Source organism: Tasmannia lanceolata, unplaced genomic scaffold (assembly GCF_043159265.1).
Source record: "Tasmannia lanceolata isolate RefF3 unplaced genomic scaffold, GAP_Taslan_0.1 ptg000003l, whole genome shotgun sequence".
NCBI lineage: Eukaryota > Viridiplantae > Streptophyta > Magnoliopsida > Canellales > Winteraceae > Tasmannia > Tasmannia lanceolata.
In genome coordinates this window covers 48789416-48933594 of record NW_027518680.1, presented here as the reverse complement: position 1 = coordinate 48933594, position 144179 = coordinate 48789416, and the positions used below count along the sequence as shown (strand labels likewise).

The 144179-nt window shown below is 38.6% G+C and overlaps 4 protein-coding genes and 1 long non-coding RNA gene across 5 annotated transcripts; 2 read left to right on the top strand and 3 right to left on the bottom strand.

Moving 5' to 3' along the window:
• Nucleotides 1-49414: 49414 nt before the first annotated feature.
• LOC143862724 (uncharacterized) lies at nucleotides 49415-50076 on the top strand. Its single transcript, XR_013240451.1, has 2 exons — nucleotides 49415-49658; nucleotides 49785-50076. It is a non-coding gene; the product is annotated as an uncharacterized LOC143862724 (long non-coding RNA).
• Nucleotides 50077-65960: 15884 nt separating this feature from the next.
• LOC143869852 (zinc finger BED domain-containing protein RICESLEEPER 2-like) lies at nucleotides 65961-66791 on the bottom strand. The gene is made up of 2 exons (XM_077376413.1): nucleotides 66110-66791; nucleotides 65961-66001 (listed from the first exon to the last, which is right to left on the bottom strand). The coding sequence occupies exons 1-2, from the start codon at nucleotides 66789-66791 to the stop codon at nucleotides 65961-65963; spliced, it is 723 nt and encodes a 240-aa protein (XP_077232528.1).
• Nucleotides 66792-66923: 132 nt separating this feature from the next.
• On the bottom strand, nucleotides 66924-68171 carry LOC143869851 (zinc finger BED domain-containing protein RICESLEEPER 2-like). The gene has a single exon (XM_077376412.1). It carries the CDS (start codon nucleotides 68169-68171, stop codon nucleotides 66924-66926), a length of 1248 nt encoding a protein of 415 aa, XP_077232527.1.
• Nucleotides 68172-77432: 9261 nt separating this feature from the next.
• On the bottom strand, nucleotides 77433-78002 carry LOC143869850 (uncharacterized). The gene has a single exon (XM_077376410.1). It carries the CDS (start codon nucleotides 78000-78002, stop codon nucleotides 77433-77435), a length of 570 nt encoding a protein of 189 aa, XP_077232525.1.
• Nucleotides 78003-80190: 2188 nt separating this feature from the next.
• Nucleotides 80191-130381, top strand: LOC143855477 (protein ENHANCED DOWNY MILDEW 2-like). Its single transcript, XM_077365593.1, has 20 exons — nucleotides 80191-80303; nucleotides 80907-80949; nucleotides 84872-85335; nucleotides 85523-85619; nucleotides 100171-100224; nucleotides 100358-100521; nucleotides 103632-103728; nucleotides 103843-103941; nucleotides 107751-107998; nucleotides 108101-108193; nucleotides 108288-108788; nucleotides 110589-110730; nucleotides 111263-111364; nucleotides 114915-115007; nucleotides 123357-123398; nucleotides 125833-125943; nucleotides 127998-128069; nucleotides 128150-128268; nucleotides 128359-128422; nucleotides 128557-130381. The coding sequence occupies exons 3-20, from the start codon at nucleotides 84929-84931 to the stop codon at nucleotides 130255-130257; spliced, it is 4206 nt and encodes a 1401-aa protein (XP_077221708.1). The 5' UTR covers nucleotides 80191-80303; nucleotides 80907-80949; nucleotides 84872-84928; the 3' UTR covers nucleotides 130258-130381.
• Nucleotides 130382-144179: the final 13798 nt, after the last annotated feature.

Below are 144179 nucleotides of genomic sequence, written 5' to 3'. Positions count from 1 at the left end.
CAATACAAATCAGGACAGCCTCCTAACTCTAAAACACCTTAAACAGCTAGGACAAACTCCTAACTCTAGAGGAAGATCTTTTTGAAAAAAGGTTTTGAATAAATTTTGTATTTTTTGAGAGTTTGAAATGTTTATTTTTAAAAGTTTGGCTGGACTTGGGATGTGGATCCCAAGCTGCACTACGTACCCTATAGAAAGAGATCAAGCCAACGTAGTTCGGAAACAGACTTTCCTAACTACTCCTAATGACTTAAGACTTTTTGAGATGATTTGAAGATGTTTTTGAGTTTTTAATGTTTTCAAATATTTTTGACTCAAGTGGACAAAATCCTATCATCATAAGGGCAGGACTAACTCCTGAATATCCCGCAAAGGTTGGACAGCATCCTATGCTTTGCAGGGGAAACGAACAGAATCACAGCTCTGCAAGGGTTGGACAGCATCCTATACCTTGTAAGGAACTGGATAAAATTATATGACTTGACGAGAGGTTGGACAGAACCCTAACCCCTATGATGATAGGACAGACTCCTGAAAGATTGACTTTCTAACTAAAGACAGACTCTCTAGCTAGAGACTGACTCATATACGAAATGACCGACTCCTAGTGCACAATTCTAAGAAGGGAGTGCTACTGAGACTAGGTTAGTCTCCTAAAAGAAATGGAGATAAAGAATGTGGCTAGTGAGACTGGAAAAGTCTCCTAGAAGAGAGAACACTATGACCAAAGAGACAAAGCCTGTCTCCAGAAGATTTGACCACTCTGCTGAGACATAGCTTGTCTCCCTAAAGATATGACTTTCTACGAGACAAAGCATGTCTCTCTAAAGGGTGTGACATTTTTACATAAGACATAGCTTGTCTCCTAAAAAGGTTTGATTTTTCTGTTGAGACACAGCTTGTCTCTCTAAAAGGTTGGCTCCAACTAGCGCCATCATTGCCTTTGCAATGACGGAAGGGATCTAATATCCAGGAGACACACATCTAAAAGACTAGGCAAATCTTTTGAATAAAAAGAAAGAAGTACTACTTGGACAGAGCAAGTCCCTTAAGAATGGGCTTGAGCTAACGCTTTCATCGCCCTTAATCCAACGAAAGATTTCCGAAAACTAAAGACGATGCCAAATGCTAGTGACCACCTTAAATTCTAATGAGGGCCCTGACAACAAGATGAGGTATCATCAACAATGTCATCATAACACAAAATATGCTTAAAATGGGTCTGCTAATCTCTTACAGACATTTCATCATACACAGCAAATATAATTTTAAAATTTAAACTGTAATGTTCCAATGACCTTAAGATTCACAACATGAGCAACCATTTAACAATCAACATGTTGACAATCGTATGTAGATTCCAACAGCAAATATTATTCTAAGAAATCAATCCGGCATAGGATGGTCTCCAAACTTTAGCACGAAATTAATATCAGAATTAAGCTACCAAATGTGATCATAAATTCTTTTCTAAACTTATCTTAGACACAATTTGAACTAACTTTCTCATATCAGAACAAGTAAACCAATTACTTGTGTGAGAGAAGGACAATAAAACATAAAGATAATATGGTTATACTCCCCACCCTGCACCATTCAAAGATACAAATTTAGGTGAAAATCTGTGTATTTAGAACAAAAAATAAGTTCTTATGACTTGATAAGCATATCAAGACAAGCATCATTTTACTTTAACAACTTAGACAATATCATAATTCAGCCATCACGTCAGAAAATATCATTAGAACTCATTTTTCTAACTAAAGAAAATAAGCTAAACATGTGCCCATTAAATCAACAGAACTAACTTACATAATATATAAGACATGACTGCTGTTTTAGATCACAAACTAAAAACATAGGAACTTAAAAGATCAAGCATGCAATAGATTTTAAGTGCAAATGATAACCCAAGCTTATAGCAGATATCCTAACTCTCAAGTAAACCCATCCACTAATTCGACTGAAGCAGAGAAGATCATTGTACTAACAAAAGGAACTTCAAATGCAGGAACATGTACTCTGCATGTCATCACAATAGCATTATTTTATAGTCTTAAATCCCGAAAGACATTGCATTTGCTAAAATATCCATATTCTCAGTAATTGATGTATATATATAGGTGGAACTTTATGCAAGATAGATGATTTAAAACATATAAACCCGAGAAAATGAGACTAAACTCCAAACCAGCCCACATGGAAAAATGGAACCCAAAGGTTTTGACATTATAGGATGTAGCTTTGAGTAAAACCGAAATTAAAAGCCATAGACAAAATGTTCTTATAACGATCATAAGAACTTCTATGGCCCAAGTGAGGGGATCAATCTAAAATGACACAAATTGACAACACATAGATGCGTCTCATCTTATTGCAATTAGGTGAAACAATGGTGCAAAAATAAAATGCTAACAAGAAATGAAACTCTGCTTACTTTTTCCATATTATAAGATATTTATATCAGTTGTTGAGTGTTTGGCCCAAAACTGATCCAATTTGGGTAAGGGTTATGAGCATTCAAACAAATGGTTTGATTCACAAGATGAATATAAGGTTTGGGGTAAACAGCAAGTTCAACATATCCCCTATTCTAAGCGACGAATCTAAATCAGGAGGTCTAAAGCCAAAGGAGCATGAGAATTTATGTTATAACAGATCAAACTAAACAAGAGTTGAAAACGAGGGCTTATGTTTCAAACAAATTAATTGAATAACAATTTGAACATAAAAATTTATATTATGAACAAATCAATCAAATTTCAAGCATTAAATCATTAAATAACCTTGCATCAATGAAATTATTAGTATCAAATGACAAAATAACCACTAAATTATCAACAAAATAAATCAGTGAAATCATTGCTATATATAAAAAAAAAAATCATACAAATCTCTGTTTTAAGCAAGATACCAAGCTGATATTCCATTTGAAATGACATGATCTGTTAAATTCTTAAAAGTTGATGTACAGAATATATATGAAAATCTTCATACCTTTTCTGAACTATGAACCTCCTTTCTTTTTCTTTTATCTTCTTGTCTGCTTGATCCCTGAAGAAAGATTGCTGAAAATCTTCTTCCTCTTCTACTCAGATTAGAAGAATCGATCGGAGCATGATCGTAGAAGAATAGTAAATGAAATAGAGATTGAAGAAAATGGATCTACAACTTAGAGTTGATGATTTAAGGTTTTCTACAAGTAGATGAGGGATCAGGTAAAAAAATGGTAGAGATTAGGGTTTAGATTTAAGAAAATGACAATAGAGCTTAGCAAGAAAAGAAACAACTGCTAATAGCTTTGAAAAGGAAACTCCGGCAAGGATTTCAGCAAGGATTCCGACAATTTTCACCGGAGAAGACGATCGGAGTTAGGGTTTGGATCGGAAATTTGGAGAGAAACTCTCTCTCTCTCTCTCTCTTGCTCTCAGTAAAAAGGGGAAAAGGAAAGGATTAACCGGTTGGAGCTTGGTTGGAGTCCGACCGCTGATCGACCGGAGAAGACGAGATAGGCTAAGAAAAGGAGGGTTTGGATTTTGAGAAGAGGTTTTCTCTCTCTCCTCTAATTTTTCTCAGATCTGGAAATCAGCTCCTCTCTCTATTGCAACTCATGAAACCCGGATCTTCAACAGAAATGATCGAAGAAAATGATCGGAACACGGCCGGAGCTTGGCCGGAGGTCAGCCGGAGAAGGAAAGGTACGGTTAGGGTTTGAGGTGGTAGATCTAGAGTTTAGGGCAGAACTAGCACAAAAAGGATGAAGAAACAAGATGAATATACTAAGAATAAGCACAAACGAGAATAGAGAGTGCCGGACGGAGCTCCGATGAGCTCACCGGAGAGGACGACCGGAGCTTTCTCTCTCTCTCTCTCTCTCTCTTCTCACGGATTTTTTCCCTTTTCTTTTTTTTCGAAAAAAAGACTTAAACTGGTATTTATAGGATATTTTAAGAATTGATATTAGCACCCTGATTGATAAGGCGCGCCCGTAACTTTTGTCCTATTCGGTCCGGGTTCGGCTCCATCCAGGATAATCCACCCCACTTTTCTGGTTTACACTACGGACAATATCTTGGCTCATTTGCTAGGCAAACGCACTCCGATTTCAACAAAATTTTGCGGGTAGCTAGATGGGACCCTAACCTAGCTTAGGGTGAAGTTTGAGACCCTAAGTGATTAATTTGGTTGGGTTTTTGCTCAAACACGGGAGGCTCAAGGTACGGTCAAAATGGGGTGTCTACAATCCCCTTCAGAGTCAATTCTCCAATTCGTTGATAAAATCTCGTCTTTCTCTCTCGGAAATATTTGAATCCCCAAAGAGTTGTGCATTTCATATTCATAGAGAATTATGTACCTCTTGTCCCCAAAGAATCTTTCGTACCCGGCCCTCAAGAGAGGACGCACGATCTCAGAATTTCAAACACAAAAAATCCTCAAAAGGGTCTATGCCCAAGTCCCCATCGGAGTCTAAACCCAAATTCCCAGCAGAATTTGTATCCCAAATCCCCACCGGAATTTATACCCACATCCACAACAGAGTTTGTGACCGAATCAGGCATGCAAAACAAGTATAAATCCCCTGAGGTATCATCCCTAAAAACACCTCCAAAACCAGAATAAACCTGTTTGAACACGGTATCTAATCTGAGCGAACCCGTTACGATGCTTTAGCTCTCCAGGGTAAACCCGCCTGAACACGGTAGCCCTTTCTTCCAGAACAAATCCGTCTGAACAAGGTATCTAATATGAGCGAACCCGTTACGACGTGTTAGCTCTCTATGGTAAACCTGTCTGAACATGATAGGCCTTCTAGAATAAACTCGTCTGAACACGATATCTAATCTGAGCGAATCCGTTACGACGTGTTAGCTCTCCAGGGTAAACCCGTCTAAACACGGTAGCCCTTCCAGAATAAACCCGTCTGAACACGGTATCTAATCTGAGCGAACTCATTACGACGTGTTAGCTCTCCAAGGTAAATCCGTCTGAACAGGGTAGCCCTTTCTTCTAGAATAAACTCGTCTGAACACGGTATCTAATCTAAGCGAACCCATTATGACGCGTTAGCTCTTCAGGGTAAATCCGTCTGAACACGGTAGCCCTTCCATAAAAACCCGTCTGAATACGGTATCTAATTTGAGCGAACCCGTTACGACGCATTAGCTGTCCAGGGCAAACCTGTCTGAACACGGTTGCCCTTTCTTCCATAATAAACTCGTCTGAACATGGTATCTAATCTGAGCGAACCTGTTACAACGCGTTAGCTCTCCAGGGTAAACCCGTCTGAACACGGTAGCCCTTCCAGAATAAACCTATCTGAACACGGTATCTAATCTGAGAGAACCTGTTACGGCACATTAGCTCTCCACAGTAAACCCTTCTGAATACGATAGCCCTTCCAGAATAAACCCGTCTGAACACGGTATCAAATCTGAACGAACCCGTTATGATGCGTTAGCTCTCTAGGGTAAACCCGTCTGAACACGGTAGCCCTTCCAGAATAAACCCTTCTGAACACAGCATCTAATCTGAGCGAACCCGTTACGACGTGTTAGCTCTCTATGGTAAACCTGTATGAACACGATAGGCCTTCTAGAATAAACTCGTCTGAACACGGTATCTAATCTGAGCGAACCCGTTACGACGCGTTAGCTCTCTAAAGTAAACCCGTCTGAATACGGTAGCCTTTTCTTTTAGAATAAACCCGTCTGAATAAGGTATCTAATCTGAGCGAACCTATTATGACGAGTTAGCTCTCCAGGGTAAACCCATCTGAATACGGTAGCCCTTTCTTCCAGAATAAACCCATCTGAACACGGTATCTAATCTGAGCGAACCCGTTACGATGCGTTAGCTCTCCAGGGTAAACTCGTCTAAACACGGTAGCCCTTCCAGAATGAACCCGTCTAAACACGGTATCTAATATGAGAGAACCTGTTACAACGAGTTAGCTCTCCAGGGTAAACCCGTCTGACCACGGTAGCCCTTTCAAACCAAAGTAAACCCGTCTGAACACGGTATCTAATCCGAGCGAACTCGTTATTACACGGTAGCTCTCCAGGGTAAGTTTGTCTCTACACAGTAGCCCCCCAAACAGGTATAAACCCATTCTAACACGGTATCCAATCTGAGCAAACCCGTTATCACACGGTAGCTCTTCAGGGAAAGTCTGTTTCTATGCGGTAACCCTCCAAATCAGAATTAGTCCATTCTCTTGCAGTGATCCTGCAAATCAATTCAAAGCCCGAGTAAGTCCGTTTGTACACGATAAGCTCGTTAAAAAACCATATACTGTTAAAACACAGTATCATATAAAAAATCATGCATACAATCCGTCGTATCAATCAACCAGGTACAAATTTGGCATTTCTGTTATCAGAGTTCGCAGTGGGTGTCAAAATGACATCCCCCGAGGTCCCTCCCCAAATCAGGTGTCCTTAACCTGACCCAGAGGTCCCTCCCTGAGTCAAGGGTCCTAAACCTGACTTCCGACGACCCTCCCAGCCGTTAGTAACAACATCCATCCCAGGGTTTGTTCTAATGGTCGCATTTTCAAAACCTCAAACCGTCGGCGAGAGGTTTCCACTCAATGACCTGACAACAAGATTCCTTGGTGAGGGTTGCACGCCTTAGGATCCGATGTGAGTTTTGCAAGCTTATCATTAATCTCCAGTGATAAAATTTTGCTGTCTCCTTACTTTGGCATTCAGGTACCTCTTGCACCCTCTACCAAAGAGGGGCATCTGTAGACACCCAATTTTGTCAAGGTAGTACTAATGATAGGTGTCGCGAGGAAGAACGTTATGACAAGTTCCAGAGCACCAGTAGTGTTTCTCTCAATCCCTCTTTAGGGTAACAAACGATTTTCGAAAGCCATTTTAACAACCGAAAAGCTTGTTTTAACACAGCACTCACCTTTTTTGGCAAACCAAAAGCCTGTTTTATACAGCACCCATCTTTTACGGCATAAACCGGTAAGCCCGTTTCCACACGGCATTTCAATCGGTAAGTTAACTTTGGGTCAGAAACTTCTGTTTGCACCCAAAGGACACTTTGTTTCCTGAAAGCACACAATATTATATTCACTGGAAAGCTCCTGGAACAAGGAATCCAACGAATCTGACCGCGTACGAATCGGAGTTCGATCGGAAGAGAAACACGGCCCCAAAACCCTATAGAAATTCAGAAAAACCCTAGTTAACTTCCTTTTAGAAGAGAGAAAGTATAGAAACACTAGGTAGCTCCAACCGGCGTCAGTATTCCATTGAAATTTTGAAGGTTCGGAGCATTTTTTCTGTTTTACGCTGTTGTTCTGCCAAATTTCGCAGAACTACGAGCTGCTTTTCAATAGCAGCGCTGTTGTTCTGCCGAAATCTCGACAAACTTGGAGGCTATTTCGACTATATAGCGCCGTTACACCGCCGATTTCTCCACAACTTCAGAGACTCCATAACACAGCGCCGTTGAGCTACCGAATTTCGGAGAACCCAAGGCCCTATTACAAAATAGTGCCATTGTTCTGCCGAAATCTCGGCAAACTCGAATTCTCCTCCCCAAAATACAGCACGGTTACGCCGCCCAATTCTCCAATGGTAAAATTACATTCTATACAAGCTTAATGTAATTTCATTTACAAGCAAGCTATGAGGTGGTGACGTCATAAAATCTTGGTCGCACGGTTGAGGAAATTATGATATAAACCCCTCTGCCTTTCTTTTATTTTCTCCAATTTACAGCTTTCTGTAATTTTCTTTACAAGTAAAGTACGAGGTGGTGACGTCATAAAATCTTGGTTGCACGGCTGAGCAAATTATGATATAAATCCCTTTGCTTCATGTTTACTTTCCGCACTGTCTTTTTCCGTTAGATTTGGTGACTCAATTGGGATCAGTTGCAATTCCCTCCTTGGGTTTGTGACATCTAGTCTCAAGTAGGACTAAGCCACAACTGCTTATTTTTTATTTTTCTTGTAAATTCATCTTTATTTACATTCTGAAACTAAGCATAACCTAAATAAAGGTTAAAAAGATAAATTATCCTGGTTCAAATCCTTCGAAAAATGACAATCCAAGTTAAAAAACCGGATTAATCCTGGCAAGAGGGGTGCCTAACACCTTCCCCGATTGTCACCATAACCCTTACCCAGATATCTGTAAGGACCAGGCCTTAAGCAAACAGAGCAAAAAATAAGGTTCAAAAGCCCAGAGCAAAAGAACCCATTTGGTTACTGTTCTCCCAATGGAATTTGAGTTCCATTACTCATTTCATTGGAAGAACAGGCACGGGTCCTAGCCCCTAACCTAGGTGGCGACTCTGAATTCTCTTTCTTGTGAAGTTAGGACCACGGTCCCTAGTCCGCAAGAGCGTAGATCAAATAACACTCCCATAAAAACCCGATGTAGTGATTGTGGACCCCGATCCTGAGGTAGGCGGTGAGAGAACTGGTCCCCACACCATCCTCTGGATCATCCACGTGAATGGAGAGCTCTGCCAAGGAACTCTCGAAACGGATGCCACCCTCATAGCATAGCACGAGTGGCGATATAAAAAGAAAGAGATATGTCTTGATCCGGAGCCAAGGCTCAAAATCGAGACATACCTAAAATAAACTCAGAGTCGCCATCCATGGATATGCCATGGAACCCTAAAATCAAATCCTCTGTGCAATGGATAACCAGAAATATATATGGGTTCGTGTCTGGTTACGAATGGAGAAGGTCTGAGAGCACCTCCAATTCGTCCGAGTGCAAGCACTTGGTCTCTTATGCCATTTTCATTAACTCCAAAGAAGCTTGGGTAAAAAAATCATGTGAAATGGGAACAATCCTCAGGAGTCGTCTACCTAAGCATGCATTTCCTGAGAATACAAATAATAAACACACATAAAATAAAATGAAAGATGTGTCACCTAAGCATAGCTAGGTTATGAGTGACATGCCTAATGGGTGTCTAAGTTCTGATGTGCAAACACATGCAAGCTATAGCTAAAGGTATAGGATCAGTATAAGAAAGTAAGAAAACACATCAAAACATACGATGACTACACAACAAATCCTAAGACTCTAAATGATTAGCCCGAGTCCTCGGATGGTCTGGTATTCATCCAAAGAAGCCTACGTATCCCCGCCTCCACGAGAATCAAGGCAACATAGTTCTTCGCGCCTATTCTAAGCTAGGATGCCTAAGACACCTAGCCCTCTATCCTAGACTCGATCTAAAAGACCAGACCAATTATTAAAGTTTATTGTACGATTATTTAAATTCCAGTGAATTGTGGATTTTAGGACACCCTATATGCCCTAACTAAATGCAAGTTAGCCCTAAGCTAATGCAGGTGGTTCCTACAACCTATGTGTAACTAGGCTGCATTTTCTAAGGAAAACCAAGGGTAGACTAGCGTATCCTACTCTAATCATCACTCGGCGATGTGGATCGCCCTACTGACCGGACGGAGGCGCTCCTATAACTCTAGGACAGACCCCTAACTCTAAAACAAGCACACAACAAGCAAGCAAACAAACAAACAACCTATCAAAAGACACAACCTAACTTTAAAACTCTCTATCTAGGAGAAACTCCTAACTCTAGAGGAAGATCTTTTGAAAATGAAGGTTTTAAAGGTTGCTTATTCGAAAAGATTTAAAATGCTATCTACAAAAGTTTGGCTGGACTTGGGATATAAATCCCAAGCTGCACTACGTACCTCGCAAGAGGATCAAGCCAACGTAGTTCGAATCGAACTCTCCTAACTAAAACCTAACACTTCAAATGATTTAACGGTTTTAATGTTTTTCAAAATATTTTTGAATTTTAAGATATTTCAATATTTTTGGGATTTTAAAATATTCCAATGCTTTTGGATTCTTAAATGTTTTCATCCTTCAAGGGAACACGCAAGCATAACCACAAACTAGGGCAAAGCCCTAAATCAAAAGGAGAAACCCTGAACAAACAACAAGCGTCTCAAAGAGACGAACCACAATACGTAAAGAAGCGTCCCAAGAACAAAGAAAACAAATCTAAGACTCAAACAAGCAAAGCTCTAATAAGACTGAGTTAGTCTCTAATCAAAGTAGAATAATGACAACTCTAAAGGATAAACTCCTAACTAAAAACACTAAAGAGGGGTGCAAATGAGTCAGGGACTCTTTAATAACACCACGAAAAGAAGGTAAATAAGCCAAAGACTCGCTATTAATTCTACCAAAAGATGAATGAGTCAAAGACTCTCTAATAAAACCTAAAGACAACTGAGTCAAAGACTCTCTAATAACACTACCTGAAGGACGAGCGAATCAACGACTCTCTAACAATGCCATCCAACGGACGAGTGAGTCAATGACTCTCTAATAAAAACTAGTAACGAAGACAAATGAGCCAAAGGCTCTCTAATACTACAACTTAAAGGAGAAATGAGTCCATGACTCTCTAAAAGGAGCTGCTCTAATATAAGGCTAGGTAAGCCTTCTAAAAATGGAAACCCTCTAAATGAGACAAGGCTTATCTCCAAATAGGGGATCCATAAATGAGGCAAGGCATGCCTCCTAAGGGTACACTATCTGTCAAAATCAAGACAACCTCCCTAAGGGTAGGCTCTAAATGAGGCTCGTCTCCAAGGGAGCATGGCCTAATGAGAAATAGCATGTCTCCTAGCAGTCTAATTTCTATCGGTGTCTAAAAGACTATTAAAGTCTACTATAGAAAAAGGGGGGGGAGCCCTATTTGGACTGAGCAAGTCCCTAGGGATGGGCTTGGGCTAGCGCCTTCATCGCCCTTGCCATAATAGGGAAACACATTCAACGACCAAGAAAAGTATCCCATAGACTTGGCAAGTCTCTAAAAATTCGAATGCAGAACCCGCATTCCTAACTTTTAGAATGCAAAAGGTGATCAACACTAGCTTCACGTGCTCTGCAACAGGGATGAGGCTAGACATTTAAAATATTTGATAAAAAAGATCACAAGTTGAGCAAAACAAAATGATGTTTTCGTATAGGATTCAAAATTTAAAGGACAACCGTCTATTCTGCCCCTATGTTAAATAATCAGAAATTACAACCTTAATCTCTCAGATCAAGACATCATGAAGTGATCCAAAATTAACTAACTCATATGGAAGGAAGCCAAATACCAGGGTGATGAATTAGGGTACTCCAAACCACTCATTTGCTGGCTATACAATGACACAAGCTAAAAAAAAAAAAATTCTTATAAGATGATCCCAATTATTCGACCTGCTGATTATTTCAATATGATCATGACCATGGAATTTGCAAATAACCAAAATGGGATCAGATATATGGTTGAAAATATATGTATAGAGATTAACACAAAACAAAATAGGGACTAGCATATAAAAAAACAGAGTGAGAAGCAATGCTACAACCTTATCCTACTTTTACAAGCAGCCCCCATATATGATAGTCAACACATACATGCACACATAGAGACACACACATGCGCCCACATTCCAGTGGGAAAGATTAGACAATAAAGTCAAAAATCTTGCACATACCCTGATTTAAATCATTGAATCTGTAAATCATATCGAGCAGGATATTTATCCATAAATATAAGAAATCTCTCATGTAAACAATGTGCTGAAACTATCATACAAGGCTCTGCTGTCTTAAAAGAAAAAACACTAGGAAGCTATATATATCATGCGATTATCTAAATGGTATTTAAGCTACTACAATCAAGTTGTCGAATATCCCAAGTTGTCGAATATCCAGGAAACTATAAACTCAGCTCTACTAAAAAGATAATCTCTAACCCCAAAACATTCCAAATTCCAAGGTATAAGCAGATTTAGCATTTGATCATATACCAAGATCTTGCTTAAAAACAAATGCTGCACTAGCAAATGTTGGTATCCATGAAACATAAATCAGTAAAACAGGGGATCAATTCATTGGATGAGAAATTCATAACCAAACAAGACAACTATCAATCACAGAGAAAGAATAGGAGTGAGATCTGCTACCTGTATTAAATGAGAGTAATTGTATCCACTGAGTATCTTCTGCGGCTTTGGGTATTGGCGTCACTTTCCGATGAAACGCCGCTGATGATGACCGAGATACAAGAATGCCGGACACCGATTATTGAAGGAATCGTTATCTAAGAATGGATAGAATGGGGGATGGGTTAAGCAATGGTGGCTGACAAAGTAGGGTTTGAATGGGGAAATGAAAGGGGTTTTGGGGGCTTTTGAGGAGTGGAAGTGAAAAGTGGCTGAGATGGGGGGAAATAATGGAGGAGGTGTTGGAATTGATGGCAAAGAGGAGAGGCGATGATCAACGAGATGCCCGGATTGTGTAGATGTGGCCCGGAAAGACAGAGATGGTGATCGGATGCAAGGGCAAACCTTTCTCTTCTATGAATCCTTTGCAGTGAGAGGTGGTGGGAGCTATGAAAGAAGTGGTAGGGATAATGGCTGATGGGGGTTTTAGGGTAATGGGAATATGGTTTGGAAGTAGAGGGTGATGAAATGGGTTTCAACAGGGGTGGAGATGGGTTTGGGGATTTGGAGAAGACGATAGTGGTGGGGGTGGAAATCGGGGTTGGAACCGATTGGAGGTGGAGGAGATGAAGGTTGGGTGGAGAAATAGAAGCAGAAAATGGGCGGAGGAAAAGGGGATTGGCCGGTGAGTGGAGCTCAAGCTCCCTCTGCAATTTCTCCTCTCTTTCCGTTTTTTTCATCTAGGGTTTTTCTCTCTGCAGATATGAGGGTTAGAACTTGTAGAGGTTGAAGATGGAAGTGGTGGTGGTGAATGGCGGTTCAAGGTGCGGCCGGGTTTAATGAAGGTTGGCCGGCCGGAGTTGATGCCGGAGAAGAACGGCCAAAATCCCTCCCTTTCTCTCTCTGCTTTCTCAGCTTTCTCCCCTTTTTTTTCCTCTCCCCCCTCCTCGAAAAATTAAGAACAACCCTCTTTTATTTCTAAAAATCTCAGATCCAGATTTGAGATTTTCTCTCAAAATCTCAGATCTAGATCTGTGATCCTCTTCTCCGTTTTTTCTCTTCTCCCTCTCCGAATTTCAACGAAAATCAACGAAAACGAATTCTCACCCTTTTTACAAAAATTGATATTTTTGCCTTCCCTTTTTCCGTGGACAACCCCGACTTGACTAATCCATCCCCCTTCCGGATTCGCATCACACTCATTGCTTCGGTTTGCTGGCTAAGTTAATGAGCTCGGATCTCGACGAAATTTTGTGAGGATCTGGACGGGACCATAATCTATGCTGGGGTTAAATTTGGGGCACCCATTCACTCTTTGGACAGGGTTTTGCACAATCAACACGAACTTGGGTCCGGTCAAAATGGGGTGTCTACAGATGCCCCTCTTTGGCAGAGCATGCTTGTCACGCGAATGACAAAGCTGAACAGACGACACATTTTGATTGACCCGAAAACAAAACAAAGCAAATTTTTGGTTTTTTTTTTTTTTTTGGTTCTAAGAACAGTATTCACAAAGATAAGATTCTACCAATAATAGGGAGATAGCCTCTCACCGACTCTTAACTCGGCAACTAAGATATCTCAAAGAGATAGCCTCTCTCTAACGCTCACGACACAACTATTTAAACTAGCTATCAAAGATGAACGAATAGATTATAAAACACAAACACACCTTCTTCTTTTTTTATCAGGCTAAGCCAAAGTAAACATAACAATTGCTCAAAGAGCACCAACCAAACAAACAAACAAATCATTTCAATCACTCAAAGAGTTTCATTTTTTAATTTTTTAGAAACCACGATGCAACTTGTCTAAGACAAGCATAAATCCAAACACTCAAAGAGTTTTTCCTTTTTAGAAACCTGCAAAATAATAGGCCAAATACCACTGTATTGAGACTCGTCCAAGACAAGTACAAAACCAAACACTCAAAGAGTTTTTTTTTTTTTTATATGAAACTATCAAATAGGCCAAAGACCACTGCATTCAAAATTATCCAAAATGAGTTCAAAACCAAACACTTATAGAGTTTTTTTATTTTTTATAACACATCGATCAGTCTAAAACTTACTCGACCAATTATTAAGGTACTCGAATATTTGAGCTAAACTCAAACTTCTAATACCCGAGGCGAAACTAAGTCTCAAGCCCGACGATAGATATACAGATCATTGCTGAAAATAAATCTGTTTAACTATCCGAGTAACTCTGACTCCTCTCTTTCAAGGTAGCGAATCACTCCGGGTCACGCGGTTCTGTTAAACAGTTCCACATAAACCCATATTCGTATGTCCTGCTAAACAGTCCCATACAAACCTCTTCGCAGATACGCATGACTCCTAACCCGTTAGGAAGCTGCACATTGCGGAACGATGATTAGGTAAGTCACTACTTGACATTACACTACTAATCATCGGGGTACTCGAATATTTAAGCTAAACTCAAACTTCTAATACCGAGGCGAGACTAAGTCTCAAGCCAGGCGATAGATATACAGATCATTGCCGAAAATGAATCTGTTTAACTATCAGAGTAATTCTGACTCCTCTCTTTCAAGGTAGCGAATCACTCCGGATCACGCGGTTCTGCTAAACAGTTTCACGTAAATCCAAATTCGTATGTCCTGCTAAATAGTCCCATACAAACCTCTTCGCAAATACGCATGACTCCTAACTTGTTAGGAAGCTGCACATTGCAGAACGATGATTAGGTAAGTCACTACTTGACATTACACTACTAATCATTGGGGTACTCGAATATTTGAGCTAAACTCAAACTTCTAATACTGTGGACCCCGATCCGAGATAGAGGCGAGGGAACGGGTCCCCCACACCCTCTGGATCATCCACGTGTGAAGGAGAGCTCTGCCAAGGAACTCTCGAAACGAATGCCACCCTCATAGCATAGCACGAGTGGCGATGTAAAAAGGAAGAGATATGTCTTGATCCGGAGCCAGGGCTCGAAACCGAGACATACCTAAAATAAACTCAGAGTTGCCATCCATGGATATGCCATGGAACCCTAAAATCAAATCCTCTGTGCAATGGATAACCAGAAATATATATGGGTTCGTGCCTGGTTACGAATGGAGAAGGTCTGAGAGCACCTCCAATTCGTCCGAGTGCAAGCACTTGGTCTCTTATGCCATTTATTATTAACTTCAAAGAAGTTTGGGTAAAAATCATGTGAAATGGGAACAATCCTCAGGAGTCGTCTACTTAAGCATGCATTTCCTGAGGATAAAGATAATAAGCACACATAAAATAAAATGAAAGATGTGTCACCTAAGCATAGCTAGGTTATGAGTGACATGCCTAATGGGTATCTAAGTTCTGATGTGCAAACACATGCAAGCTATAGCTAAAAGTATAGGATCAGTACAAGAAAGTAAGAAAACACATCAAAACATGTAATAACAACACAATAAATCCTAAGACTCTAAAACATTAGCCCGAGTTCTCGGATGGTCTGGTATTCATCCAAAGAAGCCTACGTATCCCCGCCTCCACGAGAATCAAGGCAACGTAGTTCTTCGCGCCTATTCTAAGCTATGATGCCTAAGACACCTAGCCCTCTATCCTAGACTCGATCTAAAAGACCGGACTAGTTATTAAAGTTTCTTATACGATTATTTAAATTCCAGTGAATTTTGGATTTTAGGACACCCTATATGCCCTAACTAAATGCAGATTAGCCCTAAGCTAATGCAGGTGGTTCCTATAACTTGTGTGTAACTAGGCTGTATTTCCTAAGGAAAACGAAAGGTGGACTAGCGCATCCTAGACCTAGTCATCAGTCGGCGATGTGGATCGCCGACTGACCGGACGGAGACGCTCCTATAACTCTAGGACAGACTCCTAACTCTAAAACAAGCACACAACAAACAATCAATCAAACAACCTATCAAAAGGAAAAAACCTAACTCTAAAACTCTCTATCTAGGAGAAACTCCTAACTCTAGAGGAAGATCTTTTGAAAACAAGATTTTAAAAGTTTTTGAAGAAGGTTTAAAACATTATTTACAAAAAATTTGGCTGGACTTAGGATATGAATCCCAAGCTGCACTATGTACCTCGTGTGAGATGATCAAGCCAACGTAGTTCGAAACGAACTCTCCTAATTGAAACCTAACAATCCAAAAGATTTAAGGGTTTTAATATTTTTCAAATGTTTTTGATATTTTTAAAGTTTTTCAAATGTTTTTGACATTTTTAAAGTTTTCAAATGTTTTTGAGTTTCGAATTTCTGATGTTTTTTGGGATTTTTAAAATATTCCAATGCTTTTGGATTCTTAAATGTTTTCACCCTTCAAGGGGACACGCAAGCATAACCACAAACTAGGGCAAAGCCCTAAATCAAAAGGGGAAACCCCGAACAAACAACAAGCGTCTCAAAGAGACGAACCACAACACATAAAGAAGTGTCCCAAGAACAGAGGAAAAAGAATCTAAGATCTCAAACAAGCAAAGCTCTAATAAGACTGAGTTAGTCTCTAATCAAAGTATTCAATGACAACTCTAAAGGAGAAACTCCTAACTAATAACACTAAAGAGGGAATACAACTGAGACAGAGGCTCTCGAATAATACCAAGAAAAGATGAAAGAGTCGAAGACTCTCCGATAATATCGCTAAAGAGACGAAAGCGTCAAAGACGAATGAGTCAAAGACTCTCTAATAATACCAACTAAGAGACGAAAGCGTCAAAGACGAATGAGTCAAAGACTCTCTAATAACACTATCTAAAGGATGAGTGAGTCAACGACTCTCTAACAAAAAATCACTAAAGAAGACCAATGAGCCAAAGGCTCTCTAATACTACAACTTAAAGGAGGAATGAGTCAAAGACTCTCTAAAAAGGAGCTGCTCTAATATAAGGCTAGGCAAGCCTTCTAAAAATGGAAACCCTCAAATGAGACAAGGCTTGTCTCCAAATAAGGGTTCCACAAATGAGGCAAGGCATGCCTCCTAGGGGTACACTATTTGTCAAAATCAAGGCAACCTCCCTGAGGGTAGGCTCCAAATGAGGCTTGACTCCAAAGGAGCATGGCCTAATGAGACATAGCATGTCTCCTAGTAGGGGTCTAATTTCTATCGGTGTCTAAGAGACTAGTAAAGTCTACTATACAAAGGAGGGGAGCTCTACTTGGACTGAGCAAGTCCCTTAAGGATGAGCTTGGGCTAACGCCTTCATCGCCCTTGACAGGTCTCCAGATTTTACACAAATTTCAATTCTATTCAATAAGATCTCACAACAAAATGGAGCACAATTCAAAATCTACCTTTGAAAATTATTTTATTTTCAAAATTCAGCTGACTTAACGATCCTTAAGCTCATGGTACAAAAAGTATATCACCATTAAAACATTAGCTAATCCCAAAATCACTTTCATGTTATCACACTCATTAATAATAACCAAATACAGGCCTTGCTCATGAAAATATTACTACAAGCTCGATACTACAGATAACATTAAGTGGGAAAAGAAAGACTAATCTACACTTACTCTTCCAATGAATCAAGGTGTTAAACATTGCCTTTTTTTTAAAAAAAAAATCTACTTCATATTACTGCCAAATCTACACTATTTATTGCTACTATCAACTTCATATTGAGCAATTAACAACTAATAAGCATTATACTATGAATTAAAACCAAACAGCATAAACCCCAATAGTACAAAATATATAAGTTTTAAGCTTTTAAGCAAACAACCACTCTTGGTATCAGACACTGTCATATGAAACAAATATTATACGCATGAATCCAAACAGCACAAATCTCAATCAAACATGATTTGCAGACTATACTCCCTCGCCCAAATTAAGGAGTGCAATAAATATCTATACAATTAGATTTCACTATTCACCAAAATAAAGCTCAAAATCATGATTCAAAATGTAAATCTTTAATTCCTAAATTATCTTATCCAACAAGACATCATCAATGTATCACACAATAATGTGCACCTGTCATATGTATACAAACAAGAACTAACAGAAAACCAACATTTCAACTTAGTTTTTGTAACCAATGAGCAATTGGGAGGAGAACTCAACGAAATATAATCTATAATTAAACAAAGGGGTATTTCAACAATGATATTACAATAAGTGCTACCCCTCAAGAACAGTTTGGTCACAATACCCTTTCAATTATGAGAAAGAAATTCTCACATCCGTCATTGCTTTTAAATGACTGTCCAAAAACAGCAACATAAATGCCGACCTTCTCAAGAGAGTAAGAATATCATGGAACAGGGAATAATATTCCAGGAAACTCGATCACGACCATAAAGAATAAAATTGCTTATGCATGTCCATTATGATTTAAAGAAAATCCATCTTACAGACAGAAACTGAAGATGAGGTAATTTACACCATTTTCACTTTCACCACAAAATAAATGGAAAGGTAAGCCTGAGACCGACAATTCTTCCATAGATCTTCACTTAAGACAATGAGATAAAAAAAAATTCTACATTTGACTGGTAAGGACGATAGTATGGATTCAAAATCTGGAATCTTATCACTTTTAGAACCTTATAAAAATTGATTTTTCTTTTGAATTCTTACATTCTAACTGCCAGTTAACCTTATTCAACCACTTGAAATTTGATTCAGCCCATAGGACTATTTAACACATGTCAATTCCAATACTGAAGAAGGTTATACCTACTAGTTTCAGTTTTTTTTTTAAATAGCTGATTTCCAACTACACAAATTGGTTTCAAATTGTTCCATTAGCAACAATTTTTATTTTATTTTTACAAAATCTGTGCAGCAGTCAAACGTGGTGGGGCTGAATTATGGATTAAAATATCCAGATAAATTTATCATTCCAAAAATGAGCTACAAATCTGCCCTCCGCAATTATTTATCAAGGCTATGAAATATGGGGTCCAAAGCTAGAGCAGGTGCTCTCATGATCACGATAATGAAAGATAAAAAACCTTAAATCTATCTTTCTCACCATAACTAACTTCCTATGAACAACAAAGAAATAGTTATTGTCACAAACATGCAAACCCAAGAACAATTAAATGAGTATAATTAGCATGACAATACCCACGTCAGTAGCATGTACGGCCCTTTTAACAAATACAACTGAGCATGCTTTAAATTTTTATAGGCAAATATAGCTGGACATGCTCTAGATCCCATGAACAAATACAACAGAACATTTTTTTTTATTTTTATGCTCACACATGCATTGTACCTTTTGCATGACCATGTAAAAAGATATCTAAGCAGCATTCTTATAGACATTATATAAAAAATAAAAAATAAAAAATAAAAAAATAAAAAAATAAGATGACTAAACTCTTGAACCATCCAATGAAGCGTACCTAAACTACAAGTGATCAAATAAGTGCTTTAACCAACTCTCTTGCAAATTTTATCATAAGCAATCATCATATTAATTTCAATCTATCTCTTCAAACTACTAACACATGATTTTAGCAAATGTATAACCAATATGAACAGAAATATATATATATATATATATATATATATATATATATATATATATATATATATATATATATATTCCCTTTTTTTCTTTTTCGTTTTTTCTCTCTTTTTTTTTAGAATTTTTGGAACCTCACCTTGAAACACAGAATTAACACAACCTCAAAATCTCAGATCTAGATCTGAGATCCTCTTCTCCGTTTTTTCTCTTCTCCCTCTCCGAATTTCAACGAAAATCAACGAAAACGAATTCTCACCCTTTTTACAAAAATTGATATATTTGCCTTCCCTTTTTCCGTGGACAACCCTGACTTGACTAATCCATCCCCCTTCTGGATTCGCATCACACTCATTGCTTCGGTTTGCTGGCTAAGTTAATGAGCTCGGATCTCGACGAAATTTTGTGAGGATCTGGACGGGACCATAATCTATGCTAAGGTTAAATTTGGGGCACCCATTCACTCTTTGGACAGGGTTTTGCACAATCAACACGAACTTGGGTCCGATCAAAATGGGGTGTCTACAGTGATCCCCTATCGTCCTGCGCAGAACAGGAAAAAACCGGATACCACAGGTTCATTTATTTATTTTCTTTATTTGAAATTCTCATGATTGACCATACAATTATTGTGGGAGAGTTATATGGGGAATGTGGACTCTAATTTAGATTTTTTCCAATGACTTTCAGGAACATTAATCATGACTCACGAGAAGAAGAGGGCTGTCTGGGCAATATATAGTATGTTCTATTCATTTGAAGCCCAAATTATTTTGTAAATTTTGCTATGAAATCTGCCTGTACTAAGTCCTGGAGCTACTTATTGTGGAGACTACTGAAGCTATTTTTTACTCTTTCTAAGAATTGCCATGTTTTTATTGGAAGTGACATTCTCATTTACATATTGTTCTGATTTTATATGGTGTATAGTCCATTATTTTTCCAAAATCACTGTCGAGGTCACACCGTAGGGTGATCCAAACCGTTCATTTGTTGGACCAGAACTTAAAAAGGTTGGGGCCTCTAAATCATTTTTTAGGATAATTTTACCAAAAAAGTATTGTCCAGGCCACACTACATGATCCAAATTGCCCATTTGGTGGGCCACAACGTAAATAGGTTGTAGCCTCAAAATCATTTCCATGGACCCCTTTATAGATCGGAGGGTTGGGATCATCCTATGGAAATTATTTATGTTGTGGCCCATCAAATGGACGGTTTGGATCGTCCTACGATGGCCCAGACAGTACTTTTTTGAAAAATGAAGAGATTTGAACGATTTAATGTTGCAAATACTTTTACAAGGGTTTAATGGATGATAAAACCATGCGTGCAAATATGTGTGTTCTAATTACCTGTTCCTTTTTTACCTTTGTTTTTTTCCCTATGTTTGTGTTTATTCTACTATTTGTTGATGAAATAAAGGGCATTCCTTGTCTTTTATTGGGAATATGTTAGCTTCTCTTTATATGCTTTTAATTGTTCATGACTTCCTTTGACAGATATTTCCGGAACAAAGAGGATGTTGACAAGTCAAGGTTGTTTTCAATGCATGGCCTGAATTTGTTTCGACATAATGCTTTAGCATGCACTACTGTATTGTGCATTACTCAATGAATTTTTCAATTAGCTTCATCTTAGAAATTGTAATGACAAAAAATTATTGTTGATGCAAGAATTCCACTGCAATTCCACTTAGCAACCCAAGAGGAGGATGAATTGGGTGTCTTTTGAAATTTTAAAGATTTTGAAAGGTTTTCTTCCACTAGTTTTAGATTGATTGAAAGTTAAGAATAAGATTCAAAGACAAGAGTTCAACCACTTACCACAAGAGAGGAAGAGAAGAGGCAAGAAGCTTGACACAAGATTTTTATAGTGGTTCGGTCTTAAAGCTAAGCCTACTCCACTCTTCTCAAGTTGATCTCTTGAAGATTCCACTAGAATCTTCTTCCAAAGAACTTAAATACGGCGTTCCTTTTACCAAGTACAATCCGAGCTTCAAAGCTCCAAGGGTCTTAACGATGGCGCCCTTTGTTGTCAAATACAATGAGAAGATGAAGGATGTAGCTCACTTGCCTCTTAGTAGGCTGATTACATGTAGAGAACACTCACTCTCACTCAAGAAAAAGATAAACAAGTAAAATCCTAAGGTCTCTCAAGAATGAACTAAAGTCAAAGGCACAAGAGAGAAAGGGAGAGTGATTTTCTTGTTAGAATGGAGTAAAAACCCTTATCAATGCTCAAGGAATGTTTGGTAAGTCATTAAGGGTATTCATTAAGGCCCAAGTCAAGTATATATATATATATATATATATATATATATATAGGGGAGTATGAAATATAGCCTTTTAGACTCCCCAACGGTCATTACGGACTGTTGCACTTTTTTATTTTGCAACAGAACTTAATTCGGAGTACCGAGAAAATTCTCGGAATTCCGAGTAAGGCAATTTCAACAGATTTCCATTTTGAGTTGCTAATTGTTTTGGGCCTTCGGAATTCACTTCTATCTTGTTGAATAGAATGTCATATGGGTCCAAATATGTGAGGACACCACCATGATCATTCACTTGTCCAATTAGATTCAACTGTCGGTGTTCGAAATTCTTTTGTGGCCGAAATTTAGTGATTAAGTTGGTTGTATTTAAAATCCCTTTGCGGCAGACACTTTGAAGATTGGATTTCTGGTGCTAAAAAAAAAAATCCTTTGTGGCCGGAATTTGGATGATTGGATTGTCTTCATAAAGGTATGCTATTTACTTTTATCTCTTTTATTCTAGGTTGCATATTCTAGGATTTTATGTCTTTTGGTTTTAATCATTGCATGATTTCCGTATTCTAGTTTTAATTTGTAGTTTAGTTTCTTATTTTTATTGCATGATTAAAGTTTCTTTTTCATGTCTTCATCCATGATTAAATTAAAGATTAGTAATTAGGATACCTTAATTAGGTGAGGGATCTTGAATCTCTAAGCTCTAGGAATTTTGGGATTCTTTTTGGGCAAAACCATGAAATCCACGTTGAAATTAATCTTCAAAAACAAAAAAATATGTACGACTCACTTGATTCACAATCCAACATAACAGCCCATCTCTTCAATTTGATAACCACATCCCTTTTCAATTTGGTGTTCACAGCCCATCTCTTCAATTTGATAATCACAGCCCCTTTCAATTTGGTGTTGACAGCCCGCCTTTTCAATTTGATAACCACAACCCGCTTCAATTTGAAACCCACAGCCCACTTTTTTTTTTCTTTTTTTCTCTCAACATGATAACAGTCCCCACTTCCGATATCCCCACTTCCAATTGATATCGGCAGTCCACTCCCAATTAATTAACAGATTCACCCTTTTTCTTCCTTGGGACGCCCCCTTTTAGCATATTTATGGCTATTCTATTGCACTACATGGGGGTGGCGTGGGCAAAAAAAAAGGGGGGGAGCTAGATATATCATAAAAAGGGTATTGATTTCGCACTCCTCAGTTTTCATAGGTGCACTAACTCCGGTTGTCTTTTTCAAAGCAACGCAAGCTAGTATTTATTAACTTTACCATGTTGGCACAAAATCAATTTGTCTTTTCATCCATGGAATTAATTTGAGAGCTTTTGATAGGTGTAATATCCTTCTAACAACCCATTAATGACTAAAATAGAAGATGAGTTAGTGTAATTATAAAAAATGTGGTACTGCCAATATCATTCCCGCCATAGTGCTGGTTGCCCGTCTTGTGACCAGATTTTAAACCTTTGAACTATAAATTCATAGAAAATGGTAAACTACAAAGTTGTAGCCCTTTGAGTGATCTTTCCAACGCATATTCGTATGTTAAATTTGGCAAAGCGGTTAAAGAGTTATGACAGTTTTAATGGGCTACGTTCGTTAGATCTTTAAACGGTCAAGGTTATATCGAATTTGTGCAATTGTCAAAACACGGTTGTGTTAATGTCATTCTCCAAACCAAAACCGAAAGATACCAATCTAAAATACACCCAACCTAAAAGTTGTAAATCCAAAATTCACCTATCTAAAAAAAAAACACTGATTTAAATCCATTAAAAGCCATTGACCAAAAGACCACTAAGAGTCACAAGTGAAACTAAAAACTTCTAATCAAACAACTTAAAGAACACCACACACACTAAAGGTCTCAAGATAACTAAAAGCTTTAAGAAAACTCTAAAAGACTCAACAAACCAAAAAAGAACTCAAAATTTCTAAGAGATTTTGGATTCAAAATTCCTTTAGGAACTTTTAGAGCCCCCTTTAGGAACACTTAGGTCATGTCGAGTTTTAGATCTTAAGGTGTCATAGAGTTAGGAGTCCAGCCTCATCACGGCCGTTTGCTATGGATAGCAACCGTACCATAGATCTAGTTACACTAGTTAACATCTCTATGTAGGACAAGCCTAGTTAACCTAGGATGTAGGTTCACCTGCATTAGTTTAGGGAACGTTTTGCACTAAGATAGGACCATATAGCATCTTAGATGAAGTCCTAGAATAATAAAATATATTCAACATGAACTAAATAATCTCTCTTAAATTGTTGAAAGAGTCAATTCAGTCTAGATCGGTGTCCTAGATGTCTTAGGCATGTAGCTTAGTTTAGGTCACCTAACTACGATCGACTCTGATTCCAGTGAGGCTTGGATACGTAGGCAGCTTTAGATGCTTTGAATGGCATACCGAGCATGAGTCGGCCCACCACAAATGGTGGGGTTTTGTATGTTAGTTTTTTTAATTGAATTAATTAAAATATATAGGATTTTTCATAAATTAGAATTTTAGGAGAACATTCACTTAGATTGAATCAAACAAATTAAGAAAATCAAAATACACATTAGGAATTACATTGAAATTAGATTTTAGGATGCATGTCACATAGTTCGCACATTAATATAGAGTTAAATGAGCCATTTAAAAGATATTCAAGAGAGTTAACTTTTGAAATTGAAGACCGGATGATCGGGCAAGAATGGTGCATGTGGTGGTAACTCCTCATACCTTCCATTCTCGTAATCAGGTAAGGAATCTAGATTTCTGGTCACTTATGGGTCCTAGATCTCTCATCCAGGTGGCGACTCTGTCATTCTCTTTTGTGTGAAATTCAGATTGCTTTAGTGATCTCTAGTTCACAGAAAAGATGATTAAATCAATAATAAACGGCACACACTAACCGCGTGGGTATGAGAGACTAAGAGAGAGGGATGCGGTTCGCGTCCCTCTCGCGGGATCGGGCCCCATAGAGGTGCTTGGCCATACACACTCATATCAAAATAGTGATATCCAAGTACTAAGAGAGAAACAGACATCCATATTGATCCATCAACACATATCCTAATCCAAATCTAACATATATCCTAGAACAAAATAAGTAGATAGCCTAATCAACTACAGAAATGCCCAAGATGATCAAAGAACAGGATCTAGATACTGCTCTGGAGGAGGTGGAGGATAAGAAGAACTGTCATGATACTGGCTCCACTGCCCGCCCTAGAGATACTGTCGGAAAGGCAGTGAACTGATCATCAACATAAGTGGTGAATGTTTGGAACCGAGCTGTAAGTTCATCATCAACATGAGTAGTAATCTTCTCAAATTGAGAAGTAATAGATCACTCAAGTGACTCCTGCATGGCCTAAATGTCCTGACGAGTGCATGCATGAGACATATCCTGAGATGTCTGAGTGGCCTCTGGGGCCTGAGCATCCTGATCTTCTGCTTCCTCATCATCAGAGTCTTCTTCATTAGATTGCACTTCAACAGCTGCTTTATCTAGTTTCATACGCCGGAAGGTGCGATCATCGAATGGAGCGGTGGGAATGACCACGCCTCACCATCTAGAGAGATACCGAAGTGGCGGAAGATGCGGGTAAGGAGCATGCCATATGGCATAGAAGATCGGTACTTGCGAGGAGCCTGAAACATGTAACGAAAAATGATGTACGGGAGGCCGATCTGGTGGCCCTGAAGAATACAATAGATGATATAGGCCTCCAAGGGCCTTAGGGCATTGAACATCCCACCTCGAGGGGTGAAGTTGCTAAACATAATGTGTTGGAGTATTTTAGCAATGGGAATGAGGTTGGAAGCTTCAACGAACATCCCAGGTGCATAACCTCTAGTAATAGTGTCATACACCTTGTCACGATCAAGATTCTCAATGGAATCCATCCCATCCTCAGGCCAAAAAATAGTTCTCATCTCCAACGGAATTGATGCCAAGGATCTCTCCAAGTTGATGGTAATTGAGCTTGATTTGAGTTTACTTAACACGAGATTCAATCATGAAGTAGGAAGGTGTGATAGTGGGATTGGCATAGAAGAGTCTCACCAGCCGAGGGTAGACGAGCTCGTTGATATGAAGAATTTGTGTCCACCCGAGGGCATCGAGCTTGAAGATCAAAGTGTTCAAGTACTTCGGGTTCGACGTATCAACCGGTGAGAACGCCACGGTTTTCAATCTCCGTCCAAGTTTTTTGCTTGTTTGCTAACGAAGTAGGAGGAAGGGAGAACTTTTGGTTCAGAAGCCGGTGCCTTGGCCTTGGCCTTTTTGCGGGATGGCCCTTCATCTTCTTGCCCATGGGAGGAACCTCCAAGGTTTAGATTCTTGGTTCTAAGCATGGTTGTGAAGCTAGGGTTTTGAAGAGAAATGGAAAAGCTAAGGATTTGAGATGGAAAAGGGAAGAAAATGGAAGGAGTGAAGATGGAGATGATAGATCGGTGGAGAAAAGGAAGAATCAACACAAAAAGAAGGAAAAATTGTGAGAAAAGAGAGGGGTTGTGACGGAATAGAAGATTTTGCAGGTTTTGGATGAAAAACCTAGGGTTTTAAGGAAGATGATGATGAATTAGGGTAGGATTTGGGTGGATTTGGAAAGGAAAAAGCTGGATGGAGATAGGGTTTTTAAAGGGATGAGAGAAGGGAAGAAAATGAAGAGAGAAATGGGGTATTTTTAGGCGTCAACGTTTTATATCCCATAAAGTCCTCATCTCAATCGGCATCGACGTCTAATATTCCCATCTAATCTATCTAAATTTCCAATATTGCCGTAAGATTTCGTACCCACCTCGCATACTTTCAATTTTCTTTTTATAGCCATTACTTATCTCCTCTTCATAAACGATCCGTATTCCTCTTCACCAAACTGCCGTTAAATTTTAGGGTTTTGCATCTTTGGTGAGAGTAGCAGCCATGGTGGCTGTCAAGAAGACCGTAAGTTTTCTCCTTCCAATCTCGAATCGATCTTCTTCCTCTTAATCGTCTCTTTAATTTCATTGATTTCTTGTTGGGAATGATATAATGAGCTCCAAATGAGATTTGAATGTCCGTGCATTTGTTTTCTCTTTTAGTTTCTTCTCACTCCTTGCAAATCGAATGATTTGTTTTGCTATAGAATGCTTTCAGATCTCTTGGGCCGTTTGTAACACGACTTTTGTAATCCATGATAGTAAAATCCCGGATTTTCAAGCTAAAACCTGGATTTTACATGCTAAAACCTGGATTTTAAAATTCAAGATTATGAATTACGTCTCTGTCCGATGTTCCTACAGAGATTTCTCTATTGGTTCTTAGTGGGTTCTTTAAGAAATATGTATCTATTCCTTTCTTTCAATTTTCGGTATTCTTTACTCAATTTATGTTTTGATATTTCTTTTTTTCGTTATTTTTTTACTGTTGGGTATTCTTATTTTATATTTTGTTCTTTCCTGCGGAGATTTCTCTATTGGTTCTTGGTGGGTTTTTGAAGAGGTATTTATCCATTCCTTTCTTTCAATTTTCAGTATTTTTAACTTATATTATGTTTTGATATTTGTTTTTTTCGTATCTTTTTTACTGTTGCGTTTTCTGTAATAGTTTGATATTTGTTTTTACTTCTCTTTTACTGTTGGGTTTTCGTATCTATTAGCATATTGATATTTGTTTTTTTCGGTAATAGTTTTCTGTTGTTTGGGTTTTCATTGGCATGGGTATTTGAGGATTTGCTACCCTTTTATTTTCTCAAAAAAAATGGGGGTTATCTTCAGGTTTATGATATTTCATTTCAAGAGTGAATGTAATATGTATTGCTCTGATTGCATGGGGAATTACCTCTGTTCTTATTGGTTGAATCATCACTATGCAAATCCTTTATCTATAAAATTATTTATGCTTTCTTATCCTCTGTTCATTAACGACTCTGTTTTCTTTTCTTTTCTTTTTTTGTGAAATCTTTGTTATGTGATTGCAGATAAGAAGATCTTCATATAATTATGTTATAAGGGTTTCTAAAGTTCAGAAATTCCTTGATATCTTTGGCGTCCAAACATACATTATCAATAACAAGATTGTCTTCCTAAATGAAAGGGTGTACAAGCTATACACCATATCATTTTCCCATATTGTAGAAAAAAGAAAAGAAGGCTAAAAAGTTTATCCTGGCATTGCTGATTTGTCCTTGGCTCAACGTCCTAGGCTCTATTTCAATATAGCAACAACTGCTCTCCATATCAAAAAATTCTAGAAAAAAGTTATTTTCAGAGATCTTTATATAGTTGTGAGGATCGGTAGTGATCTCATTCTAATTCTGATTCTAATTTACATGTCTTTTTTCTTTCTCTAACTGATCATTAATGGCGATGAAGAAAAGAGTTGGATATCTGAAGGAGATAGATTTGAAGGGCAAAAATTTATTTGTTAGAGTAGATTTGAAAATACCTGTGGAAGAGAATATGAAGATTACAGATAATACTAAGGTTAGAGCGTCCTTAATCAAATATCTGGTCGGATATGGATCAAAAGCAATCCTTTATAGCTATCTGGTGAGAAGACCTAGATCTCTTTCCTTTTATTATTATTATCTTCACAAAGTTATTGTTTTTGTTGCATTTTGATTTTGTCTAATTAGGTTTTTTCCTTCAGCATTGTATTTTGATCTTTTTATATTTATTGTTGATGCTTTGTGTTGGATTTTGCTTTAAGAATGGTGGAAAGTGTGCGTAATATTTTTTTAGCAATAGGAAGGATATTGCCATTGGTTATCTGATTGCGTTTTGGTTCTTTTATTCCTTACTAGGATATCTAGTATGTTTCATAATGATAATGATAATGATGATGCTCTTCTCTTTGGACTCGCAATTTTTTACTAATTTTGTCTTTTTATGGGAATATGGTGTTTTCATGAGTTGGATTTTCAGTCACACACATAGCATGATCGGCATTTTTTTTGCATTTATTTAAAAAAAATATTAGGGATTTTCCAGTTTGTGATTATAGTTGCATGTAGATCAGATTGTTTTGTATATTTTTACAGGCTCTACAATATTTGGCTTGGATTTTATTTATTTCTACATTGGTGATTACATTATTGTATTATGTTTACATCTTTCTATGAACATTTGATGTCATTAATTTGTTAACAAATGTTTTGCTTATGAAAAATCTGTTGCTTTCTGTTGTAATTGTAAGTTCATAAATAAATCTACTATGGAAAAGATAAGAATACCGCATTTCATTAATGAAGTCGTCTCAGTAGTAACACAACAATCTCTCCAAGTATCAACCTAAAATTAACTATTTTCCTCTCTTTAAGTTACGGTATTTCATTTAGTTCTTTATTCCTATTTGTTTATCGTCCCCGTGCGCACGGGTCTGCAACTAGTATATATACTATATATATATAAGGGAATGTTGCACACCGTGGTGCTGCCATGTGGCACCCTTCTATACCCCGTTCTTCTATACCCAATCAATTCTGGCCTATTCGTTATGATTTCCATTTATTTCAATAATTACTCAAAACGTCATAACGTTTCTTTCCAAATAAGTGCCCATTAGTATAATATAAAATGGTACCTAATAACCGTGTCTTCCAATATGGTTTCGTATATTGGTTTCACCATATGATTAGTATATTGTATTCGAAAAATGTGCAATGCTTCTCATTCTCGCCTATTAATCAGGTGAGAAACGGATTGATGAGAAAAAACAAAAAAACAAAACGGAAAATCTCCACCATATCCCACCTTTTTGCACTCTTTGTAGAAAAAATCTACTATCACAATTCTTAGCAAAATTGTTTCTATCCCACCTTTTTAGCAAAATTGTTTCTTTCTCTCTCTCTCAATATCCCACGTATATTAGCAAAATTGTTTCGATTTTTTTGGAGAAAAAATCTCCACTATATCCCACTTTTTTAGCACAATTGTTTTTTTCTCTCACAATATTCCTTTAAAAGAGGCATATTTCTCATTCCCTCCCCTCAATATATAGCTAAGTAATCTCACAAAATCGATTGGGCAGTGATATATTCAACCAACAATCGTTACAGTATTCACCCCATTAACGAAAAGTTTACATTTTTTAAAACCTATGTTACCCGCTGAGTAAGCAACCAATAATTATTAAATTTCATCATATAAATTTCTTTTCTTAAATTACTAAACCGATGACTGTTAAATTTCAACCCAAAAAATTCACCCAATCATCTCTTTCTCATCCCATAAATTTCCTCTCTTAAATTTCACTCAATCCTCTCTCTGAAATAACGTTATTTCTTCTTTTTTATGAAATAAAAAAAGGAAGTTTCACCTCCTCTCTCTCTCTCTCTCTCTCTCTCTCTCTCTCTCTCTCTCTCTCCAAAATTGATGATATCATTCACTTTCCAAATAAACGTTAAATACAGCCTTCTTTATATTAAATGAATTTCAGTTTCGATATTAAGAAATCGAAACCTTACGTTTTGTATTCCAACGATTTCATCTCTCCATTATTTACATGCATTACAAATATACCTAAAAGGGGGAAACTCAAAAGCTTTACATGCCTTAAAGAACGTCAATAAAGAAAGGCTAGAAAGGCTTCCATTATGTCGTTTCTCTTCTTCCATTTATAGGAATGATAGCCATTCTCTACGACTCCTCCATGTGGTGACTTATCTCATTTTCGTTGATTTTCTTTTCTTTTCATTTTTCATTTTATGGTTTCTCTATTGTTGTCTTCGAAGTAGCATATGAAACATACATTTCATAGATTAGTAATTTATCAAAAATCCTGGCATTTGTATGATCTGTAAAATCAGTGATCCAACGAGGAAAGCCAATTTATCATACGGTTAGGATTATTCGCTCAACCACTCCTTTTAGTCTTTTTAGTGCATTTTCTATTGTTGTATCTTAAGATATGTTTTCTATGAGATGCAGAACCGGGAAGAAAAGGGGGAATTTCAGGTTCTTTGAGAGCCTTTGAAAACGAGAATAAATTGCAAAGATGTTAGTGGAAGGAGTTGCAAAAATGTGAGATTGGCAAGATCAGGTTGCTTTCAGGGCTTCAACTCATTTAATAAATGCAAAAAAAAAATACAACCTCGGGTTTCTTAGCTTTCACAGATTCCCATTGATTATTTTTCTCTTCTAATATACTTTTTTATGGGTAAGCTGGGGTTTAGCGGCGACCCAGCTTACCCCTCTTCTAATATACTTATTTTCTCTTTGCATACAAAAATAGATGTTTATATTCACGTGAACATGACATTTTTGGAAGAAGAACATTCATTAACCAGATGATAGCTTTAGTTTCAGTTTAGCTTATAGACCTAATAGCTTGTCGTATTTATGTGTGTGCAAGGAACACGAAAGGGCATGGCTCCAGTGATTTTTTTCTCTTGAATCGAATAAATTCTCATTCACTGCACCATTGTGGCGGGCTTGCATGAAACCAATCTAATTTATTAGACGCCTCGTGCATCGCACGGGTTTGCAACTAGCTTCATTAATATTCAGATAGCAATCGGGACCAGAAGTCCTAGCCTGCAATACGAAATATTAAAATGAATTGGGACAGGCATACCTGAGACCAATTCAAAGGTAACCAAAAACCAACATTTACAGTAAAGTGTAAGTATTCATATTCTCTAATTTGTAGATTGCATTCTTTACATCATTTCTAGCAAGCCAGCTATCACATGTACCTGTTAAGACTACAACTAACTCCTAACCAACAACCTGGGAACTCCTAACCAACACCCTCTTGGACTTTCAAGCTGATTGAAGCATCCGAAACTACCAAAATCTACCTCCTAAAACTCCAACACTCAAGAACTAAAAAACCCCCAGAAGGAATAACAAAGCTAAAATATCCAGACAAGAGACCTAAGCGAAAGAACGAATCTCTCTAGCTAAGGCTATGAAAAAGTAATTTCTGGATAACAACAAGTCATTCACAATGCTATTTTGACGATAGATTACTGGGGTAATGCAAAAGGGATTCATCCTTCAAAGACCTATAATCCCTAATTCTGAAGCTTCAATAAAACCATCAAGTTATAAGCAAAACGAACTACCACCAACAGTCACAATCCAGCCTTAAGTTTTCTTAATGACTTCTTTTTCCTTTCTTCCTCATTTCTATATCTAATCTTTTTCTGTTCCTCCTCTATATTTATATTTTTCCTTTCTCTTTTTCCTCCTAGTTCTTTTCCTACGTCTTTTTCTGTCTCATTCTTCTCTTTTTTCTTTTTTTCCTGTTTTTTTCTTTTTTTTCCCCGAGGCCGGAAGGCCTTTCTTTTTTTTTCTTTTTCCCTTGATCGTCATCATCCTTTCCAACTTCTCTTCGCTCCTTCAGGTCCATAATAGCCATAGAACGAAACAAATTTTTAGTGGCTTCCAGATTATCATCAAAACCTATTCCGAAAACATCCCCTTTTGCCAGCAGCTCATCCATTTCCTCAGAATGAATGACTTTATCTTCTTTTGATTCCAGAAAGTCCACCAACCGTGAATCTGATTCTTGTCTATCCTCAACCACACCCATCCGATTTCGAACCTCCATACTCACTTCCCGGTCTAGGGAATCAAGTTGACTCCTGAGAAACACCTTTTGAGAAACCCATCAGTTTCTCCAAACGCTGAATCTCTACTGCCTTAACCTCCTCCCAATGCTGGCGACAAGCTCTACGCTCCTATTTCAGAGCTTCCTTGAAGAAATCCAGCTTGTAAATTCTTACAAAGGCCTCCTTCAAATCAAACTTGCCCGAGACCTTTAGAAAGCAATCCTTGTTGGCCAGGGCATCCCATTTAAACTGTTTCCATTGTCTCTTCCAAATACTCATGGTAATTTCCTTGGGCGTAGGGCATTCTTCGGCCACTATTGTTTCGTCATATTCCAAATTCTGAAGGGACTGTAAGTCATTCACCTCGAACGAGACTGCCTTCCTCTTCCTGAATGAAGAAGCAGAGTCAGAAGACATGGTAGATGAGAAGGATTTGAAGGGTTTATCAAAATCTTTAAGAAGAAGGCTAAACTTAGAAGCTAAGTTAGGTTTCTTTGATTCCTCTTTTCTTCGAAAACCCAAAAAGTTTCTTTTAAATAGAGAGAGACATCCTTTTGTAGCTAATAAGTAATTTTTTTCGAGACTCATTCCCCGCCCCTTCTGACCGGCTTTTTCTTCCTGGGGCCAAGAGTCTTTATTGGATGAGTTAACACGAAACCTTTTGATGTGACTATTGATATCATTCAGGGTTTTTGAGACTCCTTTATTCTTATTGCTTCTAAAAAAGCGGTTTTTGATCTTTACCGCCTTTTCAACTAATAAAGATTGTAAATTGCGACAGTCTGAAATATCTCTCCTAGAGGCTTTTCCAATAGAAATACTAGATTTAGTTTTTAAAGACTTCTGACAAGGTGTTTTACCAAGACTGACCACTTTCCCTTTCAATGATGGGGCTAAACATTTAAGTGTATCTGCCTGATTTACCATTCCCGAAGTGGAAGATAATTCAAAATCCGGGACTTCCCATGAAAAAAAAATCCCTACATCTAAAGTACACCCCACTAGGTCGTTTGGTTGACATTGAAAGAGTAGTTTCTTGTGAAAGAAAACTAAAATGATGCCATGTTTTCTTCCAAGAAACATTTGATTGCCATACATTGTTCATTCTCCTCTCCTTGTATCTATGATATTTTCAAGATGGAAAAATAGGATTTGTATTCCAACTTTGTTTTACTCTGAAACTGACGGGGAACATGGAAATCACTCTTCTATTTTTCAGAACAAAAAAATTAAACCAATAAATTCAAAATAAAAATTCAATGAGCAAGAATGTCTGGCTAACTCAGGAATCGAATCGAATTCTCATACTGCTCGATAGAAATCTGGTTCACCCTGCACCTCATGAACATATCCCAACGACTGTGGTCGCACCTTGAACACCTTCAGAAGCTGCATGACTGTCAGATTCAACAATGTAGTGGGACCAATAACCATCAAAAGTGTGCTTGAACAGATCGTGCTGCTCTCTAGCTTGCGGCATCAAAGTGTCCAAGAAGGCATGCGTAGTACAGCACGGTTAAATCCCACTTGTTGTAAGAGTTTCCGTTCACATCCGACTCGATCATGTACTAGAGTCTGTCGAGTTTCTAACCCTTATGCCTCAAATATTTAGTTAGAGGGGACTTTCTTAAGAGAGATTGGTAGCTTGATTTTGACCAGGTCGAAATCTAGGCTGTCCAAGTCCGAATCGTTCATACGTGACCATTGATTTGACATTCATCATGGTTTTGTCATTTCAATTCTAGAATTAGGGTTTCTCTAATTTTCTAGGCATGAACTTTCGGAGCCTGTCGGGAGGTTATTCTTTCGTACCTAGGAGTGGTGTGTCGGTGTTTGCTCTTTTCTGATGTGTTTGATGACGGTGTTTGATTTTCCTCCCTCTTTTCGTGAATTTGAGGTTAGAAACCCGAACTTCATGAAAAAGGGAATGACCAAAGTCGCCACCGAGGTTAGGGCCTAGGACCCATAAATGACTCTGCAAGACTAAGTCTGCGATCCCATGATGGGGTATGTTGGTTCATTACGAGAACGGAAGGTGTTAGGCACCGGTCTCTCCCAGTAAATATTGGTCTTTACTTTTTGAGGGCTTTCTGTAGTTAAATTTGAACAAAAGGATTTAATGAGACATGCAAAGAGATTAATTATGCGAACTACTAGAGAATTTATCAAGGATGAAGACTAGTCTTAATATGCTTTGATGAACTGGTATGGATCTACGGGACTTAAGATGAACCTAAATGCATATATTCTAAATGGATGTGACATAATGTTAATCACGAAGAAGCCATTGATTGGCCCGCCTTATGTTTTCTTATGGAGTTCATGTACGCCGTTGATTTAATCAAAGATAGAACATAGAAGAGTCCACCCTTGATTTAATCATGAATGGCCTTTTAGCAGTGTCCTACTAAGGTCCTACATGCCTACATGACTCTACATGCCTAACATGGGACTTAAATGCTTAGTGTGAGCCTTAATTGCCTAATGTGAGCCTTGAATGCCTAATGTGAACCCTAAGTGCCTAGCAGGAGCCATGAATGTTCAGTGCGGGTTTTGAATGCCCGTGTGGGTTTGAATGCCTATGTTGGCTCGAATGCTTATTTGGGTTCCAACTTGGACCTTTCTTATGTGACCAACATGGTTTGTTCTACATGAGCATAGAACTAATGCAAAGATGATGGAAATTAACTTATGCTTTGACATAGATTTAGCATGATCATAACATGGGTTCTAAGATGGTAATTAACATGAGAACATGGAAATTGACATAAGAATAGAAACTATCATGAGAATATAAACTAACATTAAATTGGAACCAACACGCAATATGGAAACTAACATGAAAGTAGAAACTTTCTAAAAATAGAAACTAATATGAGATATCGAAACTAGCATGAGCATAATAACTATCATGAAATTAGAAAATAACCTAAAAAATAGAAACTAACCTGAGAATGGAAACTTTATAAAAATAGAAACCAAATGTTAGAAAGGTTGAAAAACCTCGAGCAAAATTGCTACACGTAGCGGAAGAATAAACCCTGTATAACAAAACTTTTGCTCTAACCCAGGATTCCTAAGGACTAATTGATTTTATTGTGATTTAATAAACACAAATATAAATAGCTTTAGTTGCTGTAGAAAAGAACACGTCCGCTTAATCTACTCCTCGAAAATCCGCTGGCGATCAATCTAATCGACGCGAAACTGCAAGTTGAATCGATGGATTCCTTTCAAAGGATCTTGTGTACAACTCTTTGTTCACTTAATAATCTGATCTAAATCAGATTATAATATGAGAATATATGTTTAGATCAATTGAGCTTAGTTGGATGATTGTCATTGACCTTCAAAAGATAAAACTAGTTGATGATGGAATTGAAGGAGAAGAAGAAGAGAAAGACTTTGGGGTGTCTCAACAAATTTTCAACACATGGAATTATTAAAGAGCTGTAGAAAACTCCAGCAATATGTCTTGTATTTATAGAGTTTTCGATTTCCATATGCACAATCCAAAGTTTCTAGAGAAATCTCAAAAAACTAAGGAAACTAGCCACAATTGGAAGCACCAATTAGGGAAGCAAGCTATCCCACAATTGGAAACCCATATGGGACGTCCAAGGGGGGAATGCTTGCTACCCAAGCAACCCTTGGTTTCCCCATGTGGTTCCCAAGTTTCCAATTTTTTTATTCCATCTTTCTTTCTCTCTCTCTCTCCTTCCAATTTCATCACATTTTTTGCTTTAATTTGTAAAAACAAATCTAGCAATAATATTTGAAATATTGTTTGAATTCTAAATTGATAATGGCACAGCACATGGGGTGTGTGGGCATGGGTCCCACCCAAATTCGTCCCATGTGGGTGCACTTATCCAATTCAAATTCCCATTGCATTTCATAGTTAATTCCCAATTAAATTAATGCAATCCAATCCTATCCAAAAAGAATAAAGCTCCAATATATTTTATGATATTCCCAAAATACCCTTCTGGTTAGTACTTAACCATTTTGATATTCCCAATGTATCCCACAGTGCATATATATTACATACATTGTGTATATCATTTCAATGCATCCATGCCACCAAATGGGTTCGTGTAAGCAACCAAATAAATGTGGGATCTCTATCCAATAGATTATAATAGGTCAATCGATTAGTGAGTGGGATCGTATCAGGGATTTAACGGTAGATCCTCCAAAACGCACAAATGGACCTCACTGAGATTATTGCTCCATAGCTAATGCTACAATCGCATTGAGTCAGTGGCCTCCATCGAGATGTAACCCTGAAGATAATCGTCAAATCATCATACCCCTAGTCACATCAAATGTGCAAGTCCTTTCTCTAAGTCCACATCTACCGAGTTGAGTCCTACGGGGGGTGGACATCAACTACGCTCTGGGCTCACTCATGTATACCTTTCAGTCAAGCAGTGTCGGCCCGCAAATAAATTTGCTAAAACCATTTCAAAACTTATTTTGTGAAATCCTTTTGACAAACACTTTATCAAATCTACCTGGCCATGTATTTTTCTAAGCCTTCTGCTAGATGATATTCTATAAAATAGGTGGAGAATTTCATGTCGGGTATCACTATTGACCTCGAAGGTTTCTCCAACACTTCAGTACTACCCTCTGGTGACTCCAAGAGAATCACAATTAGATAGACCAAAAATGACAGACTCGCCAATAAACCAATATGACGTCAAAGGACATGTAAAGGGTCCTGTCTGGTAGTATAGCTTAACGTTCTCCTGTCCACAATCTATTCTAATGTGATCATGTTCAGTATGCAATCTCATTGTCGTACCCATTCTATCTCGCTTAGGGTCCACTACCCAAGTGATTGAGATAAGTTACTCCACATCTTGTGCATGTAGGCAAGATAAATGCTAGTTATGTACAGGAGGAGGTGTTCGACCTCAACCCCAACTATGAACTACTAAGGTCTGCAAATAACCGGAACCCATATCTACTTGCTTCCTAGGAACAGTGAATCCATGATCATGGGTTTCCTACTTTGCTACCTAATGACAAATACGTGTTAATAACAAGTAACATATCACACATATTTAACTCAGAGTACCCATTAATTGTCATGAAAATAAACTTTTATTGATTAACATACGGAATATACTGGGTTTTAGGGCATCAACTCTAACACTAACATGATAATAGAAATTATCATAAAATTGGTAACTAAATTGAAGTATAGAAACTTTTTAAAAATAGAAACTTTCTAAAAATTGGATCCAAGATGAGAATAGAAACTACGTTTTGCTAGGGTTCATCGCAAAAGGCATTCCGCGGCTAGTCTGTCGCATGTCAGACAGCCACCTTGTGAATGGAGACAAAAGCTTTTGTCTCCAGTCACGAGGTGGCTGGTCTGACGTGTGACAGACCAGCTGAAAAATACCTTTGGCAATAGACGATAGCAATTCCCTAGAAACTATCATGAAATTTTTTGAAATTATGCAAAATAGAAAGTACATGCAAAATATAAACTAGATGCCAAATTTAGAAATGCTTTCTTCGAACACAAGTTTGATAAAGAATTGACTGAAATGGTTGATGGGGCCGAATTGAATCAAAAGAGGAAGGGGAGTTGGTGGGGCTAAGAGGGGTTTGAGTTTTGGATTGGGTTCGGCCAAGGGATAGAGGATGATGGGTTTGGTTATAGCTGAATATGGCTAGATGAGTTGGGTTTTGTACAAGGTTCAGCCCAGAGAGGAGATTAGGTTTGGTTGAAATTCGGTCAAGGTGGGAATTGGGTTTGGGTTAGACTAATATGGCTAGATGGGAGATTGGGTTGGGTTAGGTTGGTTTCGGCCAATATGGTTAGATATGGGAGGGGTAGTGGGATTTAGGCTATGAGATATGGAGCGAGTGTAGTTGATTAAAACATGGTGGGTATCGAGTGGGTGGCCAATTGAGGCTATGGGAGATGGAATGTGTGTTGTTGGATTAAAACATGGTGGGTAGCCAAATGGCTATGGTGTACAGATGTGGGACCTCATCCGGGAGGCTATCCCTTTCGCACCCATGAGAGTAGTGTTGTTTTGCTTCTCTTTTTCTTGTTTAATGATTTTTCTGTGTATTTCCTTCTTTTTCATGAATCTGGAACTAGGAAAAATCCTAACTTCACGCAAAAGAATGATGGCCAGAGTCACCACTGAGGTTTGTGACCTAAGACCTATAGATGACACTGGAAACTAGTATGTGATCGCATATGTTCTAGGACTGTTACATGGTTACGAGAATGGAAGGTGTTAGGCACCATTTTCGCCCGGTAAACCGGTCTTTAATTATGAGAATTAATTTACTTAAACTCAATTGAAAAGCTATTAAATCCTATGTATTAATGAGAGCTAAAATATGTGATCTACGTGACATTTAACCTAAAGGAATCTACTTTGATATGGACCCTAAGTTATGTTAGTTTTCTTTTCTGACTTAATGATTGATTTGAGTTATTTTTGCCATGTAGAGAGAAATAAATTGAATGATAAAGACGATGGAGGAGGTTGGTGAAGGAAGGTTATCCCCTTCCGGCAAGATTGCTATGCGCAGCGGAAAGAAAAACGCATAGAACTTTAATTTTTTATTTTCGATCTTGCTTTTGCCCAAGATTCTAGAGTCTGGATTAGTTATTAGTGTTACTTAAACATAAGTAAATATCTCTTTGAAGAAGAAATCAAGAAATCACACTGTTTCATCTACTCCTCGAACGGTTGTGTAGACACCCCATTTTTTACCGAACCCTAAACCAACATAAAATTGAATAAAATCCTCAAATTAGAAAATTAGTGTCCCATATCTTACTCTAGTTTAGTTTAAAATCCCAAGAAGGTCCCGGTAAAATTTCAAGAAAATCCGATAAAAATGGCAAATAAGACGAGTCAAGTTTGTATAAGTATCAAAATGAGGCTTTGTCATGTTATCCGCAAAAGGGGAGGGAATTATTTGAGAAAAGTGGTCCAGAGACGAAGGGGTGAAAATATAATACTCTTTTATAAGGCAAATGAAGACTGGATTATCCATATAGGGTTGTCCAAAGAGGAAAAGATAAAAATGTGTTGTTCATATTCATTAAAGTTCAAAGGGGGGTGAAATCATCGAAATAAGGATGTGCCAATATCAATTACCATGTGCAAAGAAAATCAGAGAGTTTATTCCCCTCTACGTACGAAGACTACCCCCTTGTGAAGTGTAAAGAGTAGTCAAAGTACGCAAGTTGGGGCTGTCCAAGTAAGAAGAAGGGGTGGAAGAATATTTCACTGCCCTTTAAAAGGGGATTGAATTAGGGCTTCAAACAGGGCTCTCATTTTTCCGATCAGAGAAAGAGAGTCGAGAGAAAAAGTTAGGGTTTGAAGCTTTTCTCATCTTCTCCGACTTGTCCGGCGAGCTTGCCGGAGCTCCGGCAATCATCTTCAAACTTTTGATCTTCCATTTTTCTTTTACCTACTAAGTATTCATTACACTTTATCTCTTTCTCCTTTGTTTTCTCCTTTTAAACCCCTTTTTACCATCCTTGCCTATACGAACCCTAGATTAGCCTTCCTCTCCAGCAAAACCTCAAAGATCTGGCCAGCTTTTGCTTAGATCCAACTTTATAAAGCTCAGATCCGAATGTTTGAAGCATAAGTCCAGATTTTGGTTGTTCAGATCTTATTGATTTTGAAGTTTAGTAAAATTCTATGTTATTTTGTTTTAATTACTGTATGAATCGAGCATTCCTCTGCAATCATGGCCATCGATTGAAATTTGGGAGTAAAAGGAGAGAAATTAAATCAGGTGATTGTTGAAAAGAAGGACAAAGAGGAGAGTCGATTCTCATCAACATTATCTTTTTCTCTACAAATTTTGTCAAGGTCATTACCTTCTGCAACTCTGTTGGATTAATTCGAAAGTACAGCCATCCGGAGAAGGTAATCCTTATTTTTTTCAATGTCTGACCTTATTCTTTGTTACATTGTGTTGATTTCATATTGCTAGAATTAGTTTAAAAATTAATTTCTTTTAGAAAGATAGGTATTGTGCTTTTAAAGTAGAATTTTACTATTCAAGTTATAATATGTGTTGAATAGAGTCTTGATTTTATTTATACTATTGAAGATTTACAAATTAGCTTGTAAAGCATCTGCAAAATCTTTCATTTTTAGATCAAATCAGAAAACGTACTCTGTAGATTGAACCTGTGATATCTTATTAGATTTATTTCTACAAGTAATGCAGAATGCTCAAATTGTAGGTATTTTTCAATTGTACAAATCTCTTTTTGTTCTTTTATAACAGATAAAAATAGATGAATTTTCTATTTATATCACATTATGCTATCATTCAGTTGTTTGTAAATACATTTTGCCGAAAGTCCTTCTCTGGAATATGATAATATGATTGGAATTAAGTTTTTCCTCTTAAACTCGTTTTAATTAGAGAAGTTCTGATCATTTTCACTTCTTTAAAAATCATCAGGGAATAGCATTAAGCTAAAATTATTTATCTGATTTGTTAAAGTTAAGGTAGACGTGAGTATAAAGGAGGTGGAAAATAACAGTTTTGATTGTTATGGTTGTTGTTATGGGGCTATCCAAATAGTTGTGGTGATCTATAATGAATAGATTTTATTGTTGCTATGAAGCTTGTTTATTTTTGAAAATTAATTTTCTTTGTAGAAAATTTGATGAAACGGTACTTCCTATAGATGTTGATTTATAATTAAAAGAAAAAAATTATTTTAGTTGTTTTAACTATTGTTTTTGGTAATGTTAACTCCTAGATGTTTATTTTACTCAGTCCAAATGTATGGTTCTTGTTAATGAGATTATTAGATTCCAGGGGGGCAGTATAATTTATACTTGTTCCTTGATTCATAAACTAAACATTTTTTTTTAAAAAGTAGTCAGGTCTTCCTATTTGTGTTAATTGTGTCTAGAGGAAAGCCTTTGAAATGATTTTGATTATTCAAGCTTACATAATAACATTTTTATTCAGTTATATGTTGAATTCTGTAGGTGAAAATAACATTTTGTTTTCTGCAATTATGTTCTCTCTGAACTATTTCAATTGTATAGGCTCGTTTTGATTACTTCGTTATTGCTGGGAGTAATAATATTCTTCATTCTTTATTGAAACAATTAAAGGTAAAGTGATTGAATGAGTTGTGTAGATTTTGTGGTGATGATATCATTTTTTTATCTAACAGATTAGTTGTATAAGGAATAAGCCTCTTTTAACCTATACATGAATAAAGATTTGCTCAACTCATGCATATCCTACAATGTGCATAGATTAGATTCCCTTGTTTATTGTACCCCATTTATCATTTGAGAATTCTAGGTCAACTTGTTATAAGGTCTGCGCATTTTATAATCCTAGTAGAATTTCTTCTTTCAGAATTTTAGTATGACATAGAGGGCATACCTGAAAACTTGTAGTCTGGATTATTTTGCATGTAAAATTATATTAACTCAATTAGGATCGACTAGCTTACTTTTTAGGCATATTTCTACCTTTTTTTTAGTTCAAGTTTTTCTGTGTTAGTATGTTTTCCTTTGTTTAAATTATGTAACAGATTCTTTGCCTTTTCGCAAGAATATATAGATAATGTGTGTAGTAGGTTGTACATCTGTAATTTCTTTCTTATTGTAATCTTCTTCTTTTTTGCGTAAAGATTCAAAATAAGATAAAAAGAGATTTTAGAATTTTCAATTGTGTCTTTAATGGATTTGTTCTTAGTAGGGATTGAAACAGGAAAGGTTAGACTTATCTTTGTTAATTTCACCATGCTTTAGTAATTGTTATCCCCTTTTAATGCTCGCCTGTGAGTAAAATAATAGAAAAGTAGTGGATCTCTTTGTAGGATCATAGCCTGAGTGTGAAGATGAATATGGTAGGCTCAACTTTTGTTGTAATTTCATACCATGGTTGTAGGTTCTATTTAACTCATTTAACTGACTTCAGTTTAATATCAGGCACATATATTTTTAGGCAATTGCTCAAATTTAGGGAAGAACTCATGTTTATATTAAATTAACTCTCTTACTACATGCAGGGAATTTGTTGTTTTTTATTATGCATGATTCTGCAATTGGTGTTGTGGTTAATCTCATGACAGTTTTTATGATTGTAGTGATCATTTAGAGATGAAAGGAATGAACTTTGCCAATGAGACTTAAGAACCTTTTCTTATAGACATATATAGGCCATTTGCTTGCATAGTATTTAGTTACATACATCATCTATGGAAAATAGTATATGAGCCTTAAATTACTTTTTCATGAGTTCTGGATTGTGATTTTTCTCTTTGCGTAAGAACCTTACATTTCCTTTGTTCTAGTTCAAAACTTAAGAGGTTAGGATGTTGCATACATATATAATTTGTATTCTTATCAAAGTTTATTTAGAGATCTAGGAAATAGCAAGGGCAATCAGAGAGCTATCTAGAGCCCCCCTTTAGGAGACAGACCAATAGGAGACTACCATAGTCTCATTAGAAAAGTCACCCCTAGGGGACGTGATTAGTCCCATTATTAGAACTCCCCTCATTAGTTAAAGACTAACCTAGTCTGTTAGATATCCCATCCTATTTATCATTGCAAGGGCAATGATAAGGTTACTTGGAGACCATCTCTTTGTCTAGGAGACTTGTTCAGTCTCACTAGCACCTTGGTTCTCCCCTTCCCTGGGAGACATGCTTTGTTAAATTAGCACTCCCCTTTCAGAGTCATTAGTTTAGGAATCTGTCCTTTAGTTTAGGAATTCGTCCTTTAGTTTACGAGTCTGTCCTCAAGTTAGGAGCCTGTCCTCTAGCATAGAGTTCTGTCCTTTAGCGTAGTTATCTCTTTTCCTTTAGAGACTATCTCAGTCTTGTTAGAGCTTTTCCTTCTTGGGATCACATCTTTTTTACCTGGAACAGTAGTTCACTTCTTTAGGGATTACCCTTAAGTTTCAGGGATTCTGTCCTTTAGTGTTGAAACTCCGCCAGGCTGTGGATCACGAAGTGTGGTCATATAGGTTCCCTTTAGCCAAAATGGTGAAAATATCTTCAAAATACAAAAACAACGGAAAAGATAAAATACAAAAACAACATAAATGTGAAACAACAAAAAACATTGGAAAACTTAAAGAACAAAAACATCAAAAAATTCTAGAAAAGACAAAATTAACTTAAAACACCAGAAAAGTTAAAAGACACTAGGAGAGTATTTTGGAAAAGCTGTTTCGAACTACGTCGGCTTGATCCTCTTCTACGGGGTATGTAGGCAGCTTGGGACCGTCATCCCAAGTCCAGTCAAACCTCTTAGGAAAATCTTTTCAAAAATCTTCTTTGTTTAGACTAGGAGTATGTCCTAGGTGTATAGGAGTCTATCTTAGATATATAGGAGAGTGACTCTATGTAGTCAGTTGTACATATCGTCAATTGATGGCTAGAATAGGATTCACTTAGATAGCCCATCTCTTTCGTTAGGATAAAGCCTAGTCACACATAGGATGTAGGGCCCACCTACATTAGTCTGGGGTTAAACTTGTATTTAGTTTAGGAGCATATAGGGTGTCCTAAAATCCATAATCAACTTCAACTTAATCTAATCATCTTCAATAAGCTTTAATCATCAGTCCAGTGTAGTTGATCAAGTCTAGTTTAGTGGTTCTAGGCACAATAGGCATTGTAGCTTAGAATAGCGCCATCGAACTACGTTGATCTTGATTCCAAAAGAGGCTTGGATACGTAGGCAGCTTGGACGGCCATCCAGGTCCGATCACCTGTGGCACATTTTTTTTAAGCTTTTAGGGTTTTAGGGCTTATGGTCTGTTGCTTATCATGATTCCTTGTATAGGTACATGATAGTGTGTTTATTTCTTACATGCTTATTCACATGCTTAGTTGTAGCTCTTTATTGCTTACCTACTTATTGTCTCCTGTTTATTTACTTTGCTATAGTCATTTACTACTTATTCGCATGCTTAGCTGTAGCATTTACTTATTCATCATCTTTTAATTATTTGCTTAGCTGTAGATCTTTATTACTTACTTCCTTGTTATCTCTTGATTATCTGCTTATCTGTAGTTCTTTATTGTTATCTGCTTATCTTATCTCATTATATCTGTCATTATCTGTTTAGCTGTAGTATGCATGTGGTTGTTTACTGCGTTACTAGATGTGATGAGTTAGGATTAGCGGAGACAGGTATCAGGGTTATTTGATATTAGATTGGCTCTAGTCTTCTCTGCCTCCCTGAGGATTTGAGAAGGGAGACGGCGAATTCTAGTATTTTTTCCAATGTCAGGTGACATTGATATCAACTCTCTGTAAGACATGAATGTTTTCACTTTCTTTGCCCATCCCCGGGTCATGCATGTTTAGATAGGTCGTCTTCTTCTCGGGATGATTGTTCCCATCACATGACTTTTGCCAAAAATTCTTCAAAAATAATAAAAAATGGCATAAGAGACCGAGTTCGCTCAGGCGAGTGGAGTGCCTAACACCTTCTCCACTCGTAACTAGGCACGGACCTTTTCTTCTCTTGTTATCCATTGCACTAAGTATTTTATGGGTTCCACGTCCTTAACCCTAGATGGCGACTCTTCTTTATATTTTGGTACGTCTGGGTTCCGAGTTCTTACTCCGAATCAAGAGGTATCATACATGCCATGACTCATGCTGTGAGGGCATTATATTTTGAGAGAGCCGCAGCGGAGCTCTCCAACTCATATGGAGATCGAGAGGCCCTCGGGTGCCTCGAAATCGGGGTGCACCTGTTGCGATCGTTCTGAACGCCGCGAACCCCGCAAGTTGAACCGATGGATTCTTTTCTTTGCACGATTAATTGTGGATGTGAATAACTCTTATTCACTTCAACAAGGTCTGAGCTAGTCAGTACCTTTGTTGTAGAGATCAAAGAATTTGATTGGAAGCCTTCCTCTTTTTAACTTTTGCAATTGGAAGTGAGATAGAGAGAGATGAGTGAAAACAACTTTCCAAAGGGGGGAAGAAAGGGGGGACGAATTTCGAAGTTGAATAGCTTGGGAAAACATCCAGCCCTTTTCCCTATATATTTACAACGAGTTTGGTTTGATAAGTCCTTGTATTTCTCTTCCAATTCCGATCCAATTAAGAAGACTAGTTGCATTGAGACTCCTCGAAGCATTGGGACTCTTCGCAAACATCCAAGGCTGAGTGGGGTGCCCCTCACTGATAGGGAGAGTGTATTTTGAATCATTCTCCAGCCCTCTGTGACTTTATCCAATAAGTGTTCGAGTTAGAAACAAATTGCTCAATGTCTAGAAGCTTCATATGTGCAATTCCTATCCAAAGAGGAGTTGTAGTGCAACTTGAACTCCTGGAGAAATTGGGAAACATTTTTTCCCAGCCCCTCCATCTGATATGGGCGTGTGGTGGGCCCCACCAACCTTATCCAAAATGCCGGACAATTCCAATTCCCTATTCCGTTCCAATTTCGCACCTCTTGCAAAATCGATTTCGAAATAACTATCCTCATTTGGATTTCAAATTATTATACTTATTATTAATCACATTAATAATACATAGTAATGTATAATTAATTAATAATTAATTGTTCACTTAATTAATTAATAACTCGCATCCAATGAGAGTTATACGGCTCCAATTTTACTCTCGAAAAATTCTCTCACAGTCTCCTGTTACTTACCTAACAAAGACATGTATATATATATATATCCACATTAATCTAACGGATCGTATCCATCCGTGCAATTACATAAAATGAGGAACCCTGGTCCGTTTGGATGTTATTGGGTCATTCGAATTATGAGTGAGATCATCGCATGGATCCGATGGTCAATCCTGCATAACCCATTGGTGGGTGCCACTGCGATCTCGCTCTGTAGTTAAACTACACTCGCATTAGGTCAGTGGCCTCCATCGAGACGTAACCTTGAAGATGACCGTCAGATCATCTTACTCCTAATCACATCTTGTATGTGCAAGTCATTTCTTCTTGGCTACATCTATTGAGTTGAGTCATACGGGGGGTGGACACTTCTTACCCCGTTGGCCCCCTCTTGGTATACCATTTTGGTCAAGTGGTGTTCGGCCTCCAAATGCATTTGTAAAATCCTTTGAAAATATTTCAATATTTCATAAAGCATTCTGATAAACCTTTTATCAAGTCCGCTTGGCCAGGCTATTTAATAGGCTTACCACTCTGACAAAATTGTAGATGTCGATCCCTAAATTTGAGGACGAAGAATCCCATGTTGAGTATCACTATTGTGTTAGAGTATATGCCCTAAAAAGCCAGTAGAATGACATTCATTGATCATTAAAGATTGATTTCATGACATAAATGGGTAATTATATTATTGAATGTGTGTGATGTGCTCATTTTATGACACATGTTCGTCCTTATGTAGGGTAGTAGAAATGACATGCTCAAAGGATTCACAGATCTAAGGGAGCAAGGAGATATGGCATCTCGGTTCTATGCAAACCTTAATAGTTCCTAGTTGGGAAAGAGACTGGACATCTCTTTCTTTATAGAACTAGCACCAGTCTTGCCTACATGCGCGTGTCATGAGGTGACTTATCTCGGTCATCTGGGAAGTGGACCCTAAGCAAGAAGAGTGGGTGTGACGATTGGATCGTGCAACCGAACCGGATCAAACAAAAAATAATTTCGAGAAACGTACTCACAATATTATTGGGTGCTATTTTTTATAAGGTTCTGCTTGTTCACACAATATTTTAGGTTTTGCAGGGGTTTTATATAGTTTTTGGTTGTCATGCTGACAAAATCTATTCTCCTTCTTGTCTCCTCCCTGTTTGGTGACATGGCATTGTTAAAGGTAGTACCCTAAAAACCAGTGTATTTTGCTTATTAATCAATAAACGTTTCATTTCATGACATTCTTTGGTGTTATTTAAATAAATATGTGAGATGTGCTTATTTGTTTAAAACATATATGTCCTTAGGGACCAAAGTAGGAATACGATGCTCAAGGATTTACAGACCTTAGGGAGCAAAAAGACAAGAAATTTTGGATCTTTGCAGACCTTAAAGGTTTCTAGTTAGGATTGAGATTGGACATCTCCTCCTATACACAACCAGCACCAGTCTTGCCTACATGCATGTGTTGTGGAGTGACTTATCTTATTCACTTGGGTAGTGGACCCTAAGCAAGAAGAGTGGGTGTGGCAATGAGATTACGCATTGAACAAGATCACATTAGAATAGCCTAACTATCTCCTATCCACAAGGCTATTCTACCAGACATGACCCTTTACATGTCCTTTGACCTGAGGGGGCTCATGTTTCACTCTAGGTCTATCTAACAGTGGTTCGTGTTTGGATCACCTGAGGGTAGTACTGGAATGTTAGCCAAACCTACGAGGCTGGTAGGGATACCTGATACGGAATTCTTAGCCCAATTATTGGTGCAACATCTACAGTTTTGGTTAGAGCAGTAGGCATACAGAATTACCTGGATATGTGGATTTAATAAAAGTTTTATCAAATATTTTCTAAAATATATTTTGAAATGAATTTTATAAAATGTATTTGTGGGTCCAAACTGCTTGATTGAAAGGTATACCATGACTTCTTACACTTACAAAGTCTTCTTTTTGAAGATCCAAGAAATTCCAAGACTGAGGTAAGATTCTCTAATGTTTTTTGCCGAGGAGGTACTTTAAGTCCACCCTCCGTAGGACCTAACTCGGTAGATGTGGAATTGAAGAAGGGACTTGCACATATTAAATGTGATTAGGGGTATCATGATTTGACGATTATCTTCTGGATTACGTCTCGATGTAGGCCATTGATCTAATGCGATTATAGTCTTGGCTACGGAGCAAGAATCACAATGGGCCCATTTTTGGGTTTTGCAAGATCAACTGTTGAATCCCTGCAACTATCACACTCACAACTCGAATGACCCATTTATATCCTTTGAATGGGGTCCCGCGTTTATTGGATTCAACGGACGAATTAGTTCCATCGCATTTGATGCAAAGGGAAAGGTCTAATTGTGTATGTGAACTATGGGACAAAATGGAATACCAAATTGGTTAAATGTTAACTAAGGGGTATTTAAGGAATTATGTGAATATTGGATGGAGCTTTAATCCTATTGGATAGGAGGAATTTTAATTATTTAATTGGAGAATTAAAATGCTAGTTTCTTTTAATTGGAAATCTGAAGTGGAAAACCACTAAGGACAAAAATTGAGTGGGCCCATGCAAAAATTGTAAGATTTGATGGCCTTACATGCTCTTATTAATAAAATAATATTATGAAAATTCAATTTTTGTGAAATTTAAAGAACAAGTTCTAACCAACCATTAAAATGCTTGATGGCAATAAAGCCGTTGGTAGCAAAGGTACTTGCTATTTATCCTTGGATCACCTACCACACTGGAATAGAGATCCTAGGGCAAAGTGTGGATACACTAGGTATAGTCCTAAATGAGCTCAGGCCTATGGGGAGTGATAGGGTGAATTCCCGCAGTGGCTAGTGACAGGTCAATGCAGGCCATGTGTGAATCGGGATGCCGCCATGCTTCTGATGCACCCTTGTGCAAGTTATGAGCAAGACTTATTGAATAACTTTGGGATATGACTTGACAAGCTTGAGAAGTCCCGGGACCATAGTTATTAAAGCCATGTTTTCGTAAAAATATTTATTTTATCCTAATTTACCCTCATATAAAAGATTTAATTTAAATATATATTAAGTATATATGATTAGAACTATAGTGTATGTTTAATTTAATATTTTTAATGTCAAACAAGTTAAAGTTAATGAAGAGGGAAAACTTGGGAATTGGAATCAAGAGAAGGGGCATAAACGACAAAATTCAAGGGCGAAAAGTAATTGGTTAATGATATTTATTCTGAGAGCATTGTGCACATGTGAACCCCGTATTATATTTCATGTTCAATGTATGCACTTATTGCATACATGCACATGTAAGCCACGTGTTGCAAATTTGGTTCAACATATGCTCTTATTGCATACATGCACATGTGCATGATTCATTTTCTCATTAATAAAGCTACCAGTAACCCCATGTGAAACTAACTCACCCTTAACTTATAGAATTTATAGTTTCTTGAGTCAAGAGACACTTTGGAACTCTATAAATAGCACACCCCAATTCTCATTTGTAACAAGTTTCATGAGCTCTCTCGGGTAATCTCTCTTTAGGTGTTCTTAAGTGATTCCAACTTTTAAAAAGAGTTTCTTTTTAGCTTTCTCAAGCAAGTTAAGTCCCTTGTTCTTTAGAGCTTCATATGCAGACTTGGTCTCCAAAGCTTTGGAGAGACACCCAAGTGCTGTGAAGTGGAGGATTGCAGAAGACTTTTGATCCTCTCCTGTGTGTCTCACCGGCGATGCCTACACAAGCTCTTCCAAAATCAGCTGAGCAGGTGAATCGCTTGTGGATGATTCGTAGAGGGTGCTTTCATGCATCTTTGGTTTGGTAAACGACTTTATTTGATTCAAGGCATTCTCATGCTATTAGTACTTAATCTTTCTTTATTATTTTGTTTCAGTTTATTACATATATACTTGTACTAATGGATCCCTCTAGAGATCCCATCTCTTCCTCTATATCCCTTGGCAATGAACAGTTTCCTGGTCGTCAAAATCGTGGAGCCGAAGTGACGCAAGGGAGCATTGAAGGTATTTGAAGAACAAGAGGAGATGTTTACAAGTTGATGTATTATTATTATTATTTTTATTTGATTCATTTAGATATGAGCTAGAATTGGGAAAGGGAAAAAAGAGATGAGAGAAAAATGTAATCATGTAATCATGACATAATGCAAATGTGTCTTTTCTTGATTTTCATTAAAAATTAATAAAATATAGCAACGAATTTCTCCAGAGTATGGATTGTTTCCAACAAAAACACCTAGGGGAGAATTCCAAATCTGATTTGGTATTCTTTAATTGAAATAAAACTTAGTTTCCGTTTCTTTTGGAGAGTAAATAGGAAAGAAACATTAAATTGAGGAAGAGGGAACGGATGAGATTTTGCAGGAGAAGTTTTAGAAAACATCAAAAGTTTCTCTCTCTCTCTCTCTCTCTCTCTCTCTCTCTCTCTCTCTCTTCTAGTTCTTAAATTCCTACTTCTAGTTTTGAGTAAACTATCAAAGCTCCATAACCAAAGTTGATTTTCCAACTTAATAATCTGATATAGATCAAATTACAAAAGTTGTTCTCTATCCCTCTGTGCAACACAAAGGATAGGGATGTGCAACATAAAGGAATCCATCGGTTTGTTTTGCGGTGCCACAACGATTATATCATTCGTGGCCGTTCGAGGAGTAAACCACGCAAATGTTCTTTTTAGCTACAACCACCAAGGTAAATTACATATTCTATGTTTTATTTTGGTCACCATCAGATCATTCAGACCCTAGAATTCCTGAGCATAAGGGCAAAATTGAAGAAAAAATTTCATTCTATATGATTTCTAGTCCTGCTACGCGTAGCGATTTTGCCCGGGGGTTACAACCCTTCTAATAGGCATACCAACAAACTACTAGCAAAATATTAGAATAAACAACTAAATCCAAGCAAAAGGTGATTTTTTGCTAGTAGAATCTTGGGATCGATGCTTTTCTCCTTTTCTCTTTCTTCTCTCTCTCTCTCTCTCTCTCTCTCTCTCAATTTGCAACGACACCCCTACCACTACTCTGTAATGTTCACATCCAAATGCTACTTCCCACTACTCTACAGGGTAACTACAAGGAGACTACTTGACTTGTCTCCCCTCTGTTGACTACTCAAGTTTTAATTCACCAGTACTCGTTTTAATGGTCAACTAGATCTCACATGGGGCATGAGTAAAAACCATGACAATTTAGCTAGCCATCACATCACAAGCCACACGTTTTGTTCTCATTCTAAACACCCATCCCATCCATGGTTTAAAATTCAGCCGAAATCCAAAATTTCGGGTTTAACCAAATTTCGGCGGAAATTTTGTGAAATTGTTTTTTTTTTTTAATATAGAAATTTTCCTAAATTTTTGCCAAAATTTCAGAAATTTTAGCCGAATTTTGGTAAAGAATTAAACAATATTTTTTTTATTACCAGATTTCGGCCGAACCAAAATTTATTTTGAAACCGAAATTTAAAACCATAATCCCATCTATAAACTAAGTCCTATGAAAATCAATGCTTTATTTTCTACTAGTAGAATCCTAAACAAGGCTGATAGAAATGTCATGGACTTCTGTTCTCAAACGGGATCAACGGACCAGATCACATCCATATGGAATGTACGGGGCCAAAAAGTGATTGTTAGGAAATAACCCTAAAAATGATCAGCTATACATGTTTCTTTTGACACTATTTTTTCTGTTTTTGAGTCCAAAACGAATTATTAGAACCAAAATCGACCTGGCCCTGTTTGTTTTGGATTTGTAATCAAAATTACTTTAATTTTGAGTCTAGTGATCAGTTTTGGACTCACAATCCGATCTCAAAATCCAAAACAAACCGAACCTTCCAAATTTGGGTCTAAGCTCACAATCTCGTTCTCAAAATCCAAAACTAATTGGGCCTTCGGGGAATCTATGAGCATGCAAAAATATAGTGGGTCCCACCAAATTCGATGCTACATACCACTCATCTACTAAGAATCCATCTTGGATGAGACAAAATGGAAAAAATGTCCCCACTTTGGCTTGCATGGATGATCAAACTTGTGGGCCCTGATGTTGCCGAAATCCGCTCTATACGATCCAGTAGTGATAGAGTTATTCCTGTAAGCAACTTGTACTCACAAAAAGATGTTAGTAGTACCGTAATTATGATACTTCAATATTTAAGCTAGAAATCGGAATCACAGGTGAATTGAAGGGAAGGAGATAGGACTCAGAAGCATTACTAATGAAAAAGAGGTGGGAGATGATTTGACTGAACCTGGTCTTCCCAAGCTGCCTAGGTACTCCTTTATTGAGGATTAAGTCTAACGTAGTTCCATTATGAAGTATGGGTCCCTTTTTATAGAGAAAGGAGTCCTCAATGATTAGAATGTTTCTGTTTTAGGAGTCTTTCCTAATTGGTTGACTTCCCTAGGAGATAAGTTTATATCTATTTTTAATAGATATCCTAGTTTGCTTAACGAGCAAGTTACTATTCAATGAACTTCCTATAGGTAGAAAGTCACCGCCTTAGAGTACATTGCCTCTTTGAAGGGCGGTTTCCCAACTATGAACGTTGATGTTTATAAGGAAAGGATAAGATTTTATCATCTTTCCCGTAGGTCGGTTTCTTTTTACTCGGAGGTCCACGTGTCGTTCATCAACGGCTAGTGTCGATTTTATGCCCAACATATTGCCCCCCACTTCCTTGAGCCATTTTTGGGTTGAGGAAGTAGCTCGAGGATTCCTTTATTCTGTGGGAAGTTTTATTGGTACCGATGGTGTTATGAACGCACCTTTGCAGGGATCCATCCGATCTTCAATGTTTGGCTGGTTGAAGTGAAAACCAAGTCTCGCAAATGCAATCATTTTTAACTTTCTCATTCCTTGTGGTCCATTACAGGGAATCGTCAAATCACTCTTGATATTCGAAATAACGGTGTCTATCATAATGACGTGATGAGAAAGGGTCTCTTCATAATGGACGCCGTTTCTTGGGGCAAATAGTATTGTGCCACGTGGCAAGGAGGCGGAAAAGACCCAAAGGACACTTAGTGGTACTTAGTTTTCTTTTCTCTCTCCTTTCCACTTCTATTTATAGGGAGTTCCCTTAGATCTTTACACTAAATCTTTTCGACAAAGACATCCTTCCCTTTTCTTCCCTTTTTCCAAAAACTCCATGACTGAAAGCCAAGATTTGGACCTTTCCACCTCTGGGCTCTTCGAGGCCCACATCGTTGATGTGGATGCCGTACCCGAAGCAGAGGTTGTGATGACGCCCCCGCCAGAGCCACCAGTGGAGCCAGTTGCAAAGAGAACCAGGAGGGGCTCCGCCGGAAAAGAGATGGTAAAGCAAGAAGAGACGAAAGAAGAGACCACTGCGCCTCCTGCTCCCCCACCGCCGACGGCCAGAAAGAGGCCGGAAAAAGTTGTACCTCCCTCTCCAGCCCAGTCGGATGCTCAGTGCGAGATGTTCGATTTAAAGGGAATGTTGTTGTTTGCTCGCAACTATCGACGTTCAGCAAGGCGGGCTAAGGACCGGAGCATAGCATTCGCCGGCCGGTTTGTGGAATTGGCGCCTGAGATGTGCGACTTGGAGATGAAGGCGGCTCTGTTGGAGGAGGAGAATGTGGCTCTTCATGCCCGGCTCGCAAATCTGACCGGAGAAGTAGGTCCTTCGGAAGTTTCTTCTGAGGCTGACCTATTGAGTAAAATTACTTGGTACCCCGGATTCTGAGAAGGTCAGAATAGTGTTCTTTGCGTTTCCCCATCTCTTCATTGGGGAGGGGAGAACATTGTTCTTTGGACTTCTCTTCAAATCTGGGGGAGGCTCCTTTTTGTTGGTCGATATGAAGGGTCTCTGGCGATCTCCACCATCTTGTGGGAATTTGCTGATTTTCTTTTGTTTTTAGTATTTTGCTTCTCACAGTTTCTGCCACGAAGCCTCTCATATGTAAGCATTTAAACAGATCGATGAAACAGTCATCTTTTGCTGCTTATAATATTTCTATTTTATTTATGTAACTCAACCATTTTGGTTCATGATGCATGCTTGCCGAGTCATAGGTCTTCTTGCAATGTAACATTTTAACTTTATTATTCGCATGCTAATCAACTGTGGAGTATGTGAGTCGATTCTTATTATGATGTAGTTCGCTACCGAGGTTCAATGTTCGCCCATAAGTTACTGTTTATGGAGACTCGGCTGTGGTAATGGCAGGTTGGTATCGAGTTATGGGATTACCTCCCTTAGAATTTTGGCGGTTATTGCATTGGGAACTGGTGCCTTTTACTCATAAAGGTAACCGCCATTTTTTTCGGCGCAATGATGGGAGACGTGAGGCATCACTGCCTAGGGGCGTGACACGTATTTCCTTTTAGAATGGTAACCCTAGTTTTTTGAGCCCAAGGATTTTACCCCATTTATAAGGCTTTTTTATCCTTTCATTTTTCACCAAAAGTTTTTTTTTACCTGTCAATTTCGCTTCAAGGGTGGTGGCAAAGAATAACGGAACTTTTCTTGCCTCGGAAGGTTCATCTGGTACATTCATTCCTACAAAAATCCGTAAGTTTTTCTTCTCTTTTCTCTTGTGTTTCTGCCCTTAAACATGTCTGATGCTTCAGACTCGCAAAACCCTTCTGGGAGCGTAGGGCATATGGAGAACTCAGAGTCTCCTCATAAAGTAGATTCAGATGGGAACCTTATGGATGAGGCCAGTGCTAGTGAGCCACCAGCTCTGACGTAGTCTTATAAGAAGAGAAAACCCACTAGGAAGGAGAGGGCCCCGAAATTGTCTAAGAGGGTCAAAACTGATTCGGGGGCCGCCAGTGATGTTTACAAACCTGATGACATTCCTTTGGGTTTAATAATGAAAACACCGTTAGGGGAACAACACATTTCCCTAGTTAATGAGTCGCCCGATTTCTTTGAGGCTATGGGGGATATTGGGGAACCCTCTAGACCGGAGGTAGTCGCAACTCGGGTTTGCACCTTGATAGGGAGGAACGTAGATGATATCCGTAGAGAGTATCTCATTCCAGGTGATTATTTTATTCGGATACCCAACTCTACCGAACGAGCCTGTGAAAGTTCGGTCGCGGGTGAAACGGCCTTTTATCTAGAGGCCTTTTGTGGGGGATCTACGATTCCCCATAGCGGAGGTAATTCCTCAAATCTTCAAGTTTTATGGGATAGCTCCCTCTCAAGTCTTTCCGAACAGTTGGAGAAATTTATTGGCTTACTCGGCCAAAAGCAAACTCTTGAATGTCGATGTATCAGTTGATATCTTCAGTCGGTGTTTTAAACTCGTGGATGATGGGTGATTGAGAAATTTTAAATAACCGCAAATGCACGGATCGCGTGTAGTCACGGGTCGGACTCAGGGAAGAGAAATCTTGTTTGTGAATCCCATTCTTGTATCACTTAGAATATAAACTATGATATATGTTGCCTGGCATTTATTCAGGATTTCCGTGGACATACCTCGGAGTCAACAATATCTATAAATTTTTATTCTAAACAATCTAAGAATCGAATTTAACTAAGATCTTTTTTATTTAAAATCCTAATTTAGGCAATGTGTACCAAATTTTAATGATCTCTATTAACTACTTATCTAATTTAATTAGAAAACTAAATTCTAAAGGCTTAAGTAAATTGGAAAATTGCAAAAGTAATTTGGAATAGTGTAAAAACCTTAATTCAATATAAAAGATTACTTAGGGTTAGAATCCACCATGGGTTTGGATTAAATTGATTAATTAAAACAACTCTTGAATTGGGTTGAAAATTCGATTAACTAGTCAATAAGGAATACGATCAAAGGGATGTCATTCCTTATAAGTAATTAATCAAATCCCCTCTCCAATTTAATATAATTATATAGGACTTTATATTTGTTAATCAACAATCATTCACCGAAAGGGGAAAGCCAATGGCATGAATGATTGGGATTTTTCAAAACACAAAATCCTACACAATTTTTTAATTAAGTAGATTGATTTAATTATAAATATTTCTCTTTCCCCATGGCTTCAACTAAATCCTAAGTAAATATGATTTAGTTATTCATGAAGAAAGGAAGAAAAACAAAAATAAAAGAGATAGATGGGAGAAAGAGTGCCATATATAATTACTTGAAAAGAAAATTAAAAGAAAAATAAACTCTCCACTAATTTGAATTGAAACAAAAGTACATCAACTTGAACTTGAAAACAAATAATAAAAATAAAAAGAACTTATTCTTTTTCTCCTCCAATCTTGAGTTTGAATGGTGGATGATGATGCCTTGGATTAAGAGTTGAAAAGAACTTGAAAATAAGCAAGAGAGAACAAGAAAACCTAAAAGAAAGAGCTTGAGAGTGGTAGAGAGAAAAGAGAGAATAAGTAAATGGATAGAGAGAGAGCAAGAGTGTAGAGAGTTGTAGAGTGGAAAAAAATAATGTCTTCTTCTTCTCCAATATGTAGCTTCTTTTTTTTTGAAACAAGGCAAAATAGCTTGCATATATGGACAAAAGAGAAGGGAAAGTGCAAGTGGGTCCCACATATGCATGTATAGCAATTAGGAAATTGCTATTTCTTTCAAAAGGAAAGGTGGGCAACTATAGATAGAGAGGCGTGAACTGCTGTTTTTGAAACAATCTTAGCATCTTCTATTCCAAGTGGGTCCCACATGCCATGCTTCCTTGAAATGTTGCACGTCCCCTCTTTCTCTCTTCAAAAATATATTAACATCCTTTTTGTATCATGGCAGCAACATGGTAAGTTGTCTTCATTCCCACGTTCTCATAAAATTAAATGGCAAGTTGCTATTAGTAATATAGAAATCAGCCACAACTTTGCTATTTCAGTGTCATCCCCTATTAATAACGACACCCATCTGTGGGACCCGATCCCGCGAGAGGGGTGGGGCGCGAGCCGCCACGCTCCCTCTCTTGGTCTCTCGTACCCACGCGATTGGCGTGTGCATTTTAATATTGATTTTAATTTGTCTTTTATGTGAACTTGGGATCAGTAAGGTAATCCGAATTCCACACAAAAGAGACTGACAGAGTCACCACCTAGATGTGGGATCTAGGACCCATGATTAACCAGAAATCTAGACTCGCTACCTGGTTACAAGAATGGAAGGTATGGGGAGTTATCCACCACATGCACCATTCCTGCCCGATAATCGGTCTTCAATTCCAAAAGTTAACTCTTTTAAATTCATTTTAAATGGCTCATTCAATTCTTTATTAATGTGCTAGCTATGTGACATGCATCATATGATCTAATTTCAATGTGAATCCTAAATGTGTATCTTGATTTCTTAATTTGTCTGGATTCAATCTAAGTGAAAGTTCTCCTAAAATTCTAATTTCATGAAAAATCCCAAATAATTTAATTAAGCATGTATAAGCAAATTAATATACAAAAACCCCACAATTTGTTGTGGAGCCGACTCGCGGTTGGTATGCCATCAGACATCCAAGCTGCCTACGTACCCAAGCCTCACTGGGATTAGAGTCGAGTTAGTTCGGTGCACTTAAGCTAAGCTACTTATGCCTAACTCGACTAAGACACCGACCTAGACGGGATTGACTGTTTCAACAGTTTTAGGAGAAGTTATTTAATTCAAGTTGAGGATTTTATTATCCTAGGATTTCATCTAAGATGCTATATGATTCTTATCTAAATGCAAGTTATTCCTTAGACTAATGCAGGTTAGCCTACATCCGTTTACTAGGCTTGTCCTAGGGAAAGATTGGACGACTAGTGTAACTAGACCTATGGTACGGTTGCTATCCATAGCAAGCGTCCGTGATGAGGCTGGACTCCTAACTCTAGGACTCCCTAAAACCTAAGACTCCCTAAAACTAGGACACGACATGACACCAGTGTTCCTAAATTGGGCTCTAATGGTTCTTATATCGGAAACCATAATCCAATGGTTCCGAAAGACTCGAGACAAATCGATTCAAGTTCTTGAAGTTAATGAATTTCAGATTTCAAGGATTTTCAGTTTCTGGACATTTAAGGATTACCAATGGCTCTAGGGTTCACCAATTTCGGCCTAGAATAACATCCAAGGAAGGGAATCGTGCGCTCTTTCCTTGTGCAATTTAATACTTAAGTTATAGCATCTTATTGCCTGGCATATCTCAGGATTTCCGTGGACAGTAACCTCGGAGCCAACAACATGCTATAGCTTAAATGTTCAAATTGTCAAAGATCGAGTGCAATAGGGATACGATTATGGATACACTGACCATTTTTCCAGGGAACTCTAAAGATCCTAAAATTTCTATTTCAATGGATTTATGAATTAATATGTGACAAAAATTCAAGGTTCTTTAGAAACTTTATGATGATTTTTAATTAATTTCGAATTTTCAATGGATTTTATCAATTTTAAACCATATGAGTGATTTTACAAGTGAAATTATTGCAAATGAATTCGAAATGAATTGAAACTTCTACAGCAGCAAGACATGATGAGATGTAGCCTACTGGAAGATTTGTGCAGATTTTTACATTCAGCTCATATTTAATTTTGATTTAACAATAACGAGACCAGATTGCAAAAATAAGACAGAAACTACTAGAAATAGAAATCTAAATTAATTGAAATTTCTACAGTAGTAGGATATAAGTAAAAATAGCATGCTGTAAGATTTTCATGAATATTAGAAACTATTTACTATCAATTTCGGATTTTTCAATTTTTAGACCAGATTATGAATTAACACTACATCCCATAGGAACCAAGATCCAAATAAATTGAAAATTTTACAGCAGCAAGAAATATGAAATATAAGACTACTCTAAAAATTATGTCAATTTTAATAGTGATCTGATGTCAGTTAAAATTCTCACAAAAGCTGATAATTTTCAAAGAAAGCATTAAATAATATATCAAACAGAATCCAAAAAACTTCTTAAAAAATCATGGTAGAATGTATCAGTACCATATTAGTTCCTACGAAATTTCATTAATTTTGGAATCCATTTAGTATATATTTTATTTTTCTTCGTCGAAAAGATATTTTTGAAGAGTTTTCCATTTTTAAAACACGATTTCCGAGGAAATTACGACTCCGGAAAATGTCCTTTAATCTTGTTCTGATATGATGAACACAAGAAAAATTTTAAATTCGAAAAAATAGATCATCCTGAGATGGCTATTTTTTCGAATTTTGTAATTTCTCAGCCATTATTTTAAATAAAATTCCACTCATCACTCAAATTTTCGAAATCCTTTGATTCAATGTCCGACCCAATCCGATGGTTATTTTAGTCTATTTAAATAGATCAGTGTATTAAATTTCGGGACGAATCGGAATTGAAACACTCATGTAGATCGTGATTTTGAGCACACACATATAATATTGAATTAAATTCAATTAAATGCTAAAAATCGTGCAAAAATACATAAAAAAATATCAAATAATCCTGGAAAAATCTGAGAATAGTGCACCTACCTGTGATGGAGATTTTGGGTATCCTTTGAATAGGACAAGATTTAAAGGCGGGGGGGATATGGAGGATTTCTCTAGTAGTTTTCTTTGAGTCTTCTTCCTCTTTTTTTCTCCTCCTTTTGAAAGAAGAGAGCATGAATATTTATAGGTGAGGGATGAGCCAGGTTGTCATCTTTAGGGCCTAGAGGTGTAGGGTGGAGATTGAGTGATGGAAAAAGGAAGGGGAAAGAATGGCCAAGATCGGATTTTTCTACAATATTCTCCCTCTTCTTTGGCATCTTCCATTTAAGCCATGGCTATGTTAAAAATGGCAGACACTTATGCGGCCAGGATCAAGTACTAAAGATTTAGGAACAATTCAAGGTCCAAGATGATGCCATTTGTCCTTGGAATCTTTGTATATTTTGGAAGCAAATTTCAAGGTAAGGGAAATGTCCAATTTGGTTGCCTTTGTAGAGAATGGCAACGATTTGGATGGTTGCGATTAACTGCAATCTCCATGTGATCGAAAGAACGGGCGAGATCGGGTCTCCAAATATCCTGAAATCTTTACAATGATATGGAATAAGATTGGGTGGTTGAGATCAATTTCGATCGAAAGAATAGACGAGATGATGCCTCCAAATCTCCTAGAATCTTGTAAAAGATTTTTCAAATATTTTAAATGTAAAAATCGAAAAACGCGATTTTCAGGAGATTTTGAAGTCTGATTTCGATAATTCTTTCGCCATTAAAATCGTTGATTTTTCCTCTTTCATTTAAGCCCAATGTTGCCATAGAAATATTATTTTCAGAATTTTTGACCAATGCGAGCCGTCGGTTTTTAACAGCGAATCGTTTTTCCAACCGTTGATCAAATTGACGATTCGATTGATCCAACCAACTCAATCAATTTTTGATGAATGATCCTAACCTTTGAAATATGAATTTTGACAACAATTAAAGTACTGAAAGCACTGTTGTTGATAATTTGGTTAAATTATTTCGACGGCTCTCGTTCACCCACATTGATCCGTGATTTTTCAGTGGGTTTTTGCTCAATTAAGTGACACAATGTTTAATCTGAATTTGAGATTAACCTTGATCGATCCTATTTTGACTAAATGATCACAAATTCTTAATAAGGAAAGACACCCAGGTTAAGATCTGCCCTTGATCTAACGATTTACGGAAATCGGGTCTCGGAATGGAATCAGGTCCCGGGCTGTGAAGTGACCCTAGCTTATTTTGTCCCGATTGATGATCTGTAAAGTCAGATCGAGATATTAATGACCTAAAACATATAAATCCATGATAGAGGGGCTCTCACATGGATTTAACACACTAAATTCACCAATCAGGGTATTTTCAATTTTTCGGATCTAATCATCTCACCAGGTACATCTCTTTATCATTTCGGTTTTCAGAAAATTTGAGGATGCATACTTTACCAATGAAATTCCACGGATCAATATATTAGGTTATTGTTGGTTAAAGTGTAGCAAAATGAGGGTGTCTACACCATCCAGCTCACTCACTTTAGTAACGTTGCTGCTGTTTATAGAAGTTATGACTTGGTAATGAGGAGAAGGAGTTACTATGAAGATAGCATGTGCTATACCAAATTTAGAAATATAAAACCTTCTACCAAAAAAAATATATGCCGAGTGATTCTTTCTATAGATATTTCCAAAAAAAAAAACGCCAACTCCTTTTTGATAAAATTAGAATAGCAGGTTGGCATTTCTTCACCCTTGAGCTATCCCACGTGTGTGATTCCACATGTATGGTCTTCACATGTTAATCCCAACAAAAGCCGAACCACCTTTTTGGATTAAATTTCAAGCCCAATTCACACAAAATTGACAAAACAGCCCATCCCTATTGATATTTACAGCCCACTCTTTCATTTCACCCTCAAATCATCTAAGGGATGATCTCAAACATCCAAATTTGTGGGCTGCATTTTAATTGACCAAAATTCTTACTGAAATATCAAATGGATGGTTCGGATCATCCCTTTGGTATAGTCGTTACAATCTTATGCAAATGTGCGCCCACTTTATTGGGTTGATCAAAACCGTTCATTTCATAGATACGTTGTGCCTAGAAAATCAATTCTATGGACGATCTAAACCATCAAATTAATGGCATGCAACCTAAATGGGCCTTAACTCCTAAAAATCACTTTCGTGGGCTGATCTAGACCGTTCACTTTATTGGGCCACAATATAAATATTGATTGCACTCCTTAAACTAATTGCAATAAGATAATCCGAACTGTTAAATTCACCCCAACTAAAGCATCTTGAACCTGGCCACCAAAGTATCTTGAAATTTTGGATTTTCTTGGAAATTTGTTGTTTTCCTTTGATTTTTATCTCTTCAGCTTATTTTCCTCAGAATTCCCGCAAAAGCCTGAAACACCAAAAACAAATTAAAATACCTTAGTAGTACCGCCTTAAATGAGAAAAATATGTGCTTTTAACTCCTACCATTCACACATAAATGTGCTCATCAATGTGGAATGGTTGACCATCACACATCGCCGAAACATAATGATTGGGGCCAAAACCCCTTCTTCAATCAAAGGGTGGAAGAATGAGTTTCTTTTCGTTCGGCCTTCAATGGGCGCTGGATGGGATTTTCCTTTTGATTGGAGAAAACCCTCAGCCGACAGATTAAGTGTTTTACCGAAGCTAGGAGATATGGGAAATAAGATTTTCAGGTCCATCTCGTCGGGCTTTAAGATTGACACCCGAGAGTTCAAAGACCAAGAAAAGCTGGTAGAATATGGTTTTAGATGTTGTTCGTCCCTAGAGTTTCCATCAAGGGGGTCGGATCCTCCAAGAGCAGTAATTCTCGTTTCTGTGTCTTATTCATTCGGTTATGCCCCCGTTGAAGAATCTAATAATTATATTTCTTTGTACAGGAATGTCTTCTCAACAAACGGGTGTTCCCGAGAGGAAAGAAGTCCTTGAAAAAATTCAAGTTCTTGAAAAGAGCAGAGAGTCTGAGAAGGATAAAGCTCCTGAGAAATGTGGAGCCCCCTTGAGACCCACGCCGACGATATCGGTGGCGGCTCTAGAGAGGGCTCGAAAAGCCAAATATGGTGGGGGGGCACCAACCTGGTGCCGCCCCTCCTTTGACGACTCTTTTTGGAAAGTCGAAAGAACCGTCTGGAGGAGAGAGGCCTGACTCAGGAAAGAGATTAAAGGAGGGCACTTCCGAGGCACTGACTGACGGAGGTCCTAGCAATCTTCCCCCTCCTTTACTGTTGACAAGAGTAGGCGAATACAGCTTCTCTTTCACCTGGTCGAGATGACAGAAGAGGAGGCCAAAGTACAGGGTGTGCCCTTTGTCCCTTCTTGGAAGGTCGGAGACAAAGATTCTGCCATTCATAACCAACGGGTTGGGGTGGAAATGTGTTTGAGCAGCGTGCTTCCGAGTGATAAGGAAGAGTTACGAAAACTGAGTGTCGGGGCTTTAAGCCACTCCTTCCTTCATTAACAGAAGATAGTAAGTATTATTGAGCTTTCCTCTTTCCTTTTTCTCTTTAACCCGCTCGGACTTATTCCTCACGATCCTTTGTTAGATGAACGACCTCAGTGCCATGGCTTCCAACCGTATTATGGGCACTTTAGCGGACAATCTAAAGCTTCAGGATGTGGTTAGCGGCCTAGAGGGAAAGAATGGTTCTTTACAAGATAGAGTTGCAGAACTGGGGAAAAAGGAGAAAACCGATGAAGAGGTCATTGTCGCGCACAGGAAGGACTTAGAGGGCACGCAGAAGAAACTTAAAGGGTCAGAAGAGGCCCTTAGCGATCTAGTTCGAGATCGTTCGGTAGTTGAGGTGGAGGCAATCTCCAAATTCAAGGAGAGTGAGGATTTTAGTTTCAAAGTAGTGTTCCATGCTCTCGACTTTGAGGTGGGGGGGTTTGAAGAATGCAAGAGGCAAGTCCTGCAAATTATGCCTGATTTTCTGATGGAACGCATTACCACCCCTAAGACCGATACCGTGGCCACTGACTCTCCGGTCATTGCCGAGTTGAACCCTCCTTCTACTAATGTTTATAGTTCTTGTTTTATTTTTTTGGATGTGCTTGAAGCACCAAATCTTATTTTATTGGTTTGTAATATTTGCTTCATGGTGGGGCGTAAACTTTGTGGTGATGTGCTTTTGTTAGCACTTCTTGGATCGGTACTTACAAGTACCGATTCTTTATTTATACGACACACGAATTCTATTCCTTACCTTTGTGAGGGAATAAGACTTGTAATTTTGATTTTATCAACCTCCTACCTTTCCTCTGTGAGGGGCGGGGTTTTCTTTTATTACTCTAGTTTTTTCCTCTCATTCTTATAAAAAATAAAAAAGGGGAATCCAGGTAAAGAAGTGGCCGACATTTGGTCCGTGCTTTTCTTACGAGAAGTGGGCCAGACCTTCGGTACTATTCCCATGTTATTTAGGGATGCGCTCTATTGTTCCTTTATAAAGGTAACAATTTTCAGGTATTCCCTTTGTGCTTTGCACGTCGGTCGTCTTTCTTCGATTAATCAATTCGAAGTCGACTGACCCGCCCTCCTTTATGAGGAGGGAACTCATATCCTGTGATATTTTTAGTGGTATCCAGGATGATCAACCTCAGTCGCACTTTACATATCATCTAGTTGATCTAAAGATCTGGGCATCGGGTCCTCTTGTCTAATGGGTCAGACGAGTGCCTCACCCTACTCGACCGGTTTAAATACTCGGTCGGTGGGCATTAACCTTAAGAGGTTAATTGATGTAATGACATCGAGTCCTCCTGTCTAATGGGTCAGACAAGTGCCTTACCCTACTCGATCGGCTTATTTGCTCGGTCCGTGGGCATTAACCTTAAGAGGTTAATTGATGTAATTTATATTTTTGAAACATAGGTAGGGGTGCTTATTCGGTTTAAACCGAACCGAAAAAACCGAATTGGTTGAACCGAAATTATTTCGATTCCTAAAAATTACAACCGAAACCGAAACCGAATAGGTGAAAACCGAAATTTACCGAAACCGAACTTTAATTTCGGTTATTCGGTTTTTTCGGTTTAAACCGAATACTGATAACCCTGCTCATATGCATATCCGGTTTCGGTTCGGTTGTAATTTTTGAGATTGATTTTGAGTCCAAAACTGATAATTGGACTCAAATCTGCTCCTAATTTTGAGGCCAATGATCAATTTTAGACTTGAGCATTTCTCAAATTGTAAGATGAACAGGGCCTAAGTTTTAAGGACAAAGAGCATTTCTCAATTGGGAGTTGATAGTTCTTTGTGGAGAAAGGAACTCACGGATTCTCAACCACTCCCGGAATAGACTTATGTCCTAATGCCACATTTAACATTCAAACAACACAGAGACTTCTTATATGGTATTGGACTATTGGGGATTTGGGGGGGGGGGGGGGGGTAGATTGTTTCACCGATGTAAAACCAGATTACATACACACCACCATTCAACATTCAAACAACAAAGAAACTTCTTGACAGGGGAAAACTATTCCACTCGGCACTCACCACTCAAACAACAAAGAAACTTGATAATAGGAGAAAATTCTCTCTCACATGGTGGAGATGAATAGGGAAAAAAATTCTCCTAGAATAATTGGCATCCATTTTTTAATGTGCAAATTGGGTATTCCTACTACTTTTCTGTGAAAAAACTTCTCAGAACATGTTCAGGATTTATCATCAAAATGGGGACAAATGAAATCAGCCTGAACATTCATTCACCAGAGACAAAAACTACTAATTGAACTGAAATAAGAAATAACCAGTGGTTGTTCTTGGTCTCTTCGAGTATAATTTTTTACAGAATCTAAAAAGTAGAAGACAGTCATTACAGAAAGAAAAGAACCCAATAAAAAACCAAATTAAATGGCAGCATCTTGGAGAAAAAACCTAAGCACGTTCTCAATTGGCTTTACCTATAAAAACGACACTGGAAAACAGTCAAACACAAGAAGAAAAAATAGAGGCGAAGTGCTTGTATGATGATCCAAACCATTCAATTGCTGGGCCCCACTATGGATGCATCATAAATCTCGACCATCAAACAATGGCTCTCTAATTTATTCATCAGGAAAACTCTCCACAAATCAGTATATAGATAATCTAGATATGTCATATGTGCAAAAATCAGAAGCTTTAGATAATCTAGATATGTGCAAAAATTAGCGGCCACAGCGATCAGTGGTACCAATGCCCACACCCACATGCCATTGGTTTATATAAAAAAAAGGGCTGCCCATAGTAAAACAGGGGCTACCGATATCAGCTCTCATTTGGTTAATCAAATTTCTCGTGGACTTTAGTGCTCTATCATAAAAGAGTAAAAGACTAACAAAACTACAAAAGTAGATGCATCATGCATGTAATTCACTAATTTGTAAATTCTAGTAAGAGCAAGTAGACCCTGCAAGCAATCATAAGAGCAACTGAGCATGTAGAACCTGCAAGGCTGCAACTACAAGCAAACATAAGATCAAGTAGACCGTGCTATCATAAGTCATACATAACAAATTTGCTCCCCTTCAAGTAATCCTTCAAACGGATCCATATGTAGTTAAGAGTTCAGACCTAAGAGGCTAAGTCAAAAGCTCAACCCAAAGTTGAGGAATCATCCCCAACATTAGAAAAACCTGAAAATAGGAATACAAATAGTTAAATATAACAAACATCAAGTTTCAAGACAAAAGCAATATATAAACACAATAAAAAAATAAAAAATAAAATAAATGCAAATTTACCATTTTCAAAATTTTCAAGATCCTCTAATGCTTCTTCGACATTAATCGGCATTGACGGTGATCGAAGCCAATCTTGACCACATATAAGAGCTTCTACTATCTTAGGAGTCAAAGAACTCCTAAATGCATCAAGAACACGCCCCCCGGTGCTAACTGTGGACTCCGAAGCAACAGTGGATATGGGAACCGCTAACACATTCCGAGCCATTTCTGACAAGATAGGAAATCGGCAACTGTTAACTTTCCACCACCCTAAAATATCAAATTCGTTGGGACCTTCTTCAATCTCTTCACTTAAATATCTTTCCAACTCTGATTTGTTATCACCACCTCCGGATTCAATCTTATGCTTCTTAAACTTTTCCTTAACCATCATCCTCACATGTTCTCTCGGTTCTTGAGAATGCTCTCTTGAAGTTGATTGGCCCAAGTTTACTTGATTTTCTTGATATGTGTTGACTGTGTTCTTATTGTTCCACTCGTTAAACAATTCAATTGTGGCATGGAACACTTTTTCCCTCAACTCGTTGCCTTTTCCCTCTCCATACATACCAATGAGAGCAAACTTAACAAATTCCATTTTGTGTTCAGGGTCAAGAACAACAGCGATATAAATTAGTTTATTCATCTTCTCAATGTCACCCCAATACTTGTTAAACTTATCTTTCATTCTCCTCGCCATCATTACCAAGTTAAAGTCTTCACTTTGAAGCCACTCTTGCAAAATGTATTCAACCTCAACAATTTCAGGAAAGAGAGTGTTGGATGTAACATACAATGATCCTGAAACACGTATGGTGAGCTCATAGAAGTTTTAAAGCAAGGTAGCCATCTTTCTAACTTTTTCCCAATCTTCATGATCTGGCTTCCTAATCCCATCCACATCACCGGAATCAAGTTCACCACTGAAAAAAGGATCTTCAACATCAAACCTATAAAATGCTTTTTCAAATTTTTCTACTGACTTTAACATCAAGTATGTTGAGTTCCATCTTGTGGATACATCTAGGCACAACAAACTCTTGCTCTTGATCCTTTCGTTCTCAACACACTTTTTGAAGAGCTTCAACCTAGCTGGTGAACTCCTCACATATTTGACCGCAGCCTGAAAACGATCAATAGCAATTTCCACTTCTTTTAGTCCATCACACACAACAAGATTAATTATGTGTGCTACACATCTCACATGTAGGAATTTTCCTTGTAAAATGCTAGACCCCCAGTTGATAAGTCTTCTCCTTAAGTAACCAACCGCGACATCATTTGAACTAGCATTGTCCACAGTAACTATGAACACTCTATCAATCCCCCAATCCAAAAGACACTTCTCATTGGCCTTACCAAGAGCCTCACCTTTATGACTAGAAATTGGACAAAAGTTTAGTATCTTTTTGTGCAATTTCCAATCACTGTCTATATAATGAGCCGTGAGACACATGTAGTTAATTTTTTGCAGAGAAGACCATGTGTCTGTAGTGAGAGAAATCCTTTGACATGAGTGTCTAAAAAACTTTTTCAACTTTGACCTCTTTTCCAAGAAGAATTGATAGCAATCCCTCGCAACCGTCGAACGTGACGGGATATGAAACCGAGGGCATGCAACTGACATCAAATGTCTAAACCCTTCTTTCTCCACAGACTTAAATGGAAGCTCATCAATAATGATCATACGGGCTAAGGCATTCCTAATGGCCTCTTGGTCAAACTTCCAAATAGAAATGGTGCCACTACCATCCCCCTCTTGACCCTTGATCGGTTGGTAATTCAACTGTGTTTGTGTTGTGTTCATATTGCCAGGGAACTTTTTGCATAAGGTGATGTGATTCCTAAGTGAGGTAGTTCCATTTTTCTTCGGATCACAACAAAACTCCCTCTCACAATACTTACAACTAGCCTTAGGTTCACCCACCTCATCAGCAGATTTTGTAAAATGGTCCCACACATCTGACCTAGGCTTCATCCCCTTTCTCTTTCGTGCGGTTCTAACCGTTTGGTTTGAGTCTGTGGGGTTTGAAGATTGCTCGCTAGAAATAAGATTAGGAGCTTCTCCTTCTTGCGACATCTACAAGATGATAGAAACAAGACACTAAGACACCCATTACCCAACACCAAATAAGCTACCCAATAGAAAACAAGATAGACAACAAATGAGAATGACATGAGTCATAAGTGATTAAGTGTTACCTTCGAAGTTCGTACCCAATAGCAACGAGCCAAAGAAGATAGAATGATGCTAACACTAATAGCCCCTTGAGTGGTGGCTCAAATCCAACTATCTAAGAACAGCAAACCTATATTGAAAGTTACAAACCAAGAACAACAAATCCAACTATTTGTCAGCATACAAAAAAAGCAATCCAACTATCCAAGAACAACTAATCATAAGTTAACATACAATTATACAAAGTGTCAAAGTTACAAACCTCAATTCTAACAAAGAAACTCTTATCAATCTATTTCTTGAATGTAGTATATCAACACCTACATGAAGGAAAAAGAGATCGAGAAACATTAGAACTCCACTTGGGTAGGGTTGGGTAACTTGGGTAACTTGGGTCTTGGGTTGAGCTTTTGCTAAAAATGAATAGATATCAATCTGAACTAGTGAACCATACTAACCCATTTTAAGGTAAAAGCTCAACTGTGATCGATTTTTGGGAATTTTGGTGGAGCTTTTCAATAAAATCGGGTCAGGTTTCGGTTGATTCCAATTCAGTTTTTAGCAAAGGCTCAGCCCGACCCGACCCAAACAGACACTAAAGGAACATCTCAAATACCATATGTCAGAGCTTAATTCCATTGGTAGGTCCCACAATCCCATCACCAATGCCCGATGTTTTCTGTGGTATTGTCCCGGTACCAATTTGGTCAGTTTACATTCTTGACACCCTACTCACCATGGAACTACTGGTCTTAAGCGGCTAAGAGGAGTTTCCAAAATTCCATCAATCACATGATGTGCATTAGAGTGCAACAGGAGGAAATTAAATCAGTGGCAAACTGGAAATGGAATGGTCTTGCAAGGCCACACTAAATACCACAAATCCCAACACATAAAACTTGAATTGTACAATGCAAGTAAATATAACAAAGACGGCAACAAAAGAATTTTGGTATATGTGGCATTTAGAGTGTATACGACACTACGGGTGCAACTTGGGTTGGATCGGGTTGAGCTTTTGCTAAAAAATGAATTGGGATCAACCCAAACCCGACCCGATTTTATGGCAAAAGCTCAACCCAAAGTCGGAAAAATCGACCCTAGTTGCACCCTTATATAGTTATATGACACTAAATCATTCAAATCTGAACATTCAAAACTGCATATTTGTATAACTAGAGAATAAAATGCTATGGGTAAAAATAAATTTGTAGTAATGAAGACAACGTGACATCAACATTCCTACAGGCTACAGGCAGCAAACTCTAACCAAAAAAATAAAAAATGGAACCCACTTTCAGTATTTTAGCAAACTCACCCCAACCCGTCCCCAACATGTAAGCCCAATGGTTTCCACCTTGGCATTCCCATCTTATTTTGATGATTCCAATACACAGGTGATTTATGATCACTAATGTGTTTGATTGTCTAAGTTGTAGATCACATTGGTGCTAAGACAACATTGCTTGGATTGAGGCCAAGAAGCACTCATTGGACCACTTCATGAAGGCCAAAGACATCAAAATCCAAGACAAATGAAGACTTGAAGAATCCATTGAAGATCAAGTTATATTAGATTGTATTAAGATCCAATCTTAGTTTTAGATTTGAAATGCATAATTAAGTAAATAAACACACACCCTAAAAATATAAGTGATTGTATTTGTGGAGTTCCAACACCTTGGAACCCTCATAGCAATCCCATCTTGGTGTTAAGTTGGAAGCCCAAAAACATGAAGTGAAAATCTGCTCTTCATAGGCTTCTCGGAACTCCGAGAGAAATTCTCGGAACTCCGAGAAATGGTCCAGTAGACTTTTTTTCATCTTCTGTTTGTATTCCCGGAACTCCGAGATTTTTTCTCGGAACTCCGAGAACACTGTAACGGTCATATTTTGAGCCGTTGGGAATTTTGCTGGAATTACCACAATGCCATTGAACGGTCATATTTTGGTTTTCCTATATATATGGGCATTCTAAACTTCCAAACTATCAATCCTAACACTCTAAAAACCTACTTGAACATCCTTAGAGTGAATCAAACTTGTTTATGCCTCTCATCATCTAAGATTAGGATTCGGATCTATAGGCTATATTTGTACATCTTCTGCAAATTTGTAAACCCTTGTGAGGGATTTTTGTTCTTTCTATCGTATTCAAGAAATTGTATTCGAGCGAGTGTTTGGAGAAGCGTAGCCCACTCTCCGTGGTGAGGATTGCCACCAAGGTTAAAGGTGATCGGAATTTGTAATCGGCACCGATCTTCGCCGAAGTTAAGAAGATCTCTTAGTGAAGCCATCAACGGGTCTTTGTTGGTGGAGTGGAGTAGGCCTCGCGTTTTGAGGACCGAACCACTTTAAATCTCGGGTGCACTCTCTCTTGAACTCTAGCTCTTTACTTTGCATTGCACTTCTAGATTTAACTTGTGTGCTTGAATTTCATTTTGATCTCTTAATTTCCAATTTAGGTTTGAGTTTTCAAAAGATTAAAACTTGTTAGAAACCTAATTAATTCTCACTCCTCATAGTTGCCGTACTAGGGACCACCCTTGGAACTACTGGTCTTAAGCGGCTAAGAGGAGTTTCCAAAATTCCATCAATCACATGATGTGCATTAGAGTGCAACAGGAGGAAATTAAATCAGTGGCAAACTGGCAATGGAATGGTCTTGCAAGGCCACACTAAATACCATAAATCCCAACACATAAAACTTGAATTGTACAATGCAAGTAAATATAACAAAGACGGCAACAAAAGAATTTTGGTATATGTGGCATGTAGAGTGTATACGACACTACGGGTGCAACTTGGGTTGGATCGGGTTGAGCTTTTGCTAAAAAATGAATTGGGATCAACCCAAACCCGACCCGATTTTATGGCAAAAGCTCAACCCAAAATCGGAAAAATCGACCCTAGTTGCACCCTTATATAGTTATATGACACTAAATCATTCAAATCTGAACTTTCAAAACTGCATATTTGTATAACTAGAGAATAAAATGCTATGGGTAAAAATAAATTTGTAGTAATGAAGACAACGTGACATCAACATTCCTACAGGCTACAGGCAGCAAACTCTAACCAAAAAAATAAAAAATGGAACCCACTTTCAGTATTTTAGCAAACTCACCCCAACCCGTCCCCAACATCTGCCCTCTAATTTTATTGTGATTTTCAGTATTTTAGGTTATAAAAGAAAATAAAAAATGGAACCCACTTTTGTAGAATTTCAGAAGAGATAAATAGATAATGCCGCTTGTACCCCTAAATCCTTCACTTCTTCATCTGGGTAGTGGGTAACTGGGTATAACATACAAAACACAAATACTCAAAAAAATATTTAGCAAAATGAAATTAATTGATAATAAAATCTAAAAAGAAAAGAAAAGAATAAAGAGATACCTTGAATCGTACTCTGTTTAGAATCTTTTTCCAATCCTTTGATGGGGGGAAATCACAAATACAAAACACAATGATGTGGTGATTTCGGGTAGAGAAATAGAAAATCACAAATCCAAAACCGAAACCGAAAAAAAGAAGAGAGAGACAGAGAGAAAGAGAAAAGAAGGATAATGCTAGAGAGAGAGAGAGAGATGCGTACCTCTGTGAGCTTCGAGAGAGACGAGTAGAGCTGTAGAGAGACGTTGAAGAAGAGGGTTTGATGGTGTTCTCATATTCCCGCACTTCTCTCCGCTCAAATCTGGGCGTTCCTGTGGAAAAGAGAGAGGGAATGAGAAGAGAAGGAAAGGAAAATAAAATAAAATAAAAGCTTTGGGTATTTCTTCAATTCTTCTTAAATGAAGAAAAATCAAAGCTTCTTCTTCCTTTCAATATTTCTTCTTAAAGGGAAAAGGATGAGGAGATGAGGAGATGAGGAGATGAGGGCATGAGGCGGCAGTAGAGACGTAGAGAGAAGAGGATTAGAGCCTTAGAGGAATGTGGGTTTTGAAAAACCCTAGCTTTTGCCTAAAAGAGTAAAAGTCTTTTGCTGTTTTGGACCTTTGGTTTTGCAATTTACTTATTTAGTTATTTACACTATGAATGATCGTCCAATGCCCAATGCCCAATGGGGGATGTCCAAAGTGAGAAAAAAGGGGGCGTGGATAAGTATAAAGCCATTTTTAATTTCGGTCTCTAGAACCGAAACCGGAAACCGATACCGAAAACCGAAATTTATAAGCTTCAAATTGAAATTTCGGTTTTCGGTTCTACCGAATTTGTTTCCTTTCGAAACCGAAACCGAAACCGAAAACCGTAATTCTTATTGGTATAAACCGAAACCGAACCGACACACCCTGAAACCGAACCGAATTGACCGATAAATTCGGGTCGGTCGGTTTATTCGGTTTAAACCGATTAATGCGCACCCCTAAACATAGGTATGTAAGGGCTTTGTCTCTACCCGTTTTTAAAGGTTTGAAAAGCATTTTACCTTGTTTATTCAGTTTGCCTATACAATAGGTGGGTACTGAAATTGTTTAATATTTTCAAGCATGTATAGAAACATATTTAACACATAGAAACATAATAGGAACACTTTTGAAATAAATTTAAACTTTATTTCATTAAGCTAAATTCCTTATTACCTCATTTCAGAAGAACTGTTTCTACTTATTCCTGCATTTGAAAAAAGAAAAAGAAAATAACAAAAAGTAATTAAAGAAAAACTTACTGATAGAATTTCCTTAGGTTTTGCATATACCATGTCCTGGGGATCGGTGCCCCATCTAGATTTTTCAATTGGTAGGCTCCTGGGCGTAAGATCCTTATAACTCTGTAAGGCCCCTCCCATGAGGGGGCAAGTTTTTCGGCATTCCTTTGGTCTGAAACCTTTGCTTAACGGAGTACCAATTCTCCTTCTTTAGGAGCTCTTTCTTTTATCCGATGGTTATAATACCGAGCGACCCTCTGCTGGTATGCGACGACTTTGATCCGCTTTTTCCCTGGTCTCCTCTACAAGGTTCAAACTGCTCCTCAAGAGTTCGTCATTCATATGTTCATTATAGCACTCGACCCTCGGAGAAGGGATGGCTATCTCAATTGGAATAATTGCTTCGACACCGAATGCTAGGTTGAATGGGGATTCACCCGTTGTGGTGTGTGGAGTATTTCGGTAGGCCCATAGGACATTCGGTAACTCTGATGCCCAAGTATTTTTGGCGTCTTCAACTCTCTTTTTAAAGCTCTAAAGGAGAATTCGGTCGGTTACCTCAACTTGTCCATTTTCTTGTGGATGTCCGACCGAAGAAAATCTTTTTTCGATCATGAGTCTTTCGCAAAAATTCCTGAATTGTTCACTAGCGAACTGTGATCCATTGTCGGTGACCAACACCATTGGTATTCCATATCTGCATATGATGAGGTGGTAGAAAAAGGTTTCTGCTGCATTAGAGATGGCCTTTTTTACTGCTTTGGCCTCTACCCATTTGGAGAAATAGTCTATCGCGACATATAGCATCGTATGTCCGCCAACTGATGGTGGAAAGGGACCAAATAGATCCATTCCCCACATCGTAAAGGGGATTGGGCTAGAGATAGAGGAGTATTGGGCTGCTGGCTGGCGAGGTACCGATGAAAACTTTTGGCACTGTTCGCACTTCTTGACACAGTTCTGGGCATCTTCCAGTATGGTCAGTCAAAAGAATCATCGGCGAAGGATCGTATGAGCCAGCACCTTGCCCCCCAAGTGATCTCCACATATGCCTTCATGTACCTCAGCCATTGCTCGATGGCGTCTGTGGGTCGGAGACACTTTAATAGTGGCTAAGAAAATGATCGTTTATAGAGCACTTCACCTTTCAGGATGTAAAGGGCAGATTTGACAGTAATTCTCCTTGCTTCCTTTCGGTCTTCTGGCAAGGTACCATCTTTGAGATACTGTATTATGGGGTCCATCCAGCTGGGTTTGTGATCAATATGAGTAACTTCTTCTCTCTCTATGATGGGAGAGAACCTCAGTATACACGTTTCCCCAGTTAGTGGTTTCCGAGGAGGCCATTTTGGAAAGGGCATCGACTCTTGCATTAAGGGTTCTAGAAATTTGTACAATCTCAAATTCTTTGAAAAGGGAGATTTTCCCTCTCACCTTTTCTAAGTATTTAAGCACCTTCGATCTTTTGCCTCCTAGGGTCCATTAATATGTCCAACAATGAGTTGTGAATCACTATGGGCTTTTAGTCGGTCAGCTTCCAATTCAAGGGCTAATGCCAGTCCGGCTAGGAGTGCCTCATACCCGGCCTCGTTGTTGGAAGCATCGAAGTCGAGTTTCAGAGCATATTCCACTAATTTATCGGGTCCGGCCAAGACTAATCCTGCTCCTCTTCCGCTTGCATTGGCTGATCCATCGACAAACAACATCCATGGATATTATTTTTCTTCTTCATCTTTTATCTCCTCCTGCCCCCCCCCCCCCAAGTCTTTGATCAGAGCCGTGCATTCTACCACAAAGTCGGCAAGTACTTGCGACTTAATTGCGGGGTGAGGTTGCACTTGTATGTCAAATTCGCCAAGTTCTACCGCCCAATTGATTAATCGTCCCGAAGTGTCGGGTTTTTGAAGGATTTTGCGCAATGGTTGGTCGGTAAGAACAACTACGGTGTGGGCTTCAAAGTATGGACATAATTTTTTGGCGGCAACGACTACCGCAAATGCAAACTTTTCAATGTTCTGATACCTTGTTTCGGCGTCATGTAGCACTCGACTGACATAATATATGAGGTGCTCCGTCCTTTGCTCTTGCCTGACAAGTACAACGCTAACAGCTAGAGAGCCTACCGCTAGATAGAAGTATAACTCTTCATTCGGTAGTGGTTTCATCAACACCGGAGGAGACTGGAGGTAATGTTTGAGTTTGTCGAATGCTTCCTAGCATTCGTTCGTCCATTGAAAATTTTTCATGTTTCTCAGTATCTTGAAGAAAGGAAGGCATTTCTCGGTGGATTTGGACATGAATCGTCTCAAAGCCGCTATCCTTCCCACGAGTCGTTGTACTTCGTTCGTGGTTTTTGGTAGTGTCATATCGAGGATGGCTTGAATTTTCTCAGGATTAGCCTCTATGTCTCGTTGACTGACCATGAATCCCAGGAACTTCCCAGAAGTTACCCCAAAGGCGCACTTTGAAGGGTTGAGCTTCATCTGATATTTTCGTAATACCGCGAAAGCTTCCTGAAGATCGATAACATGGTTCGTGGTTTTCAATCTTTTAAGAAGCATATCGTCAACATATACTTCCATGTTTCGACCGATTCGTGGGGCAAATATTTTATTCACTAACCGCTGATACGTGGCTCTCTCATTCTTAAGGCCGAAAGGCATGACCTTATAACAAAATAGTCCTTGTTCTGTGACAAAGAATGTTTTGGGGATATCGGGGGAGTACATACATATCTGGTTATATCCAGAGAAAGCATCCATAAAGCTGAGCATCTCGTAGCCAGATGTAGCATCTATCAGCATATCGATCCGAGGGAGGGGGTAGTGGTCATTTGGATAGACTTTGTTTAAGTCAGTAAAATCCACGCATATCTGCCACTTCCCGCTCGCCTTTTTTACCAGTACTACATTGGCAAGCCAGTCTGGATAATGTATTTTCCGGATGAACCCAGCTTGTAGGAGTTTATCGACCTCCTCTTTTATAGCTTTCTGGTGCTCAGGAGCGAAATTCTGTTTTTTTTGTTTAACGGGTCTATGAGAGGGGTCGACACTGAGCCAATGGACGGCAACGTCCGTCGAGATACCTGGCATATCTAAAGCAGATCATGCAAAAACATCTGCATTAGCTTTCAAAAAAATTGACCAGGTTAGTTCGGATCTTACCGATGAGGAGTGAGCTGATCTGGACCGTTCTTTCATCGTCTTCCCCAAACAACAGTATCTGGGTCAGCTCTTCTATTGGTTCTCCGCGTGTCTGGTAATTATCCGATCGTGGATCGGTACTGGCTATTTGAAGGGATTCTTTCGGCTTTTTCACTACTTTAGTATAATCAGCATAACAGTTCCTGCCTCTTTCCTGATCTCCTTTCGCTTCTCCAACTTGTAATAGTCCCACATCGGAAGGGGTGAGAGAAAGTTCCTGGGTTATATGTTGTAGACCTACATTACCTGTGCAGACGCGTTTTCTTGGGGAAAAAAAAACCGGGGAGGGCTGCGGCCTAGAATTGAACAATATCTACACGGTCGCGTCTGGGCGTTACAAATATGGTATCAGAGTCGTACCTCCTCTAGTACGATGTGCCAACGAGAACGTAATAGTCCCACATTGGAAGGGGTGAGAGAAAGTTCCTCGGTCGACCGCTTCAAGCTTGTTTACAGCCGGACGCCCTATGATGGCATTATAGGTGGAGGGGACTTTAACAACCAGGAAAGTTTGGATGATGGTTTTCTGGCGGGGTTCTGTACCGAACGTAACAGGGAGGTCTATCCTTCTCTCAATACGAATCGATCCACCGGAGAATCCGTATATCGACCATTGTACTGGTGTGAGTCTGTCCAATCCTAAGTGCATCTCTTTAAAAGCATTGTAATGTAAAATATTGATAGAGCTACCGGTGTCTATCATTACCTTACTTACATTGAAATTAGCGATAATAAGGCGGACAATGATCGCATCGTCATGAGGGAGGTGGACGTCGTCATAGTCTTTTTCATAAAAGACTATCTGTTCCTCAATATTGGTCGAATCCGATCGTAACTTCTTTGCTGGAGCCTCTACCGCATGGATTTGGGCGGCATAAGCCTTTTGCCCGAAAATTATTAGTCCTCCTGAGGCCAGTCCTCCAATGATTACATCGATATTCCCCGCAATCCTGAATGAAGCGTCGGTCCTTATGTCCGGGAGTTGTCTAACTTCGGAAATCTGTCTGGTTTGGTCACTCCTGACGGTCGATTGGGTTGGATTAGAAGGATTGGGCGTCTTTGGAGCCTCAGATTTATGGGAAGGTCCATTATTCTTCGGTTTCAACAAGTATTTATCGACACGCCCGAGCCCCACCAACCTTTCGATTTCATTTTTCAGATTATAACAATCATCTGTTGTATGACCATGGTCGCCGTGAAAATGGCAATATTTGCTAGTATTACGCTTTCGACCAGTAGTTTTCATCTTCGGTGGCCATTGGAGATCTTCCTTTCCTCAGATTTCATAAAGGGCATCTGCCACAGATGTATTTAAAGGAGTGTAGTTGTATCTTTCGAACTGTTGCGAGGGAGCTCGGTTGCCAAATTGTGACTGTCGAGTATCGGATCGAGAAGGTTGACCATTATTCGACTGAGCCTCCTCCTTGCTCTTTTCCGGGGCTTTCGCGGCTCTAATTTTCTCTCCATTGCGAAGGACTCTTCATTGTTGACATATGTGTCTGCTACCGCCATCAGTTCTTGGAGATCTCGGGGAGGGTTGATATTCAGGGCTACCTTGAGATCCCTGTCGTGGACAGCCGATTTCATCGCTGCTCTAACCATCTCATGGTTGGCGTCTTTGATCTGTGATAATTCAGCCCTAAACCGACCTATAAAAGATCGTAAGGTTTCCTCCTTTCCTTGACGGAGAGCGAGGAGCGCGTCAGCATGTTTTTTCTGTAGCCGACTATTGGCGAAGTAGGTTACAAATTCCCTACCTAGCTCTCGAAAAGAGGATATAGAGTTAGGTTTAAGGCGGCCGTACCAACTATTTGCTCCCCTTTTTAAGTATGACAAAAAAGAGCGACACATAACTGTGTCGTTAGCGCCTTTGAATTCCATCACCCTCCGATAGGCTTGCAGGTATTCCTATGGATCTGATGTACCATCGTAGAGTTCAAGCCTCGGTAAATAGAAATTTGGTATTAATTGGGCCTGTGCTATGGTTTCGACAAATGGTGATTGTATTTCATTCTCCCATTCAATTAGGAGATCTGGCTCATAAGGTTTCTTGACATGACGTTGCATCTCTCGGACTTGTCGTTGAAGTTCGGCAAGAAGTCCTGAATCAGGGGTATTAACTCCGTTTCTAAAATTTTGATGCGGGTTATCTTGCCCTTGATTTAGGTTTCTCGCGCTATTAGCTCCTTGAGGGACGTTGTTGTTCTTGGTTGGAATTGTCCTAAAAGTCGATTCCGGTGCTCGTCGGTTGTTCGCCTCCCCGTTTCCATGATTCGGCCTGGGACTAGTAATCGAAGCAAAAGGTCGGTGATTTACTGGCCTTCGACTGCGAGGGTTTCTGCCCTCAGGTGATTCTTCTTGTTCTTCCTCTAAATGCGGATTCTGCACTTCCGCGATTAGTGGAGGAATATTGACGTTTTGAACTATCGGTGGGGGGTGGTAAACGTCTCAATATTTCTTGAAGAGCGACCGAAACGTTCCCACTTGCGATGCAAGTTGGTTGAACATGGTCATAGTGACTGGAGTAGTATCGTCGTTATTAGGCGTTTCCTCCGGAACTTGATTCTCGGGGATTGTAGACTGTGCTTGACTCCTGGTCATTACTCCTTTGCCCTATGGGTTAGCTGCGACGGATTTCGAAGTTTTTTATCTCGAATTCGTCATGGTGGTCCCACAGACGGCGCCAATCTGATGATGCCGAAATCCGCTCTATACGATCTAGTAGTGATAGAATTATTCCTGTAAGCAACTTGTACTCACAGAAAGATGTTGGTAGTACTAGAATTATGATACTTCAATATTTAAGCTAGAAATCGGAATAACAGGTGAATTGAAGGGAATGAGATGTGACTCAAAAGCATTATCAATGAAGAAGAGGTGGGAGATGATTTGACTGAACCTGGTCTTCCAAAGCTGCCTACGTACCCCTTTATTGAGGATCAAGTCTAACGTAGTTCCATTATGAAGTAAGGGTCCCTTTTTATAGAGAAATGAGTCATCAATGATTAGAATTCTGCTGTTTTAAGAGTCTTTCCTAATTGGTTGACTTCCCAGGGAGATAAGTTTATATATATTTTTAATAGATATCATATTTCCCTTAACGAGCAAGTTACTAATCAATGAACTTTCTACAGGTAGAAAGTCACCGCCTTAGAGTACATTGCCTTTTTGAGGGGCAGTTTCTTTTTATTTTAGTTTTTTGAAATCTGATTAGGGTTTTGTTTTTTTTATTTGGGGCTTCTTTAATTTTTTTTTTGCTCTCCTTTCACCTGTGCTAAGTGCTAACACATTAGGAGTTCCTCTGATTAGGTTTCTCTGTTTTTTTGTTCTTCTTCTCTGTTATTTTCTTCGTGTTCTTTTCTTTCCTCACCCCCTCTCTCTATCCATCTCCAGATCTTTCCCTCGAATAGGGAATTCTTACAGATCATATTTCCAGATCTTGCCCCCAAACAACCTTCTTGATCAAGGTAACCCTTCTTCTCAATTTCCTCTAATTCACTGTCATTGTTGAATTTGGGTTCATCAAAACAATGGAAAGTACGTCTATATATTGAGTTTAATTATAATGGCGTTGCTTGTGTTTTCTTATTTTGCTCCAACAAGAACTGGGTACACAAAAAATAAATTATTGAGAAAAAACAAGAATCAGTTGCCGATCTATAGAGCTTTTGATCTAAAACGTCCATGTGATAGAACACAGCTTAAATAAGTTTTGCCCCAAAATCATTTCCATAAATAATAATATGCGATTCGTACATAGATCGGAGGGCTAGGATTATCTGGAGATGATTTTTTGGGCTGAACCTATTTATGTTATTGCCCATCACATGAACGGTTTGGATCATCCTATTACAGTGTGGCTGTGTGGGCATAAAAACAAGAAAAAAATAACTGAGAATATGTCAAAAAAGCGGGTGACCTGTGGGTCGACCCGGCCCGTACGGGCCGGGTGCAGTCCAAGACTCATGACCCGTAAAATTTTCCGGGTCAAGCGGACCGGGTCACCCGTTTGCGAGGTCTAACCGACCATGCCTCTTTCCTACTCACTATCATGCGAAGAGTGCGTAGTATAAATAAATAATGTGGAATTAAGTTTTCCTGAACTTTCTAGCCTTTTGTTTCGGACCAAAACAAGCGCGACTCCCTCTCCCAAGCGGAAAACCTCACCTGGTTTTATCTCAGGTAGGAATTTTTTTGCTGATTAGGGTTCAGTGTATAGGGTTTCATCTCAGATTTTAGGGTTTTATTTCAGATTAGGGTTTTATGTGTTTTTTCTCTTTTACTACTTTAGTTCTATTCATCATCTCCTTATCTTTATTTGGGTTCTATTCATCATCTCCTTATCTTTATTTGGGTTTGCTCTTATAGGCGTGATTTTTAGGGTTTCATTTTTCGTTAGTTTTAGGGTTTTGAATTTTATAGATTATAGATATTAGGTTTTCGATTTTATGCTTTGATGGGGTTTCTTTTTTGCAGATTAGGGTTTTAGAAAGCTATGTGGAACCCATTTCCATTTTTTGATTACTAATCAGCTTGATTACTAATTAGCACATGCAATGACCCATAGAAATATGCATTTATATGGCTCTAAATTGGCTAGGAACTTCTATGTTTCGATAATGGGCCAAATCACCTTCTCCTTTCTTATTTAGTTTGCTGGGGAGACCTTTTTTAGGGTTTTTGATTCATTTTGATTATCATGGATTAGGGAAAATTTGTTTCGATTAAAGAGCGGTTTTTCTTATAACATATTCTGATCCATTTATCTTTGTTTGTGTTTTGCAGGTTGTTCTGTAGCCGAAGAGGGTAAACGACTACACATTATCAGGTTTTTCTTGTTGCATTTTTCTTGTCTTCAATTTGGGGATTTTTATATTAATAAGCTTGAGAAGTTGTTTATCTGACGTTTTTTTACAAGCTTGGATTACAATACTTTTTTTGAAATTGAAGATGGAACTCTTTTTTCTTTTCCTAGTATTTTGCTCATGTTTGTGGATGTGCTTCTATTCGTGTTTGTGGATATGTTTATAGATTGTGGTAAGACTTGTTATTCCATTTTCTGCATTCTTGTATCCTCTTATTTTATTCTTATTCAATTTTTCTGGTTGATTTGCTCTAGTGACTTTCCAATTACAACAGGACTGCACCTAGGATCAGCTCTAGGCCCTTATCTTTTTACTCTAGTTATGGATGAACTTACCGAGGGCATTTAGGACGATGTGCCGTGGTGAATGTTATTTGCAGATGACATAGTATTAATTGAAGAAACCAAAGCAGGAGTTAATGCTAAGTTAGAATTATGCAGAACTACTTTGAAATCCAAAGGTTTTAGACTGAGCAGGACTAAGACAGAGTATATGGATTGCAACTTTAGTAATGTAAGGAGGCGGGGCGAGGATGTAGTAAGTATGACTGGACAGGAGGTACCTAAGAGGGATATTTTTCGTTATCTTCGTTCAATCCTACATAAGGAATGAGAGATTGAAGATGATGTTAACCACAGAATAAGAGCAGTTGGTTGAAGTGGAAGCATGCTTTAAGAGTTCTGTGCAACCGTAAAATACCTACCAAGTTGAAGGGTAAGTTTTATAAGACAACTGTGAGGCCAGCCATGCTGTACGGCTCAGAAAGTTGGGCCACCAAGAAGCAGCATGTGCGTAAGATGAGTGTAGCGGAGATGCGAATGCTTAGATGGATGTGCGGCGACACAACGTTAGATCGAATTAAAAATAAAGCCATCCGTAAAAAGGTGGGGGTGGCACCAATTGAGGAGAAGAAGAGAGAGCACCACTTAAGATGGTTTGAGGATATCCAACACAGGCCTTTGGATGGTCCAGTGAGAAGAAGTGACTCGTGCCAAGTTGATGAGCTTCAGCTTGTAGCGCGTTATGTCCGATAGTTCTCGCTTGGAAGGCCGAAAGCATGCTAACTGGTTCATCTGTTTTTTAGCTCTGGAATTGCAGAGAAAGGTAAGGTCCGATTCTTCTATCAAGAGTAAAAAGAGGTAGGGGCAGACCAAAAACAACTTGGGTAGAAACAATGAGGAAAGACTTGATGGCTAGGAACATAATAGAGAACATGACCTTAGATAGGATAGAATAGAAGAAAATGATCCATGTAGATGAACCCAACTAGTGTCTGGATTAGACTTAATCAATTAGAGCCGGCTAGATCCTTTCACCTTCTTCATGAAATTTTTCTAAAGGATTCATTAGCCGACCCCAACTAGTTTGGGACAAAGGCCTAGTTGAGTTGAGTATCTCTTATTTGACAGGTTTCTGTGCAACCAAACTCATCTTTTTGTATTTTTTGTTAGTTTCCCGTCATCTTTCTTTGCAACGAAATGCTCATCTGACAGGTGTTTTTTCCTTTTTCCCCCCATTTTGCCATGTCAGATTACTTCCCTACCCTTTCCTTTACCGACTAGTGAACGGAGGTGTGCCCTTTTTTCTCTACCAAAATAGATTCATTCAATCTAGGATTTTTTTTAAAGATAACAATTTACTAAAACCCAAGAGAAAGGAACAACAGAAGCATGGGGACAAGGTTTCCCAAGCAAAATACATCATACACAAAATCAGAATCCTAAATCCTATGTTGTTTCCCCCACTAAACTTCTTTTCTCTTTTTGCTCGGTAAGCTAGCTCAATCTTTCTTGACGATTGAGGTAAAGGCTCAATCAATTTCTTTGTCGAAAGTTATTTATTCGTTCCGTTTTCATTAATCTTTTTTGGGGGTTTCTTCAGCATGCATGGCGTTTTAAGGGTTTGCATTTTTGCATCTATTATTTGGTACAATATATGTTAATTTGATCATCTCAGTTTTTATTGTTATAAATTTCATCTTTTTTTTCGAAGGTTATCTTGTCCATTGGCAAATTTTGGAAATGGGTGATTTTTTTCTCGTGTTCTTGCTTTTTTTTTTTCTATGGAAAATATGTTCGAAGATGATTTTGTTACAAACTCATTTTTTGGTTGTGAGTACTATTGATGTTATTATAGGAGTAACAATTTATGAATTTTTTTTTATATTGATGAACAGATCTTTTGTTGGATTTCAAAGATTATGGAGTTTTGGTATATAATTTTAATTTTTTTTGGTGATCCATACATTTACACACCTTTGATTGTTAGTTGTCTCATGGCTAGGATAAGGTAGATTTCAAGATTTCTAATGACGTTGAGTAGAAATGATGTTCTGCTTTGTGTTGTAACTTTTTTTCTCCTTTTAATAGATTTTGTTAGTGATTTTGACGTGAATTCATTTTTATCCAATGTATTCGAACCACATATTTTATTTAATTATTTTCTACTTGATGAGAAGATTGTTGGATAATTAAGTTGTACTATTTTAAATGGTATTACTAATCTTAGTAATTTCCAAATTTCTAATATCAGTGAATAGAAATTCTATAGGTTTAATTGTATGGATCGTTTTTGTTCTCATGTCCTGGGAAATAATTTTTAACTGCTAGAACGACTAAACGACGGGGCGCTGGCCGGAGTAGTCCAACAAAAAAGGCCCGAAGCAGTGAAGCGACGTCCATCGGACGAGGGACCGAACGTAACGACTAAACCGATACGATAGTGAGCCGTCCGGAGTAGGAAAACCTATCCCTTTCTTTCCGGGCCACCATGAGCGTAGCGAATGTTGTAAGGCCCGACTACCCTAAAGAGCTGTAGTCCTTTAAGTAGTAGTAGTAGTAGAGGAGATGCCTTTGTTCCTTTGATAAAGACCCACAAGTGTTTTGTACAATAAGTAAAAAAAAGAGACCAATTCTACTATTTTTTATATCAACTCATAAAAACCTTGTGTTGCGGTTTTGCGGTTTTGAGTTAGAACCACATATTTTATTTAATTATTTTCTACTTGATGAGAAGATTGTTCGATACTTAAGTTGTACTATTTTCATTGGTATTACTAATCTTAGTGATTTCCAAATTTCTAATATCATTGAATGGAAGTTCTACAGGTTTGATTGTATGGATCTTTTTTTTTCTCATGTCCCGAGAAATGATTTTTTTATTGCTCGAACAACTAAACGAGGGGGCACCGGCCGGAGTAGTCCAATCAAAAAGCCCTAAGCCCAAGGTAGTGAAGCGAGACGCAACGACTAAACCGATACGATAGCACGCCGTCCGGAGTAGGAAAACCTATCCGTTTCTTTCCGGGCCGCCATGAGCGTAGCGAATGGAGTAAGGCCCGACTACTCTAAAGAGCTGTAGTCCTATAAGTAGTAGTAGTAGAGGAGATGCCTTTGTTCCTTTGATAAAGACCGACAAGTGTTTTGTACAATCGAGTAAAAAAACGATACCAATTCTACTACTTTTTATATCAAGTCATAAAAACCTTGTGTCGCGGTTTTGAGTTTGATTTCACTAAGAAATGTCTATCTCAACTCAACTCACTAAGAAATGTCTATCATGTCATAAAAACGAACCGTTGCGGTTTTAAGCTGAAAAAATCCTTGTGTTGGGGTTTTGAGTTTATATATTCAATTATATTACAATAATGCTTCTACTACCTTATAGCCCGTGACACAATACCCAATCAAATCTTAGAACTGCCTCTCAATATCCCACTATGAAGTTTTATAACTGCCAATATAAAGCTAAATGTCTGTACTTCTTTCTGAATGCTTAGAACTGCATATTTTTTTAAGTCTATACATTCGTTTGGTTTTGATTTTGTTTGGTCATTGTATAATCACCTTATTTTCTATAATACTTTCTTTCTAATCTTCTTTCTAGGTAAAAGTAGGCCAGAGATTGGGTGTTTTTTTTGCTTCACCTGGGTTTGGAAAGATCATGGCGTCCTCCGATGATGAGGGAGATGCCATACCCCAATCGATCACTAATTACCATTTTGTAGATGATAAGGATGAACCCATCACATTTTCTGTTTTGCCTATTCAATTGGATGGGGATGAGGGCACCGATGCCATGAAAAAGCAGGCATTCTTGCACGGGACTGCTGATACTGGTCTGAAAATCTATAAACAAGTCACTGCGTGGAAGTTGGAACTATCAAACGAGCAGCCGGAGGTCTCAGTGCTTTGCAAGGAGAACACTTGGATAAAGCTTCAGAAGCCGAGGAAGAGTTATGAGGATATAATTAGGACAATCTCAATTACTGTTCAATGCCTTCACTTTGCTTTGAATAGTCCTGAAGCATCAGAAAAATCCCTTTGGGACCACTTGCGGAAAGTTTTCAGGTTTGTGATTCTTTATCGTCATCATCATTATCAATTGTTATTATTATTGTTGTTTTTTGAAATAGGTTAATATTTTTTTTGAAATGGATTATTATTATTGTTGTTGTTGCTGCTGATATTATTTATTTTTCTTATATTTTGGGTGAGTGATAAGTACCAATCTTATTAACTTATGTCTAACTTGCAGCTTATTTGAAATAAGGCCTTCTGAGAATGATCTGTTGGATCACGTGCCTTTAATTACTGGAATGGTGAAGAGAGATGAAAATTTAGCAAAATCCAAGGTTTGTTTAGCTTTATTTCCTTAAAAAAGAGATTGGAAATGCGACACACATTCTTGTTACCTTTTTACGGTGCCGTAATTCGCTGCTTGGTGTAAAATAATCGCACTCTTGGATATATTTATTATGACCAATTCTTCCTCTCCTCCTCTCTCTGTCTCTCTTTATGTACTAGATATAATATTTAAACAAGTGAACAATATACACTCATGAACATTTTTAACTCCCTCCCGCACAAAGCATTAATTTATCACCAAATATATAAATCAAGTTGGACCTTAAAACTAGCATATTTCTTAGACATAGAGTTTGGTTCTTTGCAAGAACCACTTGCTTCAAGATGTGAGTAATCTGGTTAAAGCATGAGTGGACTTTGTGCTGTGTAGACCTATGATTATTCCACTTAATAAAAATAAAAAGTAGGTCCTCATCAAATTATACTCGCACAACAAAAATTTAGTATAGAGCTTTTACATCTACCACCTTTAGAATTTATGTTTTTTTTTTGATAATTAACAATTTTATTGTATGGAAAAAAATAGACGATACAAGGGGACAAGACGTCCCGGAATGAATATATCGTTACATGCAAGGAAAGATAAATGAAAAACCCTCTACAGGGGAACTCTTTGCAATGCAGAGAGTGTCACGGTCAACACCCTCCTTTGCTAGGATATCCGCCCGGTCGTTGGCAGACCGTCATTTGTGGGAAATCAACGGTCGAAGCATGATGACCAGATCCCGGATTTCGTCAATTTTGTTGGCTAGTCTCCACGGCCCAATGCTATTGTTAAGTGCCCAAGCAATAGTGTTAGCAGAGTCGCCTTCAGCAATGAGAGGGTCAAAGTTGTGTCTTGAGTACCATCTCAGACCTTGGAGGAGCGCCTTGACTTCGGCCTCGTTCGCGTCGCACTCCCCTGCCGGGCCGGAGTAAGACATAATCACAGCACCTAGATGGTCACGCATGAGTCTGCCTATGCCTGCTTTCCCCAGGTTACCAAGTGAGCTCCCATCAAAATTTAGTTTAAACCACCCTTCAGGTGGTTGTGACCACCTCGGTTGAATAAGCATTTTTACTTTCTTATCTGTGATTACTGCGGTCCATTTACGAAGAATATCGCCCACAGAATACGGCAATTTTCCTGAAGCAAGGTGCCATTTAATTAATGATAATTTTACGTCCAGAAGGACGTGAGCTCTGCCACGTTCAATGTCACAGAAAATCTGATTGTTGCGTTCACGCCATACATGCCATGCGATAGCGTAGGAGATCGATCTCCAGAGGGATGCCCCATGGCATCTGAAGAATGCTCCAGACCAATTTAGGGTTTGATCATAGCACCCAGGACATTCCGAAAGATCTGATGATTCCCATCCAAACCTGGAAAGTGAAAGAGCAATGGAGGAACAGGTGGTTAATAGTTTCCTTGGACTTTTTGCACAAAACGCACCAGCTTGCTAGGGGAAATCTGCACCTTTTTAACCGATCGCATGTATTGATTCCCAAGTGAGAGAGAGAGTCTAGAGAAAAGCTAAAATCCGAGGAGGAGCTAGAGTTTATGTTTCCTAGAAGCTCAACGTTTGTTAAAAGTATTACACATGAATCCTAAGATCGCTACACTATTAGAGATGCCCTGGTGGATTGTAGTTGTTAAAACATGAAATAATCTATATTTTATGGATTGTAGTTGTTAAAGCATCAAATAATCTAAATTTTCTAGAATTTGCATTTTTATCATTAGATTTGTTATGGATGGGGAAGGGCGACTCTAATTCATTTCTCTGAATGGCTATATGATGTCTCTCAGTGTCCGGTTAATGTTTCGGAGATAGCATATTGCTATGAGGAGAAGATTTGAAATGATTGATGTCCTATCGAATGCTAGGGTCTAACATGGTTTTAGATTTCGGCCGAAATCCGAAATTTCAGAAATTTCGGTAATTTCGGTCCGAAATTTTGAGACAGAATACCAAATTTCGGCCCGAAATTTCAGATTTCGGTGGGGTCCGAAATGGGTACCGAAACTGAAATTTAAAACCTTGGGGTCTAAACTAGGAGATGTTGAGAAGATGGGACCTAAAGGTGATCTTTTACTACGTAGATTTAGTTGATAAATCCTCTAGGTTGTTTTTTATTTTGTTAATTGGTACTTCTCAGAAGTGGTCTGCAGGACTTGTTGCTATAGCAGAATGAGTCGGTTTGAAAGAAAAAAAATATCGTAGGGACATACATGGTGGTGTTTGGGGAACCTTCTTTTGAATTAGAGAATCCTTCAGGTGGTTTGTTTGCTCCACCACTTATTTCCCCTCTTTTATATAAGTGAATGGCTTATATTTTTCCTGCGGAACTTTATAGATGCTTTCTGCCTATACTTTGGATGATGTCGAAAGTAGGGTGTTTGAACATTGTTTGAAAACGCAGATGCGGGTCAAAACGCGGCCGCTGAAAATCCTAGTCAACTCGGTACAACGCGGCTGAGTACTCGTTTGACGCTGAGTACTCGGTTGGCGCGGTCATCACTCGAGACAGTCAAAGGAGTTTTTATTGAATTTGTACTGCAAAACGTGGAACACGGCCAAGGCAAAACGTGGAACGAGGCTAAGGCAAAAGGGAGTCGACTCAGGGGAGTCCACGATGATGCGGGGGAGTTTTTAAACCATGGTTTGAAGGGAAGTCTAAGCTAGTTAGTCATATGCACAATTCGTAGTCGCATGCACAAATCGTGCTTTAGTTGTATCCTATAATGGGCAGTGGCAACAAGATGTTTGATTGTGTGTCAAGGGATGAGACCCTCCCTTGTAAGTTCCTTGAAATTCAATTATGATGGGTCTGGCATTGAGAATTTGGGTTTGTCCAAAATTGGCAGCACTATTAATTAGTGTTTCTTCGATTGCAATCAACATTGGCCTATTTGGGTCGTATTGGTTGTAAGGATTTGAACGAGGCTGCGGTATTGTGCCTAGATGGGTAATCAGGTTTTGGTCAGAGATAGATTGAGTTATTAATCATGTAGGGAGGAGACCAACAAACCATAATTTGATGGATGCAAGACAAGTAGTTTTATCCATGGAGATTTGCAGACGCAATTGATGAGTTTTTAGACGAAGTTAGTGGATTTGGCGGATGATAATCAGTGCTAAAGAAATGTATGTTAACTAATTCCTTTGAACTCATTTCACAGGGTGAACCTCTCGTTGTACTTTTTCTTTCTTTTGCTCATGCCATGAGTCCATGACCCGCTTCCCGTGTTAAAAGTGCAGCGGTGATCCTTCATTCTTGTTCTTGAACGTCTTTTTCCAATACCTTGAACACCTTTTCTGTTTCCATTTGCTGAACCAGTAACATGTCTACTGGAATTCTTGAAGTGGAGAAAAAGTCTCGCTTCAATCGGAGAACATGTGGTGCGGGAGTGCTGCCGTTTCCCCCATGCCTCTTCACCACGCCACCGAATAGAATAGAAAGTTACATGTCTGTTTGCTCCCCCTTTTTAGAGACAAGTTCTAGCTCGATTGACTGCCACTGTTAGCTACTTATAGCATGCCTATAGAGTACATCTATCTTGGCAACCCTCTTCTCTATCTTAGCTTGCCTTCCATGCAGAGCCGAGAAGTGGCAAGGCAATGGGACGATAGTCAATTTTAGGAAATAGGCCATTCGTAATGGGGGTTGGTTGTTGTTGATATAGAACTCGTAGGGAAGAAAAACAAGTTCTCGTAAAATTAATATCGAATAACATTCTTGTTGCTCTGATACCAAGCTGTTGTAGAACTAATATAGAGATATTCTTTATTCGTTTGGTTATGCAAACCTCCACCAAAATATGGTTGAATTACGGAATCATGAAATAAATTTGAGAGCTTTTGGCTGGGGAATCTCCCATGTGGGCCCTCCTCCATCCCCATGCCACATCAATATTTAAGCTGTGGGGGTGTGGGGGTGGGTCCTCTGTGTCTTCTCTGGTACACCTTCAGGGGTTTTGATTGCTATCATCAATCTTAATTCTTCAAGCATATAGTTCAAGTGCTCTCAACAAGCAATCTTCTAATTCATCTATCCAGGCTGGTCACAAACCGTGGGACTATGGAACAAATACTCATCTTCCATACTATCACCATCTTCTTCGAATCCATCTTCCGGAAAGGTCCAAAGGGCCGCAATGCCCTTCATTCAGGCTTTGGCTCAATCTCTACACTGCGAAGTCCACACCTCCCGCATTAGCTGCTCAATCATTCTTTGCAACTCTAACATCTCACCTTGTTGGGCCTAGTTTGGCTTTTGATTTCGTCGATGCCTTGTTGCTGTCATGAATCTCAAATCTACTCTGTCTCTGATGCCAACTTGATGCAACAAAAGTAGATGATCAGATAGAATCATATCTGATCTAAGGGATTAGGGGAGAGAAATAGACGAAGTGAGGATGAGATTGAGATCAGCACAATAATTGCATGCTTGCTGGTTGCACGACTAGTTTGGGGGAGATACTTTCCTCGTTTTTATTAACTGCAATAATGATGGTTCTTTTACAACACCAATCCCTTCATACCTAAGTAACCCTAAAAGCAATCGCAACCGTAAAAGCAATTGAAACATTCAAATCTCAACCATACTAGGTGTAGACCTGTGCGTTGCACTGTAACGAAAAACAAAGAAAAACAAAGAATGATATAACACTTGTAGTCTGTGGGACATCCCGTGCAATGCATGGGCTGGAGATCCAAAAGTCCATTATATGTGTTGATAACACAAAAAGAGATAAATCATAACGCACTAAAAATAACAGAAACACAAAAAGTTATGCAAAAGAATTCAAATGCCCGAGAGAAAATGCAATAGGAGGGTTGATTAAAAATTATTCAAGAACCATGTAAAGTAAAAAAGGAGTGCATATCAAGAAGAGGAAGGAATTTAGATAGCCGACTTGCATGCCGACTTAGAAATAGCAAGATAAAGTCACAGCCTAAAGCTTCCTCCATTGTAAGCAAGATAGCAACTACATATTGTTGTTGTTTGAATTTTGAAAGAAAATGCGCGACACCCAACTTATAATATTACAAAGATAATCATCACACTGCAACATCATGTAAAAAGAGTCCCAAAGTAGTATATATAAAGTCACAAAGTAGACTCTTCATAATAGTAAAAATCAAAATTACAAATAGTAAGAGGAAGTCTCTGCCACAAGTTTTACTCAGTGTAAGAGGAAGTCTCTGCCTCAAGTTTTACTCAGTGTAAGGGAATACAAATTCCTGCACCAAAGCTTTGGAAGCTAAGTAATAGTTTGTCCGGAAAATCCAAATTCAACCTCATGTCAAATAAACAATTGTAAAAAATGAAAGAAAAAGAAAATTTAAAAAGATGATACAAATGTTCTCTTCTCTGGGCATTTCATCCTTCTTGTTGGTCCCCTGTACAACATTTGCTATCAAATATTCTCTTCTTCGAGGGCCCTTACAATGTAATATGGAATCTGAAGTAGACAGGTTTCGTGTGTCATAGAGAGGAACAAATCTATAAACTTTACTGGAATTTCCATCTTGAGAAGCAGATTGATGCATGAATTGAGTTTGAGTCCAAAACAGATGACTCGCATGTCCCTGCATTTCCTGACAATAAAAAATCCTCCAACAATGACAAAAACCCCAAGTCATCATGGTGTCCCCTAAATCATCTGTTATATGAACAATCATATGTTCATGGCAGTCTTATTGGGAGCATAAAAAAGCAACAAAGAAAAAGGAGTTGTGAAGCAACAGTACACAAGTTACACAACATGCCTACAACACTGATTCATGAAATGATATGATGCTGAATTTGAAAGTCGCTGTACGTGATTCCTTAAGAGTAACTGAGACATGAATGGCTTCATTACATCCCAAAAATGATAATTTCTTTGACTCTAACAATCTAGGTGGATTTCCTCTAAAGTTTTTTTCTTTTTTTTTTGAAAGATAAATTTCTCCTCTAAAGTAACTGCACATTTCTGCTAAAAAAAAAAACATCACATTCCAAACTCTCATTAACATTAGAACACCCGCCCAAATCAAAGGCAAACTTTAGAAATTCCAACTAAAATTTTAAAAATGACTGAATTAACCTTCAACAATTCTCATGTAGATCAAGCCTTCAAAAGCGTACTTCTTTTAAAAAATATTAAAGACCCAAGAAAAACACTAAACTTGGTTATAAATAATTGGCAACATCAAATCAAACACATCACTGAGAAACTATAAATACCATAGAACATCCATCAAAAAGGAAAAGGAAGCACATAAACAAAAGTACTATTAACAACAAAAGAAGAGCAAAGATACAGTCTGTCCTCACCATCTCCTTGCTCACTACTGGACCTGTTGCCTAGAGAAACATTGCAACATGGCGAATGTTGGCCAGAATCTATATCTCATGTGAATGATTTATTGGAGCCAGCCTTTGCTTGCCCCAAAGCGATAGTGGTCATAGAATAGATGGTGTGAAAAGCAACTGACATGAAGATGAAATTGTGTTGGAATAAACAAGCTTCTCACGTGCCGATTAAAAAAATTAAATGCATCACTAAATGAACAATTTTTTTTTATTGATTGAGCTTTGGAACAATGGAACAGAGTAACAGACCTCATATGTTGATATGAAGGACAAACTAAAACTTTTCATCAAAACAAAAATGTAGTTTGTGAGCACCGGAATCATTCTAATCACCCTGATCTTCAGCAAAGCAAAAATTAAACAATATGCTCTATCTTTTATTTGATGATTTTTTTTTAAAATGAAATGAAAGAAAGAGGACTTTTATGAGACCTTTTTTTTGGTCGGTAAGCTGGGATTGGACCTCTAAATGAAAAAAGTGGTAAGCAATTTCTGGAAGACAATCAGAGCAGACAGGTAAATAAATGATAGAAACATGTAATGCCAAATGGAATTAAAATCCTCTTCCTTGTCAATGAAAACAATCCCATTACATACCTATAAAAAAACACAGAAACAGAGTGAAAGGATCGAAAAAAAACACAATGAGAGAGAGAAAAAGGAAAAGACAAACCCCAAAAACCAATCGACATAGAAAGAAAAGAGTCACAACAACAAGTGATCGAAAAGCTCGTTTATTGTATGTGAAACGGGCATGCAGATGGTTCCATGTTCTTCAGGCAGCCATAAAATGGAAGAAAGATAATGTGAAACTTGACTAAAAATTCTTATATCCAGAGTGCACGCCTAAGGAATATGCAGTTAGAATCACTCTATAAGCTAATGTTAAAAAACTACCATAACTATAATCTTCTTAAAATCAGAATAATAATAATAAAAAAAAGAATCTTTCTACCGATAAGACGTCGATCAGCTATAAAAATCTCTTTTTTGAATGCATCTTTTTCACCTTCTGAAGGTCAATCCAAATTTAGGTAGGTTGGTCAATCCGAAGGTCAATCCAAAGTTTTCTTTGTGAAGATGCAAGAAACAAAATGACTAAGGATCAATAAGAAAGAAATACCGGAAAATAATCTAAACAGATCCAACTAGGAGATGAGGTACTGAAGGAGTATTCCGAGAAATTTGAAGCCTCTTTGTGTGTTCAATTAAGAGCAATACTTATAATCTTCAATATTATTTCAAAAAATGGGTGAGTACTTGTAGACACCCCATTTTGTCAAAGACCGGACTAATGATAGGTTGCTGTGACGACGGATCCTATGATGAGTCCTGAAGCTGGTCTTTCTCTCGATATCTCTCAATATTTCTCTAGGTTTTTCCAAGACATAAAGTTACCCAAACAACTTTGACACACCCTATGATTTGTGGACACGGACACGAGTGTCGCGTGTCGACACGGACACAGAGTGTCAGACATGGCAAACTCCTAAAATTTAGAAACGGGGACACGGCTAAAATAGAAAATACGTAGAATCATGATGTATGGACATAGATTCGTGTGCCGAGTTTCAACACGCATACGAGGTATCTGACATTGAAACCCGTAAAAATCTAGAAATAATGGCACACTCATACACGTACATACATAGAAAGTTACTGACACTTCTAGCAATACACTTAAGAGTGTCTAAAGGAGTGTCGACACGTGTGGAAACGGGTGTCAGCAATAAATTCAAAGTGTCGGCCAAATCATAGGACACACCTAATACTCAGGACATCTTGCAACCAAGCTTGCATCCAGAACCCTCTGAGTTTACCAAAACCTTTAGAAAGAGCCCTCAAATATTCAAACAAAGGTCCCAAGGAAAGCCCGATAGCTCGGCACCCGCGTTTACATCAAACACAACATCCTAAAGATCCAAACACCAAAACTCAGCAAAAGTTCTACCGGAAGCCATTTCTGGGAACCGGAACCACCTTTCGGTCCCCAGAAACCACCTTTTGGGAACCAAAAACTACTTTGGCTACCAGGAACAACCTTGCTAGAGCCAAAGACCACTTGTCAAGCCACCCGCAAACTCAAGCCTAAATCCGGGAACCCGGGAACCCGGTTCGAACTTCCAAGGACCCGGAACCCATTTCCAGGACTCGGAAACCACTTTTGGTCACCCGAAACCACTTTCTAGGAATCGAAAACCACCCTCGGTTACCAAGAAATACTCCTTAGGAACGAAAGATCACATTTGGCTACCAAAAGACATTTCATTGGAAACCAGAAACCATTTACCAGCAAACCAGAGCAAATTACTGCATTTCGGTCACCAAAAACCATAAAGTAACTATCAAAAGTTACTTTTTTCACAGCTCAGGACCATTTTCTGGCAACTGGAGATCAGTTTGGGTCACCGAAACAACTGTTTTGAGGTACACCAGCTCTCCTACACCCAAAAATCCACTTCCGGAAGCCTGAAAGTCTGAAACCACATTTCGGAACCCCGAAACCAAGTATACACTAACCTGGAGCCAAATCGGGAAGTGGGACCCGCACCCAAAATTGCAGGGGAGAGTCCCTGCGATTTTAGAGTCCTAGGGAGGTTTCCTTGGGGGCTCCAAAATCGCAGGGGTCTCCCCCTTGCGATTTTGTCTGAAAAATCTATTAAAGGAGGAGCCCCCCTCCCCCTCCCTCATTTCTCATCCCTTCTTCACTCCATTTACTTTTGCTTGGTTTGTACACCAATACACCCCTCTTTTCGTCTGTACACCCCTTTAGAATAAATACCACCCCTTTGGTTAGTACACCCCTTTTAGATTTAGCACCCCTTCCTCTTTAGTATTCACACCCCTTTCCCCTTTGTTTTAGAAAACCCTTGAGAGAGAGAGAGAGAGAGAGAGAGAGAGAGAGAGAGAGAGAGAGAGAGAGATTTCCAGAACTATTTTCTACGGAAATCTCTTCTGCTGTGTCATGGGTATCGGAGTTCTGCCGAAATTTCCTTTGATATACCAACAGACGTCTAAGCTTTGCCGAAATTCAGAGGATTTAGAGCAGCACCAACCCTAAACTAGGTACTTGTAAAACTTTTTGCACTTTCTTTCACAAAAAACATAGCTGTAGGGTTTAGGGCCAGAGGATCCCTAAACCCTTAGCATAAATCCCCTCCTCCTCCCCCTTTCTAAACAAAAAAGGCTATTTCCTTCATTCCGGTTATTTGTACGCAACAAACAATCTGATTAACGATAGACTATTATTCTCGGTATTCGTAAGTGATACGGGGTAGCATGTCCTCGATCCCCCCGATGTCCGGAATCCGCAGTGATGTTTATTTCAATTATTTTAGTGTTGTTGTTCATAAACACACTAGATTAAAGAAGTTCCCTTCATTGTTTAATAAAGCCTTTTCCCTTCCTTGTAAAGACTTTTCTTTAATTCTCACTCTTCGCTTTCGGTAATCAACTAGCTTGAGATTGCCTCCGCTTCTAGGTGCTCATTTGACTTGTTCAAGAGGGCTTACGCCTAAGAAGTAGATCTAGGGGCAATCTAGATCTTGTGAACATTACCGTTCGTTGAAGATTGAATTAAAGAAAACTGTATAAAATAAATCCAAAAGAATTTTCTTTCATTTTACTTGTTTTCCTTGCTGCTTTACATATTTATTCAATAATAAGCAAAAGACCTCCTTTTCCTACTATTTTTACCCTTCCTTCTGTTTGAGATCCAACTCAGGAATAAGCTTAATCATAAAGAGAGTTTAAAATTAAGTTTCCTAAAGTTTTCCCAGCATCCATGAATTCAGGTCAAGAGTCCGGGTTTCCCAGGCATGAGGGGTGCCTAACACCTTCCCCCCGTGTAACCTTATCCATTTCTGTCTAGACCATGCCGGAAAACATAGTTAATCAGGTGTTTATGCCCCAAACTAAACGGCAACGTCAATTATTACCTTTCTCTTGAAATTTGGATTCTTATCCCAAACTCACTCGAAATGCAGATCATGGGTCCTGGGCCCTAACCTAGGTGGCGACTCTGAAAACCTCTCTTTTCCCGTGAAATTCGGATCTTTAGCCCAAGTTCACAGGAACGCAGACATAAACACACCCCTGACAAAAAAAGGAAACAAGAGAGAACAACACACCAAAGCACACATCAACACACGCACCGCATCCGAGTGTGGGGAGATACAGAGAAGCATGGCCGCAACGCCCCTCCGCTATCCGGGATCCACAGTACTACACTGAGAAATCCTGTATCGTTTCAAAACGGCTTTGATAGTTCAACAAAGTATGTGCAAAATTAGAAGGAAAAAAAATTACCCCAAAAGAAACAATGTAGGAAAAAATGGGGTTCCATTTGAGAATATTGTAACGTTGTGTTCCATTTGCCCACAGTTTATGACCAATAGCACATCAATATTGCAAAATGGCTCCGCATCCAATCACCCCTGACTTCCAACAAAATGATATATACATGTATGAATGAAGCTAGATGAAAGTTTACGGATCGACACATCTATACAAACCCTAATAAAAATAACTCTATGCTGTATAAGCCTGAAATGTAAAAGACTGAAATTAAAAAAGAAGGTATCTCGGTATTTGATTGGTTACTTAAAAGAAAAAAAAAAGATACAATCGGATAGGAAATAACAGAACAGGGATTAAGATATGATGAGAATCAAAGACGGAGAATAGAATCTAGAGTCAGCAACATACCTTATGGAAATCTGCAAATCCCTGGGTTCAATTGTTAGAAGATCAGGAGTAAAAAACTTTTGAAATAAAGCAGATCTTAATTAAATCTGAAATGCAGGAGGTAAAGCATGGGGAGATGCTGGTATTGGAAAGGATCCGGCAATGGAAACGGTATATTCCAATAGCTTGCCGTATTTATGCATGTATGGAAGATGAAAAGGCATTCTGGAAACGTGACGTGAATCTATAGGACTCGAATCGTGTCCAGTTTTTTGGATATTTAGTAAGAGAAGACCTGCAGTTTTTTATGTAGATACGGAACAAACTTTTGAAATTCCACGAAGGTATAGAGGAGGTGCCACGACGCACTCCCAGTGTGCGACATTCCGTTTTACATATATGTTATTAGACAAGTTCCTTAAGTTAGACTAAAGGAATAGCTTAAGTTGATGGTAGGTAAAAAAAGTGCTAGAATGGTGGCTACCATTAACTTAAACTATTCCTTTAAAACAATTCTGCCACGTAAGTTATTAAAACACCGACTCATTACTTAAGTTGATGGTCCCTGCCATTTAAGTCACATAATTCTTTAAAAAAAAGGAAAAAAAGAGAGGGTTGTACTGCTAGTGATCCTCCCCCTTGATCACAATGGTGCTCTTGCATCATTAGTAGTGGAATATAGGTTTGGGGGGGGGGGGGATATGTTACAAAAGTCGAGACGGAGGGTCCATGGCAAATTGGAGCAAGTAATTAGGTTCAATGAGTTAATGGTGCATTGGATCTTGTTAAAGTATAGAAGATTTATTAACGCCTTCTCCAACAGCTTAAGCTTTTGGAGTAACTAGTTGTTTGACATGGTATCAGAGCAAAAGGTTCTCGGTTCAAACCTCCTTGATAGTGAAAGTCCACATGCAATGGCCAAACCCAAAAGAGGGGCCACATGTGTCACATGTAGGCCAAACCTAAAAAGAGGGGCCACACGCGAGGGAGAGTGTTAAAGTATAAAAGATTTATTAACACCTTCTCCAATAGCTAACTGGTTTGATAGATCTCAAGTCGAGGTTTTTGTACCTTTTTCTTTTCTTTTAGGGCATGTTTGGCAACCTTGAATTTTTTTCATGGAATCCATGTTTACCTAGCATGAGAGAGAGAGAGAGAGAGAGAGAGAGAGAGAGAGAGAGAGAGAGCCCTCTCCCACACTGGGTAAACAGTGATTCAATGATTTTTTCATGCTTTACTAACATGCCTCTAGGGAGTTACAGATTTAGGTATCCGTATTTTCATAAGTTGTAGTAGTAGAAGGGGGAAGAGGGGAGGGGGGGAGATGGAGTGAATGTAATAGCTTCTATAGGCTAATAATGTATATTAATAGTAAAAACCCTAAATTACTTGGAATAGACATTGTTAAAAGTATGTTTGTGTGTGTAGTGCCATATTCCTTCACTTCTTTCATCTCTTTTTCTCTTAACTTGGTACCAGAGCCAAAGGTCCTGAGTTCAAACCTCCTTGTTGTCAAAAATCCACATGCAATGGTCAACCCAAAAATGGGGACACATGTGCCATGTGTAGGCCAACCCAAGGAAAGAGTGGCCACACGTGAAGAGGTGTGTTAAAGTATAAAAGATTAAATAACGCCTTCTCCAACCACTTAAGCTTTTGGAGTTATTGGTTGTTTCATATGGTATCAGAGCCATTTTCTCCTGTTGCCAAAATTCCATCTGCACAGTTTCTTATCTCTTCTGCAGTTTACCATGGGTGGCCCTTATATCAGCTTGATGTAAAAAATGCATTCCTCCATGGTGATTTGGTTGAGGTGTATATGGAGCAACCTCCTGGGTATGTTGCTCAGGGGAAGTTGACCACCTCAGTTTGTTGTCTTCGCAAGTCATTGTATGGTCTAAAACAATCCCCCCGAGCCTGGTTTGGGAAATTTAGTGATGCTCTCATGAGATATGGTATGAAGCAATGTGCGGTTGACCGCTTCGCTGGTCGTGTTCTCCTCATAGTCTATGTGGATGATATTATCATTACAAGGAGTGGCTCATGTGGCATACAAAGATTGAAAATTTTTCTCCAAAAAGAATTCTCTACAAAGGATCTTGGTCGCCTCCGATACTTCTTAGGGATTGAGGTGTCCTACTCAGGTACTAGTCTCTCCCTATCACAGAGGAAATATGTGTTGCATCTTCTAGATGAGACTAGATCCTTGGGAATAAAACCAGCTACTACTCCCATGGATCCAAATACAAAACTTCTTCCTGCAGAGGGTGAGTCACCCTCGTACTTCACACTGGGCAACTACTTCTAGATGAGACTAGGGTCACCCTCGTACCTTACAGCGGGCAGCTGTGTTTCAGATTCTTCGATACTTGAAAAGTGCTCCAGGGAGGGGGCTACTTTTCAAGAAACATAGCCATATGAAGTTGGAAGCCTTTTGTGATGCTGATTGGGCTGGGTCACCAGCTGATAGAAGATCTACTGCTGAATATTGCACATTTGTTGGGGGTAACTTAGTGTCATGGCGCAGTAAGAAACAAAATGTCGTTTCCAAGTCTATTGCTGCATCAGAATATACCTGCAGTGAACTTATTTGGCTGTGCTCGCTTCTCTCTGCGATTGGGTTCACTTCACCTTCTTCAGCCGAGTTGTATTGTGACAACAAAGCTGCTATCCACATTGCAAACAATCCAATGTTTCATGAGCGTACCAAGCACATCGAGGTGGACTGTCATTTCATTTGTCACAGGATCCAACAAAGTGAATTATGCACTATCTTCACTCGATCAGCACATCAGCTAGTTGATACCTTCACCAAACCTTCGAGCAAAGCCAAGTTCAATGATATTTGTAACAAGCTAGGATTGCTTAATATCTACATTCCAGATTGGGGGGAGCGTTAGAAGTATTTTGTGTGTGTAGTACCATAAGGGCATAGTGGTCATTCTATTTTTTCTCTCTTAATATAAATACATGAGTGAGGGGGAGAGTCCTTCAACTCAGTCACTTCTTTCATCTCTTTCTCTCTTAATAGACGTAAATACCCCCCAAATACAATCCAGTTCCCATACAAGAAATAAACCTTATTTCCTACACTCCCCGTCAAGCTGAGCATAGAATATGAATGGTTGCTTCTAGGGCGAAGTTCATCGTAAAGAGGGAACCATGTTGTTTGCATTATGTAAATTGCAGTGCTGTGTTTCTTATCTATGCTTTGGAGGCTTCTCATCATTTATTAACTCTTATTTTTAGTATTATTACTTCTATTGATGCTTGGGATGTATGTCGCTGTACTTCATATATTATTCATAGAAGGCTACGGCCAATTTAGATGGTTCTCTTAACTGTACTTTTGGGTGTTACTCTTGTTTCTCATATTCTTGTTGCAGGTAAATTGTCTTTGGGTTTAATCTTATCATTATCATATTTACTTTTCTCCAGTCGATTTTCGGCTGCCCCATTTTCCATCAGTTATATACTTTCTCATGACAATTTACTCTTGAACAGTTTCTACTTACATTTCTTGAAGAGATGCCCAAGAAGAGGAAAGTATATGTTCAGGTTAGTGCTGCTGTATTATTCTTTTTTGGCATATTATTTCTATCCCTCAACTCTTTCTTAACTTGCCCACAAGTCATTAGTCTGTTTTAAAATATGGTTATTGAATTTCCTACTAAAAGGCTTTGGTTACCAGGATATGCAAACTGACCAGGATGCAAAAAAACCAAAATTTATAGTTGACGACGGTGAATACATGGATGAGGATGTTGGAGATGCAGATTTAGATGAATCCGATGAAGAGCCGGACTTGTTTGATTCTGTTTGTGCCATTTGTGACAATGGTGGTGACCTGTTGTGGTACAGTTTTATTGACTTTTGGTTCTTTGCTATCACAATCTCTGTATAGATATAGAAATATGTTATTACTTGTACTAGATGACACTAAATATAATTGGTTCATGCTTCATTTGTTACGAAGACTTTATGCGGGAGAGGGACTTTAACAATTTCTTTCCCAAATTTGCTGTTTCAGGCATCTGCTGGGCCCACTTATTCACTGATATTAAGATAAAATCAAAATAGTTCCCTATTGTTATTTTTATACATTATTTAGACACTACCTTATGGTTTTGATGTATTTCTCCTTAAATGGATCCGTTTTATAGGCATCATTATTTATGTAATAGCAATATCTCTTACATTATCAATGTAATAGCAATATCTTTTACATTATCAATGAATGTTTTGACTTGCCTTCTTTCGAGTTCAACACTATCTGCATGTCTGACACACTTCCCATTCTTGAGGCATATGTTCATTTCAAGTTTTGTAGGCGTTAATATTAAACATTGTGGCACCATTCAAAAAAAGAAAAAAAAATTTTAAAAACGTCTTCAGTAGCTTTTTTCTTTTGGTTTGTTTGTGTTCTGTGGCTGAGATATTTGGTTTGTTGGTTCTTATAAAATGCCACTATCCTCTTTCGCAATTTTCCCACCATTTAGGAAAAATTGACTAAAAAACATAATAATAGTAACAAAATGTGCCAGATGGAAAGATTATGCCCAAAATACCAAAAAAAAAAAAAAACTGCCACCTTCACAAACATGTAAAAATCGAATAAAAGTAAACTGGGAAGCTGGATTGCTAAGCAGTGCATAGCACCCCCCCGCTTCTCTTTTCTATACTACTTATATTTTTATGCTCTTTGATCCATGTAGGTCACTTAACTTATTGGATGTCCCATATGGGCCCCACTTTACGCTTATAGTACTAAGCCAGGGCCTGGAGACTAACTACTTTGCCCTATCCTGTGCCTTCTGCATAATTGAAGCTCTGGTCCCTATCAAGGATGAAGTTGGATAGATTATCTAGACATTTTACATAGAAGGCCATGTTATTGCTGAACTACAATCAACACATAATTTGCACTAGTTGAAATTAATGGAGATTAGCTAGATAGACATAAAAGGTGATGGCATCATTGAATTACAAACACCAGCAAAGTTTGCACCGCTGTCGAAGTTATGGAGAGGAGTGGTCCTCTGGCGACGGTAAGCAGAGTATTAAAGATGCTAGATTTTTCTACGTTTTCATGGACTAGAAGATGAGTGTTAGTAGTAAGAAAAGCGATAGCGTGGACTAGATTTTCTGTTTGTTTCTGGGTGAGTATGTGCTTTTGTACCATTTAAAAAAAAGTATATGCTTTTGTACCATTTAAAAAAAGGTTTATGCTTTTGTATCTATGTGTCGACGAGGAGAGGGTGGGGTGTGGGGTGGGGTGGGAGGGTATGGCTTTTGTTGTTTATAGACAATAAAGTTGAATTAGAGCTAGCCTTTTTGAGTCCTTTAGTATTTAAGGGCTCATGAAGTCGAGTTTTGAGTTGTTTTGGAATTGTGAATGGATTTTTACAAAGCTTAACCAAGAAATTATTATCTAATGGGAGGCTCTAAGGGCGCGTTTGGATTTCCAGAATCAGAAATTGGAATAGTCATTACATTCCTTTCGGATTCCAATTCTCCTTTTAAAGGGAGTCTCTATTCCAATTGTGATGAGAATTAGCCGGAATCAGGTGAAAAAACAGAGAAAATTTCGTTGAAAAAACTGGCGAAAAAATAGATAAAACTTCTTGACGTTTAATCAATTAATCTCCTCCCTTTCCTTCTCCAGGCCGTATATGGTTACAATTCTAACCCCATCCCTTCACCCATACCCTAATCTCCCAAACCCCCATTGACTGCATTTGTGCACCAGAATTCCTCTGCTTTCTCTTATTCTTCTTCATTTTACTTCATGAACCTCGGACCAACACAACCCACATCCCTCTTTGCTTCTGCGAATGGAGACATTGTAGCTCTTCCTCAAATTCACACATGAGTCAAGACGACTTAGAGGAACACTATTTCTTCAATCCCGTCTCCACCACTAAGAAACCCACTCGCGTGGGCAACGAGCATAAGGCAAGGGGTGGTGGGCTGGGGCAGAGAGAGAGAGAGAGAGAGAGAGAGAGAGAGAGAGAGAGAGAGAGAGAGAGAGAGTACCAATTGGGGCGGGTTATGTGAGAGAGGCGCGAATCAAGAATACCACTTCTTCGAGGGAGGGAGATTTTCAGTGAATACCAATTCGGGCGGGTTATGTGAGAGAGGCGGGAATTAAGAATAGCACTTCTTCGATGGGTTTCCCAATCCGTTTGAAAATCTTGCTCTATTTCCCCCCCGGTTGTCCATTCCGTTCACTGTTTGCAGTCCAAACGCCCAAATTTGCAGACACAACCAGCATCCCTCTCGGCTTCTGCGAATGGAACCCAAATGGGATTTCAACCATGTAGCTCTTCCTCAAATTCACACAAGTTAATACGACTCAGAGTAACACTGTTTCTTCAATCCACTCTCCCCTTGTAAAAAACCCACTTGGGTGGGCGACGGGCATAAGGCAAGGGGTGGTGGGCCGGGGGCGGAGAGAGAGAGAGAGAGAGAGAGAGAGAGAGAGAGAGAGAGAGAGAGAGAGAGAGAGAGAGATTGATTTTTGGTGAATACCAATTTGGGTGGGATATGTGAGAGACGTGGGAATCAAGAATACCACTTCTTCAACGGTTTCCCTAATCCGGCTGAAAATCCCACGCTATATCCCCCCGGGTTCCCATTCCGCTCACTGTTTGCAATCCAAATGCCCGAATTTGCGGAAACAGAATGAGAACGGGATATTGATTCTAATTCCCAATTCCGGCAATCCAAACACACCCTAAATGTTATAATGTAGGCATTGAATGGGAGTTACGGTCTGTGGAGGTTAGTATACACCATTGATGAAATACTGGATTTTACTAGTAGTTATATCTTTATCTATCACTTATTTGTGATAATAGGCAGTGTTCATGCTCTAGAGATAGCCAAAATTGATGCCACATAAAGTTTTTTCCTTTGTTTTTGTATATGTATGACATGTACGCTTCGTTCCATTTTTAAAACAGTTGTGAGGGGAAGTGCTTGCGGTCATTTCATGCAACTAAAGATGCTGGTGCTGATTCAGAATGTGCTTCTCTTGGTCTGTCTAAGGCTCAAGTAAAAGTATGCACTCTTACACACCTCTATTTCATTTTTACTGTCTATTCGTTGTGCTTTTGCTTAGTTCTGATTTGATTTGCAGGTATATTTCACCTTGTCATTGTTGGGTGTGTGCAGGCCATTCAAAATTTTTATTGCGCAAACTGTCAATACAAGCAACACCAGTGTTTTGCTTGTGGGGAGTTGGGCTCTTCTGATAAATCTTTCGGTGCCGAGGTTTGACATATTCCTGCAAAATTTCATTACTTTTTAAGTCTGACCAGTTGTTGGAAAAATTGGAATTTAGACCCTGACGGGTGCCAAATTGACTTGGCCGTTGAATTGGGCCAGCTTCATAAAATTTGTTCTACCTTAAAACTGAATAGGAACAGGAAATATGAGAAAAGGGAAAGCATGAAATAACTTGAATGAAAATTATTTTTTTGTTTTAATATTTACTTGAAGAAAAAAAAAATGAAAATTATATAAGATCTCAAAAAATACACCGATCCTTATAGTACCTTCAAAAGGACCTTTGCTTGTTGAATATAAAATTGTTGGTCGGAATTATAAATGATCCATTTGTATTTCTTTGATTATAGGTTAGCGCTTCTCAATATGTTTGATTTCTGTGCATTGTCTCGGAGTGAAAAGGGTATTTCCCAACCTCAAAGTTCATCAATAAGATGGTTTGGATCGACATTTCAAAACTTGTCGACTAAGCTAGGGGCTAGGCCGAGTCGACTCAGTTTAGGGCTGACTGCTTTTTAGGGAACCTAAATCAGTCCGTAGAATTGATTTAGGTCCCCTCTTTTGAAAACAAAACAAAAGGTACAAGATTATCAGATCTATGTTTAAGTACTCATCGTGAATCGATTCCAAAGTAAGTTATTAAATTTCTGTTCATTTTAGTCTCCAACCTTTGATTCCCATCTTCATTTTCTATTTCTCTGCATTTTTATCTATAATTTTCTTTTCTCTTTTCCATCTGTCACATACAGATCACCCGGACCACAGTTGTTTTTCTATTGGCTGGTTTCGCTATCCATCTGGATATTTGCTGTCTTTTTGGGCAGTCTATGATGGCAGTCACCACTTTTTTTCTTACTTTCAGACCTTTTCTGCTCTTGCTATTAATAGAGTTTCACTTCCGTCCCATTCCTTCGTTTATTTGTTGTTGGGCTTTTGCTTCTAAAAGGTAAGCACCTAAACCCTTTTTTTTTTGTAACTTAAAGCATGGGTAACTGATCTTCACACTCCTTTTATTAACAATGGCACTTCTCATCCATCGAATTGTTTCTTGGTTGGTGTTGGTTTTTTTGGGAACTCGAACAGCCATCATAGAAAAGTGTAATACGAGGAGAGGAGTGCTGCTATTAAACAATGGACTCCGAATGGCATTTCTGTTTTTTAATTGTTTGTTTATAGCTATTTTGGTATTTTATTAGTCTTTAACCGCTAATTAAAAGTGTAAATAATGGGAAGTGTGCCTTTATTAAAACAAGGAATTTTCCTTGAAAATATCATCTGCCAATTTTTATGTTTTTTAAGCAAAGGAGACTCATTTTACTTTTCTTTTGGTAAGATGCAGCCCTTTGATTTAAGCATTTTCTTGGCTCTTACAATTCTCAAAGCTAGTAAAAAAAAACGGAAAATAATATCTACGCTCCATTGTTTAGACAATGACATTCCTGAATTTGTTAATAACTTTTCCAATTAGCTGTTGATATTTTTTGGTAATCGTAACAGCTTTTGACGGCTAATTAGAATACTGAAAAGGAGAGAGTCCACTTTTCCTATTTACTTCAAATGATTCCCCTCCCCCCTTTCCCACAATTTCTACTCAGTTTAGGGTTGTTCAAGTCAGCTAAAAAAATGATTGTATTTTGAGGACTCGCACGACTCGACTGAGCTTAGCTGGCTCGGATTTGCCTTACATGCATTTCCATATTGAAACACTTTTTTTGGATTGGTTGTTTGTTTTTGGGCTTATCGCCTGCATATAGTAGGGCCCACTGTTTCAAAACGCTGATACAAGCCAGAATACGGCCAAAGCAAATCCTAGTCAACTCGGCGCAGCGCGACTGACTACTCGGCTTACACGGCTGAATACTTAGCTCACCCAATCATAACTGGGGACTGGAGAGTCAAAGGAGTTTTGATTGACTTTGTAGGGCAAAATGTGGACTCGGAAAGGAACTCGATTATGGTAAAAGGGAGTCGATTTGAGCAAGTTGCCAATGACGTGAGGGAGTTTTGAAAATATGGTAGGGTCCTCATGATGAGATTGGTTCCCATGACACTCAGGTATAAGTTCGTGGGCCGTACCATGCGTGGGTCACAACCGGGTAATTTTGAGAGTCCAATCATAAGAAAAAAAATTTCCCGTTAACTTTTTGAGAAAGGTAGTTTTGTATGTTTGTTGGTAAGAAAATTGCCAATGGAAAATGTTATCATTTACCTTTCCTTCGTCTTCTTCCTCTTATTTTTAGTGGCTGCTCACCACAGTGCCTGCTATTACATCACGATGTTGCTGTCACCCTCAATTCTAGTGTTTGTTTTTCCTGCCATGCTACTAGGAATGTCAACAGGTGAGGGTACGGTAATATGGAAAGTAGGCAATTAATCTGCTGGTTTCAGCAAGCTAAACTCAATAAAGCTTCTAACTTTTGAGTAGAAGCACACTTTTCTTCCTAAGAGTCAATCAAACTATTAAAGATTCAAATAAGGCACTTGACTGAAGAGAAAAAAACACATCATATCATAATAAACTCTTGAAACTTGAGCTAAGATGAGAGACATTGACTTGATAAAAAAAAATGTGAACTCATGGATGCCTAGCAGTCCCTTCGTATAGACCCAATTTACAAGTACTGTAACTTGGCTGTTCTAAACTCTCTTGATTCCAATAACTGCCAATAAATTACCTGATGACATTTTAGTGGAATGATAAAACCTTACACCTTTCGTATCGAAAAACATCCCATAACTGGCCTAACAGCTTCAAACTCCTACCAATTTGATTCCAACCTCAGAAAGAAGTTCCTGCACCAAACTTTTGAAAGTGAACTTCTAGAAAGCAAAATAATTGAGTGAGTCATAAGCATTCTTTCTTTCTTTCTCTTTCTCTTTGTTGTTATTGTCTAGTGTGCGGTGTGTCATCTTTGCCAAAGCTCAGAGGTGCATTTAGATTACGCCTCTGTAGACGTCAATGAAGTTGGTGACATTCTCCTTGGTAAATGCTTGCTTTGTACTTTGCATTTTTGTTTCTGTAAGAGCGTAATGCGCAGGCCATTCTTTCTGGTTTATAAGAACAGAACGTTGGGCGTTGAGATACACTTCCCTATCTGTATGCATCATCTCTGTCCAATATCCACCTTTTCCAAATATTATTCCAACAATCTCGTTTTGCAATGTCATTGGCAGAAATTAGAAATCTCGCTAGACCAAAAGAGATTCTATGCTACAAAGTTCTGAAATTAGTAAGAAGAATAAAGAGTTGAGCAATAAGAAATTTTATTAAAACTAAGAATGGGATAATGCATACATACGGAGGATAAAAAAAAAAAAAGCATGCATGTTGAAAACTATAGCTAGTTGAACTTCTTCACAATTTTATGGTGAAGCTTTTTACATTTTTGCACTGGTTGTATGCGTGTAATATCTTCTCCCTCTATTCTCTCCCCCCCCTTTCCAATTCTAGCTTTGAGCCAGATTTTACTGGTATAGTATATATATTTTTGGATCATGGATTTAAATTTCGGTTTCGGTTCCGGCTGAAACTAAATTTTGTTTTTCAAATTTTGGTCATTTTGGTCGAAATTTGTACAATTTCGGTCAAAATGACCACATTTCGGCCAAAATTCGAACCGAAATCCGAAATTTGGTTGATTTCGTACCCAACCAAAATCAAAATTTCGGATTTCGGTCGAAATTCAAACCAATGGTTTGGATCCATATGCATCTCATACATTCTGACAGTCTGACTCCTTATATGCGAAACATCTGAAGAAAATGTTAATTTATACTAGCTTATCGACTTTCAGGTCTTTCCCTGTGTTTCCGCGACATGCGGCTATTTTTTTCATCCAGAGTGTGTCGCAAAATTACTTCATCCAGGAAATGAAGATCAAGCGGAAGAGCAGCAGAAAAAGATTGCTGCTGGGGAATCTTTTACTTGTCCTGTCCACAAATGCCTTGTATGTAAGCAAGGAGAAAACAAAGAGGTTGAGGAGTTGCAATTTGCTATTTGTAGACGTTGTCCGAGGGCATACCACCGAAAGTGCTTGCCTAGGTACTTTCAAATTGTTTGCATAATTGGTTTTCTAATGTACAATTCATAGACAAAAGTTGTTTTTGTATGTACATTTTGCTAACATTTGAGTTTCTTAATCAGGGAAATCCCTTTTGAAGATGATTCAGAGGATGAAGATATTATACAAAGGGCTTGGGATGACTTAATTCCAAACCGTATCTTGATATATTGCCTGTAAATGTTAATTTTCTTGGCACACTTTTTTTTTTTTCTAATTTTATATCTACTCCACTTCTCACATCATTTATAAACAATTTATTTTGACCAGGGATCATGAGATTGATGAAGACATTGGGACACCAATAAGAAACCACATTAGATTCCCTGGTATTGCAGAAAAGAAAAAAGTGCGTCCTTTGGATTCACAATCAAGCAAGGGGAAGGTTTTGTTAAAGAAGAAAAGTGTAATTTCTGAAGATTCATCCAAACAAAGGGCTGCTACGAAGCCATCAAAAAGGTTGGAAAAGGTGGCTTCAGATGTAATGGGGAGTGATCCTACTAAAAGAACTGGAAAACCACTGTCTGGACAAGGAATTGAGCCATCTAAGAAATCAAAAACACCTGATGCCTTTAAAAAGAAATTAAAGGGAAGTGTCAAGGGAAACAATACATCTGTGAGAGAAGAGAGGTCGGCAAGTTTAAAAGGGTTAGAGATAGTTAAGTCTAAGGACTTGCATGACAGTAAACTTGGAAAGATGTTGTCACCAAGTTCCGTTCTGAAGAAATCAAGCGCTTCACCACATTTAGTAGACAGTGAAACAGAAAAGAAGTAAGATACCTTCCTGACTTGTTCATCTTTTGACGCTTTAGTGACTTTAATCATTGTTTTTTTTTCTTTCTTGAATAGTAGCAAAATTTTATTAATGGGGACAAAGGGAGACCCAGTCAACCCAACATGATACAATACAGAAGATAGGTAAAGATAAAGAACAAGTACAATATAGAAGCCCAAATTAATGTGGCAAAAAATCAAACCACTCCAAAGCTATTCTATCTACTCCAGCTCAAGCCAAACCATCTGCTACACTGTTAGCCGATCTCTTTACATGATTGAACTTTATTGAAGAACCTTCAGTTTTATCAAAGGTTTCACCAAAGTAACGTGCAAACCTCCACGGAGGAACAATAGGGCCTCTAAGCCACCTAATGGTATTAAGGGAGTCAGCCTCCACGATCACTCGATTCAGAACTTCCTTTTCCAAACGAATAATACCTTGATGAACTGCTCTGATTTCAGCTTCACTAGCATCAATAATCCCAATTGGCCATGAAAATGCCCATAAAACATCTCCCCTTTGGTCGCTTAGGACCCTTTAATCCCACCCGGACTTGGATTCCCCATGCTAGATCCATCAAAGTTCAATTTCCTCATATCTTTTGCAAGGGGTTGCCATTCTTGAGAGATTGGGCCCCTATGTTCCTTGCTAAAACAGATTACCCTCTAGCCTTCCCAAAGGTCATATGCGGAGACAAAACAAAGTAAAGGGAGGCTTCTTGCCCAAGCTATAGGCAGCACTAAAACAGGAATGAAAAGGATATAGGGCGATTTGGCAACACCATAAAAAGCTCTAGCATTCCTTTCCTTCCAAAGGAACCATAATGTAGCTAAGAGACATAAAGACTGGAGAACTTTCCCTTTCTTCTTCCTAGGAATTAATGACCAACTTTCAAGCATCTGAGTGATCTTTGAGGGAAAAACCCAAGAATCCTAAACCTGGCCAGAATACCACTCCACACTTCCCGAGCTACTCTGAAATGGATGAAGATGTGGTCGACGGACTTCCCTGCCGCTAAACACAAAGCACAATGATCCACTATAATCATATTTTGTTCTCTCAGGAAGGCCACTGTTTGAATCCTGTTTCTTAAAGCAGTCCAACTGTCCAGCGTTTGAATCCTGTTTCTTAAAGTAGTCCAACTATCCATCGTTTAAATCCTGTTTCTTGAAGTAGCCCAACTGAATATGTAAACCCTTGGAGGAGTTTGAATCTTCCACACTTTTGTTCAATGGGGGAACGAGAACCAGGTATCAGATGATTGTATAAGGACTTGACAGTAAATACCCCTGTAGTCCCAGATCCAAATGTCCTCCAGATTGGCGGATGAAACAACCTTCTAGAGACTCTAGCAGACTAGCCACCACAAGGAGTTCTCTATCAAAGAAATTTCTTCTAAACCTGGGGTTTCCATATAACCCTATCACCCCTTCGCTCAAAGCAATCTTTCACCAAGGCCTCCTAATCAGAAGCAACTAAAAACAGAGCAGGAAACATGTCCTTCAAAGGAGAGGGTGCACACCATGAGGAGTACCAAAAACCAATTCTGTCCCCTGAGTATACTCTGAACCGGATACTGATTGAAACTGTGTTTCATGGGCATAATATCTCGCCAAACCATAAGAGGCTTTTTACCATAAATGTCATTAGGTTCCCAGACCTGTAAGAGCCCCATACTTACAATGGTGTGATGCATTTCTTTGGTCTCAAAACATGATTAGTTTTAAAAATCTTAATGAATGTATTTGAGCTTCAATCTGACCATATCTTGTAAATGTTATCTTTCATTGCAGGATAATGGATTTAATGAGAACATCTTCATCTTCATTGAATCTGGAAGACGTCATGAAAAGGCATAGGATGCCAACTACACATGGATCCTCAAGAAACATAGACAAGGCAATTACACTAGGAAAGGTGGAGGGTTCTGTTGAGGTATACCATCCATCAAAAAGTTTGAAAACTAGCCGATGCATATGTCACAAATATCTCCAATATTTTCAAAATATCGCGTTATTATTGTGAGTCGTGACATTTTGATAAAACGACCAAATCCCGAAATAATCCCTAGATTTTAAAAATATACAATATTTTCATTTTTATCATAAAATATCGCGATAATATCATGATATTATCCCTATATTTTTATGATATTTTTATTTTATATTTTTTTCTCAAATTTTATATATTTATATAATTTTTAAATAATTTTATTTTTATCGTTTTTTGCTTAGAAATTCCCAAGAATGATATTTGTGACATAGGGTGATGCTATCTTTTTATGGAAAGTGCGGTCAATTTTTTTTATTTTAATATTAAGTGCGGTAAGGCTCTCTGCAAAGCTGGGGTAAGGCAGCGTACACCTAGCCCTCGCCAGATCCCGCAATGGCGGGAGCCTCGTGCACTGGGCCGCCCTTTGAATATTAAGTGCGGTCTATTGTTTATCTTAATTTTTATGTATCTGCAGGCTGTTCGAACAGCTTTGCAGAAGTTAGAAGAAGGAAACAGCATTGAGGATGCTAGAGCTGTTTGTGAACCCATGATTCTGAACCAATTGATTAAGTGGAAGGTATACATACTCATTTATCTCAATTCTCAGCACATTGTTTTCTTCAAATACTAGACATACTTTTGTAACTTGGACTGCCTTTTAATTCCTATTGGTCATACACATTATGCTGATTTTCCGCCTCTGGATATTCATAATTCTCTCTTTCTAGGTAATGATCTTGGCATTTAAATATTTTTCTACATCCTGTGTAGTATGTGCCAGAGAGCCTCAATCTAGCTCTAGAGTTGGAGCTTTTTTTTTGAAAGTTGACATATTTCATTAATATTAAGATAGCATTCGGGACTAGGAGTGCCAGCCTGCAATACAAAATATTGAGTAGTATTGGCACGGGCATACCCGAGACCAATTCAAAAATTTACCCAAATAAGTCAAAGTACAATAGCCTAGACTACTCCTTTCTTCTTTTCAACAACATGCCTTCTTTACAACTTCCGTAGCATTCTTTTAAAATCTTTCATTTGTACCCTTCTGAAACTGCAGATAAAACTCGTTCGCCTAACAAATACCCTCTGAAACTGCTGATAAACTGGTTCTCCTAAAAAATACCAAACTTGCACTCTGAAGCTCTAAAACTCTAGATCTAACGTAAAACTCCGAGAAAATATAGCAAGGCTAGAGTTTCCAGACAGGAAAGCCTAAGCAAAAGACAGAGTCTCTCAAGCCTTAACTGTTGAAGATTGAGTACTTCTAGATATATACAGGTAATTCACAATGCTATTTAAACGTTAGCTATCTTGGATGATCGTCAATAATATTTACCATCAACAGACCTACAACCCAATTTTTGAAAATCCACATTAACAACTAAAACGTCCAGACTAATTTAGAAAAAACAGTACCACTATCAGGCAAAAGACTAAGGAAGGAGTCAACCCTAAACGAGAGACACTGAGGATTGTCAAGCCTAGGGGAATCAACTTCCCACCAATGAAGACACTTTCAATGAATCAACCCCCAAACACCTAGTTCCTACCTTGTTTCCTCACAACACTATATGCCATTCTTCATTTTTTCTCTTCTTTTTCCTTCTTCTCTTTATCTATACAAATTTTCTTTTTACCAACTAGCTGCCGGGGCTGGAATGCCTTTCATTTAGGGTTACTACCCTCGGCCCCTTCTTTCCAACTTTCTTCTCCGAATAAACCCCCTTCTTTCATTCAAATCTCTTATTGCCATCGACCGAAATAGAATCTTAGTGGCTTCTAGGTCATCATCAAAACCTATCCCAAAAACATCTCCTATAGCTAACAACTCGTCTAGTTCCTCAGAAGAAAGAACATTGCTTTCTCCCGACTCCAAAAGTTCCTCAGACCTTGTACCCTCTCCTTGTTCTTCCACCTCCAACCCCATCCGGACCCGAACCTCCATACCGACTTCCCGGTCTAGGGAATCCCTTGACTCTTGGGTTTCTTCTACTGAGATTGCCACCATTTTTTCCAACCCCTCGATCTCCGCTGCCTTGACCTCTTCCCATCACTGACGGCGAGCCCTTCGCACCTCTTCCAAGGCTTCCTTAAAAAATAGAAGTTTATAGATCCGAACGTAAGCCTCTTTAAAGTCAGTCATCCCCAAGACTTTCAGAAGACAATCCTTGTTAGCCATAGCGTCCTTCTTGAATTGTTTCCATTGTCTCTTCCAGATCCCTATGTAGATTTCCCTTGGTGTAGGATACTCTTCTGCCGCCATGTTTTTCATCATATTCCAGGTCTTTAAGGAATTGAAGGTCATCTACCTCAAAAGAGACCGCCTTCCTCTTCTTAGAGGAGGGACCAGATTCAGACGACATTATATCAGAGAAAGGTTTGTCAAAGTCTTTCAGGAGAAGGCTAGACTTGGAGGCTAAGAAACTCTTACTTGGTTCTTCCTTTCTCTGGCAACCCAAGAGACTTCTTTTAAAGAGAGAGAGAGACCCCCTTTAATGATTTTCGAGACGCACGCCTCGTCCCTTCTGTCCTGCTTTTTCTCTCTGAATCAGGGTACTTTTTCTAGAAGAGTTGACGCGAAACCCTTTGATATGACTGATGCTGTCTTTCAATACTCTTGAGCTTCCCTTATTCTTTTTGCTTCTAAAAAAATGGTTTTTAATTTTTACTGCCTTTTCTACTGATACCGACTGTAGATTGAGGCAGTCAGAGTAATCTTTCCTGGAAGCTTTTTTGGAGCTGATACAAGATTTAGCTTTTAATGGCTGCTGACACGCCCCTTTCCCAAGCCTGACAAATTTCCCTTTCAATGATGGGGTTAACCCTTTTGATTTATCTGACGGTTTTTTCGTTCCCGATGAAGAAGATAATTCAAAAGCTGGGGCAGATCTGTCAAATGGCTCTTTTACCATGGAAATGACAGATTTACCCCCAGGAACTACTGGGAGAGGCCCTTCCACAGGGAGTTCAACCACCGGCGATGTGTCAACGGAGGCTTCTAAGTTAGGGGCCAGAGGGGAGGAACCCCCCTCCGCCGATCGATCCTTAAAGGACATAAATGCCTCTGGATAAACAGTGGAATCTACCATGAGGTTTATAAATGATGTTAGACAGTTCCACATTGATGTTAATACCTTGACAGATGCAAATTCCAGACAATGGTCATGACTACCAGACATCTGTGATTCCAAAACTTGTCCAAAGTGTTGACCCAAAACCTCCACCGTGGAAAGTGACCAGGCATGAAGTGGTATACTAAAGAACCTAAGCCTCACTGCTCTTGCACCAGTATTTATATCTGGAGACCACGGTTGAAGGGAAACAAGATATCCTCCCAAAGCGTCACCACCCTGCCGCAGAATGGATGTAGCCTGACCCTGAGGCTCAAAACAGAAAAGCACCATTGAAGGGCTAATACAAAGCAGTTTGCTAAGAAGTGGAAGGGCCCATTGTCTCCTCGCCCAAGTCCAAACTTCTTCCAGCAGGGACCTGTTTCTCAAGGTGCCTATCAAGCAGCTCTTTAGGGTCTTCTTCCTGTCGTTAATCAAGTCTATTGGGATAGTAATCAAAGGGTTTTCTCATCTACTCTAAGTGGATGATTCTCCTTGGGGGCTGCCTTAGGAACCCACGATTTAACCACCTCTTCCTTTTTGTTATTCTTCGGCCCAGAACATTTTTTGCAGATACGCGGGAGCCAAAATTGTTGTAGTTACACTTCAAACACTGCCATTCAAAAAAAGAAAAAAAAAGAGAAAAGCTTTAGCCTTTAGGGACATTGGTGCTCGAAGAAGTTTCAGCACGAGAAGTAGTTGCTTAACCGAGAAATTTAAGGAATACTTGCTCATACGTTGGTCAATCAACTAGAATCACCATACTCAGACCTATGACTTTATAATAGACAAGCAAACCAATATGAATGAGATTGTTCTATATTTTGCGAATCGATTAAGCTCGAAGAACATGATAATGTGTCACAGTTTCCTTTCCTTTCCGTTACTGCAAATGCTGGTATTTTGTGACATGTCATCATCCGTTAGTTAATCTTACATTATCTCTTGTAATAAAGAATGAACTCAAAACCTCGTTATGTGTACTGTACTGATATTCACTTTCCAATGTTGCAGAACAAGCTCAAAGTTTACCTTTCACCTTTTATCCACGGCATGCGCTATACATCATTTGGTCGCCATTTTACGAAAGTGGACAAACTTAAGGAGGTACAGGAGTTTATATATCAAACAATGAATCTTTCATCTTTGCCTGAAGTCTAGTGAAATACTATATTATGTATACTATTTTTTGCTTTCTTTGGCATGTTGACTTAAATTATACCTTTTTATTCTTAATTTATATGAATGCCTCAGTGGTAATTACCATAATTTAGGGCTTTTCTGTGCATTTAAGGTTCAATTTTGGAAAATTAATTAAAAAATAGTAACTTCTATATTTCTAGTAGATCTAGAACTTCAAAGGTTGGCTCATTGCTATGATAAGTTGTTTACGTATAGTAAATCATCCAGCCTGACATATGTTGTTTGTTGACAGAATTAATTCAGAACTGCTATGAATTTACTTGGTAAAGGGAAAGAAAAACAAAAAAGATGACCCAGTCTATGAACCTTGGCCTAGAAACTTGATTGAACAGGGAAGCTTGGGCCATAAATCACTACTATGAACTTCTATCTTTTCCATATATGGAAGTCATATAGTGGGAGCAAGTGTGTCAAAGTTGAGTAGTGGGTCTTGGTATCTAGAGTGTTAGAACCCAAAATGTGGTGCTTCTGGCTAAGTGGTGGTGGAGGCTTTTCACCAACAAAGTGGAGTTATGAGCTTATGTGATTTACTCCAATTATCAAAAAGCCAGGCCAGTAATTCCTTTCAGCTCAGCGAGGGGGTGGATGATGGCTCTCGCAATGATCTGTGACCATTACTTCCCTCTTGTTGATTTTGTTGATGATCTACTTTGGTTCCTAGAGCATAATGATTTATTCTCCATTAAATTATATTATTTGTTGGGGAGTGTCCTCCCAAATGGTCCGAGGTTCCCCACTATCTGGAGCTTCCTTGCTTCTCCCAAAGCCACGGCATTTTTTTTATTTTTATTTTTATGGTGTGTTATTTATGGTAAAATCCAGATGGTCAAGAGGCATTTCTATGATTCCCGCAATTGCGTGTTTTATGGCTTCCCATTGGAGTCTCCCGCTCATCTATTTATTCCTATGCTTTGTGGACATGGACGCGAGTGTTGCATGTCGACACGGACACGGAGTGTCGGACACAGCGAACTCCCAAAATATAGAAACGGGGACACGGCTAAAATAGAAAGTATAGATGATGCAAAAACAATAATTAGTTAAAGAAGAGCTAAAAAAGAGTTTATAATAAAAGAAGAGTAAACAATAAAAGAGCTAAACCCAATATCCGATAATAAAATAGAATGTCACACTTGACATGGCACAAAAATTTGTCCACACACCCACATTAAGTCTAGCACTTATAGCAAGTACATTTAAAAGTGTCCAAAGGAGTGTCCACACGGGTGGACACGCGTGTCGTGTCGGACATGGCAGGACACGTGTGTCAGCAATAAATTCAAAGTATCGGATAAGTCATAGATTTATTCCTTTTGCCCCAAGGGTCAACGGATTAGGAGTCATTTTTTCAACTTCTTTAATCTACGTTCTGACATGTCTGTTTTTTGTTGGTCAATTTTCTTTGGCCTTGACATGTCTGTTTTTGTTGGTCAATTCTCTTTGGCCCTGCTGGAGTAAACCGATGGGCAATAAGAGTCTTGAATGTTTGTGGAAAATACTCTTTCCTTCAACATTATGGATCATTTGGAAGGATACAAACAATGGTTCAATGGTGTTGTGGTTTAAGACTTGACCATGGTTTCAAATTTCGGTTTCGGAATGAGTTTCGGAGGACCGAAGCTGAAATTTCGGACAAAATCCAGCGAAATCAAATTAAGTAATATTTTATCTTGTACAAAATTTCGACCGAAATCGAAATTTCGGGAAAATATTAAATAATCAATAAAATCCAGATTTTTTCCAGATTTTTTTGGTGATATCCCTTAAATTTCGGACCGAAATTTTGGGGAAACGAAATTTCGACCGAAATTTCAAAATTTCGCTCGAAATAAAGTAATGTTACGTACACTATATTTCACATGCAAGTATGCAACTCATAAGTACTAGTAAATGACCCTGTGCGATGCACAAGGCGACAGACAAATAATTGGACACGGACAATAGAAACTATACCTCCTCCATCTAAATAGAATTGTGTCAGCACTATGATCAATATTTGAGTAAATCATTAATTTGTTTATACTGAATCATTAATTTGCTTCGCTACAAACAAAACTTATTACAAACAATATTACCTACGGCATTCCCCAGTGACGGAAAGTGGAGTTGTTTATGATTTTAGACCAGTTAACTTTTAATTAAGGAGGCCCATTTCGCCTCCATCACGACCTACGTAGCAACGGATCATTTTAAGCTTGGTTGCCCAAGCCATAAACGCCCTATACTGTATGAAACCGATTGCTAGTAGGTACCCAGTTATGCATTATGCAACCGCAATCTATGGTAATTTGTCTCTAGTCTCTTCCGTGTTTGTTGGGTCCTCCCTAGTCATGCTACTAATCATTTTGACTTCATTTTTAGTTGTAGAGTTTTGCCTCTTGGCCCCTAGAGACGGACTCTTTGGAGCATATTCCTAGTTTCTGCTATTTGGCTTGTATGGTGGAAGAAAAGGAATTAAGGAGTTTTTAAAGTTGTGCTCAATATTCGTAGGCGAGTTGATAGTTTTTCAGTGGGCATCAATCCTTTCTACCGTTAGCAAAATTTTGCTGACATCCTTTCACAATTCGCTCTAATATTGACAATTTAGGCCTGACAAGAATTGGAGGGCTTGTGAGAAATGCTGATAGAGAGGTACTGATGGCTCTAGTATTGACAATTTACGCCTGACAAGAATTGGAGGGCTTGTTAGAAATGCTGATAGAGAGGTACTTTGGGCTTATTTGGGCCCAATTGGAGAAAGGTTGCTAACGAGACAGGTTCAAGCACTTAATGGGATTCAATTTGCTACTCAGGCTCAACTTCAATTGCCACACTTTATCATTAAAGGAGAATCCCTCATTGTGGTCAGATGGGCGAGAGACGAGGTTAGCTTTCCATGGTGATTCACAGATGCCATAGAGTAGATCCAGGATACTATGGAGGGCCATGACACAGATTTGACATGCAATCAAGTGTTCGTAGAGAAGCGATTTTGTTATTAGATTACTTATCACATTGAGAGTGCACTGTATGGTGGACTACTATCTTTTTTTTGTTCTTTTTTTTTTCTTTTTTTTGTCATTGTACTTTTCCTTCTCACCACCTCGGGCATTGGGTTTTGACCTTTTAATGACCTCTCTGAAGGGCTTACGACCGGTCTCGCTTTGGGACATGCTTTTTCCAAGCCTTTATCGGGCTTTTTCCTCTTCATTCAATCCCACTCGCTGTCCTCTTCATTCAATCTTCTCGTGATCCAAAGCACCTTTCAAAGTTCATGATTCAGCATGCCAATGGATTTCCGTTCATATTAAAACGGGTTCTAAAAATTCAAAAAGCTGCTCAGAGGTCCATTCTGGAGCAAATAGAACCTTTTTTGTCTGTGTACCAAAACCTGCTAGTTAACATTACAGGTTAGTAAAAGAAATGGTTTTTTTAATTTAAATTGACAATTTTATTGATACTATGGAAAATACATTGGGGACCAGCGGTCCCAACTTGCAAAACATAGAATCAATTAAGGATGGCCAGGAGCATACTCTTAGACCAGTTAAAACCAAAGAAGAAGATCTACTAATTCATCTGCTACAGTGAGGACCACCCGTCCATGCACTGTCCTCCTGCCAAAGGCTTCATCACTCCCCCAAAACTCCATAGCACTATCCCAAGGCCTCCATCCGAGGCTTTCTCCAAAACAGACTTGTCATCACCATTTAGATAGTCATTTAGTTTTGTGATCTATGCAAGCCATCAAAGCCCGAAGAGACTCAATCATTCTATGCTTAGTCTGGGTCTCTAGCAGATATACAACCCCAAAAAACGGGATTAGGACTTCCAAAGGGTCGCTGATCGCCAAACCTTCCTCCACCATATGGCAGCCCACCGCCTTAATGTGGAGACTTTTGGTCTCCTTCCAATACAAAATCCGATCCCCAAGTTCCTGGTGAAGTCCCAGAACAAAATAGAGAGGGAGAGCTAACGAGTTAGGGAAGCTGGCCTTCTCGGTTCCTTAAGGAAAGCCATTCCTACTTTGTTAAGGATCCTATATTCAAAATTAGATGAAGAGGGCCTTTTAATAGCAAAGTGAGTATAGAGCCTTGGAACCTCCACTCCTAGGGAGGAGGGCTATGGGTTTGACAATACGCCTCCCTAGCAACCAATAAATATAAAAATCAGAACATCCAGCTACTTTTAATTGTCAGGCCTTTTCCAACCCCGAGAACCCCAGCTATAGATTTAGCTATAGGTAGGGCCAAATTTAGGAGGCCGAGAATAGAACTTTAAGAGTCTAAACAATCTGCTAAATTTTTTCTCTACACCCGGTTTGGAATCCAAGATAGAGCTTATCTTATTCATAATTAATTGATCTTGGGAACTTAAATCCTTGACTGGGAAGGTTGGGAAACCGCCAGGGGCGCGATTGACGAAATTCTTCCTGACATGTGGAACAAACTTCTGTCTGATGTGAGGGGTAGGTTTCTTGGGATTTACCAACAATCCCAGAAAATCTTCATGCCTCTGTTCAGAGCCCACCATGCCTTTTTCTGGAATGGCTAACGGCTCCATCTCAAGCCTCTTAGCATAGAACTTTGAATTTGAATTTGAATTCCCAATGGGGCCCAACGGTTCACCTGGTAGTAGCCTTGTGGTCGCCGGAAGTTGATCCGCCGCTAAGGAGGAACCTAATTCCTGGACGGTAGATTCAGGGGATTCTTTCGAGAGCTCAACCCCAATGGGATAGACATGGTCAAAGATTTTGAGCTTTACACCAGAGTTAGGGAAGAGCCATCGAGGGGCTAGAATCTTAGCCGAGATAAAGCTCATACAATTCTGATGGTCGCCCTCCATCTTGGTTTCTACAACCTTGCCAAAGAGGCCCCCTAAAGCCTCCACCATGGAAACAGCCCATGCATGCAAAGGGATGCCATAAAAACGAATCCAAAGCTCCTCCTCTCATTGAATAAATTCCTTTGTCCATGGTGAGGGGGAGAGCAGATGGTTATCCAAGGTCACATGTCCCTTAGCAATGATCTGTGAAGCCTGCGATTCTAATTCAAACATGAAAAGAACTTCATCCTTCGCAAGTAAAGAAGGGCAATGTAACGATGGGAGTTCCCAGGACACTTGTGCCCATTTCCACAACTCCTGCAAAGACTCCTTATGGTTTTTCTTTTTTCCGACCAAGCAAGATTTGAGAGAACTTAATCACACATCTATTTACTGCCCTGAAATAGATAAAATTGGAATCGTGGAGTTTCTACTGCGATAAATTGTACTCGAATCAGGCCACAGACTATCTTCATCATCCTTAGATTGTGCCTAAGGAGATCGAGGAGCCCATTTTAATGATGATCTGGTCGAATGACACCATCAACATTCAACCCGCCATTTATAGATTGACAAGGAGAGCAAAACCATGCCCCAAACCTTTTATCTTGGACATGTTTGGGTCTCCCTCGAGTTACTCCTACCTCACCCCAAAGAGGAGAAGGGGAGGAAGTCAATCTAGCCTGTAAGCATCTTCTGCAACTAAACCGCCATGCAAAGTTATGATAGCGACAATTAGGGCATTGGCAATCCTCTTCCCTCATCTTTTCTCGGAAAAGAAATGGTTTGAAATCAAGGTTTCTAATTTCAGAACCATCTGAATTAGAAACTCTACAAAGCTGTTGGGAGCTGAAGTTAGATAAGTTGGCAAATTGTACGAACTCAGGTTAGAGACCAATTCTCAAGATCTCACATTTCATTTACCAAAAAGTCTGGCGGTGGACGTCTGTAGTGGACCAGTCCAAGAAAAAGTAAAAAATTTTCAACCAATAAAATGATGGACATAACAGACACAATTTAATGGAGATTCCAATCATAAAACCATGATATAAAACTCATATTCTCATCCATAAAGTGGAGGGTGCAATAAGTGTAGGAAAAAAAAATCTGTGCAAATGGTAAATGCTTGGTGCAAACCCTTGGTTCACAGGCTTGATTTCTTGGAATTCGGGGCAAAAATTGGGATTTAATTAAACAAAACAGTAACACTCATTCCCAAATCAGATTAAACAAAGCATGATAATCAGATTCAGCTGGGTGTTCAAAGAAATTTATCAAAAGAAATTAATCAATGCCAAACACGTTCCGTACAATAATCCCCAAAAAGATATCAGCTAACTAATGAATAAAAGAAATCAGGTCCCAGTCATTGCTGTTATAGATTCCAGATATATATGAGAACCTAACGACAATTCAACAATGTCTATGGGTGGTACTCAGAATTTTGGTCATTAACAAGATCAGAGTAGGGTAATAAAGGTGAAAAGTTAGGGAATGTTGAAGATAAACCGTAAAGGGACTAATTGGCGAAGGGAAAGGTTAGGCTATGTTGGAAGAAACAAAGGGGAAGGTTCGAGGGGGAGGACAGAGAAGAGAGCTAGACTGAGAAAAGGTGGGGATGATGCTTGCCAAACGAGATATAGAAAGAGAAAAGGAAACAAAGGGGAACAAGGAGGATTTTTGCTCCATTAAAGAGCGGAGAGAGAAAAGAGAAAGAAAGAAGGGGCGGAGAAGAGAGAGGGCTGATGCTCCCTCACCGTGAGGGTAAAAAAATGGGTGAGAGAAATGGCTGCAGGTCTACTTGGTGGTGAGCTATGTCACAAATGTCGTTCTCGGGAATTTCTTGGCGAGGGAAAATCTCGGGATATATTAATTTTTATTAATTTTTTCGGGTTTATATCGGGAAAAAACGGTAAAATAAAAATTATTTAAAAAATTTAAAAAATATTAAATTTAAGAAAAAATATAAAATAAAAATATCGGGATAATATCGCAATATTATCGGGATATTTTATGATAAAAATGAAAATATCGCTATATTTTTAAAATCTCGGGATTAGTTCGGGATTTTGTCGTTTTATCAAAATCGCGATATAAAAACCCTATATTTTGAAAATATCGGAGATATTTGTGACATAGGTGGTGAGGTTGAAGAGGAAAAGGAGAATAGAAAGAAAGAAAAAGAGATGGAGAAGAGGAATAAAAGGAGGCGAGTGGTTGGCGGCTGTTCACACAACTGTGAGGGTGAGGGAAATTGGGAGAAGTAGAAAGAGATGATGAGGAAGAGGGCGAGAGATGGGAAAGGAGGAAGTGGAGGAGGGAAGAAAGAAAGGGGACGATGAGACGAAGAAATAGAGAGGAGGGGGGGAGTGGGTGTTGTTCTTTTCCGTCAATCCAAATCAGGTTTAGGTATGAGGTTTAAGATTTTCTATAGGTTGGAGGTTTGGGCTTAAGTCATGAGTGATGGAGTTGGCCAGTATGATAACAAAGAGGGAGGGTTTTAAGTGGTGGGTTATAGGGGTAGCCAATGGGATCTAAGAAAGGGGTAGGAGGTTTAAGTGGTGGGCCATGATAGAGGACCAATAGGGTTACAAGTCTCTTTAAGTTGGCTTGGACTTGAGTTTAGGGTAGTGGACCATAGTTAATTAAGCAAATAAAGTCGACCATAGGATTGATGTGGAAATTCCTCACATCTAGGATTGATTAAAAACGAATGAAACACTAAAGCCTAAATAAAATAAGAAAAACTAAATCTGTCCATGAAATAATAATCCTTATAATAGATCACATCAATATTGAATCTGAAAACCATCCATTGGATTGCCCATTAAAGCTAGCGGTAAATCCATGAAAGATGATTCACAAGCATCTGTAAAGAAGACATCATTCATTCATGTATGATGAAATTGTTCTATCGTCAAGTGTAGTAATAACATAGGATAGTTCAGTCTAAATTTCTTACTGTTTCAGGTTTGTAATTCAGTAGGTCCCAATCCATATGCACAAGACATGGGATTGTTTACAAGCATTCAAAGTTACTACTGTTCAAAACACGTATTTTGTCGAACTTTGTAGATGAAGACAGAGTCAGAGAGACCAATGTAGCAAAATTTGCAGCATTAGACTGATTTGTGAACACCCCCCCCCTCCCCCCGCCCCGGCACCCGCCACACAACCTTCCCACCACCACCGCACACAAAAAACCTCACGCGCACACACACACGGAAAAAAACCAATCATGCCCTTAACATCCTTGCATCTGTATATTCATTTTGTGGCTATATTTGCACATTTCTTACTCCATTGTGCCACCAGTGAATGTAGACTTTAATTATGTATTGATATTAATTTAACTAACCTTGCTTTGTTCTTCAAATTCTGCGGCTTTTACCTTAAAATTATTAACATAAAGATTGAGGAACGCTAATTGAATTGAGTTATAATGTGCAGATTGTTGACAGACTCCATTGGTATGCACAAAATGATGACATGGTAAGAACTAGATTGTTCTTACTTTATTTTTTTAACTTGTGCTTAAATTTTTCTTTATATTTAAATTTCTTGTTATTCTTGATGGAAAATTAAATCTAAGTTGTCCAATTTTTTTTTTAAAGGTAACAGTAACTTTATTAGAATGACCAAAAGAGATACATCAAGGGGGACAAGGCATCCCGCCATACACAGTAATCATTACAACCTATTCCAATAAAAAGCAATTTAATGCTAACCACACCTTAAACCCACAAGGACTAGTATAGATCAAGCACGTGGATTAAACACCATCAAGTAGCAAGCCTTATGCCAATGAAAACTCATTCACGCTGCATTTCCACCATATCCACACCCTTTTTTGCCAATGCATCCGCTGCTTCATTAGATGATCTCCTTCTATGAAAGATTGTGGGGTAGCAGTACGAATACAACTCAACTAAGCCTTTGTCCCAAACTAGTTGGGGTTGGCTGGGGCAGCAATACGAATGAGATCCCGAATTTCCACAATGATATGGGCTATCCTCCATGGCCCAACAGACTCCTTCGATGCCCATGTGATTACATTGGAAGAGTCTCCTTCAATCGTTAGAGGGCCAAGGCAAGCATCCACACACTATTTCCAGCCCCATAATAGTGCTTTAGCTTCAGCTTCAGCTTCATTTGAGTCACAAATTCCGGCAGGTACAGCATACGACATTATTGTCCTACCATTTGAATCTCGAATGATTCCACCTATCCCGGCCACTCTCGGCTTGCCTTTTGAGCTCCCGTCAAGTTTAATTTGAAATATCCAATCTGAGGTGGCTGCCATTTAGGAGAGACAGATAACCTTGGTCTATTCTTTCGTGCAATTGTTTGCCATTCTCTCAAGAAGTCACCCACTTGATAACTGTTCCTGCCGAGTCCTTTCGCCTCCAAAATATTATATCAAATTTTATATCCAGAAGAATCCTTCCCCAACTTTTCTTCTTGTCCTTGAAAATTCGATTATTCCTTTCCTTCCAAATGTGCCAAGTGATAGCGTATGGAACTCCTCGATTCCTTCCAAATGTGCCTTTCATAAAGCTTGTCCAGTTTCTCCAAAAGGGCCAGCACTCCAATTGGAAAGGATCTTGCTAATCGATCTTTGGAAAGTTCAAGAGAGACCAAAACAATTAATCATTGCCTGCCACAGCTGGTATGAGAACGGACAATGCACCATAATGTGATCTTACGACGACTCATTTTTGCACAGAATACATCTACTTACAATGTGAAATTTCCTTTTCTTAAGCCGGTCACAAGTGTTGATCTTCCGACTAACCACGGACCATGCAAAGGCTGTGATTCTTGGAGGGGCTAAGTACTTACAAATATTCGCACGCCAAGTAGGTCTTCCATTGCTTGCATTCAACCTGTAAAAGGAGCGAACAGAAAATAACCCTTTGGGATCAGGGATCCACACTCTCTCATCCTGTAAGTTGGGGGGAAAATAATAAGAATGCAGGGACTCAAGAAGAGAGGAGAAACTAGAGATCTCCTCATCTTTAAGGTTATGCCTAAGTCTAATATCCCAAAACACCCTATCATCCTTTCCCCTTGAAAGGTAGTCAGAAACTCTTGCCCATCTATTGGTTGCTAAGAGGTATAGGTTCGGAAAAGCATGGTACAGACACGACTCTCCTAACCATGGGTCTACCCAAAATCTTGTACCCTCGCTTCTCCCCACACTATATCTAACTAGGGGGTTATACAAGGGTCTAAATGAACAAATTGACTTCCATGCTCCCGGACCTTTTCCTACCTGTGGGTCTCTACTCTCCCAATCCCCCCATTCCCTCCCATATTTGTCCCCAATGATCTTGTGCCATAGGGCGTTCTTCTCCTTCCCATATCTGACTAAGTTGTCCATTCTTCAAGCAGCCAACTCAAGTGTTTTCTTACCTGTTGCCTTTATTTATTATCTTGTTTATTTTCTGCATTACTATTGATGGTTCGTATATTGATTCTTCTATTGAACATATGTATATCTAGTTGGCATTTGAATTATATTCTAAAACATAGTCTCGCAATGTAAACCCTCTTCCTACTTCTTTTAGGGTAATGATATCAGCACTGTCATCTTTTGATATTCCCGTGGTCCTAGCTTGTCTTTTCTATTTTAATTGGCTTTTCAAAGCTTTCTGGGAACTGTAATAACCTCTTGGCAGCCCTTTAAAGTTTAAATCCTAGAAGACAAGAAGCTTCCCTGGAAATATAAAAAAATGGCAGTGCTGATATCATTTCCCTTCTTTTATATATTATTAAGAAAGTGAGAAGGTGTTTAAGGGTTTGGATTTAGATGAGAATTCATGGATTTCATATACGCTATTGAGGATCATTTATTATTATTAGTATTATATTACTACTCTCCTTTGTAACCGATTTCTGAGTGCTAGAGGTTTTGTTTTACCAGATAGTTGACTTCTGCTGCGGCGCTAATGATTTCAGTCGCATAATGAAAGAAAAGCTCGATGAAACTGGCAAAAAGTGCTTCTTCAAAAATTATGATCTTATTCAACCGAAGGTAACTTTCACTTTCCAAGAAATTATCTTTCATCTTACAGGTTTGTACTTGGAGTGGGACATCTTGTGCCCACCCTGATTATTAATAAAATTGTTACTTTTAAAAAAGAAAAGAAAGAAAGAATGGTTACAAATATATTGAAGTGTTAGAGGGGATTTATCCACACTGATACTTGAAAATTTGTCTAGCAGTTAATACATTAACTAAAAGAATATGTGAAACTCAATTTTAGGATGCGTGAAGCGTTGTTCTGTGAAGTGGCTAGGGATAAATTAAGTCGAATTGTCTCGGGTCATTAATGGTAATTATGGTGCTTAGGAATTGTTAGCAGATGGAGATCTTTCTTCCAAAAGAAATTAGACAAATACAGTTTAGGTGGAAGAGTTTGGGTGCTACATCAGGATGAATTAAAAGTTGTTCAACGCTAGTGTTCGATGATGATATTTACAATAGTTGTGTTATTTACGTGATTTTTTAGTCAATGTTCATATATACTCTAATACCCTAATATATTTCTGAACATGTTAGAAGATGTGTTAATAGTTTGGTGAATGATAATTTTGGGTGCTCAAATCTTCCTATCTATGAAAGTTCCAAGAGTGCTTTTTGATTGATTTCGATAATGTGGCTTTACCTTGTTAGTTAATGAGATTTGGCTAATTGAGCTGCAAAAAGAATGATAATTTAGGGTGCTCAAATGGAGCTAACAATGGGGGATGTTTTTGGCATTGAATATGATGAAGATTTGGGGGCCACCAAAAACATGTTTCTAGCAATGGCGGTAAGAGACAAGGAAGAAAAAGAGGTGAGAGCAGAAGAGGCTGAAAAGAAGATTGGGGAGGGGGCTTCGGCATTAAGTTCTTTTCCAATTCAGGCTCTTCATAACCTTCTGCCGTGAGTTTCAGATTAAAGGCAAGAAGACTTTTGTGTTGATTGTTTGGTAGTTTAAAGGAGGCCTTTTAAAACTCTCGAAAGAGACCGTAGGAGGAATGTTAGCATGGGAGGTTTATGATAGATTTGAGAGTCTTTGATTCCCTTCTTCAGGAGTTGTTCTGCCTTGATTAAGTTCGTCTCGATGAGTATTTATGAGGAAGTAAGTGAGTGGATGAAATGATGAAGATCTTCAGTAAAGCTTCAATTTCTTAGGCCTGGTTATCTTAGGCACTACTCCAAGCAGTGGAGTAGTTGTATTGATTCTGATTCCTCTTAGCTTGAGAGATTCCAGTCTTTCGTTTTGGGTGATATCCCCTTTTGTACATGTACTTGTCCCTAGGCGATTTGGAGAGAAGAAAAGTTCTTTTTGGTTGATTGGGAAGGAGGCTGGGAAATGTCTTTCGGTTGGGGTTGCCATGGGGTCTGTAGTTTTGTAAGGAGTGGTGGGAGTTGACAGGTTGGATGAGCTATACTTTATCTTGATGTACTTATGATTACTTTTTACTTGGTTCTTTTGAGGGCTCAGGAGCATGCTCCTTGCCATAATACTATGTAAATGCAATGCCGGACCTCTGGTCCCCAATGTAAATCTTCATGGTATAAATATAATTTGTCACTAAATGGAGCTATTATTCCTGTCTATGAAAGTTCCATGAGAGCTTTTTGATTGATTTCAGTAAAGTGGCTTTTAAATATTTCCAGTTATGTTCTTTTGTGACTTGAAATGAAGAACATTAAGAAAATGATGTGTGCTTAATTAACTTCTGAAAATGCAGTGAACAGGAAAAGTTATTCAAAGTAATTACACATGTAATTATATTATTTGCTACTTGGTTTGCTCTTTATATATTGCATTTGAATTGACGAGCTGGGAGTGGGCATTGATTTTGTCTTCTGTTCTTTGTTTTGTTTGGTTTCTTACTGTTGAAGGGAATGGACAATCCTAAGGTTTTCTGTTCATTTGTCTTGATTCTTAAGGTAGATCAGTGATGGTTGGGAGTAACAAATTTGCATGTTATGGGTCAATAATTTTTATGACATCATAATGAATTGATGAATTTTGAAGCATTTTGTTTAGCTATTTATTAATTTTTGGGATACTTATAAATGCCTTTCTGCAGTTCGATTTTAATTTTGAGAAGAGAGATTGGATGACTGTGCGCCCAACAGAATTACCTACTGGGTCACAATTGGTATGACCATATTCTTTCTTCTATTTTATTCTTTTCGAGCTCATTATATCCTGTAACTTATTCTCATCGCTTCTGATTAGATCATGGGCCTTAATCCTCCGTTTGGGGTCAAAGCTTCTCTTGCAAACAAGTTCATTGACAAGGCTCTTGAATTCAAGCCCAAGCTTCTCATTCTTATTGTTCCACAGGAAACAGAGAGGTAATATTTCTGACCATCACTTTCTCCATCTCATTTTCATTTATTTTTGCATATTCCTCTTTCTCATTCATTTGCATGGCCCTTTACCAGACTAGATGAGAAAAAAGCTACGTATGATCTAATTTGGGAGGATGGTAAAAAACTCGCAGGAAAGGTATGAAAACTAAATCATGTCCTTGCCATAAAAATAAAAAAACCCTAGCGCATGTCCATTTCATTCTTACTGATATTACAAACTACTTTTGAATGACCTTCGGCTGGTGGCTAACACCTTTCTCTTCTGTTCAGTCATTTTACTTGCCCGGTTCCGTTGACGTGGATGACAAGCAAATCGAGCAATGGAACAATAAACCACCCTTTCTCTATCTTTGGAGCCGCTCTGACTGGACCTCGAGGCACAAGGCCATAGCTATCCAGCGGGGACACATGTCTGAGGTGCAGGAAGAGTCTGGTTATGATGCAAATAAAAACGAAACACGGGTTTCAGATCAACATGAGGAATATGGTGATTTAAATGATCAAATGTCCAACGTATTATATGATGTGTCCAAACAAAATGATCAAGTAAAAGAATTGGAAGAACCGAGAAGTCTCGTTCCTGAACAAAAGAAGGAAATTCTTCCACCAAAACAAGATAGCCGACTTGGGCGGAGTACCCATGAAGAGGATGGTGACAGAGATGCTCATGAGAATCATGAAAACAGGAAGAAAAGAGCCCGTGAAAGTCCGAAGGAGAGGGAACATAAAGCAAAACAATCAAGGCTCAGGACTGCCACTCCAGAGGACAAACAGGACAACGTCAGGTCCCAAGAGAAACAAATAAGTCGAAGGACTGCGACTCTAGATGACAAACAGGACAACGTCAGATCCCAAGAGAAGGGAACAAGGCGTAGGACTGCTACTCCAGAGGACAAACAGGACAATGTCAGTTCCCAAGAGAAACAAATAAGTCGAAGGACTGCGACTCCAGATGACAAACAGGACAACGTCAGGTCCCAAGAGAAGGGAACAAGGCGCAGGACTGCGACTCCTGAGGACAAACAGGACAGCGTCAGTTCCCAACAGAAACAAAAAAGGCATAGGACTGTGACTCCAGAGGACAAACATGACAACGTCAGGTCCCAAGAGAAGGGAACACCTCTGAGGATGAGTTCGTCACCAAATAGAACGGTTCCTAGAAGCTTATTAGGTGTCTCATCTGAACCATTTACGCATCCTTCCGAACCATTTATCCATCCTTCAGAAAGAGTAAGTAGTGAGAATAGCTTCCATCATTTCCGACTAGGCACTTCAGGGTCTGGTTCAGAATTTGGATCAGGATATGGAGGATCACTGACAAGTATTGCTGATGGAGATCTTGATGATATAACTAGAAGGTATACTTTGAACAAGGACAACCTGTTTCCAATTGGGGCGCAGAGATGGTCGACGAGTAGTAATATTGTTCCTGATTATGGAGTTCCGAGAGTCCAGGAACAGTTTCCAGGGTACATAAAAGACAGCAATGTTGGCAATAGTTATGCTCAGAGGCCTTATTTGGATGACCTTGAAAATTTTGGGCAGCGGGAGGCCGATATTCGACTACAGCTCCGATTGTATGGTCAGCAAAGTTCAGATGATTTGCTTCAAAGGAACCCATATCAATTGGGCCAGGATTCTGGATTGGGCAAACGGGCTTCTTCGCTATCTTCTCCCTTTGGTCTCTCGGTTTCAGCTGCCGAGTCATCCAGATTGAACTCATCGGCAATGCAGCGTTATGCCCCTCGTCTCGATGAGATGAACTATGTGAGGCCGAGTCCCTTTGCCAGTGATATGTCCTCCATGACGGGCAGAAATAGCATGCCGGAGATGTCCTCGCTGACGGGGAGAAGCAGCGTCTTTAACGCACCTGGTGCACCGCCTACTTACAATGCTGACACACTGGGCTTTGCACCGGGCCCTCAACGGCCTCCATATCCATACAATAATCCATCTGGCTGGCTTAACTGAGTTACTCTGTAATAAGTTATCTGGGTTTGTCTTTATCAGTGAATTAATGTAATAAGACGCCATTTACTTGCTTATGCTCATCAAGATTACTTTTGTTAATGATCTGAAAATTTTTGCTGTCTGACCTTTGGGACTGTTACCATGCTCCATTGGGATATTCTTGTGATGGTCCTTGAAAAACTTCTAATCTTAACTGCGTTCTCTGCTCTTGATAAAACACTTGTATCACTGCTTTTTATCACTCATTTCAACTGGTTCCTTGTGCAGGCTACTAAAATAGTTCTTCTCTTCAAAAAAAGCTCCCTGCAAAACAATCTCATTTTTCACAGTAGTGGTAACATGCAGAAAAATCAGTTGCAGTAACAGTATCAACAATGGAGAATAATTACTCGTGGGCTATCTTTACGCAAACGGTGCGAGAATTCCCTCTTGACCAGGTTCCTAATCAGTCTTAGCATGTCTAAATGGGATTTACTAGCGTACATCACAGAAGGCATATCGCGGATGGTCTGTTGCATTTGAGAGGAGCCACACATGCTCACTTTTCAACAGATTCTGTCTTCATTCACGAGGTGGCTTCTCTCACATGCAACAAACCATCCGCAAAATGCCTTACGCGATGGACGCTAGCAAATCCCTGTCTAAATATAGATTCCGCCACCTCTGAACTACCAGTATATCTCTGTTTGCTGATAATGCCCCAAGCCTTGTATTCCTCCATTGAAACCAAAGGAGAAAGACTGTAAATGTGCAGAATCAGACGACAGCCTGCAATATATTTCCTCAGATTGCCCATTTCTTCCAAACCTATGAAAAAGAAACGAGACCTGATTTCTTCTATTTTTTTTTATTAAGTTCTTTGGTACGTCTCTCTTGTTGATTTTGATTCCTCAAATTAGGTTTTATCTTCACTTCCCACCAAACCACATGCCTTGAACGTATGCGGGTTTCATATCCCGCTCACTGATTCCTGAGAAATTTAGACAAAAATTTGGTCTAAAAACTTGGGATCTCAAGTGCTTTTCTCAGAGAATTGTCAAATAACTGGTCTCCTTTAAATCAAGATCTATATAGAGTTTAGGCTCAAATGCTCATGGAATTGAGTTTAACAGAACATTTCAAAAGCTACCAGTAACTATCGATTCTGGACGTTTCATAACAGACTTATGCTATTAACAGTCCTTTAATTTCTGTTTCTTGCACTGATGAAAAATTCTTCCATTCTGGCAGTGAAAAGATGGATTTCCATTCAAGTGTGAATTAAGATGACTAAATGCCAGATCTATAGTAAACTTGTGAAAACTTCAGTTCTGTTTTCAGTTTTCAAGAAAATTTCAGCTGGTTCATACCGAGAATGGCAATCGGATAAAATATCTTGCAAATTTCGGCTAGATTGTATAGGAATTTTCCACAGAACTAAGATGGAACTGAAGTAAACTTACTGATCTACTAAACTCACAACAGCTCAATCGAAAAATCCAGAGAGCAGATGAAATACACACCAAAGAACTGATTTGAATCTTCTTAGACGTTCCTTCATTTCCTTCAGGCCCTGTCTGGATTGCAAGAAAAACATTTCCGATGGAAATTTTTCTTGAGAAGATATTTTCTTTTCATAATTTAAGTAAAAAACTGATATGAATGTGGTTAATTTAAAAGGGTATTATCATAAATTAAAGGTCTCTCTAAGTAAGAATTGAATAAGATTGGTTAAAGATATCTTCTTGGGTATGTAAGAAGAGTAAGAAATTTTAGAAGTATTTCCCCTTTCCGTACTTTCCAAAAATATTTACAAATAGGGCCTCAGTGTTGATTCTTCTGAGGGGACGCAAGATCTTTGGATTACAATGTATCCTTGCTTGAATCATGTGGCAACTAGGGAGGAGGATATGTGGATAGATGAGGAGTGTACTTGGGGAGAGTTCGAGACAACCGTCTAAGGAAAGTACTTTACCCCAAAAAGTGTTAATCCTTAATAGAAAATGAATCCTTTAATTTAGGGAAATGATTTGTGCACTCTAATGTTTTGATGAACAGGGGCTCCAATTTTTATCGTGTAGTATTTAAAGGGCTGTCAGAGGAATATTAAAGACCTTTAAATGCTAGACGACAAACAAGTGGAGAGCATGCTTATCAAAACATTGGAGCGCTGAAATCATTTCCCTTAATTTAATGCAGGGAAGCAGAATTGTAGCAGAGTATGAAGAAGAATTTCACAGGCTGAGAAAGATGACTTCTTTACCGGTGATGGAGTATAATGGGTTGTTAGCTCGTTGCTTCTAGGAGGAACTAAGGAACCTATAAGGCAAAGAGTGAAGGGCTTCCAGATTGAGAATGTGCTGAGGTTATGATTAAAGCCTTGGCAGTAGAGGAATGGGTTATTAAGGCACAACAAACTAGAGGCTACCAGAAAAAAAGAGATTTAGGCCTGTCAGTTCTAGGAATTCAACTTGGTTCGGTTTGAGGTTAACCCGAATCCGAACTCAACCCGATGGCGCATAAGTCTCAACCCTAAAATATTTTTCTTGACTTTGAAAGATGAACGAACAGGTACACATTGTGGGATCCTGCTGCCTGCAAACTTGTTGTTAGACAAGATGTTGTCTTCGAGCATTCTGTTGATAGAGATCAGGGCTAGCCTGATGCTCTTGAAAATCAGCAAGAGAATATTCAAGATCAAGAATCTGAAGTTGAGCATGAATAAGAAGAACTTCAAGATTTATAGAAAGATGAGACTCCTCTTGTGGAAGCTCAATCCAATTCCAGAGGCCTTGAAGGACTATAAGGCCTCCTGCTAAGTTCAATGACTATGTAACATCTTTTGAGTCTCAAGGTAATAATGCTAGTGCTTATACGATCTTGTCAGACTAACATGAGTCACGTTCTTAGCAAGAGGCTTGTGAAGCACTCCATGCTGCAGAAGAAAGATGGGTTTACAAGTGAAAGGACCATGAATGGAATGTTGAAAGATTTAAGGCCCTCCCTCCTTGTAGTAAAAGGTTATGCTCAGAAAATAGGTATTGATTTTGATAAGATATTTTCTCATATTTTTCGGATTACTAACATTAGAGTGGTTTTGGCTCTATTAGTTGTTCTTGATTTGGAGCTAGAGTAGTTGGATAAGACAATATTTTTCCATGGGGACGTTAAGGAAAAAAATTATATGACACAACCTGAAGGCTATGTTGAGAAAAGCAGAAGTAATTTGGTTTCTCAGTTGAACAAGTCGTCGTATGGTTTAAAGCAGGTACCAAGGTATTGGTATAAACGATTGGTTTCCTTCATTACGAGCTTTGGGTTTCGTAGATGTGAGGTTCATCAGTGTGCATATTTATGTGATTATGGTGATGGGAACTTCAGTATCTTGCTAACGTATGTCGGTGACATGATTGTTGCAGGAAATATCAAGAAACACATTTCTACATTGATAGATCAACTAGCTTGTGAGCTTGAAATGAAGGACATAGGGCCCGCGAATCAAATTCTTGTGATAAATGTACTAAGAGAGGAATAATAGGAAGATATGGTTGACACATGAAAGCTATGTGGAGAAGTGGTGCAAACTTAGGGATTCACGGGTAATTTTGTAGAACATAGGAGCTTAATAGGTTAATCTTCACATAAAATAACACAACTATCTCAACTTCAGGTTAAGTGTTTGAAAAGTTAGTCAAATCGCCTTTGGGGTTTTACTACAGAGTTAAGTCTTTAATGAATTTTCATCAGTTATCTTAAATTTGTCCACGCATGAAATTTTCCATAACAAGTCACACCAAAAGAGAGCAATGAAGATAAATACGGGCAATAATAAATCCATGGTCTGGATACAATTTAAAATGAAGAAAAAGAGAAATCTAGGGCCCAATGTAACCACCAAAACTAGAGAAAATAGGCTCAAGGATAAGTTGTATGTAAAGATAACAGTCCTAAGGGTATCAATGGTGCAAAATAGTCTCTAATATGGCTAAAATGGTGATACGGTAGGAAGGAGGGCTTTGGCCGGTAGGTTTGATGCTAGCTCTGTTGCCTTGGCATTGGCTGATTAAAGACATCCTCGCAAAGGCACCATCTTTCTTATAGATTGTAAGGCGCAGGTTAGGGCGATTCTTCTTGAAGCACTTCAAAAAAGTGCTATAAGTGGCGCCCCTATCATGCCCTTATTAGTATGCATTTGAAGCTAGGCTGACAAGCTCCCTAAACACCCTTATTAGCACTAGGGATATGAAAGCAGTCAGTCAGAGGAAGCCGCTAACTAATAGGCGAATTCCTTATTCATTTCTCTTCGGCCTCTTTCAGGCATGGAATAAGTAGTTGACTCCTGTTCGATCGATAGAATTCTCAACATTGAATGAGATCTCCTTCCCACCTAGAGAAATCAACACATAGACCCGGAATCTCGTACGTCGGAAGTTCAAGAGGGTGATGGAGAAGGTGGGAAGGTATGAAATTAATCCAAGATAACCGCAACCCACAATGGCTGTTGAACTGGAGTGGAGAAAATGTCCTCATGTGCAGCCCAGATAATCAAATCAATGAGGAAATATGAATGAGGTAACAAGGAAAGACATCAAGAACAATAAGAGGGGTCTAGATCAAACAGAGAGATCAAGATCAAGAAGTGAGATCAAGATCAAGATCAAGGAAATAAAAGATGATCAAGATCTAGAAAAAATCAAGATCAAGAAAAGAGGGAAGGGAGTTCAAGTGGAAGAAAAGGATAAGGGAGAAAGAGGAACAATTTATAAACCCAACCGGGAAGGGTAAGAAGAAGAAAAGGAAGAAAAAAAGATGTAGGTTGTAAGAAGGGGTAAGGTGGGAGAATGAATAATAGAAGATGGGAGTTGAGAAGTTGAAAGAAAAGAAAGAACATAGGAGAGGCAAAGAAAGAGAAAGAAAAAGGAGGAATGAAGAGAAGAAAAGAGAAAAGAAGAGAAGGGAAAAAGATAGGAAGAAGGAGAAAAAAACCCTAACCTTGCGCTGCTATTCACGTTTTTCTCCAAAAATGCTTCAATTAGGGTTGTAAAAGACAGTTATAGGTTATATTTTCCTTAAGTGAGTGGGCCCTATCAATAATTATAAGCCCAACGATTCAACCCTTGGCGATCATCTTATATTTTGTTTTGATGATTCCAAATACAAGTGAACTTCTTATTTGTTTACCTAGTTGACAAGCTCTACATGTGTGATCTTTGTTAAACTTGATCTTAGGTAAACCATTTATGACTTACCTAGAGGATAGGTTTGAAATTAGTTCCATGCTAGCATGACCTAACCTCCTACACATAACCAAGAGTCTTTATTTATTGCAGTTAGGCATGTTACACTTTGTAATTTGAGTTCATCTAGCCCTACTGTGTAAACATTCTATTTATATGTGCAATGAATTGAACTTTCCCATCTATTTCACTCTTAACTTTGCATTGGTCAGGCTTAAATATTACTTTATACCCTTTATCACAAAACTGACTAATGCTGATTAAATTATGTGACAAGCCATCAACATAAAGAACATTATGAATGGAGGAGGTAGAGTTACCGATGGTGCCTTCACCAATGAATTTTTCTTTTCGGTTGTCTCCAAACGCAACATTCCCACAATCCTTGATAGAGGAATGCGAATTGTGAAAGGTCTACAGTCACGTGTCTCGAGCAACCACTATCAATGTACTACTTGTCCTTCTTGATGTGACTTCTTAGGCATACCTACATATGAGTGATCAAATTAGTGCTTTTAGGTACCCATATCATCTTAAGTTTCCTAGATTTGGTTTCATTAATTGAATTTTTGTGTTTCAAACAAACTTATCATGTCTAGCATACATAATGGCAAACTAAAAATGTCCTTCTAGTCCACAGTAATGACAAGATTTAGTGCCACTAAAAGAAGCTTTTACAAAATTATTTTTATAGTTGATTAATCTAGTATCCCATTTATATTCGAATCCAACTTTTTCATGTGACCACTTAGGTAAATCAACTAGTCTATCGAATTTAAGTGTATCATACTCAAATCTATCAAATAACTTCTTTAAATCATTATATTTGAGTGTTGGCTCACAATTTTCATTTCTTAACTTTTTCATTGGATAGATCATGTCTTTCAACGTTAAGTTTTCAAGGACTTCAAATTATCTATTCCAAACACTACAAGAAAAACGGTAATTAGCGACGTTCTCTTACCGACGTTCCTAAAAAGCGACCCTAATATTCTATATACAACGACGTTCAAGTAGTAGAACGTCGGTGAATTGATATTCCCGCGCAAGTAACTTGTCCCGCCCAGAAAATAAGCCCTATGTATACACCGACATTCGTTGGGCGTCGCTAAATCCATGTAAGTACCGACGTTTTTTAATAAAAACGTAGTTAATTATTTTTTTTTTTACTTTCGGAATTCACCGACATTCATCTAATGTCGCTGAATATAGAAATTAGTGTCGATATTTTATAAGCGTCGGTGCTTTTTTTTTTTTCATTTCCTGATCAAGTTCGGGCAGAAAACATTTTTTTCTCGCCCGCCCAAACCCTCAGCTTTCCGCATGCCTATTTCCACTCGAAACCGTCCCAAATCTCTTCTCTAACCCTTACCCTCTTTCCAGAAGCCTTATTTCCGTTCTCATATTCCATCTAAAATCCCTAATTTCCCTAATCTCCTCATCTCTAATCTTTCCTCTTCTATCTGATATTTTTTTCTTCTTCCATTCAACGGTGATAACGAGGGACGATTGAGGGCTTACCGGCATTCAAGGGAGATAACGAGGTATATCTAAGGGATTTGAAATGATGATTGTGGCATTTGATGAGGCATGTTTTGTTTAAATTTATGGTTTCAGTTTTTTGTTTCGAGAGATTCCGCAATTAGGGTTTCTTTTTTCCCTGTTTGATTAATGATTCTGTTTGGTCTGTAATATCTTCTCCTACTTGTCTTTACAATTAGGGTTTTGGTTTCTATTTGTTTTTTAGGGATTTGATTCCCATATTCATTCTATTTTCAAGGTTTTTGATTTCTCACTTTTTTTTTAAGGTTTTAGAAAGTTCTTATGTAATTAACGAGGTATATCTATAAAGACTGGAAATGGCTTGATCGACCTATTCTAAAAAAAAAAAACAGTTCGAATAAAGAGCGAAAATGTGAAATTGATTACATTTTATTTAAAGGTTTTCTCGCAATTTGGGATCACTGTGAGAATATAAGTTTAAGTAGAATATCTGACAGAACAGAGAAAATGAAGCTTTTTCTCAAATAACTGAATAAAAAATTAAGCTTTTTCTCATCCACACTCCATTGCTCCCCTTTTTTTCCCTTTTTTTTTTGTTTGAGAAAGACAACTATTTTATTGAGAAGACCAGACACTCAAAAACTGTTATATGTAGCACAAAGATTGCCTGCCCATCAATTAATGAATCTTACAAGACCGCCTTTGGTAAATGTATCAGCAATGTCATTGTCCTCCCTCTCTAAACATACGAGAAAAAGAAAAACCCTTCCCCTTGTCAGATTCACAATTTCAATTGCCTCTCAACTTCATCACATGCAGTGCCTTGATTTTGTGGGATTTTTAAAAAGTTCCCAAATCAGTTAAAATAACAGTGTTCTGTGTTTAACTTTGACTGGTCATTATAGTTATAGATTTAATTTAACTAAGGATGTCAATCAATTTGTGGTTAAGATTGGGTTAGATTAGAAGTCTATTTTGTGTCTTAATAAGTGTATTTGGGGTCTACAAATTGAGATAAAAAAAGTATTCACATTCAAAATCTAGAGAGAAAAATTTTAAATTTACAAACCCACTTCATCACTTTTCCTGACATGGGTTCTGAATAAAATCTCAATGAAGTGAAAAGCTTCATTTCCATATCAACAATCAAAATTCGAAAACAAATAAAACGGCAAAGAACTGCCTGCACATATTGAAACAAAAAAAACGAAGTTATATTGATTTTTTTCCCATTTATATGCAACAACCGGAAATGAGAAAGAAGCACAAAAATAAGGTCAAAAGAATAGCTTCTAGATAGAGATAGAAACAACCTGGCTGGTGATATTGTCTTTGATGGGAGGGAGCAGGTAAGTTGAGATATATCAAGTTGTACCATGCGAACAAACGATCTCAGGCGATCCTACATTCAACAAATCAAAAACCTTAAAACCCAATATAAACAATGTTGGAACCCATAGGATTATTACAAAGCTAAGGAAAATCATGCCTACAATTAAAACAGGGGGGATTCAAATATCAGTTCCCCCTCAATTTAGGTAAGCAGTCACAATCCTTCTTTTCATAAATAAAAGAATAATGTTAATTAGCGACGTTCCTTTACCGACGTTCGAAAAAAACACCCCTAAAATTACCGATTGTTCTCCTTGTCTTTCTCAACTCATAATCATTTAATCCATACTCGTTCTGCTCCCTTTCTTGAAACACAAGTTTATTCAACTAGTTTACTTGTGTATCCAACTGATCATATTTCTGATGTCAGCTTTGGATTTCAACTAGCATCTCATTCAACATTTGCTCGAGTGATTCAAAAAATCGTCTATGATCTGTAATTTCCTGGAGCCATTTCAAAACTGTGTGCCAAAGATCAACAAGCAAGTATACTTCTGGGATGAAGGAGCTGCTAGGGCAGCTTGCTAGTTCATTTTTGTCACAACGACTAAACTGATGTGACCACTGATCAGGCTGATGCGTCAGGGAATGATCTGCATCAAACTCCTCTTCTTGAGTAGAACTCCACCTCAAGTTCACATCAGCTTCACCATTCCCACCTTCAGGATAAAAACAAAAAGACAACCCCGTTCCAGATTTGTGGCTATCATTCCTCGGAATTCAACCTTCCTTGGTCATTGTAAGGTTAGAAATGCATCTGTCATGAATCTCTTTCAGGACATCATTTCGAACAACACTTGGTTCTTGAGACATAGTCAGTAATTTGCAATGCTATTGCAATATAAGATTCTAGATAGCAAGTCAGTCAAAACTCTTTTAACGCTCCTAAGTTATGATCACATCATTCGAGTACTCTGATAACTTGAATGATAAGTAGTGGTTTTATTTTATTTCACAGCCAATGGTTTTGTGATTTTGGGTGTGAATCAGATCTACAAGTAGGATTGAGTTTATGCAGTTTTTTTTAAATGGCGAGAATATATGTGGTTCCTTTCATCCATAAATACTTACATTAATACATGGCACACATGTTTGGTTATTAAGAGTCATTGATGTACTGGCTGACTGCATAGCATGGGCCTGGAGTAACAAATCTTCTTAAAAAATTCAGGAAATAAGCAATGGACAAAAGTTGGATGCAACTGGCTAGGTATGGCCCTCAAAAGTGACATTACCTTTTCATAGTTAGATTTAATTTTTCCATTACTTGAAGATACAGATCTCAGATTTTTTCAACTATGTTTTAATTAGGAATGAACCAGCGTATACGCTTGGCGTTGTGGAGTTTATTAAATTTGCACTTGCTAATACAGTTTATGGGAATAAGTTCAAATGCCCATGTGTTAATTGTGCCAACATTCAATTGGTTGGTGTTAAAGATTGTTTTGATCATCTGATTATCGATGGGATCATGAAGGGCTACACCAGATGGGTTTTCCATGGGGAAGCTGGGTCATCGGTGGTTGATATGACTAGTAGTGATCGCCAAATGAACGAAGAACCAATGATACAAGACGAAATGCATGATTTGTTAGAAGACATAAGGCCAAGTTGAACCATAATCAGGACAACTTGCCAACAGGTAATGGGGAAAGGCCGAATCAAACAAGTAGAGAGGGGCCTGATGCAAATGCAAAGAAATTTTACAAATTAGTAGAGGATGCCGAGCTAGAACTATACCCAGGGTGCAAGCTCTCAAAATTGTCATTCGTTGTTCAAATTTTTCATATAAAGTGTCTCAATGGATGGAGTAACAAATCTTTCACCATGTTACTTGAGTTGTTGAAAGAGGCATTTCCCACGGGAGCATCGGTGCCAGAGTCATTTTATGAAACGAAGAAGATCATTAGTGATTTAGGCCTCCACTACGATAAAATAGATGCATGCCCCAATGATTGTATGTTGTTTTGGAAGGAAGACGCGAAAGAGACTGTATGTCGAATATGTGGGGCTTCCAGGTGGAAGACATATGCATTGCATCCAGACGATGCAATAACTCAGCCATTGAGAAAAGACCCAAAAATTCCTGCTAAGATTCTGCGTTACTTCCCCATAACACCGAGATTGCAGAGACTATATATGTCGAAGAAAACAGCTGCTTTCATGACATGGCATGATGATAAACGAACAAATGATGGTATATTCAGGCACCCTGCAGACTCCCCAGCATGGCAGGATTTAGACAGTAGATATCCAAATTTTTCGTCAGATCCTCGTAATGTTAGACTTGGGTTAGCAAGTGACGGGTTCAATCCCTTTAGGACGATGAGTATTGCTCACAGCACGTGGCCTGTTGTTCTTATTCCATATAACTTGCCACCATGGTTGTGCATGAAACAACCGTACATGATGCTCTCATTGCTTATTCCCGGACCATCTGGACCTGGAAATGACTTAGACGTCTATTTACAACCTTTGGTTGAAGAGTTGAAAGAACTATGGGATATTGGTTTTCAGACATTTGATGCTTCGAGGAATGAGACGTTTCAGATGCATGCAGCTGTGTTGTGGACGATTAGTGACTTTTCTGCATATGCTAACCTGTCAGGATGGAGCACCAAAGGCGAACTTGCTTGCCCATGTTGTTGTAAGGACACATGTTCTAAGTGGTTGGACTATGGAAGGAAGCAATCTTACATGGGTCATCGACGATTCTTACCCGCAAAGCATAAATTTCGTTTTGATAAAATGAGTTTTGATGGCACCGAGGAAAGGAGGCCAGCTCCAAGGTCGCTAACAGGGCGTCAGGCCCTAGAACAATTAGAAAATGTTAATGTCATCCTTGGTAAGAAGAAGCATACAAAGGGAAAGAAGGCAAATACCAGTGGGAAGGAGGCCAATATCAATGGGAAGGAGGAGGTTACTGGTGGGAAGAAGAGGAAACGTTGGAAGAAACCAAATGAATCCGCGGAAATGTGTATTTCTGCTGAGAAGACCAAGGAAAAGCCTCGTAAGGAACATAATTGGAAGAAAAAAAGTATATTCTTCACTCTCCCTTACTGGGAATCGCTCCTGCTGCGCCACAATCTAGATGTGATGCACATTGAGAAGAATGTATGTGACAATGTAATTGGCACGTTACTGAATATTGAAGGAAAGAGTAAGGACGGTGTGAAAGCACGGCTAGATTTACGAAAAATGAAATTAAGGAGAACGCTTCACCCAATTACTAAAACAAACAACAAAACATACCTTCCCCCAGCATGCTTCACGATGTCTCCAAAGGAAAAAGATATTTTCTGCAGCATATTGAAGTACGTCAAAGTTCCAGATGGCTATTCATCTAACATATCACGACGTGTGAATCTTAAACAACGCAATATTTCAGGTTTGAAGAGCCATGATTGTCATGTGTTGATGCAACAATTACTACCATTGGCTATACGAAGAACATTGCCTAAGAAGGTTAGCTCGGTTTTGATTGAGCTTTGCAGCTTCTTCAGGGAGTTATGTTCAAAAGTGCTTAAAGCGGGTGACCTCATAAAACTGAAGAAAAGGATCGCATTAACTCTTTGCCATATGGAGAAGATCTTTCCGCCAGCCTTCTTTGATATTATGGTTCATTTACCTATTCATTTAGCGGACGAAGCACGATTAGGTGGACCAGTACAATACCGATGGATGTACCCCATCGAGAGGTATACATGCATTTTTTTATTCATGGTTTATTAGTTTAAGTGTTTTACATATCCGTGTTTGTGAAATTATTTTAAGAAGTGATGGTTTGTAGGTACCTTCTCACATTAAAATCATATGTACGCAATAGAAATTACGTCGAGGGATCTATAGCAGAGGGTTATCTAGCAGAAGAATGTTTGAATTTTTGTTCAAGGTATCTAGAAGGGGTCGAATCAAAGATGAACCGAGATAAAAGGAATGACGAGGACGTTCGGACCGAAATAGAAGAAGGTTTCTCAAATTTTTCAGTTTCAGGACGCCCTATAGGGAAGGTTAGAACTTTAAATCTGGAAGAAAGGGCGATCGAACAGGCACATCGATATGTACTCTTCAATTGCGAGGCTGTCGGCCCATTTCTTAAGTAAGTCTATTCGATTTGTCAACATGTAATCACTGTTCCCATAGAACATTCTCTTATATTTTTCAATTCAAATGCAGTACACACATTACCGAAGTTAGGAGAAACAATCCCCGTGCTCGGCCAATGGATATAGAACGCAATCACAAAAATGGATTTTCAGATTGGTTTAAAGCTCATGTAAGTATCAGATGGACCTTAAGAAGATCTTATATTGATTTTTTATCTAAATGTTATTTAAAATTTTACTAAATGACACTATGAATAGGTTGAAACGTTGCATGAGTCCCGAAGTGAACAAATATCAGAAAAACTGCGATGGTTGAGTGGTCGACCAAATTGCATTGTTAGGAGTTACAAAGGGTATGTTATAAATGGAATTCGGTTCCATACGAAAGATCGCGAACAACAAAGAAAAACCCAGAATAGTGGAGTGGTTGTCACGGCACGAACGTCAAGTTTTGCAAATGCAAGGGATATGAATCCCGATGTGAATGATATCACTTACCACGGTGTCTTGAAGGATGTTATCGAACTTGACTATTTCGGACAACTAAAGGCAGTGCTATTCAAATGTGACTGGTTTGATGCAACGCCGGGAAGAGGAGTAAAAATAGATGAGTTTGGTTTTAGAGTTGTAAATATGGCACGTCGTAGCTATGAAGATGAGCCTTTCGTCTTCGCAGCTCAAGTAGAGCAGGTCTTCTATGTTCAAGAGCACCCGAATAATAAAGACTGGCACGTGATTGTTAAGACAAAGCCTAGGGATGTTTTTGACGTGATTGGGGACCTTCCAGAGGCATGTATACAGTGTGAGGTAGTGGAAGAACAAAATGTGGAGGATGTTCAAAGTTGGGAAAGGACAGATATAATTGGGACTGAGATTGACGAATCGTTGGAACAGTTGATCCAATCTAACCAAGAAGATCAAGTAAATGATACGGAGTTAGACGACAACAGTGAAGATGAGAATACCTTCGAGGATGATGATGATGGAGGCGATAATGTAAGTTTTAAAACTTACATTGACATTTGTTTTGCTATCGATCATAGAGGTTGTTTTCCTTCATTCAAGCAAAAATTTAAGCTATATATCCTAACGGTAGCTCTTGCATTATTTAAGCAAAAATTATAATTAGCTAGCTAAATGAAAGCTCCTTGGAATGCCACTCGTCTATGCTGAAATTTAGGATTTTAATAATCTGCTGTGCATATTTGAGCTGTGCAAAACATCAAATTCTTTTTTCAATAGTCAAATTATGACCCATTTGTTCTACTAGTATACTGTAAATTTTGTACTTAATGTATATGTTAGTTTTTCATGTAATGCTTATTTTCTTAAAATCACTGATGTAAACTTATTTTTTGGGTACTACAGGTGACATAATTTGTCTGAGCCATGAGAAAAAGAAAGAATATGCCGAACACCCATGAGTCGCAGCCTTCCGCTCACAGGCAAGAGCCCCATCATTATCATATGAGAGAGCCACAACCCTCTTCCCAGAGGCAGCCAGACACCTCCGCTCTCCCTCACGACTCCCATGCACCTTGGCCGGCATGGGAGTCACAAGAGACTCTCCCACCTTCATATGTACAGGAGATGGTACTACCCTCGGATGCGCAAGAGACGCTCCCTCCTTCGCCGTCTCAGGATCCCTCTGTTCCATCCTCATCGAAGCGTGTTCGAGGCCCGACATATTGCAAATCCGTGTGGG

Bases quoted from the DNA above. Each gene is read 5' to 3' on its own strand.
- LOC143869852 (XM_077376413.1), bottom strand. From the start codon at position 66,791: ATGGCGAGGAGAATGAAAGATAAGTTTAACAAGTATTGGGGTGACATT. The intron at 66,002-66,109 runs GTAAATTTGCAT...TCCTATTTTCAG, and splicing joins TCTTGAAAATTTTGAAAATG to GTTTTTCTAATGTTGGGGAT.
- LOC143869851 (XM_077376412.1), bottom strand. From the start codon at position 68,171: ATGTCGCAAGAAGGAGAAGCTCCTAATCTTATTTCTAGCGAGCAATCT.
- LOC143869850 (XM_077376410.1), bottom strand. From the start codon at position 78,002: ATGGAATTCAAAGGCGCTAACGACACAGTTATGTGTCGCTCTTTTTTG.
- LOC143855477 (XM_077365593.1), top strand. From the start codon at position 84,929: ATGGCGTCCTCCGATGATGAGGGAGATGCCATACCCCAATCGATCACT. The intron at 100,522-103,631 runs GTACAGTTTTAT...TTTTTAAAACAG, and splicing joins AATGGTGGTGACCTGTTGTG to TTGTGAGGGGAAGTGCTTGC. The intron at 115,008-123,356 runs GTACAGGAGTTT...TATAATGTGCAG, and splicing joins AAGTGGACAAACTTAAGGAG to ATTGTTGACAGACTCCATTG.